The sequence below is a fragment of the Fundulus heteroclitus genome, chromosome 21 (genome assembly GCF_011125445.2).
Source record: "Fundulus heteroclitus isolate FHET01 chromosome 21, MU-UCD_Fhet_4.1, whole genome shotgun sequence".
NCBI classification, from domain to species: domain Eukaryota; kingdom Metazoa; phylum Chordata; class Actinopteri; order Cyprinodontiformes; family Fundulidae; genus Fundulus; species Fundulus heteroclitus.
In genome coordinates, this window is record NC_046381.1 from 14,598,807 (window position 1) to 14,742,985 (window position 144,179).

General features: G+C 41.3%; 4 protein-coding genes across 10 annotated transcripts in view; 2 read left to right on the top strand and 2 right to left on the bottom strand.

Annotated features, from left to right (window-relative positions):
* The window catches only part of LOC118556937 (tripartite motif-containing protein 55-like), a 20,674-nt gene extending 18,055 nt beyond the window's left edge, over positions 1–2,619 (bottom strand). For both annotated transcript variants that reach the window (XM_036125623.1, XM_036125622.1), the window contains exon 1: positions 2,575–2,619. In XM_036125623.1, coding sequence (XP_035981516.1) covers positions 2,575–2,604 — 30 coding nt within the window. In that variant the 5' untranslated portion in view covers positions 2,605–2,619. The remainder of the gene's footprint in view (positions 1–2,574) is intronic.
* Positions 2,620–18,205: 15,586 nt separating this feature from the next.
* pde7a (phosphodiesterase 7A) lies at positions 18,206–68,855 on the top strand. Of its 4 annotated transcripts, XM_036124896.1 has the most exons (13): positions 18,206–18,469; positions 43,761–43,821; positions 47,407–47,439; positions 53,013–53,102; positions 58,638–58,801; positions 58,904–58,967; positions 61,022–61,218; positions 61,353–61,484; positions 61,589–61,680; positions 62,775–62,919; positions 63,044–63,140; positions 63,228–63,308; positions 66,884–68,855. In XM_036124896.1, the coding sequence occupies exons 1-13, from the start codon at positions 18,332–18,334 to the stop codon at positions 67,108–67,110; spliced, it is 1,521 nt and encodes a 506-aa protein (XP_035980789.1). In that variant the 5' UTR covers positions 18,206–18,331; the 3' UTR covers positions 67,111–68,855. The 4 variants fall into 4 exon arrangements, with proteins under 4 accessions (XP_035980789.1, XP_012735160.2, XP_021180700.2 ...); XM_012879706.3 differs by lacking the exon at positions 47,407–47,439 and having other exon boundaries at positions 18,207–18,469; XM_021325025.2 differs by lacking the exon at positions 47,407–47,439 and having other exon boundaries at positions 18,207–18,469; positions 53,016–53,102.
* Positions 68,856–71,229: 2,374 nt separating this feature from the next.
* Positions 71,230–78,108, bottom strand: mtfr1 (mitochondrial fission regulator 1). The gene is made up of 8 exons (XM_012879724.3): positions 77,970–78,108; positions 77,166–77,298; positions 76,279–76,377; positions 73,864–73,997; positions 72,853–73,088; positions 72,489–72,717; positions 72,231–72,417; positions 71,230–72,135 (listed from the first exon to the last, which is right to left on the bottom strand). Exons 2-8 carry the CDS (start codon positions 77,199–77,201, stop codon positions 72,088–72,090), a joined length of 969 nt encoding a protein of 322 aa, XP_012735178.2. The 5' UTR covers positions 77,202–77,298; positions 77,970–78,108; the 3' UTR covers positions 71,230–72,087.
* A 1,283-nt stretch (positions 78,109–79,391) lies between these two features.
* On the top strand, positions 79,392–87,506 carry armc1 (armadillo repeat containing 1). Of its 3 annotated transcripts, none has more exons than XM_012879737.3 (7): positions 79,392–79,749; positions 81,309–81,515; positions 82,452–82,543; positions 83,827–84,034; positions 84,456–84,572; positions 84,682–84,756; positions 86,517–87,506. In XM_012879737.3, the coding sequence occupies exons 2-7, from the start codon at positions 81,354–81,356 to the stop codon at positions 86,706–86,708; spliced, it is 846 nt and encodes a 281-aa protein (XP_012735191.1). In that variant the 5' UTR covers positions 79,392–79,749; positions 81,309–81,353; the 3' UTR covers positions 86,709–87,506. The 3 variants fall into 3 exon arrangements, with proteins under 3 accessions (XP_012735191.1, XP_012735199.1, XP_012735214.1); XM_012879745.3 differs by having other exon boundaries at positions 79,392–79,693; XM_012879760.3 differs by having other exon boundaries at positions 79,393–79,749; positions 83,827–84,019.
* The last annotated feature ends 56,673 nt before the right edge of the window (positions 87,507–144,179 follow it).

Consider the following 144,179-nt stretch of genomic DNA (forward strand, 5'->3'; position numbering starts at 1 on the left):
CTAAGAAGCTGCAGAAGCAGAGCAGCAACCGGAAGCAGCTGAGAAACGCACAGTGACTCTGAAGGAGCTGCAGAAGTCCACAGCTCCGGTTGGAGAATCTGTTCCACTCCACAAATGTGGCCTTTGTGGAAGGAGAGGGAGAGGTGTCGAGTGTCAAGCAGAAAGCCATTTTTTAAACCAAGCAAGCATGGTGGCAGCATTATGCTGTGGGACGCTGGTCTTCATCTGGGACAGAAATAGAGTGGCTCATAGTAAATACTTGAGACTGGGACAAAAGTTCATCTTCAAGGTGAAGATATAACTAGAACAACAAGGAAATGGGTGAAAGCAAACCAAAAATCATTTGTTGGAGTAGTCCAATCAGACTCCAGGCATAAACTCTAAATAAGACTTTCTGGCAACTTTTTTGATAATATTAATAACTCATGTTCAAAGACCCTTTTTTGGTCTATATGACTAAACGTAAGCTCTTTTGCACAGAAGAAGTTGTGAATAATTTCAGTATCCAGATCTGCAAAGCTAGTAGAGACACCCTGAAACTCTTGCGGCTGTAGATGCATCCGTTATGCGAGACCCTGCAAGTCTGCATCTTACGGATACGTGTCAGTTTGGGTTTGTTTTATTTCTCTCTACGAGATAAATGCAGCACCAACAATTAATGCGAGTCACATGTCGGAAGGGATGCGTTGTGGGATTAATATTAAATGTGTTTTCCAACATCTTTGAAGCTACATTTTATGTCAGACATCATTTCTGAAATCTTTCATATCATAGGTTAATTACCTTGCATGAAGGAAGGATTTTTCACCAGTCTGTGACCCATCGGTGCATGCCTAATATGCCATTTTCCTCTGACTAATACAATATGACATCCGCATGTTGCACCTCACCTCCGTTCCCTTTATAGTAAGGCCGCATGGAAATGCATGCAGCGCTTTTCACACAGACACATCAGATCCAGTGAGTCGTGTTTAACCGTTTTAGACAGATGTTGTTGAAAATAATGAACGACCCCACCCCTCCCCCACTCCCTCTAATTTGTGTCCCTTTGTTTTCATGAATCCACCCAGGGATACCAGAACGCAGGTGTGGAACCACAGCTTCGAGCATGTACCCAGTTAATGCCTTAAAGGTGAGAAAAGACAGAAAAACATCACTTTGACATCCAGCTCTTAAGCATAAAGCTCCTGCTGCCTCGTCTGATCTGCAACTCGATTGAAATTTCCAAAAAAAGGGTTATTAATATTTGTCATTTCACCCAAATCCTCTCTGCGGTTTGAGTGCTTCTCTTATAATGCACGATTACCCATTAAGTTTCCTCTTTAAAAAAGAAAAAAAAAAAGATTTTTATGAAGCAGTGGGAACTCTAGTTTATTCAGCATTAATCATTGATCTTTAAAAAGCCTGAACTGGTCTGATTACGTGTTCATTAACGAGCGAGGACTGCTCCGGTCCCCACCATTTAGCTGACGCCTAAAAGTGAATTCAGATGAGATCAATTAGGGAGATGTTCGGGGTGGTGTTTGTGTGACTAAAGTGAATTCATAATTCTAAAGCTATTACCGCCTGACTCATAATATTGCAGCGCCGGCTGGCAAAACTCCAATAAAGATTGACAAATTAAGAGCAGTATGGAGATTTCTTTAAAAAAAAAAAAGATGAAAGACTAATATAAAAGCCAGACACTGCTGTCTTTGAAGCTGAAAGAAGCCCATTTAAAGAGCGCAGTGTGAAAAGTCCTTGCTCAGCGGTAATTTGAGGATGTATAGCAGAAAAGGGTCTGCAGGCACTTCCAAGTCGCACGAGGAGAGGTTTTTACACGCGCGTGGCGCGGCGCACAAACGGCTCACTCGCGAGATAGAAGTGTATACGGGACGAGAAAAGGAAGCAAGAGCAAAGGGTGCCATCTGTTCTCTTGTATGAATATTTCAGTTGGGGAGGCGGGGTGGGGGGAGTCAGATGGAAAGCAATCACTGGCTGTGATTTTAAAAAGTCTTTGTACAAGAGAGGGAGGATCATTCCGTCCAAATATACACGCAGATATTCAGTTTTGATTCTGGTAATTAGTCTTGAACTAAATGTGGATCTAGAAATGCACATTTTAAGCTTGAGCCGATTAGTGTTTTGTCCATTTTGGTTCTGATGGCCCTACTTTCTATTCAGAATTAGTGAGTTAATTCCAGTAGTGTGTGGTGTGTACAGATTGAGTGGTTGGGTCTATCTGCTGTCCTGCTGGATGGAGACCCTACGCCCTGGTTTTAAGTCCTTTGGAGCCTTTTTTTCTAGGATTGTCCAGCTGCTTTCATGTCCCTGCTGAGGAAAAGCATACCCTGAGCATGATGCTGCCACCGCCATGTTTCACACGGGTACATGCGGTGTGGTCACATTTAACCAGAGCACCTTCCTCCCCTTCTTTCCTGAGACACCTGCATCGCTTTAGTTTATATGGACAGTCATGTCTTTGTTAGTGGTTGTACATTTTCCGTTTTCAGATGATGGATTAAACTGTGCTCTATTGGATTTTTATCAAAGCTTTGACTATTGTTTGATTACCTAAACATGCTTTAAACTTACCCGGCGCTTTCTTCTAGACCTGTCTGCCATGTTCCTCGGTCTTCATGATGCTGGTTGTTCTCCAATGTTCTCTCCAGCAAACTCCACACAGCAGCTGGAGTTTAAAGAACACAGGAGGATTCACTGCAGGAGGTAATTGGTTTCACAGGATTTTGTTTTGGAGTATTAGAGTAAATACGGTTTTTTTTTGTTACGTTTTTTTAAAACCATGCAAATATTTCCTTTCTCTTTGTAATATTCTGCTACTTCCTCTGCAAATAGTTGTTGTTCTTGTCTATTCTGTTGTTCTTGTACAACTTGCATTTGTTTTGTTTATATATATCTATATTTTCTTATGTCAACTGCCGGTTTGTCCATGTGTAGCACCTTATCACCGAAGTAAATTCCTTGTACGTGTGAAATACTACTTGGCAATGAAGCTCGTTCTGATTCTTTGTTTCAGTCTATCACATAAAATCCCCCTAGGATACATGGAAATTTATTGTTCTGATGTGACAAAATGTGGATAATTTCAAAGGGATTGCACACTTTGTAAAATTGACTGATTTCATCTTTGAAATTCTTCATATGATTTAAATTAATTTGCAGGGATTATTCATATTTATTGGTAATTTGGTGAGAGTTTTGCATTCATGCATGGTTTTTCAGTCTTTAACCTGTTTACTCTCAATGTTCACGGCCATGGGAGGCTGTTCCACTGTATCGCGTGTGCAGGTCAGCTGCAACACATCAGAGGCCACAGAGGTTCATCTAAGGCGCACAGGGAAGTTTTCTCCCTTTTTGCATTCAGTTTTGTCATTAGCATGGAAATGGAAACCGGGCCAATGACTTTTCATCTGATATATAGACATTACCTCTGCTTTTATGCATCGTTGTTGCAAATTATCAGCCTCTTTCAAAGTGCTAATATGGTTGTCTGACAGCCCCGTTTTATTTATTTATTTTTTTTAAAGTAGACTCATACATGGGACTCCTATACAGCATTTTCTGTTTCTGGATAAGTCTGATAAAGTAAATAGAGTATGGTAAAATAGTAAAATGTATAACCTACCTCATTGCATCCATCCATTCAGTCCATCTTTATTGAGGTTACCGACATTTAAAATCTGACCAAAGAAAAAAATCTGAAAAAAAAAATTTAAATAATCTGCATGAATTAAATTTCAATCTGGGAATGTATAAACTGTTTAGTTAACGAATGTGTAGGAAAGCTGCCGCCCCTACGTAGTTAATTAAGTGACATAAAAGTCACAAGCAAGTGTTGAAATAATGGCCTTGTGTTCACATTTAAAACAAGAAAAAATTTAAATAACAAAGTAGTTATTCTTATCAGCCCACTAGAGAGCTTTTAAAGCAAAATATACATGAGGGATACGTTGAAAACTTTTGATCAGCTACGTCTCTTGTGACGCAAGTTTGACTGTCCAAACGCTTCAGCACAATCTCTACATCACTTGTTAAAGAGAGCATTGTGAAATATTTTATATTCTGTTATATTCATAACATTAAACCAATATCTTATGTAGTATGATTATCGTGCGTTGGTAAAATGACACGCTTTTTTTTCACAGCAGAGTGGAAATCTTGCAGTTCTGTGGGAATCCAGCACACTCTCTCCGAGACCGCTCAGTTTAACTTCAGAATATGCAGAATGAGTTGCTCAATGAATAATATATGAGCCCTGAGTTGTGTAAGATAGTTAACATCATATCTAACACATACCAAGTTGATTTTAACAAAGATGAACTCCCACACGGGAATTTACGTAACATCATCTTCCCTTAGATGACGTAGAAAAAGACGTCACTCTGCTTTAAGCGACACCAGCGCAACTCGAGGTTGAGGAGAAAACTGTGAGAGACCCAACCGAATGCCTTAAACCCCGTCTCCTCTGAACCACAAGATGTTTGATTCCTTTTTCTCTTCACATTACAGTGAAGCTGAGGGATTTTGTCACTATGTAGCTGGAGTTTTGATTTATCATATTTTTTTCCCTCTATAGACTAAAGGTAAAGTTAAAAGAGTGACTGGAATTCACAGAAATTCTGCGTTTACACCAAAACGCATTCAGACTCCATTTACCCCTGAAGGCAATTGGTTAAACTTGATTTTATTTAGTGGTATTGATCAGAGTAAAGGGGACTGCAAAAGACCCACATCAAAGGGTTCCAATTTTGATTAATATAAAAGTAGAAAACCATAAAACATTTTCCTTTAGCTCCATAGTCATGCACTACTTTATGTTGGTGTATCATGTTAAACGCCATGGAAAAACAATGACACATGTTTGTGGTTGTGACATGAGATATGCCTTCTTTTGCAGGGAAACAAACGAGTCTTTCTAAAAAAAAAAAATTCTTTCTAACGTTTTGTGGTGATGGTCCTGTGATGTCAGGTTGAAATAAGGCAGAAATTGTGACCGAGTGCTGCCAACTTTTCAAGTTCTTTTTTTCTTTGTGATTTCAAATGAAAACAAACCGATGTAGCGTAATTTCATTGCACTCTAAACAGTACACAACAAAGTGTGGATGTTGGATCAATACAATACTTCTCTCAATAATTTCCATCCATCGTTATCCGCTTATATGAGATCATGTAGAGAGGGCAACGGGTCCAGGAGGGAAACCCAGACATCTCTCTCCCCAGCGACATCCTCAAGCTCATTCTGGGGGATCCCAAGGTGTATAAAATCCATCCAACAAGTTCTGGGTCTCCCCCCCAGTGTGACGTCCCTGGAAAACCTCTAAAGGGAGGTGGCCAGGGGGGTATCCTGATCCGATGTCCAAACCACTTCAACTGTAACCTGACTCCGCCAGATGGATTTGCTCCGCATATCCATCTGGAAACCTTCCGTTGAAGTAATTTTGGGAAGGGGCGAAAATACCGGTTAGCTGATTGGCCTATGTTGGTGATAGACGGGCCAAATAAACCAATCAGATCAACGAAGCATATGACGTACTAACGACGACAACACAACCACAAGCTCTTGCCGAAACCAGTCGGGTGAAGAGCAAAAACGTCTTTTCCTCTGAGAAAAGCCTCTAGAGCAGTGTTTTGCTCTTCTTTCAGCAAAGAAATACTCTGTAATTCCGATAAAACTTGCTCGATAGCCACGCTAACGCTAGTTTCATCGGCTGAAGCCGCCATGTTCTTTAGACTGAACTGTCGCGCTTCTTGTTGCGTCACACCTCAACCCGCCTCAAAGCCAACGCTGATTGGACGTTCGTTTGGTGAACGGCTCCAAATTTTCTTTAACGGAAAGTAGCCAGACTGATCTGCGAGTGAAACCTTGAAAGCTCACGAGATCAGGATGGTCTCACAAGGCTACTTCAATTGACTACTTTCAATGTGGAGAAGCAGCAGCTCTTCATTGATCTCTAAAGCTGAGCCCAACCTCTGGAGGAAGCTCATTTTTGTCGATTGTAGAATAGAATTCAACTCAGTTGCACTGTCACAAGTACAAAGCAAAGAAAGTTGTTCTCTGCTTTTAACCCAATTTCCTAGGGGAGCAGTGGGCTGCCATGTACGGTGCCCAGGGTTAAGGGTCTTGCTCAGGGACCCAGAGTGCCAGCACTGGGGATTGAACCGGGTACTTGCATCCTTCTCTGAGTGCAAGCACACTGCTCTAACCACTCGGCCACAACCTCCCCAAAGAACAGGTCTGCACCAAATGTTTACTTCCAGTATGATGCACTCACCTTGTTGATGCATACATTAAATTAGCCAGTATGGGGCTTGAACCCATGACCTTGGCGTTATTAGCACCATGCTCTGACCAGCAGCTGACCGGTCGTATATTGGCACTCATTCTTTCGGTCCTTATCTATACCTACATGTAACATAGATGGACCGGGAAAATAAGAGCTTTGCTTTCAGCTCTGCAGCTGCGCCAACATTACTTCAGAATTACTAATCCACCTGTTATTCTCTTGTTCCATCCTACCATTACTCACAAACACGAGACCAATGTACTTAAACTCCTCAATTCGAGACAGAGACGGACCTTTGACCCAGAAGGGGCAGTACCAGATGTGGGTAGTAACTTGTTACATTTACTTGAATAACTTTTTGATAAAAATGTACTTTTAGGAGTAGCTTTACTGCACTGTAGTTTTTACTTTTACTTGAGTAATAATATGACTCAAGTATCGTTACTCTAACTTGAGTAAAATTTCTGTCGACTCCACCTACTGTGAGTAACTTCACGAATAAAGAACATACTTGTTTTAACCAAAAATGCACTAGAGAGACAAAAACCTAGAGTTAAGTTAAAGTCAGACTTCTTATTTGTGCAAAATAAAAAAATTGTTATTTTAATGTTATTTTCTATCTGCTGATCTCATTAAGCCATTTTCTGTATGTACCGTACATTAACTGCTGTAAGTATTGTTTTGAAATTTTATGTTAAAAAAAAGAAATAGAAAATAGTTTCTTTTGTCTTTAGTATCTTTAGTATATTTTGTCTTTAAAATACCAGAATTTGTACATAACCATATATTTAGTCTGTCTAATTACATTTTTAAATATTAAATGATCAATTGTTATGATTGGTTATTCAGTACTTGAGTAGCCTTCTTACCAAATACTTTTTTACTCTTCAGTAATTTTTTGGCTGACAACTTTTTACTCTTACTTGAGTAAAAATATGTTGAAGTACAACTAAAGTACAACTTTTGGCTGCTCTACCAACCTCTAGGCAGTACCCCTTTTTTCAGCGGAGGACAAGACCTCGGATTTAGAGGAGTTGGTTCTCATCCTGGATGCTTCACGCTAAGTACTGAACCACCCCAGATCACGCTGGAGGTCATGGCCTTAAGAAGCCAAGATAGATAACAGAAAAGACAAAGGATTAAACAAACCCCAGAAATTATAGAATAACAAGTGCAATGTTGTTTGGTGCAGTATATTAACATCAGTTCAGCTTGATGGAGAAAACTGTGTAGGAGTCTGAACTTTAGCTTTAGACGTTGTGGTACTGTATGGCTGTTGAGAGCCATTCACATGTAGAGTGGGTGAGACGTCTCTGAGAACGTCCAGAACCCCATTTCTTCAGCAGCTTTGAAACAGAGCTTGGACAGAAAGTTTGGCTACACTCATCTCCTTCTCGGTTCCCCTCACCGTCCTCTGCAGGACCCTCTTGCTCACCACATTACAGTACCGCACCGACAAGCAGTAATTCAGCTCTCTCAGCCACATTAACATGGAGGAGATTGTGAAGATACCACTGGGGAGGCATGTTCGACGGTTCCCTGATATTTCACAATTCCCAGCCCTGGGATGAGGCAAGATCATCTGCACTCCAGTGAAATTGCTTGGGAAGTTTTTAAGATACATTTTCTTTTTTAGAAAGGTTGATTCATAAAATAAATTCCTGGTTGCGCAAATGATCTAAACCTTTGGGTTGGTCAAACAGGCTGTACCTGAAACCTGACATGTTTTTAAACATAGAAATAGGCTGCCATCTAGTGGCAGAAGGAAAGCAAGCGTCATCAAGCAGGTTCACAGCTTCATGCTGAGGTGTCTACTTTCATCTCTTCACCACATTCCCTGTTTTAGTTTTTTTCATCTGTAGGTTGGGTTGAGGAGACCTGGTTCATCTCATTTCATGAAGGCTGTCTATAAATGTATTATTCCAGTCCATATTGTAGAATATACAGGGCTTTAACTTTTCCACGTTTTCTCATGGTAAAACCAGAAACTTCAATGTGTTTTGACGAAAGTTAAAGAGTGGAGTCCATTTCAGTCCCGCGCCCCTTTACTCTGATACCCTCAAACAAAATCTTGTGGACCCAGTTGACTTCTAAGTCACCTAACTGGTACATATAGTCCACCCGTGCGTGATTTAATCTCAGCGTAAACCGAGCTGAATAAACAGCACAGCGACAAACAGGTTACACATCAGACAGGTCAGGCTAAAGCTTTGGAGAAGTTTGAAGCAGGGTTAGGTTATACCACTGCCTCAAGCTTTGAAAATCTCACAGAAGTCTGTTCAGGCCATCATCTGGAAATGGAAAGAGGGTAGTCCAGCTGCAAAGCTACCAAGATATGGAGGTCTGCACTGCAAAAACGGAACTTAAAATAAGTAAAATGTTCTTAAAATTTGTGTATTTGTCCTTGATTTGAGCAGGTAAATAAGATGATTTGCCAATGGAACAAGATTTTTGCACTTAAATTAGGAACAACTCATCTCCATAATCTTATTTCAAGTGCAGGATGTCCAATATGTATCTTATATTAGGGGTCAAAATACTCATTCTATTGGCAAATAATCATATTTACCTGCTCAAATCAAGGACAAATACACTAACTTTAGGACATTTTACTTATTTTTAGATCCATTTTTGCAGTGTACCTTAACCGACAGGCCAGGAGAAGAGAACTATCATGGCTGAGCTTTGTTTTCAGAACCGAATGCCGAAAGCAAACAAGAAATTGTTCTCATGTACACATGTAATTTACAATCCATTGTTAAGGCACCCATATAGTTAAGGTCGACAATGATTTTAGGTTGCTTTTGAGGAAGGAGAATAAAGATGTTAAGACTGCTTGAAGGCAGCCAAGTATGATGACGGTGAATATATGGAGGGTGTTTACTGGCTTACAGATCTCACTGTGGGAAATCCAGGTTCCACAGGAAGACTGTATTGAGGTGGTTGGGGTTTCCTAAGATATGTGCATGTGTGGGTTCTGTCCGGGTACTCCGGCTTCCTCCCACAGTCCAAAAACATGACTGTTAGGTTAATTGGCTTCTCCAAATTGTCCTTAGGTGTGTGTGTGAATGGTTGTTTGTCCTGTCTGTCTTTCTGTGTTGCCCTGTGACAGACTGGCGACCTGTCCAGGGGGTACCCCGCCTCTCGCCCAGTGAACGCTGGAGATAGGCACCAGCAACCCCCGCGACCCCAAAGCGGTTTGGAAAATGGATGGATGTTTTAAACTTGTGTGCAGATATGCGCAGGAGAGCAAGCAGACTGGTGTTTGACTGAGGAAGCAGGTGAGAAACCAGCCGGGTTTACTGGAAGCAAGAGGTGGCCCAGGTGATCCAGCGTCTGAGGAGGTAAGAACCAGGGAAGTCCAGAGTGCACAAAAGCAGATTCGCAGCTTCAGTAAGAAACTCATCCGACACTAATGGGAGTTGTGCTCTCAATGAATCTATCATTAATTGAATAGAGGCAAGAAGATGTCTATTGTTTTAAAAAAGCTGTAAGAAGTCTCTTCAACATCCATGGTGCTGACAGAATCATAGTGTGAAGTCTGCTTCATTGTTTGTGCAACTGTCTATATGGGACTGACAGAGTATTAGCCCAGTTGACCGGTCTTGAAGAGAGGCACACCAGCAATCTTCAAAGTTGATGGGGATCCATCTGAATACAAGGTAATCCTGCAAGAAAGCATCTTAGAGCCTTTAACAGACTTGAGACTGGGTCTGAGCGAGGCTAACCTTACGCACACATACAGTATGAGTGCCGGAGACAGCTATTGCACCTCTTTTCCACAAGATAGCGCCACTTGCAAGGAGCTAGGATGTCCTCTTCCTCTATTTTCCACCAAAGGCCTCAGAATCAGAATCAGCTTTATTTGCTAGGTGTGTTTACACATATAAGGAATTTGACTCTGGGTTGTAAATGCTCACAATGCTCACCTGATGATCATGATACAAATGTAGGGGCCATACATTGTGTGACATGATTAAAAAGCATATATTGGAAAGTAAAAACATAGAAGTATTTTTTATTTTGGATTATTTTTATTTAACCTTTATTTAACCGGGATATTGAGATTAAAAACAGATTTTTCAAGGGAGTCCTGGCCTCGAGGCAGCAACAAATAGAAACACAAAAAGTTACATAGTTAAAAGAAAACAAACTATGAAAAACACGTACATGTTATTGAATCAGCCTGCAAACATTTTAGTTTGGAAGTAAAAGCACTCAACAAAGTTCTGTTAATTTCAACGTTTTCAGAAGCAAATACCAGAAGGAGGGCACTTAGTGAACAAAAGCCTTCTTGCCCCATTCAGTCCGAGCAGAAGGGACATAAAGATGCAGAAAATTGTTTAAGCGCAGTGCAGATCTAGGCTGACAGAAGTCCAAGTAATGCCTTGTAAATAAAAGTTAACCAATGGGAATTCCTTCGAGCAGCCAGACCAGAACAGGCCATCCCACCCATGACTACAACTCACAATGGTGTGTTGACATTTTGCAGTATGTGATGAACCTCAGTGAAAAGAAATAGACAGTATACTAAGACATTTTGACAAAGCAATCATGTACAAAATATCTCCATAGTCCAACACAGACATACAAGTTGCAGCGACAAGGCGCTTATTTTAGCAGCATATGAAATGCACAACCTGTTTTGAAAAAAATAAAAACCCAACATTTGAGACGTTTTACAAGATTTTCCGCATGCAGTTTAAAAGTGAGGGATATAGAGAGAACTATAATGTGAGGAAGCACAACATGAATCAATTAGAACCTGTGTGAGGGTTGCCCTCGGGAGGAAATCAGGCATGTGTTTCACCTGTGAGGAGAATTAGCTGCTCACCTGAACGCCTAAAGCCCCCGAGACCGTTACTCAAGAGTTTAAACATACCTCGCTCAAAGGTGTGTCCCTAGGCATGTTCTACTGCTTGTTTACACATACTGTGAATGGTTAAAAAGATTGTTGGGGAAATTAATTAACACAAAGCTTCCTAAATCATTTCCCCCAATGGGCACTTGGTGTAGTGGGCCAGGTATACGCTGCTGCGGAGTCACTAACATGGCTATGACACATTCTGGGGAGTGTTGGTCTAGTGGTTAGAGCAGTGTGCTTGCACTCAGAGAAGGATGCAAGTACCCGGTTCGATCCCCAGCGCCTGCACTCTGGGTCCCTGAGCAAGACCCTTAACTCCAGAACGCTTCCCGGGCGCCGAACATGGCAGCCCACTGCTCCCCAAGGGTGATGGGTTAAAAGCAGAGAACAAATTTCATTGTAATGTATGTTTCAATGTATGTTTCAATGACAATAAAGATGATATTACTAATACTATAACACTGACTACACCTGTCGTCTGGCAACAGCAGTATTGCAGGCTCAGTATCAGGACGCAATAGACATCTTGGTCGGAGTGCATCTTTGGTGTAGTGTTGTAGTTAGTTATATTTAAGGACTTTATACTTTAGTGCAAGGCAATTCCACCTTTTAAGAGGGATAAAGTAATGAAATAGAAAATTATGTTGAATCTTTCGCATTTGCTTTCAAAATTGTAGTACTACTCATTCATCTTTTATACACTCAGAAGAATGAAATTGAAAAAAAGCTTATTTTTGTTGCATGTTAATGTGGCAGAAATGTACAAAATAATAAAAAAAATTACAGTTCCTTATCAGCACAAATGGCATATAAATATTGGACTTTAAAGATACGTTTAACTATATTTTATTTCCACTTCTGCAATATATTTTGCAGGTCTTTTAAATGTCTTTTTGAAATCAAAGACTTGTTGCACAAGTTTAGTATTTTTGCTGGGTTTTTGTCAGATCCATAAAGATTCAAAACTAGACACACAATCTACAAAGTTCCTCACTAATATTTGCATAGGTAATCCTCAGCAAGTTGCAGAGGATCTACACATTTTCTGCAGCCAACAGCAAAGTCCTCACATAATTCTGGTGTCATATTTGACCAACTCCTTTAATAAGAAATGCAAGACATCATTTAAATGGGCTAGTTTCCTATTGGGTTTTAGCCATGGTTTATGGATTTTTGTATGGTTGAGGTCATTGCAGAAATGTAATTGTAGCTTAAGTTATCGATTCCAAAACTAATTTACATAAAGTGCCTGAGCAACATTAAAAGGCAAGTGTTTCTTCTAAGTGTTACTAACATCCAGTTGACCAATTTCTAAAGTTTTTCCAAGTTTTTAAAAGTTGAAAAACAAACCAACTGGACTTCTTTTCTGAAGTTTTCTAAAGTTTGCACCTGTAAAATATTGCACAAAAGCATAATGTACTGTATCCAGTGTTTTTAATGACGTGTGCATCTGGTAAAATATATCACAACAATCTTAAACTGATAGCCACATTCCCTGGATCAAACAACAATAAAAAACAACTTTGGTCTGATCTTTTGCGAAGGTGATCAGTATTCAAAGGTCAAGTTGTCCTCAAGATACTTATAAAACATTACCCTCTACAGTTGAGCTGCATCTAATGTAAGCGCTATGTTACCTGTTGGTAAGCAGAAATGTCTGAAAACAGTGTTAATTAGTCTTTTTGGCATTAGGTATCAATTTCACCTTCACCATAGAATTTTGAAAAAGGATTTCAAACACATAGTGATTACAGTATATTTGCTTATTGTGAAAATGTTGTTTCTGCATAAATAAGATTATCCCATGCATAAAAGTGACCTATGACTGAATCCAGGCCTATCCCAGCACTATAAACTGGAAGATGCTGGAACACCAGTGCCACCATCCACTGTGATGGGAGTGTTGACCGAGACCCTATTCCAAACCTGACACCTTAAGCTTAACTTAAATTTGCCGCTGCCTACGTCGACAAGCCAATTGTCTTTTGGAGAAAAGATCCCATTTGAGCTACTTTCCCACGATCACAAGAAAAATGTATAGGAGTTAAAATACCAAGCTGTCAAGCATGGTAAAGGCACAATCATCCCGAGTCTGTTCCTCTTCCAGTGCTGCATTGCACAAAGTTGGTGAAATAATGAAGAAGCAGGACCACCTTCTGATTCATCAACTTCACCACAAATCAACAGCTATGGTTGAAACTCAGACACAATTGGGTGTTCCAGCAGTGCAATTATCCCAAACTCTGGAAAAATCAAAAATGAATTTGATATTCATGTCACTAATTGTATTTCAACATTGCTGGTCCAGCAAAAATACAACTTCACCTTTTTAAGGATGTTTTTTTTTTATTTATTTACAAAATCTAACTTTTCTTTCGAATGATTTTCTTTTGAATGTTTCAAACAATTTGTTTTTGACATAACTATCTTTATTAACATACACATTATTAAAAAACCTTTACCGTAGGGGTAGGTGTAGGTTGTTGTTTTAAGCCAAAACTACGATCCCCAAACATAATCATGTAAGAAGGGACGAAAGAATAATAATTTTGCCTTACTTGCCCTTTAACATGGAGTGCATTTTACTCGGGTGGGGGGATACCATATTCAGGGCCATGAAAAGAGGGAGCATGAGGCCTATGCTTGTGCTCTTATTGGTCCTGGAATGGCGGTTGCCATGGTGCACTCATTGTCCCCCAACACATGGACATGGCATTGGAAACCTTGAGTGAAAATGGTCATGTGCTGCATGGCTAATGCAATATTGGTGACACTTGGATAGGGCAGGATGGCAACTCTGAAAAAACCCTGATAATTGTGAAAATCAAAAGAATGCATCTAAAAAGTTGGCTGAAGCAGGTATGAAAACAAACAGTATGATAACCTTGAGCATACATAGTAAAATATATTTGCATTTGCACAATAATTTTAGACAAATGTGTATAATAAGATTTAATTTTGTGGTGCTTCTTCAGTGAGTTGGTGGTACTATATAGCCTGAGAAATCCATAGAGATTCCGGCACTACCTCTTACATCTCTTTATAAAAGGAGTGTAAACCACAGGGACGGTATAATGTAAGATTTTAGTACTTTTCTCAGTACAATGGTGCGTTCCTTTTGCCTCAGAGGTCAGAACCTACAAGTCACAGATTATGTGCTCTCCACCTTTTTGAGTTCCAGTTTCCCTTTTGTCAGAGACTACGAAAAACATGACTGCTCACACTGTTGTTAAAACAATAGCAATGACAATAACGCTGTTCTAGGCAGCATTTTGTGCAGATAAACAGAGCTGAAACATCCAGTCTAATGAAAACTGAAAGCTAGCAACTATACGACTTACTAAACGTTATATAAATTATAGAGAGCTGCTACCAACTGTCAAAGTATGAGCTTTTACTCAATGTTACTGCGAGTAGCAGCCATCATGAATGCTGAAGTCAGGTACCATCCTGTTGCAGCAACTTTTCGACTCGTAATACCAACTTTAGAGGTCGTCCCTATTGAATTGTTCGACCTGGAAGTCCAGAATTCCGACTACCGAGGACAAATGGAACGCCCTTTAAATCTAGCTGTTCTGCGGAGGCCTCGGAAGTTTGCTGGAGAGAACCTCAGTGAACAAACAGAAAGCTTCGTGAAGATGACCAAGGAACATAGCAGACGGGTCAGGGAGAAGCTTAAAGCAGAGTTAGGTTATAAAACAATATCCCAAGGTTTAAACATCTCCCGGAGCTCTGTTCAGTCCAGCGTCCGAAATTGGAAAGGGTATGGCACAAATGAAAACCTACCAAGACATGGCTGTCCACCTAAACTAATCTCCTCAGAAAGGACAACCATTAGTCAATGAAGTATCCAACAGACCCATAGAACCTCTGTAGGGACTGTAGAGATCCAGAGTTGATGTCAACAGATCAAATATTAGTTGTGCAGTCCATGAATGTGTGTCAGAGTGGCAAAAATTAAGCCATTGATGAACGAAAGTCATGGGAGATCGGTTTGCACCCTACAACCAGCCATTGTAGAGGGCCCAGCAAATATGGAATAAGGCTCTCTGGTCAGATGTGAACAAAATTGTACTTTTTGGCCAAATGAAATACCTTCTTTGAAACATGGCAGTGCTGTGGGTCTTTTCTTTAGGGGGAAGGTCATAGCTGAGAGGAAGACGGATGAAGCTAATGTTATATTGCATTTGCCATCAGAACTCGGAAATCCCAGCTCTATAACGACTACTATAGTCATACTTTCCCCTCGGAAAGTCGGAGAAGTCTTTTAAGGCTGATTGTAGGATGCAATATGGCAGCTCCTTGCATCAACAGCAGTAAGCTGTGATCAAAACAGCTTTATGTTACAAGACCAGGGGCGGTTCTAGACAGGGGCCAACAGGGGCCAACAGGGGCCCATGCCCCTGTAGAAATGGCCCTGGCCCCTGTTATGGCCCCTGTACTAAAAGCATGATGTTAAATAAACTTCTCATAATTATTTGCAATGGCAAAGAAACCATAACTGAATGGTCCCTTTGGCCAATATTATTTGTTACCTATACAGCTTTACTCTAAAAAGAATTTAAAACTTAAGATGTTTCACGTTTAGCTTTAGCCGTATTGAGCAGGGGGCAAAGTTTTCAACTGCTAGATCAGCTGCTAGAGTCTGCTAGAGTCTGAAAACTGCAGTTCCAGAGCCACAAGTGGCTCACTTAATATTATTACACAGTTAAATATTGCTATTTTATTGTTTTAATTTTTTTTTTGTTCTGTGCCCTTGTGAAAAAACACTGGCCCCACCTTGGCCCCCCTGGTAAATTTGGTCTAGAACCGCCACTGTACAAGACACAGTTGCAAGAATGTGTCTAAAACCAATGTTAGGTGTTGCTGCTGCAACTCTAAATCACACAAATTATAAGTGGTGTTTGCATGTAGAAAGAACAGCTTTAAATGACATTTATAAGAGGTACTTTGAACAAAACAACAGGTTTCCCTCTAACCTTTTGTTTTTATTTTGGAATCCCGGGCTCCTCCGACTAACCTGGAATGCTTTTTGCTTGGTTTATCCCATTCATAGCTCCTATTTTTGTTTTTTTTTTTTCAGAGGAAAATGGAATGCAACATAAATACAGGGAAATCATGTAAGAAATCTAAAAAATAAAATACAATTCTGACTAGGCTGAGGGTTCACTTTCAATCAATGGCCCCAAATAGAGAGCCAGGGCTACATTAGAATGAGTTTGAGGTGAAAGCATAGTTAGGTCAAAGATAACGACCCAGTCAAAGTCCAGTCCTGAATTCAATCAAGAATCTGTAAGAAAGACTTGACGACTGCTTTTGCAAGACACTCCCCATCTAACACGGCTCAGCTTGAGCGGCTTTGCGGAGATGAATGAGCAACAATTTCATATAGTAGATGTGCACAGTTGATAGAGACACTGTACACACCCCATACAATACTGCTGGAGTAGCAAAATATTGCTCCGCAAAGAATTGATTCAAGGGACAAAATACAACTGCAGGCCATTTACTTTACTAATAATTTTGTAATTTAAAAAGAAGCACCTGAAACCCATGTAGGATCATTTCTATTTTAGTCACAATTATATGCAGCACGTTGTGTTTGTCTGTCTCATAAAATGGCAAATGAAAATGTCTTGCATTTTTTTTATTTTTTTTATTAAAACGTGGCAAGAGTGTGAATGCGTTTGCAGGCACTGTCCCACGCCTAGTAGGCAGTATCTCGAACATATGATTAATTTAACAAAAAATAAATAAATTATTGAGTCACCGTGCTCATGCAGCAAAAAAGATTGCCATAGCTTAACAGAGATGGAGCATTTTTGAATCGCTCGCGTCGCTGTATTTCAAACAGCTCCAAAGTAGTATGACTCATGAGAGAAAGGTAATCACAGGCAATGATGTGGACCGCTGCAGGGCAAGCCCCGTTGTGGAGGAATACCCTTGAGAAAGTCCACGCCGTCTGCAAATGACTGCTCATATAATTCTAGGGATCGCCCTGGCCTCACGGCCAATCACATTTGCCGTTACATACGGCACAGGAAAGATTGTCCAATCAGCACGCAGCTTACAAACGCTGCCTTCACACCATTGGCTAACCCGAGACAAGGGCGGTTTTTTAGGGGGTTGCTCGCTCCAACAGCACCATCTCTGGCAGGTGTTGTGGGCTTTAAAACCACACAGTGGGGGTGATTTTTTTTAGGACGGTAGGCAGGTAGTCGTAGATAATTAAGCTGGCTTTAGGTTATATATTTTTTTGTTTATCTTTCTTTATGTTTGTGCCAACCGAGTCGCTGCGGACCCCAGCGGAGCGGCGGTGAATGAGACGGAACGCCGGGGTTCCCCTCTCTTCCCTGAGCCAGACACACCGCGTTTTTTTTGCAGCGGCGAATCGGGACCACCGCTCCTTCATCATGCAGCTGCGGAAAAAAGACGGAAAAGCCCCTACATGTTGAATATTTCCCACCGCCGGCCGAGTCCTGAATGAGAGAGGAGCTCTTAACCGCCGCCAGGATCTCCCCCACCCCCCTCCTTCTCCTCCTCCTCCCTCCCCATCCCCGGAGCAGCCTCGGTTCTCCTTCGCCCGCCGGTGTTGGCTCCAGAAAATGATATGTTGATGATATTTTGTGGAAGCGGCCGTGCCTTGTGTTTTCCTTTCGGGGTTTGCAGTATGCGGATCCACGGGGACGCCGCGGAGCTCGCGCGAGCGGACGTTTTTGCTCTGCTTTGAAAAAAAAAAAAAGAAAAAAAAAAAATGAGGAAGCGATTTCACAAAGACCCAGAAAATGGCAAGAAGGTCTCGTCGTCCGTGGGCCCGGATTTGAGCAAAATGAGAAGGAAAGGGGCGAACGCCACGGCATGAATAGTTTCCCACAGAATGTCACCGAGGGAGGCAACCCGGCGGAGGTAGACGAGGCGCAGCATCGATGAAGGCGATCTGGACAAGTTTGGAGTCGCTCATGATGAACAGGAACACTTTGCAGCTTCGCGTCAGATCGTTCTCTCCATACTGAAAGCTGTTTCCTTTCGCCTTTTTTTTTTTTTTTTTTTTTTTTTTTTTTTTCTTTGCGCGTGGGGATTTTTCTAATTCATCGCTCACCTATTTTTTTTTTGAGAGAGATTGCATGTATTATATATTTTTTTTCTTTTATATTTCTGATCCGGATCCAGCCCTGACTGTTCAATGGAAGTATGTTATCAGTTGCCGGTTTTGCCTCTAGACAGGCCGGTTCCCAAGCATGTACTCAGCCGGAGGGGAGCCATTAGTTTCAGCTCCAGCTCTTCCCTGTTCGGGGCTCCTGATCCAAGACAGCTGTCACAGGTAAAAAAAAAAGAAAAAGGAAAAAAAAGGTTCATTTATGTTTATTTTTGCTTTCATTGTGGTGATTGCTGTAGTCTATAATGAGCAATTTCCAAACAAGTTAATTTGTGGGAATCTTTCAGGTGGTTGCTGGAAATTGCCACACACACACACACACACACTAGTGTGTGCCTCTATCTGTATTTTGGTGTTTAATTGAAGCCTACAATCATTTCGTAGTCACAGGTGAAGCTTACAGACACGTACCGACTGTCCAAGCACGGTGGTGGCAGCATCATGCTTAGGGTCTGCTTCATTGCCAGCGAGGGACTGGATCATTGCAACAAAAAAATGGGTGCCCCCTACCCATTGATTCACCTCAAATCAACAGCCAGATGGTTGAAACGTGGATGCAGATATCCCAAACACGCATGTAGACGGACCAGGACGCCCATTAGAGTTAAAAAAGAAGACCCTTGGGTCCTAATCCCAACCATTTTTTTTTTGTTTGAAAAAACAACAGTCTTTTTTTGGGGGGGGGGTCTGATAAGCTGCAACAATTCTGCTAAGAGTGGGGGTCATGTATATATGCCAAAGGATTGTTAAGAGAAGCTTCTTGTGAAAGAAATAAGAAAACGTGTGGTTAAGGTGCAACTACCTTTTTTTTATTAGACATTTAGTTCAACACTGACATGAGAATATTACAGTTTGCATGTGTAATTCTGGGGCACCTGTTCCTAGACAGGTGTCAAAGGCAAAAAGAGAAGCGGGAAAAAAAAATCTACTATGTCAACTATGCAGTGGTGATACCCCAAGCCTATAATAAACATCTGTGCACAGAATGCATTATGAATCTGCAGGGATCTTGCAGGTGGTCGCTGGGTAGTCAGGTTCATACCTGTGCACACACGCTTGCTTTTATTTAAAACCTCATTAGGACATTAAATTTGTTATTTTGTGTAGCCCACCTCTGACATTACATTCTCCTGCATTTAGGACAGGCGTTGTTTCCCATAAGGATTACCAGCTGGCATGGTTGCAACAAGAGCTGTGTGTGTGTGAAAGCAAAATTGTATTTCAATTAAAACGGTCCCGCCGCCATGTAGATGAAGTTACAGCATTTTTTTATTTTTTTGGTAAATATAAAAGCTTAGAAAATTTGGAATCCAAAAACACAAACTATAACTAGACAATTCCTCTCAGTGTCGCGCGTCTGGCAGTTCATTAAATAAAAGGTTTTAAACCAGAGGAACGGTATGACGTAAAAGTGTGAGCAGTTTTATAGAGTAACTTTTTTATGGACCTTGGTATTCTTTAGATACTTGCTCTATTCCTTTCACAATGAGCATATTGAGCGGCACAGAAGCTCTCACCATGTTCTTATCAGTCGGACCTTTTCTTTTTACAACAGACAAGAAGCCGTCTCCTAACTTTGTATTTGTGCGTGTTGACCTCAGATAAAAGGCCCCCGTCGTTCAGCCAGCGCCAACACGACGCTCCAGTTTCCTCCAGGGATTTATCAGAAAGGAACGTGCCACTCTGTTATTTATGTTATCGTACGCCGACACATTGACATCGTATAAATTATTGAGTAAGACTTGGGACTTCCTCTTTTTTCTCGTAGCGCAGTGAAGATATCCCTCTGGTGAGCACGCCTCTATTTATTCCACCTGCTGTGCAGTGAAGGATAACAAATGTGGGCAAGAGACGACCGTCTTTAGGTTGTAAGGCCACACGCAGCAGCCTTTCGTTTCGCTTTGTAGGGAAACAAGTAATGCAGTGTAGTGCGTCTTCATTACGTTAGGCTGCACTGAGTCATTTTGGACGATCTGTCCTTGATGTGTCATCCATTGGATCTTTGTTCAGAAGAATAATGGAACCAGATGTAAGATGTGTGCTCAGGGAAGAAGTCCTTCTAGGTTTATGTCGCATTCTTAAGGATTTTTAGATACAGTAGTTTTCTTGATGTCTTTGGGATGCATTGCAAATCTTGCCAGTAATTGTTTTTTTTTCGGATAATGGCTTTTGTGCAAAGCTGAATCGTACATGTGTTCCCTGTGTAGTTGGATATCTTCTTGAGTTTTGTGAAGCAGATCCTACTTCACGTAGCTGTTGATGTAAACCGTCTTCCATCTTTGCTGCCAGGCCTGTCAACAGCCAATGCATGTTCTTGGAAAAAAAAAGTGTTTTTTCACTGTTCTACTGGCTGATTTATCATGAAATGTTTTAAAAGTTGAGTTAACAGCACTTTTGGAACAGTTCAGCCAACATAAGTTAGTTTCCATTTTTAATTAAAATGGTTGGAAGACCATCTTAATAGCTGAAATGCACCCTTATGCAGACAACACCATAGTTTATTGATATCTCTCATAATGCTTATCAGGGTTGTCACCGGTATTTTCTGTCAGCGTAAATATCCCCGGGGGGGGGGGCTTTACTGACCTTTTTATGTTGCCCTCAAACAACTGTTATACTGTTAGCTTAACACGTAGCACCGTTTAGTGTTTTGTTCTTCCTGCCTGCCTGCCTGGGAAAGTTCCTCTGAACAACACTTTTGTGTTTATCTTGTCCATAAAGACGGTTGTATGTTTTTCTCTGGGTGTTTTCCACATGTAAAATGTCCGGCAGCAGGTTATTATTTGGGTCAGGTGTGCGCTGCTACCGGAAGAAGTGACAATTTAGGCAGATGTGAGTGAGCCAGTTGGGGAAACCCTACAGAAAGGGCCCCTAGAGGTCAGCCAAAGATCCATTATGCTCATTAAAAGTCAGTGTAATGGCCTAATTACAGCGTCCAGAACCCCTGCTAATATCTATGCCCAAGAAGAAAACTGCATTTACAGAATATCTGTATATTCTCCAAAAATCTATTAAGATTTTATTGAAATAATGTCTCTCTTAAACATAGTTGGGCTACATTTTTGGTATTCGTTCATGGCGACCTTATTTATGTGCATCTTGCTTGGGCCAGCTTTCCTTCCACATAAACCAAAGTGGAAGGGATTTTTAACCAGTTTGGTTAAAACCAAATGTTAGGGAGCAGTTTGGCTATTAAGTGTTAAACTGTTGGTTAGAAATGCCAACAGATCTGCTAAAACAAGCCATAAAACATGGTATGAGGAAAAACTGATGTCCATCTGAACAACCATCATACTACACACGTCCTTAATTACTGACCAGAGGATAAATTAACTGCCAAACAACTAAGTCACAATAATTTACACAGAAGGATGCCAATCACGCATGTATCAGAACAATGTTCAGTAAGGAATGGTAGAACAGCAGCCTATAGTTCTGTTCAGAAAGCACTCACTACATGATGCCTTTTTAGCAGTGGTGGGCACAGCTAACCAAAAGCTTCACTTACGTATTTTGCTAATGCAAAGCCACTAAACCACTAAAATAGTTAAAAGCTAATGTTAACATCTAAGACGACCATCATTCATGGGGTTTTTTTCAGCCACAATACAACCTAAAAGCTTCCCACATCAATAAAAAACAGCCCAAATATCATACTCTCATGAAACTCATAAAAAAAAAAGTGTAAAAGTATAACGGCTCACACAAGAACATCACAGGCAAACAACTCTACTAAAACAAAGGACAAAGATTGTACAGAGAGGTTTCACAAAGTTTCCAGTTAGGCAACCAAACGACCATCGCACAAAGACTGCTTTCCCAATCATGCCGTCAGAGCAACAGAAAAAAGTTATGTTACCAATGTAACTTTTAAATTGAACTTACCGATACTACTAATTGAACTACTACTAAAAATTCCTCTCTCTCACACACACACCCACGTGTACAACCCTACAGTGTAGGTCAAGCAAACATGTATCTATCTCACACAGCCATAAAATCTTTTTCAGTTCAACAGTTAAAAAGAAATAGGCTACATTGCATAAAAAAACCCAATAAAGTTATCTTACCTTTTTGTGTAGCGACCGGCATGCACATATAGCAGAAGACGTCACATGGCAGTGCACTGTTTACAGAATAAATGAAGCTTCATTTAAAAAAAATATAAAGAATCGTAGATGTTGGTCGATTCGCGTTGCCCCATAAAGGAGTGTTTCACCTGCTGCTCCGTACCACACATATTTTGCTACCTGGGCATATATATATTTTGTGGGTATGAAAATATTTAAGTAAATTCTTTAATAATAAAATAAATTAATGAAAAAATTTGGTCTTTATATAATCAAAACAAGAAAAAATAATTCAAGGATACTCATTTTGGTAAATCAATATAAGCTGACCCGTTCCCATTTGGCCCAATTGTCAGACTTTTTCCCCACCGGGGTGCTACAATAACAGCCACTTCCTGGAACAATGACCTGATGCTGAACGTTTATATTCTGCTAACTTAAGGTAACCTGACTCTCTCCAGATGGATTTTGTGCCACAGTGCTCCACACATCCATCTGGGATTGCTCCTTTGGAGATGTACTTCAGAAGGAGGGGCCTCATCAAAAATCCTTGCATATGATTGGATGAACCACTTCTGCCATCTTTACTGACATGCTACTTCAAGGGAAGATCAAGCTCTTGCCAAGCGGGCGTAAACATCGTTTCCACTAACAAAAGCCTTCAAAGCCGTTCTCTGGTAGCCTGACATGGTCATACTCAATTCTAGTCAGAATTTGAGTCTGATACGGCTCCATTGAGCTGTGATTATGGGGCGTGTTTCGAACGAACCAGGAAAAAAATTCCTCTGCACTCAATTGGATAGACCTACAACCAATAAGAGCAACGAAGTGTGTGACGTATGTTTAGCGACGCATAATTGTTGTCAACGGGACTCAACTGTTAGCCTAGCATAAGAAGATGAGCGTTTACGATTTTTGCCGGTGTTACAAAAACAATGTAAGGATCCAAGGAGTCCTTCAACACACGAACCTGTTGATATCTTCTAGAACAGACTTAATAGCAGAATCTACACACCTCAACTCTCCAGCGGCAGCCATCGTTGTTGTAAACGAATTCAACCCAGGCGCGCTTTGGTGACGTGGTTGATTACGTTACTGTTGATCATCTGTCCATCATTGTATAAAGCCTGCCCTGACAATTTGATTGGTCCGCCAGATATTGGGCGAGCATACATGCGCTACTATTGAGCAATGCCAGACCGAACTTCCCGACCTAAAACGTTGTGGTGCGGGACTAAATTCGGAATGGCACCCAGGCTAGTTCTCTGGTGTTCAACCCTGATGAAATGGCAGCATCAGTGTTACCGCTTGCTTCCTTGTTGCAAGCCGCCATTGTTGTTTGAATCCAAGTAGTTGCTTCTCTGATTTGTCACATCTACGAAAACCCCTGATTGGCTCGTCCATTTTATGTGGTATTGAAATTGATAAGGAAAGACCACGTACATTGGCATTACTTGAGTGTATTAGAAAGATTGGCATGTGGGACAACCAATAGTTGAAGCGATACCCCTGAAACCTGAGGGACAGAGGGGGGGTGAAGGCAGGACCAAACCCCAAACCAATCACTGCCCTTCGGTCCGGATGATAGGATTGGTCCGTGTTCTTACAGGCCTGCAGCTCTCACAGAGATCAAATTTTTTAGCCTCCTTTTTCTGAATACATAATGTATTAACTACTGTCAGGAATCGAAGGACCATTTCACCCAGTACAACAAAACCTGTTTCTGAACAGGATTAGCAACTACAGCTTTAAGTGTGCACCTTAAACCAGCTACAGACTTAACGTCTGCAAGCTCGTTCTGCATATAGGGCAACCTTCTTCCTCCAACTTCTTATGCTAGCTGAAGTATCCTTTTTAGACGGAGGGGCTGGTTTGGGATGCTCACCGCCTTCAGCCATCATAGAATTTGAGCGGCTATACAAAGGTGGATGGGGCGGGGTCCTGATACTGGGGTTGAACACGACCTGAGGGAATTGACCTCCGCGTTCTCTCTCACGAGACGTACAACAACAAAAAACCTTTTAGTGGTTTTGAAAGCATGACTTCTTTTTCATATTCCGGGATACCGTGAAACCGGCAGCCGGCCCATGCCTAGTCTAGACTGCAGAGAAGTCTAGACTAGTTTGTTTTTGACACGCAACATATTATAGTTTAGAATGATTATTTCTGTCCCTCGGTAGTAAAATTTGTACCAACAGTAAATTGACAGGGGAAGTGGTAGCACCCAGTGGCACACTAAAGATAAGCCATTGTAATCAAATAATTGCATGACTGAATCAAAGGGACATACTTCCATAAATGATATTAACTCTTAACCAGAACGAACCAAAGTGTAGCTGCAGTGTCTAATATGGCATCTAGTATCAAGTGTTTTTTTTTCTTGGTTCCGAGTTTGAAATTATAGTATCGTGACAACTGTACTTGAGACACTCTGTCATGCTCTGCGGTTCTCGGGTTGACTTTCTTAAGTGTACCCAGGCGGTTTCTTCTATTTTTTTTTTTTTTTTTTTTATTACTTGGAGTACTTGGTTCTCTTGTTTTACACCTAGGGTAACCTTCAGAGTACATGAAAGCTAAATGTTTCACTAGGAGAGTTTTTAAATGTGTATTTGAAGAGGGCAATTACTGTGTTGACTCTGCTTGCATGTTTTCGTGTTAATGTCAAATGTTTAGCTTGTAATTTGTAACTGTGTGCGCATTCCTTTAGCGTTTGGGGGGGGGGAGACGTTGATCTCAAGGGAGTTCCTTGTTAAATAGAGCTTGAGTAAATAGTTTTGGTCGATACAGTCAGATTCTTCTTTTGCTCTGTTGCAACACTCTGCCTCCCTCAGTAACGGGACTTGAAATCATTTTTTGTCTCTTGGAACTTGCGTCTCGGACCAAAACAAGGTGGCTGTTGCCTGAAAAGGTCGCAATGCTGCGAATTTTTACATTGTGGCTTGATTTTTATTCTATTTTTTTCGCTGCTGACTTGCTAACAAACACAAGATGTAACACTGTCCTTCCAGTTGGAGGTCTACTGGTCCATTTCTCAACTCAGCTGTTTTAATTTTCCTGTTATGGCACTCTGTTAAGTTCGTCCTGGTATTTTTTCTTTTTTTGCTAATGCAAAGTGAAAACAGACCTGCAGCCAAAAAAAAAAAAAAACCCAACAACAACGCTTTGACTCTCTTCTTTTCAAACACTGGCAAAAAAATGGGTGAACCTGCCTCCATCGGTGCCATCCAGCCGTCGCTACAGAGCAATTATTCTTCCACAAATATTATGTTTGGGCCTTATTTATGACCATAAGGGTGCGTTTGTCCTCGGTGGCTGCTGTGTTTTTGTGTGTGGTTCAACAAGCCTGTTGTTTGTGGAAGCAGGGCAAGACTGCCATGGCAGAAAGAGGCAGTTAGGCATGTGCCTGTGCTCTGTGGGCAGTGGTTTGGCTCGCTTCCACCTTCACAGATGGCCGGAGTCTCACTGTCTTTTTTTTTTTTTTTCTTTCTCCGCCTGTCTTGTTCTGCCTCTTTCTTTCTTTCTTTGGCTGTGGAATGCTTATGATTTGGTTAAATGGGGGGCGGGGAGATTAGTTTTTTTTATTGTATGCATGCGTCACATGTTTGATTCCTTGGTTTTTTAGAAGATAAGATTTGCGGTTAAGATCGTTGGGTCCCCCTGTTGATTTCTTTCTTTTAAAGAACAGCGATGGTTTGGACCCAAGAGAGACATAGAGACAGATCGGCTACTGATCAAATTGTCGCAAATCTGAAGGGACTGGAATCGGCAGACGAGCAGGAAGGGTGCAGGAGCGAGTCATGTGGTTCTCATCTAAACTATGAAACACAGATGCAGTTGCTCAGCTTGGCATTGCTGTGCGCATTTTTTACAGACACGGCGTCTTACACAAGCGTTCGTAACTGTTGAACCCCCCCCCCCCCCCCCCATTTTGTAAATTTGCAGCCCGAAACTATTTTGTATTTATGTGCAAAGCTGCTTGAGACGTATGACTAAAGCTTTGCAGCTGTAACTACATCCACAGGTGACTCTACAAAGCATGGACACGGTGGGACTGAAAAAAAACATTTCAGCTTTTAACTTGCAAAATAAAAAATGTTGCAAACCACTAGCGTTGCAAAATATATTGATTCCCAATCATCTTCCATAACAGTAATATATTTGGCGAGTTAGACTCTGTCCTTATTGCCCTCACTGGATGTATTTTTATGCCTTTTAGGGGCTTGAATGCTGGAGCTCATGGGGAGCAGTGCGGACATATTACAATTGTAAAGGTTCGAGAGAATGTGGGTTTACTGTAATCAATGTTGTCATCGCAATTTACAGGGTTGGTATTACGCATTTCCTGATATCGTGAAGGCCGATAAAACCTTGTATTGTGTTTTCCATACGCTGCTTTCTGTCGGTCCATCACATAAAATTTAAATAAATAAACTGAAAATGGTGGCAAAATGTTAAGTCACTTTGCAAAAGAGTACTTTTGCAAGACGCCATTGATGTAAAATGGGTAGAACGTTTGCCGTTCCTACCTAAGTTCTTGCTTCACCAATTTTCCAGCAACTACATTCATTCACTTCCAGATGCTAACAACCTTGTTTAAATATGCTGGTAAACAAATACTCAGAGTTAATTTCTTCTGTGTTGTCATGTTGTCTTGGGCGATAATGGGAGGAAAGCAGCCCAGGGCTGGACGCGGTGATCTACTCAGCCTGTTGCGTCACCGTCAGACAAGCCATCGAGATTGTTTTGTCATCTGATTGGAGATAAGCTCCTTCAAATCTGAGATGTTTAAGAAGATGATAAGCTCATGCATGGGGGCGAGAGATGGCTGCGTTTGTTCCTTGTAGACGCTCCTTTACCCAGATTGATAAGCGAACACAGGGCAGCAGTTTTTTTTTTGTTTTTCCTCTCTCTGGGAGTTGCTTTTGTTGATTCGAACTGCCATCAGATTGACGTTTGATGCAGGATGTGGTCAGAATGCTAAAGGAGCCGCTCAGACTCTGAGCCGGGCGTTTCACAATCTTTTCTCAAACTTTTAACCCCTGCCGTGCAAAAATGGAGGCTTTAAACCTGCTTTTGCAGCAACGAGCTGGAGCGCGCCGGAGGGTTTGTCAGATTGTTTAGCTTGGGGTAAATGGACAACATCCTGTCTTCACTGAAACACACGCACTCTTCATGATTCACGTCACGTTCATTCCTTTCTCTCTTTGTGTGTGTGTGTGTGTGTGGGAGTGCTCTCGTCACGTGATTGTGATGTTTTTGTGCTGCGTTGAGTGCAATCAACCATGAAAAAGTGGTTCCACACGTTGACACACTTTTCAGACACACAGCTACTACTCCGGCTGAATTGTTTGTAATGCACATCTGCAGATTTAGCAGCTTTTACAGAGACGTTGACGTCCCTTTATTCATTTGCCTCGTTGAAGGAGCCGGATTTATCACAGTAGCCATGTGTTGTATGTCAAAATGTACTCGGCGCTCTTAGCTTTATGCAAGAGGTACATTTTTAGGCTAAAATTAAATTTTGTAAAAAGGCTGAAACAATGAGTTGCGACATAGCAAATCTTTTACACTTTTTATTTAAAAAGTGGTCCCAATAACATGTAGTTTCATAAAAGTACTTGTGGTCACAGAATATTAGTTAATTTGCTTTTCTGCAGAAATCTTTACACAAAACAGGGTCATTAAAAAGTTTAGTTATTAATGTATTTCTGTTAATCAGAATCAGATATACTTTAATAATCCCAGAGGGAAATTACTGTTTCAGTACAACCGCCTTAACATTTCAGGGGGAGACGATTTACTGAGGCCATGCTGCCAAGGACACCGCCTTACACGGTGCCCACAGGGCGCTGCTCTTGACTCTGTGAAAAGATAGTAGCCACACTAGGAAAGGAGAGGGAAAAAAACACATATCACACCCTATCCTCTTACTACGATACAGTTTGAGATATAAAAAAATTAATATATAAAACTGAAACTTTTATAGATTCATACATGCAAAGCCATACGTTTGAGAGCTTTTTTCAATTGGGGCTAGCTAGGACTTGCATCTTATGAAAACCAAAAGTCTCCACCATCTGAACATCACACAAGACTAATAAAAACAGATTTTAATACAGAAACGTTATGTAGTGCTCTATTCAGTCCTGGAAAACTCTGCTGACTTGTCATTTATCCACCTGACAGCAATTGACAGCCTCCACAGGGAGGGTAAGCTACAAAAGAGGCTGGCTGTTCTGGATCCAAGCATGTTAATGATAGGTTTAGTGGAAGGAGAAACATTATTTTTAATTGTTGCACAAACAGCACAGATGCCCTCAGCCATTAGAGGACTGTGGAATCTATAGCAATAAGTGCTTGAACTATATAGCTAGGGCTGCACAGGATGGTTAAGATATATCGTCATCTCAATGTCAATGCACAAGATATCAATATTGCAAAAGAAATGCTTGGACTGTAATAAATAATTGCAATTCACAACCTATTTGCGAGAGACTTGTGATATAAATTTGGTAAAAAAAAAACGTTTTAACCTAGCAGACGTGGTCCTGTTGGCTTCATCTGGCCGTGATCTACAGCTCTCACTGGAGAGTGCGAAGCGGCCCGGATAAGGATCAGTGCCTCCAAATCCGAGACCATGGTCCTGGGCCAGAAAATGGTAGAGTGCCTTCTCCGGGTCGTGGAGGATGTCCTTCCCCAAGTGGAGGAGTTTAATATCCCATTTATACTACCCTTTTTTTAACCGTGCCGAAAACGGTTCAACCTCGGTAACTGAGATAACTAGAGAGTGTAAATGGATCGCAAACTGAACTGAACCGTGCCAGACACAACCGGACCGCGCTAAATCTAGACCAGTTCGACAGTAGGGCTAAGCCCGGTTTTTCAGTGGCTCGGTTCTCAGATAACAAATGGCGCACGAGCAGAACGCGTCATCTCCTTACAGTCAGCTGACTAATTTTGCGGTTTCAGACATTCATAAAAATACTAGCTTCCTTACCGTGCCACACGGTTTTCAGTGATGATTCTGCTGAGCAGTGTGATGAACCTCAGCGTCTGTCGTTTCATACGTTAAATCCTTATTGGACGTTCGTTTTTCTTATCCACTTCCCAAAAGCCGTCAAGTAAATGGACCGAATGTTGCCTTCTTCGCCTGACTCTCCGCTAACAACGAAATATCACAATTATAACGAAATATAACTTCCTGAATGTTACGGGCGCCGCCATTTTTATTTGCTTGATTCCCTCCTTCAATCCTAGAGAGCTGTAGTACCGTAGATCGTCACTAGGAGGCGAGGAACCGTGCTAGCGTGAAGTGTAAAGCACAAGCAGCTCTTGACAAATTCAAGTATTTATTTTTCGACAAACGGTGTTGCAGGAATAAAAGTTTTGTCTGTAAGATTCTTCCCAGTATCTGGAAACAATTACCTCAGATACTGACTAATTAAATCACTGAATCAGAAAAATATGAAAAATATAAAATATTTTCATTTATCACAAGTCATATCATTGCAGCTTTCACCTACGATAGCTATGTTTACATGGACAAAAATAATCGGAATAAAGGGCTGAACGGAATAAAGATGTCATGTAAACACAGCAATCGGAATATTGTGATCGGATTAAGATAAATCGGAATGAAATTAAAATACAAGTGAGAGGGGTGGTATATTCTGATTGATTATTAAGTGTTTACATTCATGATGATTGGATTAAGTTACGCCGGGAAGCAAAACTGTCTTGTGGTCATTATTTTCGGTGTTCAGCAAAGACGGAAGTACTTCTTCTGTGCTTTTTTTTTTTTTAAGGGAAATTTGATAACCGTGCATGTCGGAGTTCTGAATAAAGCCAGGTGCATATACAAGCACATTATGATCGGATTAATTGATTGTGCGTCCATATAAACGGTACAATCCGACTTATTTATTTATTTTTATCCGAATACATTTCAGTCCGACCGTGAAATTTTTAAACATGGCTATTGTGGACTGGGAGAGTGTTTGCCTTCCTCAGAAGGTTCAAAGAAAGGTTCAAAGAAAGGGGACATTTAAGCTGACCCCGAGAAGCAATTAGAGTCTGGGGATAGTGTTCAAATGAATGAAATTCCTGCACAGCGCAGACGGGCTGTGAGAATCTGAAGCACCACCTCGTTACTCATACAGCGCCGCTAAAAGCCCATGTACACAAAGGGCATTTAAAGCACTGATAATGGAGATAAAACGGATCTGAATTATTTTATGGCACTTTCCCTGCCTGTTAGGGAAAAAAAAAAAAGAATGAATTTCTGCCTGACAAGCGTGCAGCTTTTGTTCATTGTCCCTTGGCTCGGTAAGAAATCCCCCCCCAACCCCCCCCTCATCAATCCAGCTGCCTGCTCTTAAAAGCCCCAGCAGCTGCAGCGTGTCACACTGAACAGGCCGCTCATAAAAACCCTCCTCCAGCAGGTAGACTCCATCGAGGACTTTTTCTGCGTAACGTAGCCGCTTGTGGCCAAACGCAGACAGGAGTCGCTCGGCCCTCTCCAAATCGGCCCGTGTTTATGACTTAGCACTCGGTTACTGGAATGCGCCGTCCCACACAGCGAAGCTCTGCGAGAGCCCATAGCTCAGAGGGAAACGTTTTAGTTCATGAAGCAGCGGGGAGGCCTGATGCTTCTATCTTACGTGTTACGTGTGTGTTTTACTTTGTGATACGTCAGTTTTATGAGGTGTACTGCTGGGGCTCATTTGCTTAGCTGTCTGCAGTAATCCTGTCCTCGGTTACACCCCATGTTTAAAGTGTAATAAAGGCAGGTTTAACACCTGTCTCTGCTGAGACACGGACGTTTTAAGGAGGCTCCGCACTGGAAAAACAGAACTAAAAATAAGTAAAAGTTTCTATAAATTAGTGTATTTGTCCCTGATTTGAGTAGGAAAATAAGATTATCTGCCAATGGAAAAAGTAATTTTACCCCTAAAATAAGATAATTAGATATACTGCACTTGAAATAAGTTGATGGATATGAGCTCTTCCTATTTTAAGTGCAAAAATCTTATTCCATTGGCAGATTATCTTATTTACCTACTCAAAAAAGCACAAATACACTAATTTCAAGACATTTTTAACCTTATTTTTAGTTTAGTTTAGTCTGTTTTTGCAGTGCGAGTGTTATTTGAAGGCCATTCGGACTGAACAAAGGAGCTCAAACGCGATGCTAAACTGAAAGTAGTTTTACCCCACCCCCTTCTTTTTAGTTTAAACCTGCCTCAGCCTGTTTCTCGTACTTAAACCATATGAGAGCTGTTAAAGGGCACAAAAAGCTTCCTTTTTTTCCCCCCCTTCTTCCCTTATCATTCACAGCAAAAAGTCCCGTAAGATCCTTTTAATTTAATATACGTGAACCTTTTTTTGTTGCTTTCTCTACCACCTCTGGGACTGTAGCGGTCAGGAAACGACAGACAGACACCTGAGCCCTCGGGGCTGCTTACTCCGTCAGGATTTTTGACGCTGGGTCCTGACCTCCAGAAACCCGAGTGTTCTGACCTCAGGCTGTCGGACCGGGCCCCGAGATAAGAAGCGGAGACGTATGTAAACGAGCTTACATGGAACTGCAGGGAGCACAATGAGCAGACTGTTGCGCTCGCAGCGAACTCCAAACAAAACACTATTTGGTTTGTATTCAAACTGCTGCGAGCAAAAAAAAAAAAAAAAAAAAAAAAAACAGGAGTAGATGAAGGGCTGCAAGGGTAGATACATTCAAAAGCAGAAATCTGCATGCATGTTCCTGCTTACTGATATAAAAACACACTGTAGCTGTAAAATTCTGCACGTGCATGCAAGATGCATTTCATCTCCCTTTAGCCACAAGTTCATGCCAGTCCTCCCTGAATTCAGCGCTTTTCACATCAGAACACGGTTTACATCACAAGTTGTTTTGGACTCTGCGGTCAAGCAGATCTGTACTGTCGCTGAACTTGTCGGGGGGAGAAAAAGAAAACTGTTAACACGTTGGGGTCGAGGACCACGTCGATGCGATCAGACCACATGACCTTTTTTAAAGCACCCCGTCTACCAAAGGAGGTAATCTGGGTCAGCCGGGGCCCTGCTGTCGACGTCACTCAACGGTGCCGCTTTCAAACGGCCCAGTCAGTTTTTAGCCTGACACCGATGGGCCATGTAGCACCGCAGATGTGTTTCATTTGCCTGCATGTAAATATTTATTCACACGTACGGCCTTATTCAGTAAATTAGAGCATTCGTTTCCAATGAAGCCCATTTGTCACGTTGAAAGTACCTTTTTTGAAATTCACAACCTTTAAGCTAGTGTTAAACATACTTTTCACAGGGTGCTTGCGCAAGTCTTGAAAGTCTTAATAAGTATGGAATTTTGAAACACTGTTTTCCAGACCTTGAAAAGTCTCGAATTTTGAGTGAAAGTCTTAATAAAGTATGGGAAAAAAATGTATGGTAGAATTTTACAGTATGCTCAAAGGCATTGTGAAATGAGACATAGGAAGGTAGGCTATAAAACTATAATTTTACTAACTGGTCACGTACTGTATTAGCCTAATGGAATCAAACACTTGTTTGATGTGAAATTCATGTACTTGTGATTTTCATGTTTTGAAACGTTTTCATCAGTAAAAGCATAATTTACTGTGAAAAATGCATTTGTTCATTGAATACTAGCCTATAAAAATTAACATTTCTAATAAACAGTTTGTACAATCTCAACCAATGAAGTAGGCAGTAGGCACACAATTATACAAGTACATAAAGTTAAGGTCTTGGGGGGGAAAAAAAATATCAGTTTTAAAAAAGTCTGGAAAAAGTCTGGAATTTTAATTTGGAAAAAGAGCAAGCACCCTGTTTTCATTAAACCTACATTTGTGTTAAATGTTTTTTGTTTTTTTAAATTGGTAATATTCTAATCCTAAATGTCAAGGTTTTTTATTATAAGTAAGCAAAAAAATCATCCTTATTAACAGAAATGAGGGCTTTAAAACAGTCTGCGAGTAATTAATCTATATAACCTGTTTAGTTAATGAGGCTACTGAAACAAACCGACTTCTTGATCATATTCTAATTTAATGAATATGACTGTAAAAGTAGGGTGGATAGTTGTTTGTGCATTCTTTTTGATTATTGTCAGCATTTGACACAATTTTACAAAATGGGGGCCGAATAAGTGACTCAGTCAGCGGATGCAACTCCACACGATGGATTCGCTTCGGTCCGAGGTGCAACACCGAGGCATCAAAGGTGCCGAACGCGACGACGGGGGGAAATAATAAACGTAAACTGGTAAATGTTTAGTTTTTTATTGTTTTTATCCCGTTGCCTGATCTTAGGAAGGGACTCTCGTACTCATTTCAAATAATGAATATGCAGATTTTCCAGGTGTGCTTATTTGGGGTTTTATTTCATAACAGCCGGCGGGCCGTTGTGTAAAGTAACCGTTAAAAATATTCGTCTATAACTTAATTATACCTCTGTTTTACTGTTTTATTTTATGGTGTATGCTCATTATTTGGGACTCTGGAACCGGAAAGCAATGTTGTAGCTCTTTGATTATTCACACTCCTAGTAGATTTAGATTTAAGAATTTTCACTCAACCAGGAAGTTTATTTATGATCATACTGAGCATGCATGAAGCGACAGGAATTACTTTGAGTGGCTGTATTTTGTGGTAAATGTGTTTATAGTTTCACTATTTTTCAACGCTTAATTTACTATCTAAAAATGGCATATATTAAATTGGTATTTTTTTTAAATGTTTTACTTTTATAGTATATATATGTGTGTGTGTACTTGTGTTTGAAGCTCAGTGACAAAATGTTTTGCCCATTTTACTAGTAAAGTGAGGGCCTTTTTTTATTTTATTTATTTATTTTTTTTCTGGGTTAGGTTTAGGACTGAGGTGTCAATTAGGTTTAGGTTAGGGTTAGAAAAGGTTGAAATGAATGGCATTCTATGGAAGTAGGTAAGGCAAGTTCCTCACTTTGTATTTAAATCAAGGGTTCATGTGTGTGTGTTTATGCATCAGAGTGAGGACCATTTTTCTGATTATGCCGTGAAAGTGAGGACCATTTGTACCAAAGTGTGGACATTTCGCTGGTCCTCATTTAGTTTTTTTTTTTTTTGGTAACAGTAAGGTTTAGGACTAGGGTGTTAATTCAATTACGGTCAAGATTGAGTATGCGCTGGTAATGGTTAGATTAGAGCATAGCGAGGGTTGGAAAATGACAGAAAATCAATGGGACTCAACACATGGTCCTCCCTACATATAGCAAGATGAGTGTGTTTTTAGGCCCAATACGTTTAGAAAGCTTGTTAAAGGGAAAATATGAGATCATATGGGTAAAGGTGTGCAACAGTGGCGCAAGAGCTAGGAGGCGGCTCCGATTGTCTTGCAGCCTTCGCTCCTGCATTTGATCACTTCATCTTGTAGCCCAGGGCCGCTGTGGCTACAATGTAGCCCACCACCGTCGGCGTGAGAATGTGTGAGCGACTGACTGTAGTGTAAAGCGCTTTGGGGTGCTCAGGACTTGATAAAGCACTATACAGGTAGAGGCCATTTACCATTTCTGGGTTTCTGCTTATGTGGTTTAACAAAAAGGCACAACTGAAAACCATCTAAAAACAGAAGTGAGCAGAGATGCACCGCTCAGATGTGGTCGTATTTACGATCTCATGTTCTCACAAAACTCGGACCCGCCAGTGCTGGATTTGTCCGTTTCAAGTTTCTGCCTCGAGAACTGTATAGGAGAACGTACTGGGTTCTCGTCAGCGCATTTCAGCGTAATGGGCCGTTAAGCTGAAAAAGTTATCAAGGCTAACCCTAACCCAGTACGACACGGGTCAGTATAACACGGATGTTTGAGAGCACCATAAAAAAGTCAGTCAAGATCTTCAACGTGCATCGCCGCAGCTATAAACCTCCTAATATAGAACAAATACTTCAACTTTGAGTCTTCTTCACTCAGCAACAGCGTCCAGACTGAGGACATTGTTGTTGCCGCTTTCTGGTACCAATTTAGATCATTAATTATTTATTTATTTATTTATTTATTTGCTTCTCTCGTTAGTCTTGTTACTTGCTTTCTGAAGGATTGTCAGATTTAGAGGGTTGTACCCTGCATGTTGCTGCAAGGGGAACACCAGCACTCATGCTAGCGCAATATTTGAACTATTTACTCAGAGAGGTTTTTTTGTGTTGCTCACTTTTATTGCTGAATGGCAGAATCCAGAAGGCAGCCACTGCAACAGTGGAACTAAAAATAAGTAAAATTTCCTTAAAAATTAGTGTATTTGTCCTTGATTTGAGCAGATAAATAAGATGATCTGCCAATGGAATTAGATTTTTGCACTTAAAACAGGAACAATTCATCTCCATCTTATTTCAAGTGCAGTATGTCTAATTATTTTATTTTAGGGGTCAGAATACTCATTCCTTTGGCAGATAATCTTATTTACCTGCTCAAATCAAGGACAAACACTATTTTAAAGAACATTTTACTTATTTTTAGATCCGTTTTTGCAGTGAGGGTAGCTAACTTCTCTGTTGGTTATCCTGTTAAGTTTGTCTGTTCTGTTCAAGTAGAGCTGTAATCACTGTAGCAGTAATAATAACTCTGTTTAAAGTGATCAGCATTATTCTTGCAGCATTCTTTGAAGTTCTGTATGCAGAGTTGGCTCTATCTATATTTTTAAAAGCAGATGGAGAAAGCATGCACCATCTTTTTCTTAGATGATCATTTTAATATAGCCAAGTATTTTGCCAGTGATAAAAACCCAGTGGAAATCAACTTTATCTCTTTCTTGGGTGAGCTAAGTCCTTACATTTTTGCTTCTGAGACTTCATGACTAACAAAGATGGTGATGAAATAAAAGTTAACAGAAGGCCCCTATCTGTTTTTGTTTTTCAGCTGGTGATGAGCGGGCAGATTACCTTTGCTATCACACTCCAGTTAGCGTCATTGATCAGAGGCTGAGATATTGGGACTGTGCAACCCATGTTGTCTTCTAGGAAAATCTTGAGGAAGACATTTGAGGTTAAAGAGAAAGGGGTTATGAGAGTAAAACGTCCCGTAGAAGCTTTATAGTGGAAACATTCAATAACTTATCTTGGCCAATGATGGATTTTTCCCAGTATTATCTGTGCAAAGTGTAACACTCCTATTTGTTTCTGAGAAACATCTTGTTTTGCCTTTAATAATAATTAGGCATGGGCCAGTTTCTGGAAAAGACAAGAATGCTCCCCTCCCACACCTGTTGTTGCACACTGCGGCTCACACACCTGAAAGAAAGTTGCTTCACCTTTTCCTTGCGTTCATCTTTTTGATGAACGCTATTTCAGTTTGCCGAAACCACAGACAGCCTTGGTGTCGAACTAAAGGAGCGCTGCTCATCCTTTTTTATTAAAGTATATAAATACAGCACAAAAAATATATAAATACCGAGTTTTTGGTCCTCCTTTTTAGAAAGTTGAACTCATATAGATTTCACGCCTTTATTTCTTGTAAATTTAGTTATTATTTGGTGTCTGAGAAAATTTTAATCTTGTGAAAACGTTGAGTGGAAGGAAAAAGTGCGGTAGAAGTAGAAAATGGTGGACCAGCAACCGAGATAACCGCAGGCCTGAGAGGATTGTCCAGCAAAATCTATTCAAGATGTTGGGGAAGCTTCACAAGGGTTGGACTGAAACTATTTCACTCTGTAATGAATCTATATAATCAATATACATAAGGTTCACTTTCTAAATTGAGTGACAAAAGAAATCGTAAACCTTTTCACGATATTCACGTTTTTGTTGAGCTGCGTTTTCAGTTTTAAAACTAAAGTGGATGAGCTTCAAACGTCGGGACCTTTTTATTGATCACGAGATGCAATAAAGATCACAGAACGAAATGATTATCTGAGAAGGGCTTACTGAATAAATAAGTTTGACCTCTTTTAATGTTTCGAGTAAAAAGGTTGTATGAGGAGCACAGACAGTCTTGCCTTTCAACACAGAAATACGTCACACTGACATGCGCACTCAGGTCATTTTGCCACATTGGGAATAACTTGATACTGACAAGCGTTTACATGCATGTTTATCGGATCGTCAATCACCATTTATCTCATTCCGAATACAATTTCACTGTGATTGATCTTAATTTGATCCCAATATACTGGAGTGTTTACACAACACGTTTGTATTCCGATCATCCCTTTGTTCCGATTTTTATTCCATGGAACTTTTGTCCATGTAAGCGTAGCTGATGTTCACTTGAAAACCACTACCAAACTGGTTTTATTCATGAAAATATAACTAGAAATCATGTTAGAACGTTTTAAAGGTAAGAGTAATTGTTGCTTCTCTTTGTTAATTAAACGGCAGACATAAAGTTAGATATTTTTGTGACTTGGCGTAAGTTTGTTTTCAACACCCGGCTGTCATATGAGACTGTTTATTTAAATTGTTTAAAGAAAGGACCAAAATCATTCAAATGATTATTTTTTATTTTTTTTTAACCTGGTAGCTCAGCACACATTGGCCTCCATGTTAAATGTGTCTCTGCTGCAACACAGCGGCTGGTAAATATGTCACGTTTTGCAAGCTGCCCTGTTAATATAATAACGCGTCGTTTAAAATCTGCCGTGCCGAATCGGAAACAGATCTAAAACCTGCACGCCTTGAGAACTGGTTTAAACAAACACGTTTCGCATCTGTGACATTTGGTTCTTTTGACTTTAAAACCGTCCGACACGAAACCTTCTGCTCTTAATGCACGTCTCCTACACTAGAACTAAAAAGGAACTAAAAGTAGAATTTTCTTGAAATGAGTGTATTTTTCTTTGATTTGAGCAGCTAAATAAGACTATTTGCCAGTGGGATGAGTATATTTACCCCTAAAATAAGATAATTAGATAACCTGCACTTGAAATAAGACGGTGGAGATGAATTGTTCTTATTTTAAGTGCGAAAATCTTATTCCATTGGCAAATAGTCTTATTTTACCTGCTCAAATCAAGGAAAAATACACAAATTTCAAGAAAATTTTATTTACTTTGAGTTCCCTTTTTTTTTACAGAAGTCAGCGGCCGTTCTTGCTGAACCCAGACAGAGTGATGGGCGTGCGATTTGGATAGAAGGCGTATCTGCTTTCTGCCACTTTGACAGCAAAACTAAGCTCTCCTGTCTGGTCGGCACGTTAAACCCCTGACCACGACACCGAGTGCGTGTGCCAACGCTTAGGAGGTCCAGCGTGCATGTCATTGAGATCATTTTTTTTTTTTTTTTTTTGTTTCTCAGCAAATTCTGATCAAAAGTTTGGTTTACCACACAGATCAGCCGCACGTCCTCCTTACACTCGCGCACATGCAAACCCATGCGCACAATGTATAATGCTAAAACCAAACACTGGCACTGTGTGTAAACACGTAGCTTTGTTGACAGTAAAATACAGCTTTGCACACCCTGACTCGAGGTGTTTGCTGGCTGGTAAAATATTAGCTTTGGATTGGCGGCCGTCATGAGCTCATCGGACAGACATTGTCAGGTGTGTGTGTGTGTGTGTGTGTGTGTGTGTGTGTGTGTGTGTGAAGTGAATCCACAGTTAAGTCTAAGGATACGAGGTCACGGGTACACGAGCACAATCGTTTGTGTTTGCGTGTGCCTGTGTTTGTGTTTTGAGGTTTGAGCAGACAGTTGTCATGAAATGATCATACGATACAGATGGAATAATCAAGGCTTCGCTGCGCTGAGATTTTTTTTTTATCCTTTCTTAAATCTTTATTCAGGCCCTTGTTTTATTTTAAGCACGTTCAATCCAGATTATTTATAGAGCTCATTTAAAGACAGCATATGGGTGAATGAAGTACAGTGCAGTAAGAGAATAACTAAAAATTGTAATTAAAGTAGAAACAGACATGGAGCAGTGTTAGACATCACAGTGACCCATGCTGTGTTGATATGGAGGGAATTTTGTTCCATTATTGTTGCAAGCAAAGGACATGTTTTTGTAAATGTAAAATAAAAAAAATACAACCCAAAAGTTAAACTTTGAAAACCTTTTTATGATTAAGATTTTTTTCAGAGTAACTTTGGTGTTTTCTCCGATTGTTGAATAATAATAATAATAATAATAATAATAATAATAATAATAATAATAATAATAATAATAATAATAATAATAATAAATTCACGTTTTATTTAAAAAATTGACAATCTTATTTTTCAAATTTCTCTTTTTCAGGTTAAGTTTTACCAATTGCATTATTTTCAAAAAAATTTTCAGATCACATTGTCTTCTGGGGGCGGGCTTTCCTCTGGAGCAAAGACGCATTTCTATTGGTCTGTGTGCGTCAAGAACGAGAGTTAAAGAGAATGTGATCTGTAAAACGCAATTTGAACATAATGCATGATCTGAAAAAGAGAAATTAGAAGACAAAAAATCTGAGAAAACGCTAAATTTACATTGAAACCTGTTTTTGATTTTTAAGAAGTTTTTCAAATTTTAAATTCTGGATGACATTTCTTTCAACTTTCCATTTACAAAATGTGTTCTTTGCTTGCAACAAAAAAATGGAACAAAGTACCCTCCTTATGTTGAACGTCAGACAAAGAAAGACTCAAAAAGGACTTAAGAGGAGCCTCCTTAGTAGATGCAACCCATCCCATAACTTGGAGCCAGACGCTTTCTTAAAGCTGATCGTCCGGTTAGACTTTTGTCGGCCACTCGGCTGTCCGTTTAAACATGCTTGGGGATGCTTTAATGGAAGAAGTTTCCGCTTGACTGTACGCAAGGGAAGCCCAGGAGAGAGGAGTGAAGAGTTGGCCCGGAGGAGCGCCAGCATATGCAGAGTTGAAAATGAGGTGAGCCAACACCTCAGTGTAGCTCCAAGCAGCTGGCTGTCGACAGAGCAAATATACATTTAGAGCAGTGAAACAAGCCACAGCTCCCACTGAGGCCGCAGCTCTCCTGCTGCCGCTGCCTCCGGCCTGGGAGTGCCAGTTGGCTCCAGATATTGTTTAAGAAGAAACGTAGATGTGGCCAATATGGCAAAAACATTGTCAATTATGTTTTAGTTTTTATTTTTTTCTGTTTTATTACACAAAAACGACAGTTTTTATCGCGATGTCCCTACATAAAAACATGGCTGTTCATGAACAGACGTATGACAGTCTTTAGGTTAAAGAAAACATTTTGTGACAGACTTAAGTCAGTTTGCTGTAAAATTGACACATTTAACTAATAGGTTAAGTCAAAGACTATCTTATCTTAAATGGTAATGGGCGACAACAGTCAGATAAAGCATGCTCTTGCAAGACAGTAAGGATTTACGATATGAAAATTATTGCATAATTATTGTGCACAAATGCATAACAGCTGTAAGTTTAAGTCCTTTATAACTAGTGTTATTATTACCCACAGAATGTCTTTTGTTTTACATATCTGTCGGGGGACACAATGTAGTCTAATAGAATTTGCGGTGAGTTTTAGTTTTTACTTAAAGGGAGGATGTGGTAATTGTTTTTTTTGTTTTTTTTGGCTTTGAATTGTAACCTTTAAAGTTCAGAGCACAGTATAGATGCTTAAGACTGTTATGATGAAGGCCTGGGGTAAGTTTTATCACAGTTCATCTGCCATGTTGATGCTAAAAAAGAAAACAGACCCTCATCGAACTGCTTCCAGCAGAATACCTTGTGTTATTATTTTGGTAGTCCAGGCAAGTCCAAGCAGAAGACTGAATACCTTGAACCAAATGCTAAACGGACTTTTCTTGACCGCCTTGTACCTAGGAGCTACTAGATGAAGAGGGCGACTTCTGCTGCTTCCTTGTGCATGAAGGATTGTCAAAACCGTTCCTTGCACAGTTATGAAGTCTGTAACTCACTGGTGGTTGATATATCACCTATTTACTTTAGCTACTATCTGGTTGCCTCTGAGTTAATGCGTTTTACAAACAAACAGCTGGAGTTTTTGTTCAGATACAGTTCTAATATATATTTAAAATAAAATGTTGGAGCTGAAAACTGTGACTGCTGATGGTTGGATGGTGTTTTTTGTTGAATGGTTGTTAACTAAGAAAATGCAATATTGCCAAACAGTAGTCTTTGCTCTTCTTGGGTCAGCGTATGTTGTGAAGAACTCACAATGATGCCAAACAAAGAACATCAGTATATGTCAAAACACCGCAGTGGTTGTTGCAGCAAAAAATAAAATAAAAATAATATAAAAATAAACCTGTATCAGTTGCTATGGAGGTTAAGAAAGCATCACCACCTAAAGTCCTTGCAGTTTCATGATGTGTGTCTAAAGAGGATTTGCCACATAGTGCTGCAGGTTAGCTAGCTAGTTAATTAGCTAGGCTAACGCTAGCTAAGCTAATGCTCGCTTTTGATATGTCTTGTTGATAATCTAGTTAGCAAGCACCTGACTTCATATCCAGTGAATCGTATGCAGACAAATTGTAAAAACAAATATGTTCCCCTGCTTTTATGAACTGAATACATTGACTTATATGACTGTTTTTATAGTTTTCAGAAAAAGATTTTTGGGCCAGGTTTTTACGCACCGACAAGGAATTTGACTTTGGTTTCACATGCTCACAGTGTAAAGACGTTAAATATTAATATAAACTTTAGAGGAAATACACAAAAATAACAAACATGTAAACATGTAGACCTATATATATATTTATTTCCAAGACAGGTTAGAATAATGCAGATGAGGTGCATAAAAGTTACGTGCAGGCTTATCAGAGAGAGAAAATGCTGTCTGTAGGCTTTGAACATTTTTGTTTCATCCTTTGTTTTGAGGTACGAGCTGGGCTAAAAGCCATTTATATTGTTAATATTATATAGTAAAAAAGTGTGGCAACGATGAAACATTGTAGTTGTTAGAAACTATCGCTATATGTTATAAATGGACCCATACATATGTTCTAACATTTTGAGGTTGATAACTTTAATGCATTAAAACAGAAAACGATAAGTCACATTTTTGATCTCTTCCTTCTGCAAAGGGGGACGCAACAGAAAACATTTGAGAACTACTGCTATAATGCATCTTTGACAGCTTTTTTTTTCACAAAAATGGGCTAAAATATATTGTTAGTGGAAAAAGCCACTGCACTGCTGTCTGGCTAACGCTGTCACTGCAGTTTACCAGCAACAAGTATTGGCTGTTAAGTTTAGAGTTTTTTTAGAAAGACCTTGGCTGGGATCATGAGATGGGATCTGATTGGGACATAGGTGCTAAAAAAGTCCAAAGCAGACGATCCATTCTAGATTTAGAGGAACTTTTTATATGTAAACGGTTAGCAATTTACAGAACTTCAAGCTAACACTCATGCAATGTTTAAAATGTTTAAATCAAAAATAATTCATCCAGTACCCTATTTATTATTAGTGTTAATTTAATTTAAAGCATGTAAACATGTTGTAGAACATTTTAAAGTAAATGGAAATATGCAAGATTGTAGCCAGAGGCTAATTTTCCTGACTATCTTGCATCACTTGCTGACGTCGGGAGGGGGAAGTTATTTCTCCTTTTTTAATCTACACTTTTTTTTTTTTTGGTCAAGCATTTACATTTACAGCGCCGCTTTTTGGCAGACTCTCAAGGGGAAGTAAACAAAAGAAAAAACCCCTCCTGGGTGGGGTCAGATTGGGATCAGTGGTTGCAATTACCTTAGTGTAGAACGCCGTGTGTGCTTGTGGTCGCATTTATACGCGTGTGTTTCCTGGTTGCACATGTGTTTCTCACATGACTGATAGCGACGCCGTATCAGGCTGGCGATACGAAGCAGGAACATGTTTATCAGTGCAGCGGCGATGTACCCGAGCACTCGTCTGCACACAGATTAGAACCGGGCCTGAGCGGCGTTACATCACCTTGCACTTTATCAAGTAGCGAAAGTGTGTCAAACTCCTAAAATGACGCCTCTATTTGTATACAGGGCAGTGAAAATGTTTTGAGCCCTCTTCCATTTATTCTGTTGTTGCTTTGTTTCACTTTAACTGTTTCAGATCATTAAATGCATTTTAATATCAAAGGTATCTTGAGAAAAAACAAAAAATTTAGTTTTTTTAATCTGGTGATTTTTCTTTGCGTTAAGTCATGAATTAAGTGTAATAAAGCACATTTTTCAGATTCTATTACATTCGCTGCACCATGCCTTACCTGCTGAATCAAGAAATCACTTTAATCGAACTTGTCTGACAACACGAAGTAGGCTGAACGATGTCAGAAAGCAATGTACCATAACTCCATTTGCAGAAATTAAAAAGTCAAAAATCAGTCTTCAAAGGGTTTGAAACTCCTGCAGACCCTAAGTAGGGGCTAATATCTACAGATGGAGAAAACTAGGCCTTTTGCATTATGAACTACTGCTGATCACATCTCTTTCTTTTCAGAGACGAGGGGCCATCTCCTATGACAGCTCTGACCAGACAGCGCTGTACATTCGTATGCTAGGTAAGTGTTTCCCCACATGCACACCATGTCTGATGGCCTAAAAAAAAGCAGCAAAATGGAGGATGGATTTGGGGATGAAAAGATTATGAAGACAGGATGACATTCTCGAGTACACATTTCAAACAACTCAGTCAGAACAAGCTTAGTTTGCGTACGTTCGCGATGCTGGCGGGTCTTTGGGGTTTGATCCGATTTGAAGTACAGGCTTTAAAAATCTGTCCTAAAAAGAATAAAAGCTGGAGTGCAACTTGAGCGTTTGGTCACTTTGCAGATGCCTTTAAGCTGTAGGGGTATCCGTCTGCCCTGAATGACTGCAAAAAAGAATAAGCAGTTTAGAAAAGGCAAGAGAGGTTGGACGGGCTCATAGATCAGACGGAGCGAAATGCTCCTGGGGAGGAGCTGGACGAGCAGCTGCTTCCTCATCAATAAGGTTGTTGGGGACGGATGCGATTAGAGCCTGGTTTTACCTCTGAGGTCTGTCTGTTTGTTTAATGTTGATATGGTAGTGTAAAGGCACCTTCTGTCACTTGGCTCAAACACTTTGCTTTTTTTAATAGAAGCAAGGAAATATTCAAGTAGAGTTGCTCATACGCTGGCCCTTGGGTTGAACCTGTAAAATATGTTTTGCAGGAAACCTAATAAAATTTAAAACTGTTTAACTTGTTAATTTAGCCATAAAAGCCATATACTTCTTTTTTATTTTTTTATTTCAGCTTCATTGTGAGTTGACTACTTCCTCGTGTGTCTAGTGGTCACTAAAACAGACGGCCATTAAAAAGCTGTTCTGTTGTTGTTGAAGCCACTTCGCTGGACTGCAGTGCTTGACTCCTTTACTCTGCCCCTACTTTCCGACCAGCGTAGCGCCACATAAACCTTCTTCAAACATCCATTGGTAGCAGTCAGCCATAAGTGCTGAATATCATGGAAATACAGCCTTTTCTAGTATGACACCTTCACAGGGTCTTTACAGGAGTACCCCAGCTTCTTCCCACAGTTCAAAACCGTGCATGTTAGGCTAATAGGTTATAAAAAAACATCAATTTTACTTGCTGCTGAACGCACACTCCTTCAAAACATTGAAAATTTCACTACGTTGTAAAATTCAGGTTGCACTGATACTAAAACAATTATTTATTTAGTTTTTTTTTATTTTTATAAACCATATAAAGATACCAAAGTTGACAAACGGTACCTTTAAAATATTCCAGTGAAGTTCATTGTGTCTGTATACAATATAGGCTTAAAGTTCTTTTTGTTATTAGACAACTTTTTTTTAACTCAAAAAGAACAGAAAACACATGTACAGTGTTTGCAACTACGCCTCTTCGTGTTATTCATGTAAAGAGAGAGAAGGAAGGGAAGAACAACACAAATGAAAAAAAGAATAGAGTAAAAACAAAATGAACAAAGAAATCAAACACAAAAGGACTGGGGCGGGTTAGTTTCAGGATGTAACAGGTTTGTTTTCTTGGTTCTTTAGCTACGGGTATGTGTATTATTTTTAAATAGTAATACTTAGCATATTTAATTTGGGTTTTAGTTTGTTGGTTGTTGCTTCTGTTTCTGTCTCTAGTGACATAGCTGACATGTTAAGACTCCTAAGTAACCTGCTTTTAGTGTAGCTTAGTCCAGCTTTCCTTTCTTAAGTCCAGAAGTCATAGATTTTGCATTTTGAGTGGATGTAAGTGAGCTCAGGTTCTAAAAAAAAAAAAGAAGAAGCAAATCAGATGCAGGTAGCAGTATTATGGTTTGGGAAATGTGTAGATTGCAAATATTAACAACTGTAGAAAAAATAGAAAATTGATTCTGGAAATGTAAGGAATTTTATTGACTTTTGGCAGAAAAAGTGTACAAACTCTGGATAAAGCTCGTCATTCTGTCTCTTTAGGCTGAACTCAGATGAAGAACAGAGATCTGCATAAAGGGTAGCGGAGCTAGAACCCAAGGGAAATGTCAATGAGGTTAAGCAGCTTCTTAAGAATGGGCTTAAATCGGAGGCAACTGGACTTTCGTTCAGTTCTTTCTGAAAACGTTTCGACACCTATCCAGAAATCTTTGTTAATTCTGGTGGCTCACACTTGAGAAACCTGTAGTTGGTGCGCTGCTGTTTTTATAGACATGGAAGCCCATCCTCCTAGGCACATTCTCAGTCAGATGCAAATCAATGACCCACTTGAGGTTGGGTGGAGAACTTGGTCACCTGAATCATGTTGAGACTGTAGTCTGCAGAAACAACTGAGGAAAAGTCCGGTTGTCCCCCGATTTTAAGCCTGTTTGCTGTTGCGATGACCCGGATAACTGAGAATTTGCACAGGCATGTCTTAAGAATGGTTCCTGTGAAATGAAAGACCAGGATATATGGGATGTATTGACCGTGGAGCTGAAGATGCTGAGCTGGTGGCTTAAAGCTCCGAAAGAACCTGTTTTCGGTGAGGAAGCCTTGGTCCTGTCCGTACAGATTGTTGCAGCGAGGTTTTGAATACGTCCGCGGAGTCTGCCGATGACTCATCCGGACAATGTTTGTGTTGCTTTTGTGGGAATGTCCATTGTTAAAATGCACAGTTGGACAGGGAGGTTCTGAAGGTTGGATAACAAAGAGCCGAGTAAGGGAAGGGTGAGAGACGAGCACATGCCACAGGGTTGCATTTTCTTTCGTTACACTGAAAAATCTCTGAAGAGATTAAAACATGTGGCCACGTTAGTTTAACAGCAATGTGTTCATATTGCTTTATATAAGCGTATATAAACACTCATAATGTCTCCCGTTAATCCTTCAAAGTCTAAATGAACGTTAACCACCTGAGTGGACTGTGGAAAAACCCTTTTGAGAAGAACAATAAATGGTTTGAGAACAAGAAATTATTATAATGCTAATATTAAAATATAAATCAGGCCTAAAGATGTTTTAATCCACTCAGGGAAAGAAAATCCTGAGCGAGGCGGTCATAATTCATCCTTGAAACTACTTAGAGCGACTGCTTTTTGCTGAGCTGACTGAAGGACCTTTAGCTTTTTAATCATTTTCCTTGGCCAAGTATGACGGCAGTCTCATACGTCATTGGCAATAAAGCATCCGTGTCTGCAGGATTTTTTTTTTTTTTTTTTTTTGTGTGATTTTTTTTTCGATTTAAACTGAGTGTGAGCGGGAGAAGCACGCTAATGCAGACTGGTGTTTGCCTGGGCCTGGCATTAGTCGGCTAACTTAATGCTGATGGGCTTTCAAATAGCAGCACTCAGAGCTTTTGCCACATCAGTTATAATGACCTGACCTACATCCACCCTAAAGTACCGGCACTAATGCACCATTGGGGGAAACATGGACTCTGTGACACTCAGAAACACACTAAACACACACACACACACACACACTCAACGTTGAGCCTGAGCACATGTGTCTGCAGATGTGACAGATGTTTCTAGATACAAGCGCACACTCAGTTCCCAGGAATGTATGCCCTCTTGGGTTTTTGGTTATCCATTGTTTTTCTTTTTTTTTTTTTTTTTGTACATATTGATGACCTCAGCAAAATGTGAAGCACCGTTATGCTTTTGAATTGTAATTCTTAGTTTTTGGTATCTTGATAGGAGCTTGTGTAGTGTTCAAACAGCTGTTTGCAAGTAAGTCACAGGCTCGTTGTGGGTACACGTGCGTGCGACTTTGCTCTTTTGACTTCGATTCACACACGAAAGAATCTGACGTGCCATGCTGGAAACGTAACGTTTCAATGTCTTCGCTTGTTGAAAAGAGTTTACGCCCCTCGAACTTTTTCACGATAAGCCACAAACGTCAGCGTCTTAAATGGGGTTTTATATGATAGACCAACACACGGCAGTAAGTCATTGACAATGGAGGAAAATTATGCCAGATTTTCAAATGTTTTACAAATAATCCCTTTATCTTTTTCTCTATTAAACAATGCGCCATGCTTTAAGCATCTCACGGAGCACTTTTCCATTCCTGATTGGAAAATGAAGAGTTTACGGCAGCAATGCACACCCACCAGAGAGCGCGTGAACTGATGTGACGCCCCCCTGTCAATCAATCCTGTAGGCTCGCCAGCAGCTGACCAATCAGCGGTCACAATTTGTCCCAAAGGGGAACGCCCCTTACCTGCTGGAGCCGCAGGCCCTTTACCTCCGACAACCTTATCGGGATTTTGCAGTACGAACACGATGTGGTCGGAGGGATTTCGTTAAAAAACATGGGTACAATGGTCCAACATTGTGCATTTCAGACACGCATGTTATCCCGAATGTTTAAAGGGGGGATACAGTTTATTCCTTTCCCAAAACCTAGAAGATGTCTAGAAAAGTGTAAAAGACGTATAAATGCATGCGGCTGACTTCATAAGCATGTTCGTCTGTACGATGGTCACTGCAAACAAATTAAAGGATAATGCTTTATGCTAGTTCTGCTGCATTTTATGCGTATTTTGCATATTTATGTTGCAGCTTCTGCTTGCACAATTTGAGTCTTTTTTCTTTTCTTTTTAGCTGTGATCATTTAACAGGACTCCAATTTTGTACAATCGTTTAATGGGTAGTGTAAAGTAAAGTTTGCACTCCTAGTACAGAGTTTTACTGTAAATCTGTGCCATGGATACCTCAATGGCAGCATGAAAACATCTGCTGCAGGGACTATTTTAACTTACTTATATATTAGCTTAGGTGTAAGTTGGGTATTTAAAGTTGGGCTCTATGGTCGATTTGTCTGCGCTTACCTTGAAATAACTTCACTGACATGATGTACAACTTGTTTGAACATTTTACCAAGAAAAGTAAAAAACAAAGCAACTGGACTTGTTTTCCATAGTTGAAGACGTTTCGCTTCCTCTCCCGGAAGCTTTCTCAATTAAAAAAGTCTGGAGTAATGTGGAGTACCAAGCTTTATACCATTGCCAACAAAGGCCTTGCAATGGCTTAGATAACATGCAAATTCAATCGAAACAGGTTTCGATTGAATGTTTGAACATTTCTTCCCCATCTGCTCTGCTTTAATGTTGGTGGATGAGGCAAAATGGCTTCTGGTAATGCTGTCAGCTTCACTCTCACCGCCATTACGATGTCTTGGCTACACTTTGGGTGGGTGGAGTGACCTTACAGGTAGCGTCAGGTCAATTGGGAAACGGTTGAGGCCCACAGTCAGTCCAGAGGAGCTGCTCAGGTGGATGAAACTGTTGACAGGACTGCCATTAGTTACTTCATAAATTTGCATTTAATGGCAGAGTGGAAACAAAGCATCCATTGTTAAAAGAAAGCCAGTAGAAGCCCTGTTTGTACTTTGTCACAAACCCTAGAGGGGACAGAGCAAGCTTGGAAGAAGGCGCTCGTGTCAGATGAGACCAGCATTTTATTTCTTGACCTTACATGCCAAATGTCCCGTGTTGCTCAGCGCATTACGTACCATCCCTGTCCTGAAACATAGGGTCGCCGGCATCAGCAGCATCAGGGGTTGTTGGTGAGAGATTTTCACTTAGGTTGCCGTTTTGATTAGAAACCTTTAAGGTGGGATATTAAAGCCAAAGGCCGCTCCACAGCACAAAAGCCCCTCTTCTTAACCTGTCTCAGTAGTCGCAGATCTTTAGCAGTAAAAACTGCTGTTACAGTTTTGACTGCGAGTTGCTTCAACGTCTCAGATTGAGGCAAAGAATTGACACGGGTAATATCGGGTGTTTTATTTCCACCTAATCTGCCCTGCTTGTGCCCGGGGCGCAGCTCACTGCAAAAAGGGAACTAAAAGTAAGTAAAACTTTCTACAAATTTGTCTATTTTTCATTGATTTGAGCAGGTGAATAAGACTATTTGCCAGTGAGATTAGTAGTTCTACCCCTAAAATAAGATGATTAGATATTCTGCACTTGAAAAATGATGATGGAGATGAATTGTTCCTACTTTAAGAGCAAAAATCTTATTCCATTGGCAAATAATCTTATTTACCTGCTCAAATCAAGTAAAAATGCACTAATTTCAAGAAAAATTTACTTAATTTTGGTTCCCTTTTTGCAGTGAGGATGTGATCTACATGACCTTATATCACCTCCCACCCCTAGTGTTAGGGCTTGAAAACTGCTGTTCAGAGCTTCTCCAGCCAATTTGCAAAAAACAAACAGACACAAAATTGAGTATCAAGATGGACAAAGCTGCAAGGCACGTACCTCAAAAGACCTGCAGCTGTTTTGCAGTGATGGGTGGTTCTACAATGATTCGTCTCCAGGAGCTAAATACAGATGTACATGAAAGTTTTGTAGGTTTTTTTTTTTTTTCTACGTTTTTTCTACGTTGTGTTGGTCCATCATATAAAACTGAGAAAAATTTTTTTTTAAGTTTCTTGTTGAAACATGACAATGTGGAAAAGTTTTAAGGGTCGTGGATACTTTTGCGAGGCACTGTAGAGCCTTGCCTGGAATCACAATCTGGCATTTTGCTGCATCAGCGCCACAGCATCGTTCCGTCACCTCTCTATATTCTCGCTCCTGACTGCAGCCTACATGCTGAGCCGCCCGCCGCCCGTGGGGTCCACCTTTTAGGGGCCCACTCCTCTGCCTGACTACTAAAACCAGTCATCGTTTGACTCTCTAGATTGCCCTCGGTGGCTCCGAGTACTAATAGTAGAGCAGACTGTCCTGACATGGCATCGCATGCTCAGCTGTTCACTTCTCCGTCTGTTTCCTCTTCTGGGACATGGGAGTGTGTGTTTGTGTGTGACTGTTCCTGCACACGAGTAGCACACGCCAGGCCGGGTGGTACCTTCTGAAATCACAGCATCTGCTTGTTTCTTTAGTTTTCTGAGAATGCCAGCGTGATGGGTTTTACCATATTCCAGTTATCGGGCTGATTTTAAAGTCATTCATACGAAGAGTTGTCTTCAGATTCTTAATTTTCCTGAAATGAGACTCATTCGAAGGGTTTTCTGTCAAATCTCCAAAGTAAAGGAAAACTGTGTCAAACAAACACCGACCTGAAAAGAAGCCAAACGCCCGTTTTTTTATTTTGTTTTTAAAAAACATTTAATTTTAACCACAAACCGCAAACTTAAAACTGAGTTCACATTTGATTTAGCTAAAAAAAAAACCTGACCGCAGTTGATTATTTTAGTTTTTGCATGTTGATGAGATCAAACTTTCAACCTTTAATTCGCGACCCATGACTTCCCTGTGTTACACTAAAGGTGCGTTAAATTATGGGTTCCTGAACGTATTTTCCCCTCTTGGAACTTCATTTCCTGCAACCCTAAATCTACCCACGCTGTTTTTTTTTGTTTTTGTTTTTTTTCATAAGGTTATGAAAGGTGGGCCGTTTATGTAGATCTAGATCTGGGGAATCCGATCTATGCAACAGCGGAGTCTGTCATTTGATTAAACAGAATTAAATTGTGACGTTGCTCCATAGCGGTTAGGGTTTAAAAGCCGTGGCCTGCCTCTTGAAGCTTTGCTGAAACGTGTAGATTGGATTGTAAATAAAATGCACTGAACCTCCCTCTCAGTGAGGGATTCCAAATAGGCTCCAAATAAATAATTAGGACAGTAACACAGCGGTTAATCTCTCAAACTAAATTAAAGTCCCTTCTATTTTACAGGAAGTTTGCAGTAATCTACAAATCCTTAATAACTGCGGCTCCAGAAATGTTTCTCGCAGCAGAGCTTCTGCTCTACTCAAATTTAAAATCTGTGAATAATCAGCAATCCTGGGCAGATGTGATCCCAACGTAAGACATTAATCTCCAACATAAACCTTGACAAATATTGTAGCTTGACGTGTTTACTTTTATATATATATGCTGATAGTGGAGGTCTGTGCTTTCATAAATTAAATATTTTCATCAAGGTTGTCGGATTTTACCAGTGGAATTGAATGCAAGCTCAAACCTAAGTTTGCTCCTGTATCTTTCCATAACATGAAGGGCAACATTGTTTACAATATGCTAATTTAAAAAAGAGGCACCTCCATTATCTTTTAACAATTTACTATGCCACCTGCGTTAAATACTGACTGAATAAACTCTGTGGTTGTGGTTTCTGCACACATTATTACCCTTAGGTTCCTGTTTTGTTATATTATACAAATATGTCTATTAGTTTACCCAATATAAGGAAATAAGAAGTAGAATACAATATGTGGAACACTTAAAATCCCCACGAAAGCCCCCTCCACCAACAGTGCTTTTGGCATCATGTCTTTTTCTATCATGCTACAGATTTTTTGCATAAAGCCCTCCCCCCTTTTCTGTCATCACATCCTCACCTTCTGAGCACATCGTGAACACTACCACCAGAACTCAAAGAGCGCCATCGTAACCATTTTATTTTAAAGGAACAATAAGCAATAAGTCTGAACACATACATGATGCCTTTCACGGACACCCGTCATTTACACAACGTTCCGTTGTTGCACTGAATATTTACTTACACAGGATGGATATATGATGTTGTATTCTTGTCTAGTTCTGGTCCGCTTCTCTTACTGGCTTCCATGTTAGCAGGGTGCTGCTCTTTTACCAACATAAAACGCCAAAAGCTGCGCTCTATTTTGGGAACCCTGGGAACTCGCATATGATTGGCTCAGGAACCAGGAAGTAAACACGGGGCTACACTCTGAAACAAAGTCGTTCTGGACCGTACCTCTAGATTTGAAAGGAGAAAAACTCGACTAAGACATTGTTGATGGAGAGGACCGATTGTTTATAGGGAATGTTATTTCCATCCCAGGTGACAAACGAGAATGATTAGGTTGACTTTACAGTAAATGTCTTACTTATAGCTTCTTTAACTCTGGAACAATATATAGGTTAAAATCAAATAAGCCCCGCAAATACAGTTATTTGACAACTGAGTTATGTGAAATTTTTTTCCATCTTTGGACGTTGCCAGAAACCCCGGAAACCCAGAATCATTTGGAAGACTGCCCCTTAAACTTCTTTTAAATTAGGCTAAAAAGGTTGAGGTTACAACGTCTGTTTTTTTGATGTTTAAACGTAACGTGCGGTGCATGTTTATTCTCCTGCGCCGTACATCACTATGTGGTAAAGCCCGTCCTCATGGCACTTAGGGGGAAAAAAGAAAAGAATAACGTCATGTAAATCAGTTTAGTGTTAAACCATAACTCTGAGCAGTACTTGTTTGAGAACACTGATGCTTCTTACTTTTTTTTTGCACGGTATGAATTTTGAGGAAATAAGTGTTAATTTCTTCTAGGAGATGTGAGAGTAAGAAGTCAGGTTGGATTTGAACCGGAACGACGAAGCTCCCACCCGTACCTTTGCATAGACTTCCGAACTCTGCACAGTGAGTATGGATCCCGGTCCAGTGTCTCAATCATTCCCACTAGATGTAAAACCCATGGCAGTCTGCTGAACGCCTATAAAACATGTGTCCTGTGCATTTAACCAGTTAAACCATAGAGTGCCGGTCACAGGTGTACATACACTCATCGTCGGCATGGATGTCATATTCATTTTGGTCGTTTAATGGTGGATTTGAATTGTTCAGGGTGGATTTACTATAATAGATACACTAGACAGGACACTCTGAACCTCTTCGACCGAGGAGGCACAGCGGCACCAGTTCACATCCATCCTGCTGATAATAGGTGCGAGGAAGGCTTCTAACCCTAACATAAGTTTTCACCGCCATTTCCAACCTGTCTCTTCTTCACACGCCCAAAGTCAACTACAATAATTGCAGTGCAGTTAAAAAGAGCACAGTTAACACCCCAATCACCACCAAATGTTTTGAGAGACTCATCCTCACACACATTAGAACTGCTTCCTGCTGACCACGACAGACATCGGTTTGTATACAGAGCAAAGAGTGTCTCCACACAGCCCCGCCCCAGCTGGAGAAGGACAACGCCTACGTCAGGATGCTGTTTTTGGACTTCAGTTCTGCCTTTAACACTGTTATTCCCCCATAAATTGGTGATCTTGGGATGAGTGGATCACTTTATAGGAGGGTTCTGGATTTCCTTAGGAACTGACCACAGGCCGTCCGGATGGGTAAGCACACGTCATCAACCCTCATCCTGATCACAGGGACACCCCAGGGGTGTGTCATCATCCCCATTATCTATTCAGTGGTCACTCCCCCCATTCACTCCATCAACATGAAGCCACGTTTGCTGATGACACCACTGTTGTAGGTCTGATTACTGATAATAATGAGTCGCTTTACAGAGAGGAGGTCCAGCACTTGACGTGATGGTGCTGGGGAAATAACCTGGACCTTGTCATCTCAAATACGAAAGAAGTAATGGTGGACCTCAGGAAATCCACGCGCACCACACACGCTCCCCTCTCGATACCCGGCAAGGAGGTTGGAGCGACTTGGGAACTACAAGTTTCTGGGTGTCCACACTTGGAGCACGCACGTCTCACACCAGGGGGAGAAAGCCCAACAAAGACTTTATTTCCTCAGGAATTTACAGCGCTTTCTCCTCCCTCCTAGTGTAATGCTGCACTGTGTGGTTCTCCGGCTGCTCTCAGGAGGACAGGAACGTGCTGTTGCATCACACCTGCCCTCTCCAATGGACATGTACACCAGCATATTTCAAAGGAGCCAGCAGCGTTGCAAGAAACTCCACTCGCCCTACTCCCATCCTGAAAATGGTTCAGGAATGTAAAAACCAAATCCAACAGATTCAAAACAGTTTTTTTTTATCCCAGAGCAGTCAAATCAATCTCCCCTATCACTTGAAGACACCTTATTGACAGATTGTAGTAAATACATTGATTGCTGCTAACCTTTGTTTTGTTTTGAGCTAGTAAACTTCGTTCTTCGTTGTGTAAAACAATGGCGATAAATTAGATTCTGCTCTAAAAGCTTTTTAGATACAAGAATTTGTGTGCATGTTTAAGTACATTGAGTGTTCTTTAATCCCCACAAGGTCTAAATTATACATACACCCTTAAAAATACACATACACCACCAGTGATACTTTTAAGTCCGCCTTAGCAAGTTTGAAGGAAGCCAGTATTAGAAAAATAGACTTAGAAGTTGGTCCTCCTTATTTGTACAGAAAAACTGCCACTTTAGGGCCCGGTTACACGACGTTTCCTGGTGAAAACTGAACAGTTTAGTTGCGTTTGCACTGTTCATTTACACAGCAACGCTGCATGTTTCCTCTGACAACAGCAATTACTACTATTACTATTACTAGTTTAAACACAGGTTCCAGAGTGTAATGGTTCAAAAACAGTCCGGTATTCGGGTAAACAGGAAAAACTTAAATTTTCTTTCTTCCAGGGAATCCCTGGTTCATGCGCCGTATATCAGAAATCAGTAGAAATTAATGCACACAGGCCTGCAGAAGAAAAAATAGCAGTATACCATGGCTAGGCACGGCCGTAATTCAAAGTCACCTTAATGCATAGTGCAAGTTTTTAAGTTAAATATGATTTATTTTCCGTATATGCCCTTACAATTCCCCGATGTGTGGCCTCTATAGGCTGGATTAGTCAGTTCAAGAGATTCGGGCTGAATCCTGTGACTGGTTGCGCGCTCTTGTTCACCTGGCTACTTTGAGTCTTCGCTACCATTGACTCGTTAGCGAGAGAACAAGGGGCTAACTTCAATATTTATGGCTTTCGTACCTCAGAAGACATTACGCCTCTAAACAAAACACCTGTGCAGTCGAAGCGGCAGATGCTTTCCCTCTTCCTCCAGGCACGTGCACAACACTGGTGTCATTTCAACGCGTCGCCAGAGGGGGCAGAGTTCTGCAGAAATCTGGGAACTTATGCTATGTTCCTTTAAGCAACAGCTGAACCTTGTCGTCTATCTACAGGGAAACTTTATTCTCTCCCATCTCGGACGTTTAATTGTGGCAGTACACATGCGCATGTTTCAGCTCTACTGTTGCCGTGTAATTGGTGATGGTAATAAGAATGTTGTTGTCCCAACATGTTAAGCCTGGTTCACACAGCAGGATTTTTAGCCCAATTTTCGCCCCTTCTGAGACGTGTCGATTATCAGCGTGTCTCTTAAGATAATCTTCAGAGGTATTCCTGCCGTGTGTGGTGTGCTAGGAGCAATCAGATCCGCTCGGTAGAACCTCCGGACCGCTCCCACCTCAAATCGGGGAGATTCAACATGTTGGATTGCAGTGTTGTAGTCAAGTCACTATGTCTCGAGTCCGAGTCCAGGTTCGAGTCTCCAGTGTTCAAGTCCAAGTCATTAAAAAAAAAAATCAGAGTCGAGTCCGAGTCAAGTCCACTACTCATCCGAGTCAAGTCCGAGTCGAGTCACGTCACTATTGGTCAGCCTACATGTTTTTAAAATAAAATAAAAATCCACACTCCACCACATTGCACTAATAATTTAGATATTAAAATCACACACCAAATAATATTTTAATGACATATTAAAATTATAGCCTAATGATATAAAAAAAGTTGAGTCTTTTTCTCAATTTCCGAGTCAGAATGATCTGAATGTAGGAGTCCGAGTCCAAGTTCGAGTCATCAGTGCTCAAGTCCAAGTCAAGTCACGAGTCTCTAAATTTAGCTAATGACTCGGACTCGAGTACTACAACACTGTTGGATTGTCTTGCCCCGATATCGTAGCGTGTGCGATGTCCTCCGAGGACTAACGAGCACGGAGCCTGTTGAATGTGTAGCCTATCAGAAAGCGAGACGAGGTATTCCCTGAGAGAACCCGTCCAACTGTGTTCCACATCATAATGCAGCAAGCGCTTCTTTAACCAACACCTTTTCTTTTTGTTATGTTTTTATCTCTGTTAAAATCAGTCCATAGTCTTTACTTTATTTATTTACTCCGAACTCACGTATGATGTTGAGAGGATTCACAAGATTTCCCGTCTGACATCTGAATGATCTCAAGTAAAATCTGTTCGCATGTGGTGTGTTTGAGCTTGCTGTCTGACCGGACACCACACCCTGTACGAACAAACCTGTTTTATCTAAAAAAATGTATAATTACATGTGTTGTCTCTCTCAGGCTTTGAAAATCAGCCAACTATTTTAAAATCCTGCCGTGTGAACCAGCCTTTAGCAGAAAAGGGGGGGAAAAAAGTCCAGTTTTAAAAGGATCGTAACAGTATGGTGCTACTACCACTACAACCTCACCTTGACTTCTCCAAATGTTCTTCTCATTACTCAAACAAGCTGAATCTTTCTCACCTAACCACCTAACCTTGGTCCAGAAAGGTCAATCAAGTTGAAAGGTGTTATTGCGGAGGAGGGGCTTCTTTCTTGATCGCAATCTTTCAGTCCGAAGTGACTTCAATCTTGCACAGTTGTAGTTTTCAGTAGTTTCCAGTCTGTAGCCGGCTTGGGCCTCAGATGAAAGGGAACTGGTTGGAGCCACTGAGGTAACAATTTGGGTCTGATGGTTGAAACTTGGACATTGCAGAATTTTCTAACAGGACGGTGATCCTAAACACACATTAAAACAGAATGTGGACTCTATTAAGATAAGAAATACCTTTATTCCCACAATGGGTAAATTTGGGTACGACAGTGGCAAAATCACCTCAACAATTACACACTAGATTAGAAAAGAGAAAATATTGCATGATTGTTGATAACATTGGATTTCTGCAATAGCCCTGTCCTCTGCCTTTTTGAAAATGTAGACACTACACTGCAAAAAAAAGAACTAAAAATAAGTAAAATTTTCTTGAAATGAATGTATTTGCCCTTGATTTGAGCAGGTAAATAAGACTATTTGGCAATGGAATGAGTATTTTTACCCCTAAAATAAGATAATTAGATAAACAGCACTTGAAATAATTTTCCTATTTTAAGTGCAAAAATCTTATTCCATTGGCAAATAGTCCTATTTACCTGCTCAAATCAAGGAAAAATACTTTAATTTCAAGAAAAAATGTCTTATTTTTAGGTCTATTTTTGCAGTGTAGACTTAAAACCCAGGCCCGTACCAGGAAACCCATCAGCGTAAATTACCTCTACTTTTTCTGCCAAGACAATTGGTCAAATAGAGTCAGAACAGCGGCAGAAGCCTGTTGATTGCTGCTAAAAGCACGTCGTTTCTCCGCAACTTGCTCAGAGACATTAACCAAATATTAGTGGAGCCTGCATGCTTAATGTTGAACCTATTTGGACTAGAGTGAAAAAAAAATTCAAACTTGTTAACCCAGATGTTCTTAGAGGTTTTCAGACACTCATCCAACTTCACTGATTTCTAAATCAACCTATATACCCTTTAAAGAAGTGGTTATCGCTTTAAATGCTCTTAGCCTTCCAACCGGTGGAGTTTAACCCTGGCATTAGGTCCATTACGGCATATTGACTGAGCGCACCAGCCTCTGATAACAAGAGGCGTTGTAAAACGGTTGGTTCCTCTTCTGGAAGACTTGGCAAGACGTGTCTTTGTTTAATGTGATCAAGAATATAAGTCAAACCTTTTTTTTTTTTCTTTAAATAGATGAGCTAATAAAATACTCCCTTATTTGTCTTTTTTTATTTATTTTTAACCCCCTGTTGGCATTTTGACCCCAAAGTAATCCTACATCCCTCTGACGTGTTTCCGGAGCACGGCTGCAGTTCGTGCGGACACTCTGCCTTTGTGCGGTGTGCGTTTTGTGTGTGCGCGTGACAGAGAGACCACTGACAAAGCATGTCTGCTGTGTGATCCCAGACGAAAGGCTTATGAGTAGGCGGCTGTGTCAGCAGCGACTGTTTGGATATCGCTGTGTCGGTGTCGGATCCCCACCGAGGCCGTGCCCAGCCAAATGCTCCTCCAAGCCTAATGAGCTTCTGGGGGAAAACACACCAAAAAAAAACAACAACAACAAAGTTTCATTCATATGTTGCATCGTCTGAAAAGTCTTTCTGTCTGCAGCACGGCTGAGCTGCGGAGCCTTGTCGGCGGACTCTGGTACTGAAAAGAGGGTCCACAGGCTGCTCAGCTTCCAGAGATACCTGCACTCGTCCCGGCTGCTGCGGGGAATCCCCCAGCAGATCCCCCTCCACATCCTCGATGAAGACTACAGCGGACAGGCTAGAGTACGAAGCCCCCTGTTCCCAGGATAACGCATCAGCAGAAAATAAACAATCGCTTTTTCCTGCATCCTAACTTTTGTGCTTATCCTTTCTTCTTTGTTTCAGTGTATGCTGGAAAAAGTTGGCAACTGGAATTTTGACATTTTCCTCTTTGATAAGCTGACAAATGGTGAGTAAAGATGTGATGTCCAGTCGAATAAACGTGTTGACCCTTAAAGTCCTGCACTGACTGCAGACCCGATCTGAACCGCTGCCAATGGCGCCATCTGTTGGTCGGCCGTACGGTGGAAACACACCTTCACCGTTCAGTCACCTGAAATTAACCTGGTCCTCACAGGTGTAGCTTCAGTGCCATCATGTCACCGAAAAGCCATGATGATTAATTAAAAATCAAGAATTGATAAAAGTTTGGTTAGGTATGAGAAACCTGGGATTAATCTATTAAATTACAATTTCATCTTAAATATGTGATAAAAGATAGATTTTCTCGTTGTGATAAAAAGAGATTATTATATAAGGAAGCATAACATGAAAGATCTTCAAGCGTTACATTTTTAGTCTTTGGCTTATTGTGTAAAATGTAAAAAAAAAAAAAAAGAATTACACAAGGCAGGAAAAAAACACATTTTCTTACCTTCCAAAAAAAGTAAAAAACAAAGCAACTAGACTTGTTTTCCGTAGTTTAAGACGTTTCGCTTCCTCTCCCGGAAGCTTTCTCGATTAAATTTTTGAATTTTTGAATTGAGAAAGCTTCCGGGAGAGGAAGCGAAACGTCTTAAACTATGGAAAACAAGTCCAGTTGCTTTGTTTTTTACTTTTTTTGGAATGACCATGACTTGGATGACTGAGAATCTTCACCAGTATATTTTCTTACCTGTTTTCTTGCAGTTAATTTAGAGAAGCCTCCTTTAAAACACCTGAAGTCAAAGCGTTAATATAATTAACATTGCAAAAACAATGTTAGCAGTAATTTTAACTGTAATAATTTAAGACACCATTTTATGACAGGGATGATTGAACTGCACCATCGCTGTTCAGTGTTTCCCCCCCTGAGTGAAAAACGCATCTTTGGGCATTGAAAGTTTGCATTTTGTTAAAGATTTTGCATTCTTATAGGTTTTCTTTGTTTACTTTATTCCTGATAACTCTGGAAAAAAGGATAATCAGGATAACCTTCCAACAATAAATTATAGTGAACTTTCTGCAAGTGATGAAATCAGCCCAACAGTCAGTTTCCAGTCACATTAAATCACTAATTGGTGTATATCTATGCAATTAGCGCTGGAATGTTTTCACATTTCCCTATATTACAACCAAAAACTTGATAGATCAACTTGAAGTGGTCGATAACGTTGAAGTGGAAATAAAATTCTACACGGTTTCAAACCAGTGCTGCACAGTGGCGCAGTGGGTAGCGCTGTTGCCTTGCAGCAAGAAGGTCCTGGGTTTGAGTACACCCCTGGGTCTTTCTGCATGGAGTTTGCATGTTCTTCCTGTGCATGCGTGGGTTCTCTCTGGGTACTCCGGCTTCCTCCCACAGTCCAAAAACATGACTGTTAGGTTAATTGGTTTCTCCAAATTGTCCTTAGGTGTGAGTGTGTGCGTGAATGGTTGTTTGTCCTGTTTGTCTCTGTGTTGCCCTGCGACAGACTGGCGACCTGTCCAGGGTGTACCCCGCCTCTCGCCCAGTGAACGCTGGAAATAGGCACCAGCACCCCCCGCGACCCCATGAGGGATAAAGCGGTTCGGAAAATGGATGGATGGATGGTTTCAAACCATTTCTATGTATTAGGATGACTTTGTCATGGTCCAGACCCAAACACTTAAAAGTATCGTCCACACGCGCTCTCCATCCAGTCACAATGAGCCGGAACAACAATTCAGTCTTCAGATGTAAAAAGCTGGTAGAAAGTGATTTTATGTCTGCAAATAATGCCTCTTGGGGATGAGTATAAATGTCTAGTTTTCAGGTTTTTATTGGTAAAACATTTCAAAAACTTCTTTACTTTCCTTCCACTTTACACTTAAGCGACTTTGTGTGGCTCTGTCACATAAAATCCAAATAAAACACATGCAGTTTGTCAAGGCACGGTCATTTCAAACATTTTGTCTGTTTTCTGACTTGACCTGAATAAAAAAAAAAAAAAAAAAAAAAAAAGACTAAAATGCAGAAATGTCCCAAGTATTTATGCAGAAGCTGATGGTGCATCTCTTCGCGCACAGGGAACAGCCTGATCAGCCTGACCCTCCACCTGCTGAACCAGTACGGCCTGGTGGACCTCTTCCAGCTGGACATGGTCAGACTCTGGAGGTTTCTGGTGCTGGTGCAGGAAGACTACCACAACGACAACCCTTATCACAACTCCGTTCATGCTGCAGACGTCACACAAGCCATGTACTGCTACCTGCAGGAGCCCATGGTGAGACATTTTGGCTTCTTCTGGCTCCAGAAGAAGCCAAAATCTTCCCGCTGGAAAGAGTTTCTTGGTTTTATTTGCCGATGTCTGGGTGTTGGGAGGCTCTCATTGTTGTCTTGTCGCTGTCGACCCATCAGCTGTCGAAGTCTCTAACGTCGTACGACATCCTGCTGGGAATCCTTGCGGCCGCCACACACGACCTGGACCATCCTGGGGTCAACCAGCCTTTTCTCATCAAGACTGACCACTATTTAGCCAGACTCTATAGAGTAAGACAGCATAGATATCACAAAAGCAACCTGCCTAACTTTGCAGTTCAGGAAATCTGAAGTAAAAGAGTGTGCAACTTTCCAATTTTACCCCGATAAAACAGAATACCTCAGTTCTGGAAAACCACCACTGGAAATCGGCCGTGGGTCTCCTCCGAGAGACTGGACTGTTCTCTCACCTGCCCACAGAGGACAGGTAAGCTGGACACTGGCCGGGGGAACACACGTTCAGGACTCTTGACTGGATCTTAGGCTACGTTCACACTGCAGGTCTTAGTGCTCAATTCCGATTTTTTTTTTTGTGAATTAAACATGGATTATAATGCTGGCGCGCATTTTGCGGTCATTAATTTATTTTCTAACCGGAGCTTTCTCTCCACTGACTGCTCTTCTCATTGTTGTCCGCCATGGGTGTCGTCTTTCTTCCCGCTTCTGCATAGCAGGACGCAGAATAGTGACGTTTATCGAGTATTAGTGACGTGTAGGTCGGATAAATGCGACCCGGCCGTACACACACAGGTCGCATTTTAAAAGATCAGATACGTATCGGATTCAGGACCACATATCCAAGTGGCCTGGGTCGCATTTGAAAAAATCTGATTTGTTTGTTTGTTTTATTAGGATCCCCATTAGCTTCAGCATCAGCTAAAAGCTATTCTTCCTGCGGTCCTTCAGTCTTCCACGTGACAATACAATGTATTACATCACATTACACACTATACATACAAGACATTTACACAAAATGTAATACATATTTACATTTAACACCTTTTATCATTAAAAAGTAAAAGGTAATTTTGCTACTCCAGATAGATCTATATCAAAGAACTAGCTAACAAGAACCCTACACAATATCTCCTTAATAAAATTAACATTAACTATCCAAATTTCTTTGAAGGTAATATTTCTTAAGTGAAGTTTTGAAACCATACAGAGTGTTTTGTTGTACGATAGTCTTTGGGAGTGAATTCCATTCACACATTGCCCTGTACCTAACTGAACGTTGAATTGATTTGGTTTTAACTCTAGGTAAAATAAAACTACCTCCTACTGCATGTCTTGTTGGATAATGATGTGTATCAGTACTAAAGGATAGTTTTGTATATAAAATGAAAGGCGTTTTATTTGTTATAAATGAATCTGTGGTGTTCAGACTGTCATAAAAAGATCAGACACAGGTCGCATATGGGCAAAAAAAATTGGAATTGGGTCACTTCAGGCTGCAGTGTGATCGTAGCCTTAGAGTGAAAAGGACACGGCTGATGGTGCCTTTCTCTCTTTAACCCCCAGCTTGAACATGGAGCGGGATTTGGGCTCTTTAATCCTGGCCACAGACATCAGCCGACAGAACGACTACCTGTCCAGGTTTCGCACCCACCTGGACCAGGACAGCCTGTGCTTGAGCAACTGCAGCCATCGACACTTCGTCCTGCAGGTTGGATATGTGTAACTCTTGAGTTTTTTCCGGGTTTTTTTTTTTTTTTTTTCTCGGCTGTAAGCAGTACCGGACCTCAGCCTGTCAGCAGACCGGCAGCTTCTCATCGTCTTTCTCTCTCCAGATGGCTCTGAAGTGTGCAGACATCTGCAACCCCTGCAGACCCTGGGAGCTGAGCAAACAGTGGAGCGAGAAAGTGACCGAGGAGTTCTTCCAGCAGGGTATCCGTCGCACGCGTTACGCTTTTCCTCTCTTGCTTTGGCGTCGCTTTCCGTCTTTTACCTCATCTCGTTGCTTGACTCACGCAGGGGACATCGAGAGGAAACACAAACTTGAAGTGAGCCCGCTCTGTGACAGAGAGACCAACACCATCTGCAACATCCAAATAGGTCAGGAGGAGGGTGGCTGTGAGGGATATTTGCTGTTGTAGGAGTCAGAAAATGTATCTTGTCTTTCATTGTGTACGTAAACTTTAAATTAAAGTAATGATGACACCTTGTGTTTCAAATTCAAACAACACACAAACCCGTCAGGTAGCCAAGTCACGAGAGATGAGCACATCGCGCAGCTAAATTCAAGATGATGAGATTTATTGTTGGATAAACGGCTTTAACACAGAGACGCAGACTTTTTCTTTTCTTTCCATCACAACATGCGTACAGCCAATGTCTCCCAGTTGACACAAACAATGAAGAGAGGAGCCGTAGGCTATCCTCCACCGCCCCCTAGTGGGCTGGCGTGATATGTGAACATAAACAAAAGACTAACGCGTCACTGCTGTGAAACGCGGCTGCAGAATTTTTACCTACACAGGATAGAGATATGCCGTTGTCAGACTGGCAGGCACTAAATTTAATTTTCTGCTTATTGGTTGGAATAATGTAAACCGACCTCTAGAGCAAAGTGACTGTTCAGGGGGAAAAAATGGTGCTTACCTGTTGAGGAGAAAGTTTGCCAACTCTGCATTTGCATTTTTAAATGAATCAGGTCTGCCAGACTCCATCTTTCAAACCAGTCCCCAATATTAACGCTTATTTCACCCCAAATCTGCCCCCATTTGAACGATGCCAAGGCTTCTTGGGTGTAAATGAGACTTGATCCACTTCTCTTACTGCCTTTCATGTTTGCAGGCTGCTACTCTTTTGCCAACATAAAATACCAAATGTTGCAGTCTGGGAACTCTCATAAGATTAGCTCAGGAACCAGGAAGTAAACAATCTGAACCGCAGTAGTTCCAGACCGGACCTCTAGGTTTTAAAGGAGAAAAAACTTGACTTAGACATTATTGATGGAGAGGATCGACTGTTTATAATGTTACTTCCATCCCAGGTGACAAATGACAATGATTTAGGTGGATTTTACATTTCTTACTTATTGCTTCTTTAAATTTTGTAGTCCACACGTGGGACAAATCTCACATGGATTCAACAACATGCGTACACCTCAACAAATATCCAGATAAATGTCTGGTATTAAGTTGCAGAGAAGCATTTTTTGGCCATATACAAGCTTCTGGTGTAATTGCAGCTGTGTTTTTATGCTCTTTCTATCTGAACCGGTTGAGGTCTTTTAAACAATTTGGTTTCCTGACAAGGATCCTACCTTTTAAAGGCAGGTCATACGTTATCAAGAGGAACGAGGTTATCCATTTCAACTCCATTTTTGACCCATATTTGAGATTATTGCTTGGCTGGAGCCACATTAGTGTCTTAAGTTTCAGTCATTTGACCCAAACTGTCACCCTCAGAAGAAAGGAGGTTGTTTAGGAACTCACCAGGAACCAGGGCTCAAAACATCAGCGTCTCTGGCCGCAGTAAAGCTGGGCCTGACATCATTACCGACTGAAATTAGCAGCTGCCCACGTAGACTTAGACAACTTTATTTGTCATTTTGTATGCACAGAGTGCGTACAGAACGAAATTTTGTTGCATACAGCTTGTAAAATTGCAGGAGAATTGAATTTACAGTATGAGGTGCAGCAGTGATTTAAATGTAAGCAATTTAAATGTAGACAATGCAAGAGAAGTCACAGTGTAGACGTAGCAGACGTAGACGGGTCAGATGTCTACGTCTGCTTTCACATTGTCAGGTGAAATGTTTTATAGTCGGAGGAAATATAAAATATATATATATATATATATATATATATATATATATATATATATATATATATATATATATATATATATATATATATATATATATATATATATATATTAGGGCTGGGCAAGTTAACGCGTTAATTTCGCATTAATTCATTAGACTATTAATGGCGATATTTACTTTAACGCGCATTAACACATGTTGCTCACATGCTTTTATTTTGTGAAGGTCTGTTGCTGCGGTGTAAGGGTTTGAATCAGAACAGTAGGTGGCGATAATGCGCCAATAACCTCGTGTCAGCGAAACCTCGGATTCAGAGGAAGAAAGGTACTGGCCGGAAAAAAACAAAGCCGACATGCGGAAGGCGGTGTTTCCCGCAGGAATTTGCTTAGGCGAGGCGGTGAGTTGGTGAACGGAACAAGTTTTGTGCGGAGCGGAGCGGGGGGGGTCTGCATCGACGCCGTCGGTGAAGTCGCTTCGCGTTTCAAAGTATCCATGTATTTTTGCCTGTTTTTCCCTGCCATTCACTATATGCACGCGAGAAAGCAACAACAAAAAAACGCGTGTTAACGTCAAATAAACGCAAGCAACGCAAGCATATCGAGTTAGCAAGCATTTCAGTTTAAAGTTCTTCCAGCATCGAATATGACAGAAACAAGTTAGTTGTAACCACTGCCAAGTTAAACTTTGGTATTGAACATAAAATGGTAATGCTGCTCCCTGCTGTTACCTCAGAAATTGCCTGTTTTTGGTAGATTTTTTCCCATAAAGAGAATTCCCTGTCAGTGGCAATAAGCTTTAATTTATTATTATTGCTATTTTTTGTTTTACATGTTTAAGTTGAGCTTTACACTAAATATGTGTTACTGATAAGTGCTACAAATGTTACAACACGTTGTTCATATGGCAGCAGAACATTAAAATAAAAGTGCTCTTTACACTACTTTTGAATTCATTCTTGGAGTTTGTAAATACAATGCAATTAATCGCGATTAATCAGGGCGATTAATCGCGATTAAATATTTTAGTGCACTCCAGGTCAGGCTTTTCAAGCGTAGGAAGCCTGACCGCTTCTCTAGCGTGGCAGCGTGGTGCTGTCACACTGCAAAAACTGATGTAAAAATAAGTAAAATGTTCTCAAAATTAGTGTTTTTGTCCTAGATTTGAGCAGGTAAATAAGACTATCTGCCAATGGAATGAGTATTTTGACCCCTAGAATAAGATAATTAGACATACTGCACTTGAAATAAGATGATGGAGATAAATTGTTCCTATTTTAAGTGCAAAAATCTTATTCTATTGGCAGATCATCTTATTTACGTGCTCAAATCAAGGAAAAAGACACAAATTTTAAGAAAATTTAACTTATTTTTAGTTCCGTTTTTGCAGTGCAGCGCGGTTGGGATAACCACAGGTGAGACGCTGTTGGGGGAGGGGGGGGGTTTCCAACAGGACCCCGAGCAAAACACATCAGAGGTGGGTTTGGAGCGGATGAAACAGGCTGAGCTCCGACCTCATGACAATTTGCAAACAGTGCTGTGCTAAGAAAAGAAATAAAAAGAACTCTACTTTTCCTGATGAGTGTGATCAAATATCCAGGTACTTATTGCAGAAGCTCCTGGTGTTTGAAGGGCAGTCTGGTGATTCGCTCAGATCTTAGAGTTGGAGCATGTCTAAAACTGTCTATTGTATAATTAACCCACCCGTACAACAAACAGCTGTTTCCATCCGTCTGTCAGGAGGCCAGATGCATCATTAAAAGCCCGATATTAAACACCCATGCTGATGATGAGCGCACGTAGACGTCCGACACGAGCCGCACAGGTCGCCGCTGACGCCTCTGCCCATTTCTCGCCCGCAGGCTTCATGACGTACGTGGCGGAGCCGCTGTTCGGGGAGTGGGCCCGTTTCTCCGACACGCGTCTGTCTCAGACCATGCTGGGCCACATGGGGCTGAACAAGGCCAGCTGGGGCGGCCTGCAGCAGGAGCAGACCGCCGTCTCCGAGGAGGCCGAGCTGAGCACGGCGGACCCGGACGCAGGAGAGAGCCGCTCCAAAGAAATACCTCAGGGAAGCAGAGAATCCTGACACTTCTTTTTTTTTTTTCTGTTTTTTTTTCTTCGCCCTCTCACCTTTACCCCCTGAACTGTGGCCCCAGGGCCTCACCTCCACACACTGAGGGCCAGCGGAGCTCCCACCGCCGGCCCGGCCTCATGTGAACACCTTGTTGATATGTTGTTGCTTTTGGCCTCCCCATCTCGATTAAACCACTGATTCTTTTTTTTTTTTATTTAATTTATTTAATTTTATAATTTCTCTTTTTGTTTTTTGGCATAGAGCAATACATAGATACCTCATTTGACAACTGCTGTATTTCTCTTCTTTTATTTGCTTCGTTTTTATTTATTTTTTGGGGGGTGGGGGGGACTGTATTTCAGGCGTGAATGACTAAACATGCCGCTTTTTTTTTGTTGTCGTGGATTGTTAAAAGGTGAAAGCAGTATAAAATAAGAGAAAAAAAACTGATTTTTTTTTTGGGGGGGGTGGGGTGTTTTTTGAAGTGCCATTTGAAAACAAAGATTTAAAAAGAGGATTTGACGGACAGCTGGAGTTCGGGGAGATGTTCGAAAGACTTTTTTTTTTTTAGGAGTATTTGCGCCGTGTTGCATCTGTACTGAAGATTCTTCCTTGTGTAAAAACATAAACAAAAAAAACAGGAAAAAAAAAAAAGAAAAGAAAAATGTGACAAGCCCAGTCCTTCTGCTGCCTCTGAGAAGACTGTTTACGCATCGCCGTGCTGGTTGTACTTTCTCACACACCCCACCCCCACCACACGTCGGCTCCGCAGTTTGCCTTCGAAGCACAGACGTAGAAAAAGAAGAGAACCACTCGTCTGAACCGTCGTCGCCACTGTTGAAGCCATGAGCTGAACTTTTATTCAAAAACAAACCAGACGCCATATTAACTCCACCCGTGCTCTACCGTGTTGTTCCCGCACGCCGGACGACGCGCTCCGTCTCCCGCCGCCTCTCGCCTACAAACGAGGCTGACCCACGTTTCTGCGTCACTCACCTGGATCTCCGCTCCATGCAACTCCACTCGCTCAGGGTTTTTACCAGTCTTTCATCCAGCGAACGAGGGAGAAGGAAGGAAGGAAGGAAGGAAGGAGGTGGCTACAGACGACGCAAGGTTGCTGTTTTCCCCTGTTGTTGTTGGTTCGGATCCGCCGAAGGAGACTCCCTCTGCGCAGAATGTCTCTCACAGCCACATGAAACCGGACGGACTGCTCGACTGATGCCTTATAACTATGCACAAACTATGCTAAGTGACCAAACCAACTCCTGTTCCCATCAAGTGCATGGTGTGCTTGCTTCTCTGAATGCACTGTCCCCGACTCATTCGCCTTTTTCTGTTGTGAGGAACAACTCCAGCTTTTTTTTTTTTTTTTTTTTTGTTATTTCCTTCCTTTTTTTGTACAAATACAGAAACGAGTCGAATGAATTGAAACATTCCTTTTTCTTTCTCTCTCTTTCTCTCTCTCGTTTGTCGGGTCCGTCTGTTTCGATTCTGTACAGTGGCACAGGTCGTGTTCGTGTTGAGGCGTTTGGAACGAAAACAGGTGCTTTTCTTACGTTAGCTGATTTGTATTTTTGCTGTAAAGTGCTGTAAGACTGTTGATACAACTGTTTACAATTTGTTGCGACAGCCATTTTTTGGGAAGACTTCAGTGTCGAGCCAGATTTTTTTTGTAAAGGCTTTGCTGTATTGAACTTTTTTGATACATGCCTGTTGGAGTTACGATTTGAATAATAAAAACCCGTTGTTGAATTTTCCACCAGCATGCAGTCGAATGCTTCAAGCCCACGAACTTTGTGGGATGGATCCACACAACAAACCCCCCTTTATTGTAAACAGGAACAGTCCTTTTTCCTCTGATGCGTCTAAATGAAACCCACGGTTGCCTTCAGACGTAACCTGATTTGTAGATGCGGTCCAGCGGTGTGTTAATAGCTGTTATGTGAAGACCTCTGAGGTTTGGTGGAGAAAAGTAGTGAAATAACCAGCATCACTAAGGCCAGACGGGTCGGGGACAATCTCAGGTCATAAATCATCCAAATGGTTGATAGGGCAAGTCACAGCCAGAGGTGGGTAGAGTAGAATGAAATTGTACTCAAGTGAGAGCAGCAGTACTTCAACATATTTTTTTACCCCGCATGTTTTCACTTTTGAAAATGTGACTGTTGAGTAGTCGTCTGGCAATCAGAAGGTTGTGGGTTCGATTCCAGCTTCCTTGCCACATGTCGATGTGCCCCTGGGCAAGGCACTTAACCCCAAATTGCCTACTGAGCTGTGTCTCGGTGTATGGTTAAAAAAAAATGGTAAAATGGACTGAACTTATATAGCGCTTTTCCAGTCATGCTGACCACCCAAAGCGCTGTACACTATAGCCACATTCACCCAGTCGCTCTCACTAACGCGCACACATTTATACACCGAGACGCAGCTCGGTAGGCAACTGATTGCCAGACGTGTTGGCCTAGTGGTTAGAGCAGCACGCTTGCACTCAGAAGGATGCAAGTACCCGGTTCGATCCCCAGTGCCGGCACTCTGGGTCCCTGAGCAAGACCCTGAACCCCTGATTGCTCCCCGGGTGCTGCACATGGCAGCCCACTGCTCCCCAAGGGGATGGGTTAAAAGCAGAGAACAATTTTTTTTTTGTAATGTGTGTTTCAATGACAAAGATGATATTACTATATTTAAAAATGATGAAACTGGTACAGCAAAAATATTCAATTATGCACAATTCTGGCATTTTAAAGACTAACGACAAATTTACAAACAAAGTAACAAATTAGGGCAGATGAAACACTTTTCTAAACAGTGGTTTTCAACATGAAACTGGTTTTCAACATGAAACCAGGCAGTTAAATTATATACATTAAGTTAGGACAGCTCAAAGTACTTCCAATGGCAATATCTACCATTTACTGTAAAGTTACCTGACCTGTAAATTGCTGAATGAGCTCAACAGATAAAATACCATTAAAACAAAGTTTGTGTACAAAGAAGTCGTCTCATTTTAATATAAACTAAGATAAGATAAGATAGTCTTTATTGATCTCACAATGGAGAAATTCACTCGTCACATCGGCTCATACAAAAAGGTGCAGAGTAGGAAAGGTGCATTCAGTTATATACAGTGAATCTTCATATATACAATGGATCAGAAAGAATACCAAAAAATACAAAAAAGGAAATAGGAATGGGCATATGATGTCTCATTTACATTCTTATTTACATTCTTATGCACCAGAGAGATGCATCTCTCTGGTGCATTTCTGGTTGAAGCAAGTTTGTTCTTTATTCAGTGAAGTTAATCATAGTGGATACGAGTAGCCACACGTTTTACTTAAGAGTGGTGATATAACATTTGCTCTAGTAAAAGTAAGTAGAGTGCTGTAAAACTACTTCTAGAAATGTTTTGTTCAAAAAGTTATTCAAGTAAATGTAACTAGTTACTACAGCTGTAGACTTTAAAAGATTTGTCTGTATATTCTACGTTTACTCTGGAGGAGCTGCAGCTCAGGTGGGAGAATCTAATTGTTTAACAGTTCTGTCAGGTCCTGCTACAACCTGCCAATATAAAAATCCCCATTAGTTTGAGCCTGGACGCATTATTAGTTATTTTAGTCTTTAAAATGAGTGCTGGTTGCCAAGATGTGCTGCTGTTGGGTCACTTTCTATATGCAACATTGTGCTCATTTGGTTTTATAATAATGCAGTTTTTTTCCCACTATATATGAACACATTTATCAAAATGGGCTTTCTATGCAAATCTTTGACGTTTGGAAAACAGGAAAACTTATTTTTCTGTGTAATCTTCCAGGTACATGTAGCTTTTCTGTATGAAATGTTGCAGAAGTTTTTCCACAGTAAAGGGGGTTGAGTATAAATTCACAAATCTCTTCCTGGAACCCGGTTTTGTAAAGGTTTTTTTAAAAACGTCATTTTCCTTTCAGAGTTTTAAAATGCATTGAAGTTTGTGGTCATAAATCCAAGGGGTATGAATACTTTCCAAAGGGCCTGTATATGAAATGACCTAAGTCCAAGAATAGATCAGAACGATCCTTTTTCATAAGGCTTTTTAAAAAACAGATTTTATTTGGTTTAGAAAGTCGATTCAACAACAAAAAACAAACCAGGAAGTCAAGAGAGACCAACTTTTATTATGATTTACAACTTCTTAGTGAACTCTTCTGCAAAGCTTTTGACATTTAGAAATTTCTTAATCCCAACCTGTCCTTCCATCATACAGAGACTTAAATAAGCAGCTATACAGTAAAATCATAATAAGGAATGGCAACGTGAACATAATGCTTCAAAATGTCATGAGACTGTAATCTTGGCTGCTTCCCTTCATGTTTAAGAAAAACTAAGAAAATAAAAGCAAAACATGTGCATTGCAAAATGAGGCAAAACCCTGCAGGGCATTAGTGGAATGTATTTGGCTTTTAAAAGGGAAATAAAACACCATAAATTAAAATAGAAATTGCTTGAACTGGTAACGGACCTAAAACTGAAGAGGAAAGTATTTCGCATTTGACCCAAGTACCTTTAATTCGGTACGGGACAAATCCGGGACATTATCCACTGTTAAAAACAAATTACAACATCGTCCTAAACGGCAACATAACTCACTCCCCGTCAAACCAGACTAAAATTCATACATCTTCTTCAACAATACTGCAGCATATTCCACGCGTGCCTCTTCTATGATAAATGAACTTTTTCCTGCTCCTTAAAGATGGGGATGCGTCTGATCACCCGTACCGTGTGCAACAAGTTCAAATTATTACAAAATGAGGTTCATAAATTTGCTAGTGTTTGTGTTCGCATACAGAAAAATCACGTTTGCAGAAATCTAAAGCCGATATAAAGTTCCAAAAAAGTGCAAAACAATCCAGAAGGCTGGATTCTGTGAGATGATTACCGAGTGGTCCGGTCAGGCTGAGCCAGAGAGGATCGGCAGAGGGTCCACAGATCTTCTGGCTCCGCTTCCTCTGGTCAAAGCAACTTCTTCTTTCCCGTTGGCTTTAACATGTGCTGCCCGAACTACAACCAAAGCAGATCAGGAAAACGACTTGCTTACAAACTTAGCTTGCAGACGTTAAGGTTTAGAATCAGATGATTAAAGAGGCGCGTCTCACCAGAGGGGCTTCAGCTTGAGGCTTTGCTCGTGGGGCAGCAACCTTCAACTCTTCTTTGTCGCTTCCTTCAGAGCCGCTGTTTTCCCGAAACCGGTGGGCGAACTTCCGTTTCAGAGCTTCGGCGATGAGACCTGCTGCGTCGGCCGGCTCTTTGGGCTTCATTTTGGCTTCAACTTCCCCTAAACGACTGTTAAAGACAGAGTGACCAAAACGAGACCGCAGGGTAAAAGCACCGAAATAGAAAAGTGTGCGACAGACCTTTTCACGGACCGCAGCTTGACTTTGTTCATGTCCTTCAGGACGTCCAGCATGCTGGGGATGTCTGCTGGCTTTGAACCCACGGCCGTCTGCTCCTCTTTCGCCTTCCCTCTTCTCTCTCTTATCAGCTCTATGGCTGAAAACGCCCGCTGTAGCCCTGGTGCAGGCGGCGGTGGAGGAGGCGGGGGTGGGGGAGGAGGAGGAGGGGGGTTAGCCTCGCTAGCAGCAGCTGGAGGGAAACGGGGAGAAATACAAGTAAATCATGTGGTCTGCTGCCATCTAGTGGAAACATTAGGTATTTAAAGTAGAACGCAAACACATCATCAGTTTATTTAAATTTGAGCCAAAAAGATAAACCGGTCACCTGGCAGTGCAGTTTTCTCCTGAGCCAAGACAATTTGAGCTATCTGAGCTCTGAGTTTGGCAAGTTCGGTCTCCAGCGCGCTGATCTTCTGGAACGCCTCGTCGTTTGCGGCTGCTGGGCCCTGCGGGTCGGGAGCGGCCTCACGCAGGCTGGGCAGGGACCGCCGACGGACGGGCGCTTTCCTCCGAGGGCGAGGCTGCTGGGCTCGAAACATGAAGCCCGGTGGGATGCCTGGCCTGCTTCAACCAGGCCACAGGTCAGGATACATGCAGGCCTTTACAAAAGTATTTACACCCCCCTTCCAACTTCTTCACATTGTTACAACCAAAAAAAAGTTATATTTATTAGACTTTAGTGCGATAGAGAAACACAAAGTAAAGCATTACTAACGGTTGTCCTGTTGACAGTTTATTCCACCCGAGCTGTGGAAAGCCTGCAACTCCTCCAGAGTCACCTCTTAAATGACACCGGTCTTATTAGAGCGCCCTGCCTGTCAAGCTGAGGAGGAAAGCCGTCTCCTGGCAGCTGCTTCGTACTCTTTATATTTTCAGAAGCTGGCTAGACCAGGGCTCTATCAAAGTTTGGGATGTTTTTATTTTTTAGAAGCTAACGCAGCTTTGAACGTCTCAACGTTTAACCCTGACCCGTCTGCTGGGTCTCTTGATCTTCATGTTCCCCATGATCTCTAACAAACCTCTGAGGTCTTCACAGAACAGCCGGATTTATACAGAGATCCAATTACACACAGTGCAGCCATTTACTAGTTAGCTGATTTGTGAAGGAACTCGATTGTCTTGAATTTATTCAGGGGCATCGCTGTAAAGGGGGCTGAATACGAACACATACCCCACCTTTTTAGATGTTATTTGTGTAAACAATGTAAGATTTTTTCTGGTTGTAGGACATGAAATCCCAATAAAATACCCTGGACTTGGTGGAGAAAACGTCCCAGAATGTGATAAAGTTCAACGGGGTGTGAATACTTTAAATCATGCTACAATGTGCGTTCACCTGGGCCTGCCAAAGTTGCCTTCATCTTCCTCTTCATCCCCTTCGATCCAGGCAATATCTGCGAGGGAGGCGACCAGGCTGGTCTGCCTCCTGGCGCTGATGAGGACTCCGGCCTCCTCGGCGTACGGGTAAAGCTGCGGGACGGAGGAAAACCACGTTCAACATTTGCTGCACATGAATACAGCCGTGGCAGGGGAAAACGAGATGGAAAACAAGCATCTGGGAAAGAAAAATCACAAACTCTAAACACGCAACAAACCAGGAAGCAAAACTTAATTTATTACGTACATTAAACATGATTATGAGACGCTTATTATTTTAAACATGTTGGTGCCAGTTGCTCAGAAACCCGGTGAGCCGCTGACATAGGGCTGTGCATAACATTTTTTATAAAGATTAATATTGATTTTAAGAAAAATATTTAATATCGATATACCTCCCAACCCCTAGGGGGCGCTATTACCGCACGTCATTACTCTTCACAGCGAGGAAGTGCAAGTGAGACGAATTTGCGGAACGGCCGACTGGATTTTAGAAGCTCCTTTGTCCCTAAAAATCATACGTTTGGGCACATTTTTGGTTTCTGTGATACGTTAAATGCTTTGAACCAAATGCACTTTATTTTCCTGTTAATATATCAGTGTTCAATAAATTTAACAAATAATATTTGGCTGGTTTGGTTGACTGAATGACTGAGCATTAATTTGAAAGTAACATCGATATTGGAGTCAGATCAAATCAAGCTGAGCTGTATGAAGAATCGTATCGAATCAGCTCAGCCTAGATGATACCCAGCTCTACGCTGATAGGTGGAGGCCGGCGCTGCCTGAGCTTCTGCTGGAGGATGACTGGGCTGATGGCGTTGAAGCCCACGAACCGGACCCTGGAAAACGTCCCTGGGTGGTGGAGGTGAGGCCCCAGGTCGACTGCGTTTCGGCACCCCTCCCTACTGATAACAAGGTCCGGTCCCCGCTGCTGTAAGCCTCTCTCTTGTTCCTACGCAGCTTACTCGGATGTGGATTGCTGTTAAATATGCAAAAAGTCTTTGTCTGCCCACACATGGCCTCGTTACCCGAGAATGATATCACAGCATCAGCTAATCTGTTCATGTTTGTGGCTGGAGCAGAAAAGTCAGGTTTATAATCTTTGCCTACAGGGTGGGTATCATCGATACTTGATTGGAGAGGTTTGCCATGTCGAAATCCCTAAAAACTACGATAAGAAAGTCTGGGCTAAGAGACAGGTGGAGAGACGAGGGAGCAAGAGAGCGAGAGAGAGAGGAGAGGAGGCGAGAGCAGAGAAGAAACTGAGATCTCGAGAGAGAGCGGGATCGAATTCCTCTGATCTCTCTCTACGTCTTCGCTATTTCGCTCTCTCTCTCTCTCTCTCTCTCTCTCTCTCTCTCTCTCTCTCTCTCTCTCTCTCATTACAGTCACAACCTGTCATGCATTTTGTGACAGGCCAACACAGAGTAGCAGATACCTGAAGAAACATTATATATGGTTTACAATAATAAAACAAATTAAATAAAGTCTTTAAAATGTAGGATACATTTGTGTTCAGCTTCTTTTATCTGGGAGCCCTAAAAACTGGAACAGATTCCATTCAGAAGGGATTAAATTAGTTGATTTGTGATTTTTAGTGTCTGAAACACAGCAGTTCTGCAGACGCCTCAGATGTTTTTAAGACAACGTTGAAATAGTATGAAGACCAAGGAAAAAGAAAATGGCAGAAGGTTTAATATGCTATCACAAGGCACCCTGTAACGTTTCAACTATTGCCTTTCTAAACACGTTAATTCATGCATGCACGTTTAAAAAGCAGCGATGGGTTGGATAGAGGAAACGCAGTTAGAGGTAAAACAGCTGGACGGCACATACAGGTGACTCAGTGGCTCTTTAAAAAAAGTCAAGGTTGTTGAAGGTTGCTGAGGAAGACTGACCTAAAGCAGACAGACTGCATTCCTCACAGCGAGGGAGGGCAGCTGGAGAAGAGAAAAAGAAGAAAGAGCAGTTTTGAAAAAGAGATAAAAAGTAGGAAAGCAGTTGAATAAAAATAAATAAATCAGCTGTCAATTAAATCCCCGACAGGTTGGCATTAAAATCTTTAGCCCAAACTGGCAGCGCTCACATTGGGAAGTCCTAAGTGTGACTATGAGGTCAGTGACTCTCTGTGTTTATGGTTCATAAGTGAAAGCAGCCAAAGAAGAAGAAAAACAAACACGGGAGAGGGCGTGAAATTTGTTTGGTACACGAACGCTTGACAGTCTGGAGAAATGGACGGAAAAAACTGCAAAATACAGGACTAAAGCAACGAGTAACAAAACAAAAAATGTTTTAAATCCTGACAGAAACTTTAGATTACAAAAAGAATCCTTTGCAAATACAAAAAAAGTTAAGGCAGCTTTAATCTTACCTGAAAATGAACCCGGGGGCACGGTTTAATGGGAAGAGTTGAAGCGATTCTTCTTACCAAACTCCGTGAAGAACCATAGGGCTTAGCAGGGCCAAAAGCCTGCAAGGAGAAAAGTGGGCAGGCTTATATTATCTCCTCTATTACATGCACTCCAGTTTACTCAGGGGACATAACACAAGAACCCCCATCACTCTGATATCAAAGTAAATTTAATCTGTTCATGGTTTGGATCTGGACCTTCAGGAGATCAGGATGGAATATTGCTTTACGACAGCTAAACTAATCCCTCACTCTCTCTGTGCTTTTCCCATCTCTGTCACCAAGATCTACAAAACAGGCCAAACGTTTGAAAGCAACTTCCGGTTTCTGTTAACAATACCCCTTTAAAAAAAAAAGTATGAGATCTATGAATTTTGAGAAGCATTTGCTGCATAATTCAGGCTTTTGTTTTCATTGATATCAGCTCCACTGTGATGGTGCCAGATTTGTGCGCCATTAAGCGTGAACAGGAACAAAGTAAAGCTCGGTGTAAAGGGGAGAAAAGGTGAGTAAAAGTCACCACTCTGCTGCAACAGTGAAAATAAATCAGCTTGTAAATTGCATGTGTGCCACACTGTTGAAACCAGAGGGGATTTCTTTAAAGAAACCAAAGTCTCAGGAGGAAATATCTGAAAACCATGGCAAAAGATGTGTTCTGACGACCAGCTTCTTTCTTTAATAGTGTATGCATCTAACAAAGTATGCCATTTCCGTACAAATCCAACCTTGCTTCCAAACTTTTGGCCTGTGTTGCAGAAATTGGGGCCGATTGCAATGCTGCACATTCAATTAAGACATATTACACATCTCAAGGAATTAAATAAAATAAAAATAAGGCCATCACTTACCAGGTCCATCTCAATCCTTGCATGCTCGTTACTCATTTCTGTCGATCAGTTTCAAAGACGCAGATAGGAGCATGCCTCCAGATCACCATGATCCACAGGGGGGGGGGGGGGGGGGGGAGCCTGGACAGAACAGCTGAAAACAAAAAAACAACAATGAGATGAACAAACTGGAAATGTAGACATTATCTAATGGCAATCTTTGTTATAATCTAGGTTAATATTTGTTTATAAAAGCAATACAGGTTTGTGCTCCAATATTATCATTAAAGTCAATATTGATAGAGCAAGAGAGAGAGAAAAAGACATTTCTTAATCCAAATAAGTGGGGAAAGTGGGGAAAACTGGGGACAATCTAACAAAGAAAGGTGTGCAGGCCATGAAAACACCCCCGTTCTGACGGGAAAAGCTGCGTTTGTTTCCGTTTTTCCAGCATCACCCTGTCTATCCTCAGCCACCCGAGAAAATAAAACACGCAGGGCAGATTTTCTCGGTCAATGTCACCTTATTACGCCGACGTCTGATTTGCCATTTGGCCGCTTTAAGTCAACAACACACACAGACAGGTTCAATAAGGACGACAGCAGGTGGCACGCGTTAAAACTACATTCCCCACCAGCTAACCGGACTTTCCAGAGCCTCGGTTAGCGGGTCGCTATGCTAACAGACGCTAACGACAGCGGCAACGGGCGGCTAGTCCCCAACTTTCCTTTCCACATTTCTTCTCAAGGTTTCCCCCCACAGACACAGACGTCATGGAGCGTATGAGCGTGTTATTGGCTACCCGCCTGGTGTTCGAGTTGTTACCGTTATGTTCGTAGTTGAAAAAGCGGCTGCATAGACGTTAAACTTAGTGAAAAACGCTGGCTGACAGCTTTCGCTAGTTTTCGGCAGCTTCCAAACACACAACGCGGCGCAGGTTGAGCAGCACACAAGGTATCAAATGTGGGAAGAGCGTTGGGAAATGTATTCTTATCCAATTGGGTTGTGGGAATTGCAGAGAGCTGATTGGACAGTTTGTGTTGATTGACAAAAGGTTTCACCAATCAACATTTAGCATTCGAGCTCCCTTGGGATCTTACGTCTACGTCGGTGCCATATTGTGAGTGGCATTCCGTTACTTGGGTTAAGCGACTGTGGACTGTTGAGGTCTGAGCAGCACCAGGACTTCTGTTTTACATTAGATAGTGAATTATTTTAAGTAGTAATAACAGTTTAGATAAATTTGTTGTTCACAAATGTTTTATTATTATTATTATTATTATTATTATTATTATTATTATTATTATTATTATTATTATTATTGTCACCATCAAATCCATATGTATATGTCACCTTAAAAGTACATAACTCATGTTAAATCTCTGCTTTAATTTATTTTTTTTCTTGATCCACTGTATATATGTGGACGCACTATATACCTCATGCACCTTTTCCTCCTTTGGGCACCTTCTTTTTGATTATTAAGCCGATGTGACAAGTGAATTTCTCCACTGTGAGATCAATAAAGTCTATCTTACCTTATCTTATCTTATTATTATTACTATTATTATTATTGTTATTATTATTATGGTTGTTGTGTTAGGAGTGTAATAATACATCGATTTACATATATGATATGATATATTGATTAAACAATTAACGATCCAATTATATTGATGCAAAATGAAAATATCCATCCATAATGGTAACTTTTAAGATATTGTCTGTGCTGTGTTACAATACCTCTTTGTTGTCCTGTGATTTACTGGTGACCTGTCCAGGGTGTAGCCCCGCACAGGATAAGCAGGTGTAAACAATGGATGGCTGGATTTAATTGTGAAACAGATAAATCTGATCTTCAGATTATTTTAGTAGTGTTGACATGAACGTATGATTGATTGTATATAAAAACGATTCACCAAAGTTAGTTGAACATAAACACTCCTGTTTCTTGTATTCAGAAAAAAAAAAAATGCCAGTTGGACTTTCTTGGTTAAATAAATGTTAAATATAATAGTAACAATTAAAAAAACACCTTCTAAAGTAAATTTGCCACTCATAACATGGCAAACGTAAATCTACGCACACGTTACGGTTAATCAAGTCGCACTGCCCAATCAGACTTCAGGAAATCTTTAGGCGTTTGTTTTATACTCCCACACATCCCGGCGGGAAAATGTCACCCACCCTTGCTGACATCCCGTCGAGGACACAGGAACGTCCTTGATAACAAAACAGCTGCACCCTCTCGGTGTGCCTCAAAACCCAAACACTGAGCTCAGCTGCAGAGAGCTAGCTAAAGAGGCGCAGGGGAAGAAAGGGGGACACAGGCCAAAGTGGTGGAGAAAGCGCTTTCGTTTACGCTCTATTTCAGCTCGTTTCGTAACGTAACAGCCGGTCCTGGCGTCGGTGTTGTTTACGCACTGGCTCAAACGATCCGAGTTTGGCTCGGGATTTTCACGACCAGCTGACATAAAGCTAGCTTTCGACCACGGTTTGTTAGCTTAGCCTGGCCGCAGTCGGCCGTGCACCACAGGGCGTGATTTAAGGTGAGCCTGGGGACAAAAACGAGGCTTTAAGTTGACCGCTACGAACAGTTTAACAAGTAAGACTTAAAGTATTTTTGTGAGGGGGGCATTATTTTCCCAAGGTATCCTAACCACCACTCCCCATGTTGTCTTTTGTTTCATGTGACAGCTGCGGGTTTTATTGGTGTGTGTCAATAAAATCAATCCGTACCAGCTGGTGTAATATGGCACATGTCATTGATTGGGGATTATGTAAATCCCATCAACACTTCTAAATCAGCATGTTTTTTTAAAAGCCATCAAGCCAAATGCAATTAATAGAATTATTTTCTAGGTGGTTAATGCTAACTCAATATTAATTTGTAAGATATTTCATCAAAATGAGTAACAAAACAAATATTGATGTGTTAATATTGCGTTATTATAGGCTATAGCAGGTGCTATTGAATAAAGCATCTTATATATGTTTATATATATATATATATATATATATATATATATATATATATATATATATGTGTGTGTGTGTGTAAAAACATACATGACATGTGTATTTTTGTATACTATATTTATAACTTATTTCATTACAAATATGTAAAGTGTGTTACTGATGCGTGTGTTTACGGCACATCCTGAAAGTATTCACCCCTTTTCTAAAAAAAAATTCACCTTGCAGACTCATTCTGTGACCAACTAGAATGCAGTTCTCTTTTTAAAAGATAAACATTTTTAAAAGTGTAGTTTTTTTGGGATTTGCATATTTATTAATGATGTAAAAAAAGAAGTGAATTGGAATATTAGTTGTTGAAGCAACTTTGCTAGACGTCACAGCTTCTTTGGCGTGTCTCTACAAGCTTGGTACGTTTATTTTTGGGGCGTTTCGTTGCAATTCTTCTCTGCAGATCCTCTCCAGCTCAGCCAGGCTGGATGGAATGTGTCACTAGACGGCCATTTTTAGCTCTTTCCAGACAAGCCCAATGAGATTTAAGCCGGAGGTATAGTTGGGCCACTCGAGGACGGTCGCAAATTACTCCTGAAGCCTCTAATTCGTAATATTGGCTGTATGCTGTAGTCCGTTGTCATATCGGAAGATAAATATTCACTTTGGTGTGAGCTCCAGACAAACCTTGAAGCGGGTTTTCTTATGAAATCAATCTGAATTTGGCCACTCTAACGGAGAGGCCTGATTCGCAGGGTGCATTAGCAATGGCTGGCCTTTTGAGTTGTTTCTCTCATCTCCACAGATCAATCAGGGGTTTTGTGCTTTGGCACAATCTGGTCTCAAAGGTCTACAGATAATTCGACTTTCAACTGTGAGACCTAAACAAAGACAAGCTGGTTGCGTTCCGAGCCATGTTTGGTCAGCTATATGCTATTTGATTTGTTTATATATACAGTGATCATTTAATTTAAGAGAGCGAAAAATTAACGTCCACTGCAGGTTGTTTAATATGTAACATTACCTGTAGCCTGAAGCTTTGCTCAAATCAACTGAGCATTTATAAGGTTTCAGCTTTATTAACCTGTTAACCGATGCTATAAATTACAGTTTTGCCTTCAACTAAATAAAATAAAATAAAAAAATCTAGGAGAAAATTCAGATGAAAAATCTAATAATTTTTTCTTCCCACTAAAGGGAACAGGTTGGTTTGATGCGCGTGCCGTCAAAGCCAGAGGCACCATGAGTGCGGAGCTGGATGCGTTGACGGTGGTCAACCAGCTGAGAGATCTCGCTGCCGATCCCCTCAACCGAAGAGCCATAGTTGAAGACCAAGGCTGCCTGCCGGGTCTCATCCTTTTTTTCGACCATCCTAACCCACAGGTCGTCTACTCGGCGCTGCTGGTAAGCATTGCCTGCCGTATACGGGAGTCTGTACAGTTCCGATGTTTTCTACCATCGTGCAAACATGCAGAGATGGAGTACTTCTGTATTAATAAAATGTCATAAAACGTGTTACATTAAACTTGCCCTAGCTGGGTTTTTCTACTGTTGAATCTGTTGAATTGATTTTTATTATTTCTGGCTTGTTTTTGCGCCGCTGCCTTTTGTGGCGCATATACAGTGCAGACTAGGGCTGGACGATAATTCAATAACTATATATGTCGACCGATAGACGTATATCGATGATAGAAAAAAGGGTCAATAAAAATTTCAATAGAACAATTTTCCTTCCTTTTGCATTCTAGCCTATCATGTAGGTTAATATTACAGTCATTACATCTGCCCAACCAATCACAATGCAGACTCAGGAAGCTCTGTCTCCAAGCTCCGCCCCCTTCAGAGTTCAGAGAGCACACATTTTTTTCTTTTTTCTTTTTTTTTAAACTTGTAGTTTTGGTAAAAAGTTGGTTGAATAAAGGGTTGAGTTTGAATTTATTTTTTGTGTGTTCTGTATCTAAAAACAGGTCATTAAGCAACAGCATAAACTGGCCATGGCTGAACTTAAAATACATGTTTTGAATATGTTGATAATTATCGATATCGATCAATATGATTTCTATTTTATCGATATCTTTTTTTTCTGCATCGTCCAGCCCTAGTGCAGACGCCCTTACTGCGTTTTAATTCGCTTCAACTGTTTTGTGCAGCAGGCGCATGACCTGTGCCTGCTGGCACACATTTCAGCTGTTTTTATGTAAGGAACCCATAAAACACGGACACAAAAGTCAGAGCTTACGTAACATACGTGCAGCAGCCCATGGGCGGCCCGCTTACGGTGGTCCTCCATAACGGAGCTTGTAATAGGAGACAGATAAAAGCCGCCCTTTCCCTCTGCAGGCTGTGCGCTACCTGGCAGAATGTCGGGCCAACCGGGAGAAGCTGAAGGGCGAGTTGGGCATGATGCTGAGTTTGCAGAATGTCATGCAGAAGTAAGTCTCTTGTCTCCGCTGCGTCAGAAACGCATGCTTGCGGCGCCCTTTTCTTTTCATAAAGCCATAACCCGGGATTTATTTTCGCTGTCGCACGGCGGACAGTGTTTGGCACGCTACGACGTTTCATCGACAGGATGTCGGTTTTCACTTGTCATCTCAGGTCGAGTGTTATTAAAGCTGAGCTGCTGCAGGGTGGCAGTGCTGTGAAACGCCCTCTGTGCACGCAGTCGACAATAAAAAGAAAAGAAAAAGTCTTTCACCTTTAAATTTAAATGGGTTTAGTTAACATTACAAGTACTGTGCCGCATGCCTTCTGTTTTAAAGTAAATTCCTGAAAATCTGTGAAAGCAAAACAACAAAAGTGACGGCCCCTCGGGTCGTGTGATATGGAAGTTCAGCTTGTGGAGGTGCCAGACTTGATTACGGTTTTATTTAAGGGTCGGTGGTGACGCTGCGATAAGCCAGTCCCTTTTATGTAGTCAGGATTTAATGGGCTGCATTAATGGGACACTGCAGCAACATATGGAAAATACACTTGATACAGTGTTTTGTTTATAGGATGTAAAGTGGATGGTGAGCTTGGAGCAGCTCAGTGTTTTTTTTTTATAGTTCATGTGCAGATGTTAACATATTTACCCATAAAAGTTAAATGGACTGAACTTATATAGCGCTTTTCCAGTCATGCTGACCACCCAAAGCGCTGTACACTATAGCCACATTCACCCAGTCGCTCTCACCAATGCGCACACATTTATACACCGAGACACAGCTCGGTAGGCAATTTGGGGTTAAGTGCCTTGCCCAAGGGCACATCGACATGTGGGAAGGGGAAGCTGGAATCGAACCCACAACCTTCTGGTTGCCAGACGACTACTCAACCCATCAAGCCACAGTTGTACTAAACATTTATTTGCGTTGCATCAAAGGCATTATTACAGTTTTATACATTAGGAAAAAAAAAGGGACTAATAAGGGCTGGGCAATACGGACCAAAAATATAACAACTCAATATTTTTTAAGCTGAATGCCGATGTACGACATTTATCTTTATGATTTTCTTCTCAAAGCTTTATCCCAAATGTCTGACAGGCACATTTATGAACACAAAGCTGTAGATAAATATGAGAAAAGCTGAATAAAACTCTACTGGAGTACATAAAAGTATAAATATAACGCAACTCATCTTGTATCTCAGCCCTATGACTAATCTCTGCATCCAGGTGAGCGCGTCATTCTCACACGTGTGTTTCTGGTCGCTCTGCTCTCTTGTCCCCCTGAAGGAGCACGTCCCCCGGGGAGACCAAACTGCTGGCGTCTGAGATATACGAGATCCTGCAGTCGGCCGGTAAAGAAGAGGCGGAGCAGGCCGAGGCAGCCGCTGCCTCCTGCCGACGTAAGGCGCACTTCTTCCTGGGCTCCAACAACAAGAGGGCCAAAACTGTAGTTTTGCACATTGACGGACTGGACGACTCCGTAAGTGTCGGCAGAGTGCGTCAGGACTTCACCCCCCCGCACCTTTCACATTCAAAACAAACACCCGCAAATATCTCTTACGGCTCAGCGTGTCTGCTGCCGTCATGATCGCAGATCTGCCACGCCGTCTTAGGCGCGTCTGTTGGGCATCTAAGAGGAGGGTTGAGGGTAGAGGGTTGTAAATGTCAGCCGCTGAACCAGCGGGATGCTGGGATTGAAGCTCAGCACGAAGCCTGCTTCTAGCCAGGTTACGTTACAGCAGGCTGACGGCCTCTGGTGGGCCGTGGAGGCTGAAAACTCAACGTGCTCTGTGTGTGTGTGTAGCATGCGAAAGCGCTGTAGACATTTACCAGACCATGCAAACAGATCTGCAGTTTGGAATACCTTCAGGGTGTGATCGCGTCACGTCTTTCACCTGCTTCCCTTCTCTCGTCAGACTCGGAGGAGCCTGTGCGAGGAGGCTCTGTTAAAGATCCGAGGAGTCATCAGTTTCACTTTCCAGATGGCTGTGAAGCGATGCGTTGTCCGCATCCGTTCCGACCTTAAGGCTGAGGTACTCCTTTAGATAGAGATGAAAGTTCATTGACGGGTAACAGAAAACAGATTTTCTGTGTACTATAATTGGAGAGATTCGTTTCATGACTTGGGATGTCTTCTCTCAGGCGTTGGGAACAGCAATTAACTCCACCAAAGTCATGAAGGCTCAGCAGGTGGTGAAGACGGAGGACGGCGGAGAGGTAAGGACGGCTGGGAGGTGGAAGCTGGACTTTCACTGGTTTAATATAAATCATTACTTATTTAGCATCGGTTTAGTGTAAGTGAAGCTAATATTTTTGTCAGAATATGAGTGAGTGAAGCTAACTTTATGCTAACACCGCTGAGGGTTTGTAATAATAAAGCTTTTGAAATGTGTCTAATGTGACCGTGCAGATATAGAGGCAGCAACAGTTATGTGCCTGTTTCTTTTAATTTTAAAGATGTTTTAGTGATCTACACTCTGTAAGGGGTTGTGTGTGTTTGAATTCTTCATCTTATACGTAAACGCTTTTAAATAATTTGGTTAATCTTTCAATAATGTTAGCTGAATGTAAGCGCTGCTCAACCCTGGTATATCCAGCAAACATGACTGAGCTTAAAAGTTGTTTCCAAACTAATAAAGAAAACTCCAGCAAATTATCTGTTATAAGTTAAAGCTACTAGGAAGTCTGAGCTGTAAAGTTTGGCTAAAGAAAAATGTTTGGAATAAGCAGCCGTTAAGAAATGTCTGGCCCACTCCTGCCAAAACAACCCTGAGTTGCTGCTCCCCTGCAGGTCGCGTTCAGAAGTCTAAATGAGGAGTGCTTTGTTTACATAAACATCCTGATTTTAACCTTCATAGCAGGAGGGAACAAAACCGTGGGTCTGGGTTAAAAAAAATGTTTTTTGGGGGCAAATAAAGTCCCAGAGGTTAAAACATTTCTTAGCTGGATCAGTGGAAACGCATATTTGCTGTGGGGTCCATCCGAAGAGTATTTCCTCGATACCAGGGCTGATTATTTTGGTTTCTACGCTGATTCTTTTTCCTTCACCATATTATAGAAAGTCATGCGATGCCAATGTTATTGGTAAATATAGCCATTGCGATGTGAGTTAATTCCTTTTTTCCCCCTCATATGTGCGTCCAACCAGGGCCGGGTTATCCATAAGGGCCAGTGGGCCACCAACCATGGGGGGGCACCACATGACACATGCTTTAAAAATATATTTTTCATAAATTGTTATATTATTTACTTGAAATTGTTGAAAGACCATGCATTATTCGTTTTGTGTACACTGATGTCACAATAATATTAAATTATAAATAAATCAAGATTTTTTTTGATTTCAACATTTTAAAATGAGATATTTGAATATTGCTCACTGCTCATATGCCTACATGTAGTTGTGTAAGTTAGTATAAATAGTAAATTACATTACAGAAATACCCTTGATTATGTCTGATGTTTTTGACCGGAGGACAGCATGGGTAAGGGGGGGGGGGGGGGCTTTGAGGTATAGTGCCCAGGGACACCACATTGTCTTAATACGGGCCTGGTCCAACCCTCGCTGTGACTTTGGCCTGTTAGGCGTTATCTTCAGTCTCAGCTGTGCCTATCTACAGACTGAATGTTACATTGACTTTCAAAGTGTGGGCTCATGCCACTTGGAATTATAATAGCCAAAGATCCTTTAATATTTTGCACAGGGATCTTAAAATTATAACGTATTTGCGACGTTTTGTGGAGCCTAAATGGTAATCAGATTTCCTGCTTCCCGCCATACGTTGTGTGGCCACCAGGGGGCAGTCATACCCCAGTCATGCCTTGCAACTACCGTTGGAGACTCCTGACTTTACTGACAAACTATGAAGCTATTTGTTTCAAATAATGGTATTTTTAGGTTAATTGTTTGCATTCAATATTTGAAACGAATCGCCCTTCTTATTCTCAGCTTGTTTTGCTCCGTGTCTCTTTTGCAGCTGGTGGTGCCATTCCAGGAGGACTCGTCGGTGCTGGTAGAGGAGAACACGGACATCCCGGACTACCTACCTGAGGACGAGAGTCCATCAGAGGAGCAGGACAAGGCCGTCACCCGCGTGGGATCGGTCACAGATGGCCTGGGCTGGCTCAGCACGGCCGCCAACTTCCTGACACGCTCATTCTACTGGTGACAGCTTCCTATGTTTCTTCCTCCGCTCCCCGCTACGTCCGTTCGCAGATACTCTCAGCATAGTGTTGGACTTCACCCCGGCATCACTAGATTTAGGCTCCCATCTAAACAGCACCCGAGCTGGACTGCCAAGTGGAACATGCAATAACTTTTAACATGTGCATAAATTAGGCCACAAATCCCACAGGAAGCCTGTATGCGCACAACTATAGACTAACTGCAGATATATCTAGAGGACATAGCCAAAGGACTATATCCAACAGAACCAAATAGCTTTCTGGAAACGAGTAACGTAATGTTGAAGAAGTAGATCAGCAGGAGGTCGTTTTAATTGTCATCTCCTTTTGTGCATGAATTTAGTTCCTCATTTACCCGCACCTTTTCCGATGACACTTTGTCCTTTAAATTAGTCCCATTTTCACGGTTTTTCTGTTTTGTTTTTTTTTGCCTGCCTGTTATGTGCCAATCTCGCCCGATGCCTACATCCACGAATAATTTGTGTGCTTTTTGAGATTTCATTGTAATTATTTATTCATATTTCATTCAGATCATTTCAGAGCTCGGAGAAAATGGTGTCGGTTCACAGAAAAAGCCGACACCAGCAAAAACTGTTGCTCATTCAGCCACTGGCTCACACGCATTAGACTGAAGTCACTCCCTGTGACCTTTTTAGGTCACAGGGTGTGAAAAATAGTGCCGGGGCCTCTAAATACATTGGAATGTCATCCAAAAGTTAATTTATTTAAGTGATTCAGTTCAAAAGGTGAAGGTTAGGTACAGATTTTTTTCCACACAGTGGTGTATGTCAAGCGTTTGTTATGTAAGTATTGAAGATTATGACTTACAGATGATGAAAACCCTAAATTTGTCTAAAATGTTACATAAGATCAGCCAAAAATAATTAGTAATTGGTTTGGGATGTGACAGTGAGAGTGATGCAGCACAGGATTGTGGGTTTTTTTTTAACTGAAGCAGTGTCAGTGGTGTTTGTTTTTTGTTGAAAGCGTAGGAAAAAAAAAAAAAAAAAAAAAATTATTTATATATATATATATATATATATATATATATATAATATATATATATATATATATATATATATATATATATATATATATATATATAATCAGTAAGTATTGGTTATTGGCCATAACAGCAATAGAAATATTGGAAGTCGATATCAGCACAAACTTTCATATCTCTTGCTTTTTACGTCACAGTCGTCTCTAGATTGCAGTTGTGCAACTTCTTTTAATCACACTTTTTCCTTCCACCCAACTTTCCATTAACATGCTTGGATGCATCATTCTGTGATAGCAACTTCTAAAGTAATCGCGTTTTTGTATCTTATTCTCCTCGTGGAAGGGTGACAGTGACTGCCTGATAGACACCTGCTAAGTCATCAGTCTTCCCTGTTGAGTGGGCAGCATAACATAACATTTTCCCATTAAGATTTCAGGTTTCATTGTTCCCGTGCGGTAATAACATTTTCCGAGATACTGATTTTTTGGGTTTTCATGATCTTATCAGTCATAATCATCAGAATGAACAGAAATAAAAGCGTGACATATCTCACCCTGTGTCTAATGAATCCAGGTGTTATACAACATATTTCACCTTTTAAACTGAGACACTGAAATTATGCACCTTTTTGATGACTTTTAATTTACTTAGATGTTGCTGGATCCACCCCGTTAACGAGTTTGACTTCTCCTGTGAAAGGTCAATCCATCTAAGGTGTAATTATGCAGTTAAAGGGTGGACCGTGAGCTCTTCGGCTGGCCGTTTTTCACCGACGGCTCTCAGCTACCTCCGTCACATCAACCTGAGCTCTAATCTTCTGTCGTTCTAAGAACACTACAGCTCTGCATGCTGAGACCTGCCAGCTACTTGCTTGTTAAAAAATATCCCAGTGTTACCTGGAACTCCTCAGCCATTTCTTTTCTTTGTTTTTTTTTTTTGTTTGTTTTTTTTTGCAGTATTGTCACCACAGTTTAGCCAGCAGTGTCCTTAAATCATGTTGGCGCGCACTCACACATTCGAAGGACTGACTCGAGCGCTGTTGGAGGAGGAGATGGTTAATGTATATTTTGTAAATGGTGCCTCATTCCCTGACATGAAGGATTTTGTTGTTTTGTTTTAATAATTTTGGCTTTTATTATTGGACACAAATTATGATAAGAGCTGAGGAATTATTTTTTTTAATCCCCTGAATTCACCTCAGGTTTAATTATTCTGACTTGTGTCATTAACAGTTATTACATTCTGTGCTGACCGGGCCACTTTCAGTCTTTTCATGGTATGGAGATGTCACTGTTGGTTGGATTCAAACTGAGAAAACAGCAGAGAAAAGCAAAGCTCGTGGCGGCCGTCCTCTGAAAAGCAATAATTTTTTGCATTTAACGTCAACATAGGTCAACAACAGCCCACAGAAGTGCATAAGTCAGCAGTATTACCGTGTCTTTTTTTTTTTTTGTCCATGTTGCAGTTAGTCTTGGTTGCATGTAGTTTGTTTTTAGTAATCCAGCTCCTTTTGCAAAAAAAAAAAAAAAAATACTTGAAACCTGTTCAGACATTTTTGACCTCGGTTGTAATACTGAGAAAGAACCACTGACAAAGTCCCCCGGATGTGTAACCTTGTGTACAAACTCGGCAGATGTAATATAACCTGTGCAGATTTCAGACGCTGTAGATTCCTGTACACTGTTGATGCGGATGATGATGATGATGATAAACCTGGAAATAAGAGAAACGGTGCCAGCGTTTAATTTATGTTGTCGATATTTGATTTTATTTACGTGGCATCGGGGTCCCCGCATCGCTGCCGTCCGGTCCTCTCCTCAGGGTCGACTCAGATAGCTGAAGGTGGGAAACATTCCCCGCGCAGGATAAGAGAGGAAGCAGCATATTCAGTTTTCTTTACTGGTGCATGATCGTGGTGCCTCAGGGCGATCCTGTGGCCTGCCTGCCACCCCCACACCCACCCACCCCACAGCCAAGGTGCTGGTAGGCAGGCAGCGGTAGCAGCCAAGTCCAGCTGGAAGCCCTGGAGCCACTGATGCTGCTGATGCTGAGCCTCCAATGAAGTGCTGTGCCAAGCTGTGGTGAAGGCCTTTACCTAGCTTCAGCATCATCTGCACCGATTCTCACTGGAAATAATGTTTTGTCTAGATTTGGATTTCCTAAAGTGTTTTTTTTTTTCTCATTCATTTCCCAGTGTCGTGTTCATATGTTGTCCTTTAATCCTTTTTACTGCCTTCTCATCTTTAAAAATTATTGACATAATTTTGAAGCATTGCGCTTCAGGCTGTTTCTCTGGAAGCACATTTATTGGCACAGCTGGTAAAGATGTGTAAAAAGCTTAGTCATAAATGAATCTTTTATTGCAGGATTGTAATATAGAGTTTTATTTCATTATAAAAGGGGGGAAAGTCCAACTCCAAGAACTCTTTTAATAAAATCTGTGCAATAAATAATTTGCTATTAGTTTTGTAAAAATGTCCCTAAGAGCATGAAGCAGAATGGGTCTTTGAATGTTTCTTTTTGCACAATCCCAGTTGTTTAATAGGATTTAGTTCTGGGGACCTAGATGGCCATTAAAGAAGATTGGTTTTAGATGTGGTGAGCCCTTTCTCTCTTGATTAGCCAGTTTGTTTTCTCCTCAATTTTTGACCCATTTTCATTTGGCTGGTGGGGACCACTAGCTTTTCATATAAAATATTGTGCTAGATAGAACAGAATAGAGAAATCCTTTATTGTCCTGCAGCAGGAAATTCAGGTATATCAGCAGCAAGTAAGGTAAAAGTTTGCTACAGAGGAAGAATATACTGTACAGTTATTAAAACTGGCCTGCTCAGAATGAATGAAATGTGCAACTGAGCCGTGATTTGAAAGTTTACAATATTGTGCATATATAATAATAATAATAAAAAGGAAACACTGCAGTCAATATGTGAACAACTTAGAGTTCATGATGCCATGTGCTCAGAGACGGTTCCTAAGAATCAAGAATCTGTATTATGTGTTAACATTGTTGATCGGCTTAGGATATAGACCGATAACAGCTATCCCTTACAGCTTTTGGAAATAAGCTGTTTTTGAATCTATTATTTTAGGCTGAATCTGAAAATGTGTAATAGTTTCTAGCTCCTCTTCCTTGACCTCTCATGAGGTCAACAGTAAAAACTCTATGGTGGCTATGAAAGGAGCTTTGGACTGCTCTACCGGCTGCTGGACAGCCTTTAACTCGACAAAACTGTACATGAATGATGCTTGTCAAATTCGGGCTTACAGCCTTCCGAAATATATACATTCCTTGGATTTTACAACAAAGGAAGCAAGGAAGTCCTTGCTTCCTTTGTTTAATTTTTCTTCCTCCTGTTTCTGTGGCTATTCTTCCTTTCTTGTCCTAACCACTGTTCTTCTTTCCTTTCTCCTCTCCTTTCGCCTGCAACCTTTCTAGTGTCCTACCTCCATTCCTTCCTAATGTTCTTCCTCTATTCCTGTTGTGTCCTCCTTTCCTTCCTTGTTTATGCTCTCAATCCTTCCTTTCTTTTTCTGGTTCTTGAAAGGTCCACTTTTTAAAGGCGGACTACTGTAGTTATGTCTTTGAACTTCTTTTTATATTTTTAAATGAACGAGAAGGACTGAAAGATCTGGTAAAGTGTTTGGAAAAGTTTAAATTTTAAATGAAAAAATTGCAGGAACCTGGTCTGTGTTACATATTTATTTGTACCCAAGGGAAACAGGATGTCATGGACTAAAAGTCCCTTAAAACTCTGATTACTAAAAAAAAAAAAAGCTAAAGTATAAATTAAAAAACAAACTGCTGCGAAATTTCTTGAGGAAGCCTGGCACTTTTTTTTTGTTTAAAAAATAAAATAAAAATTCGCCCCAACAAAATAATCATTTAAAGATTTGAATTAAAAATACATTTGTGAGATTTTAGGCTTTAAAACAGATGTGCATTAGAAGGCTGTTGACATATCAGTGCCAATGAATATGATGTTTGTCTGTGTGAAGTGAATAGCTTTAAGTTAACCAGGGTACATAAAAAACTAATTTCTTAAATTTGTTTCTTGCATTTCACCACTAGAGAGAGACAGAAAGACAGCAGAGGAGAAAGTGAGACCTGTTTAGGTTTTGTCATGCAGCAAGAAGGTCCTGCGTGTTCGTAGAATGTCTTTCTGTATGGAGTTTGCATGTTCTCCCTGTGCATGCATTGGTTCTCTCAGGGTACTCCCACTTCCTCCCACGGTCCAAAAACATGACTATTAGGTTAATAGATCTCTAAATTGCTCTTAGGTGTGAGTGTGTGCATGTATTGTTTGTCCTGTTTGTCTCTGTGTTGCCCTGTGATAGACTGGTGACCGGTCCAAATACGATCGCGCCACTCTTTCTATGACCACAGCAGTTCCCTTGCAACCCTGCATGTGTAAGCGGGTATAGAGGATGATTGTTTAGGATTTAATAGCCACAGCTCGGAGGATTTTACGTTGGTTTGCGTCCAAACTTCATTATAGTAATTAACAGACTTCAGCCTATTTTACATTAATTCATCCTAATCACAACCTTTCAGGCTTTCTTAAAGGTTTCTAGTCTGGGTCACGCAAGGCACATACCGCCCTCGCCTCTCATTTTCAAATAAAACTTTCATATAATTTCCCTCCTCTCTGAATCTCTGATAAGCAGAGATGCAGACCCTCCTTTCCACACTCCCCACACTGATAAAACGCAATCAGCCTCGGTCCTCCAGCCCATATCAGGCCCCTTGCATACAGAAAGCTCCATGTGCATAAAACTGTTTTCGGTATCACCCTCCCACCTGTGCGTATTTGCATGTTTAATCTGCACTCAGGGAAGATGGGGCCCCGATGCAGAGGAGATAAGGTGAGTCTCCTGAGGAGTTTTATTGGAGGTTCAGCTCCCAGTCAATGGGATCAGCCGTAAATCCCGCTCAGACTGTGGCAGGAAATGATGTGACTCCTGCAATTTATGTCAAATAACTTTTGAGGGTGTGTGAGTGTAAGCGATCAGCTCTGCCGGAGCGGCGATAACTCTTTGGTGGAGGGGCCCCGGTGAAGATTTAATTGAGACATTTTTCTTTATCTGCAGCAAGGCGCCGGGGCCGTGTTGTTGTGTAACGAGATGTAATGTCTCTCTTTATACGGGGGTCAACATCCAGGATGAGGGAAGGTCACGGACTGACTGTTTGAGCATCCAATTTGCTCACATAATACCCGCTCTACTGGGAGCTGGGTGAGGAGTATGAAGTTACACAGAGCGGCCCGCGCAGTCACACTGCAGGCACGCCGTGGTGAGGAAACGCAAGGCGTCTCTGTGGGTTTACAGGCAGCCTCATCATTAAGTACAGGTGAAACTTAGTAAATTAGAATATCAATGAAAGGTTCCTGTCAATAAATTAAATCACAAAGTGAAACTCGTTTACATTATAAACAGAGTGATAATTTATTTTAGCAGTTATTTCTGTTCATGTAGATGCAGAAATAAATGCAGCTAACTTACGAAAACCCAAAATTAAGATACGCAATAGTTTAGATGATGAATACAGGCATTAAAAAATTATTTTAAATACAGATTTGCATGAACTCCTGCATCAGTACTGCGCGGCATGGAGACGATCCATGATAACGGCGCTCAGCTGTTCTGCAATGTTGGGTCTGGTACCCCTCGTCTTCCTCTTGACGATGACCTCACAAAAAAATCTATACACCAGACATATTGGCTTTACACAAAATCAGAACTGAAACAGAAAAATAAAAACTGCTTCAAAGAACATTGCGTATAAAGAAACAAATGTTAAAACCCAGTGTTTAGTTCTGGTGCGAGAAACAATAAGCAGGTCTCTGAAGACTGGAGGCATCTAAATGATTCATATTTGACAAGAAAATCCAAAATGCATTTTGGCCCAAGACCATTTAGTGCTTATAGACCAATAGCAAAATCCTAGATTTCATCCTTTTAGTAAACAATGAGTGACTGAAGAACTCGTGTGATGTGATCCGTTTTGGTGGTGTGGATCAGGACTCTGGCCTATTTTCCAGGATCGAGTCTTTATTGTCATTATGTAACTATAATGAAATTTTGGTGACACATCGGCTCAGAATGTGTGCATAATACAAAAGACACAACTCAGACACTTAGGAAAAAACAAAGAATGAGCATTCCCAAAGAAGACCCTCAGAAATGCAAAAGCACAATATGGAATAATATAAAAATGTACATTTAAAGTTCAGCCATGCAGCAGAAGAGAAAAATCTATTAGAAGGGGGAAAATACTGTGCAATTATAATTGATGATAAAACATATTCAGATAAAAATTAAATGTTCAAGTTAACGCAGACGAAAAACTGTAATTTACAGGACAATGTAAAAAAACTGCAATAAGCATGAATGTACAAACAAATGCTCCCTGAGGAGCTAAAGAGTGTTCAAATAGACATTAGCTTGTAAGAGATAGTTTAATAATCGGACAAAGAACCTGTGGAACCAGGGTGTTTATTTGATTTTCAGTAGGGGGCGATAGCCCTCACAGCTTTGGGAAAGACGATAAGATAAGATAACATTCTATTGTTAGCAATGGAAAGAAGAAAAAAGAACAAACCAGTCTAATCTAAAATTATCTCTAAAGAAAACCAAGAACAAAAGATAAAAAAGTAAATACCATATATATAAATATTGCACAGTGGAAAATGTTATAACAGTGGAAGAGACTCTAGCCTATTTACTTAACTCACAATATCATGATATGCAATGTGCATGATAGTGCAGCATTATCCCGAAGTAGGCATGTGTAAGTTACCTTAGCATCTGGGAACAGTGTAAAAGATTCACGATCAGATCAGAACCTGTTCAACCATTAGCATGATGTAAACAGTTATTGAGTTTGTTGTGAGCAGCAGAAATTATAAAGTCTAACAGCAGCTGGGAGGAACGACCTGCAGAATCGCTCCTTAGACCATCTGAGATGCAGCAGTCTGTCACTGTCTCCCACCACCTGCTCTTAGTCCATCCCAGGACAGAGCTGGTCCTCCTTTGAGTTTATCCAGCTGCTTCCTCTCAGCTACAGATAAGCTGCTGCTCCAACAGACCACACCATAGAATATGTCTGATGCCACTTAGAAGAGTCCACCATCTCAACATAAATTCCCTGGATGTTCATCTGTGTCAGTGAGGTGGGTCTGCATCAGTGAATGTCCACCAGCATCTCCTTTGTTTTCGGTGTATTTAACATGAGGTGGTTCTGCTGGCACCAGTCTACTAAGCTCTCTATCCACTGTCTGTACTCTGACCTATCATCACCTCTGATGAGACGACTATTGCAGAGTCGTCAGAAGATTTCTGAAGGTGGCAACCTAGCGAGCTGATGGAGAAGTCTGCAGTGTAGAGGGTTCACAGAAATGGTACCAGCACAGTCCCCTGCAGTGCTCCTGTACAGCAGCTTCTCAGAAACACAGCTCCATGTCCTTGCATACTGCAGTCGATGAGTGAGGTAATCCAGTATCCACTGGGACAGTAGTCTGACTTTAAAGCTTTAAGAAGCTGTTTTTAAGTCTATTTAAATTTTGATTGAATGTTTCTAAATCATTTACCTGATGAAAGTGCGACAAACAGTGCATTGCCCGATGGGTGGGTTCTATGCGTCTGGCCCTTTTATGGACTTGCGCAATATAAACTGTGTCCAGATCTTGTAGACGGCATCCCACAATCCTCCGTACTGTCCTCACCACCCGTGCTAAATCCTTCCTCTCCTGTGCTGTGCACCTCCCAAATCACACTGTTCTGCTGAGGCACAAAATGCTGTCTATGGTAGGTCTGTAAAAGTTTTTTGACAGCTTAGTAGAAAGTGTACTCCTGACCAAAGAAGAACCGTTGTTGGGCCTTTTTCACCAGGTGGGAGGTGTTCACGGTCCAGGAGAGGTCAGAGGAGATGTGAATGCCCAGGAACTTTATGCTGTCCACACCCTCCAGCACCTCACCTTGCATGCAGAAAGGAGCGTGTTCAGTCTTCTTGGATCTCCGGTTTTTGAATGGGCTGCAGCTGCGTGATTGATTTTTTTCAAAGACCAAGAAAGAAAATCTACTGAAAATAAAAGGAGTTTTGACAGAAAACCCTTTTCCTTTGGACAATGCTTTTGGAGAAAATAGAAGAGCGCAAGAAGAAGACATACACAAGGGGTCATAAATCCGAATCATTAATGCCTTAACTTTTATCAGGCTGGGTTTTGCTTTATTTCAGGCAACACAGACCTAAACTGTAAGACTGTGTGGCCATTTTTAACTTTATAGACTTGAGTTTAGATAATTTAGCTTCAGCGTTAAAAACTGGGATAACAACACCCTGCAAAGGTGAAATATTCCCTGGATGTCTGCAGAACTTTACTCAGACTTTAAACTGAACTGCAACAGCATATCTAGTCTCCACAGACTTGAAAATATTGCCACCCTGTGTTTGTTATACAGTCTAATAAATGAATAAGACGTCCAAATTGAAGCATATAATAATTGCTTAAAACCCTTTACCTTTTACACTTGAGGACGTCTTACTTTTAAAAATGATGTCATGACATTGAATGCATATGTTGAGTCTTTATCCTTAAGTGTGATTTCTCGCATTGTGCATCGCCTCCTGCGCCAGCTCACGCGGGGCCTTGATGAGATGGAGATGCGCACACACACGTAATTGTGGCTCTAACTCATTATAGTCCCCCGGATGATTTGGATCCACTCGGTGGCAGTGATAGGGAGGTGTGGGGTGGGGTGGGGTGGGGTGGGGGGTGGCGGTCTCGTCCTGTGAAACCGCCATGTCCGCCTGGCGACAACCACTCCAGGCTCCGATTGGTGGGATGAAATATTGCCAGTGAAAATTAAAAGGTCCCAGTGTCAAAATAATTCATGATATGCATATCTTCCCGGCTTGATGACATCGCTGGATTAGATGGATGATAAAAGCTTTCAGGCTACAGTGAAACTGTCTGAGCTGCAGCAGCAGCAGTAGGGAGGGGGGGGGGGGCAGCTTCCATGTGTGTCAAGAGAGGTGGATTGCAGGGTCAAGAGACAACAAGTGTGGATGTGCACGAGTTCGTGCACGTATTCGGTTTGGACTAGCCCCTCTATCAGGAATGTGCGCGTGGCCGTTTCTTCCCCACACACCCAGGACCTGTGATTTGAATATTCTCTGTAATTGTCCCAAAACGTCTCATCAGTGGATCTGCCTGCTGCCATTAGGGCCCAACAAAATGGTGTGACATTCAAATTCCCCTCAATGACAGGTTATTAGAGGCCCCCAAGCAGCCGGCACATAATTAAGCACCGCAGCGTTGACCTGTAATATGAAGAGATGGTTGAGTTGTAAAGTGTGAGAGAGTGAAATGGGGCCGCTTTGTTAAAACACAGGAGAACTGCTTGATTCTGGCACTTGTTAAAAAAAAAAATAAAAAATTTAAAAATCAGAACAGCTGTCGATTTACAAAAAAAGGATTCAGTGACAAACGGGAAGGCAACAAGCGCTTCTCAAGAAAAGGTCCGGTTCAAGAGTGGCTTTTCTCCTGAGACCACGTTGCTCTGTGATGTACGATTTCCTTAAATTTAGCGGTGCCAGAGAATGTCTCAGATTAAACAAGATGGCGAAGAAACAACCAACCTGAGAAAAAAAAGAGAATACAAACATAAAAAGCAAACGTGTGACTTTTTTTATTTGTGACACTAAAGAAGCGATTACACAACTTAAGACATGCTGTCTGAGGCCCCCGCTTTCCCCTTTAGAACAAGTGGACATTGTGATGAGCAACGGACCCATCTGCTGTGCCCTCTTCTCCAACTGGTGTGTGAACAGGATTCGGTCTGAAGGTGCTATTTTCATCATGGTGGCACGCAGCTAATACGAGCAGTACCTGGAAAATATCAGACCAAATCCTTTTCTCACTTGTTCGCTAGATGGGATTAAACAAAGCAGACAGCGTTTCTCCGGGATCAATAACATAGTAGGGAGTTATCTTGGAATAAATAGTAAAGAGCACATTTTCTTAACAACAGTGTGTCATATTAACAACTCTAATGTTCACGTCACTAAATGACACAAAAATACAACCTTTCATTTTATAAGGCTAATCACATTTCTAACATCCTCAGCTAACCTCATTCTCTGAGCTGCCCTCTTGTTTAACCGTGTTGCATGTTGCTGTACCAGCTGCAACTTAAGACACGATCATATGCAATGATTTAAGACCCACAACGCTAATTACAATGCTACTAATACCAGTTTCTCTGCAAGGCCCTCTTGTTTGCAGCTCGAGTACCAGCTGCAGAATACTATATGATAACATGCAGAATGAGAAAAAGATTTTTTTATTAGATTTTTCTGTGAGGCAGTATAATATGACCCTAATACTGATTCTGTTAAACCCAGCTCCCCTCACTGTCCTTTGCAGGGCCCTCTTGTCCCCCATGTTGCAGCCCGAGTGCTACTGTGCAATATGACGATGTCGCAACATTTTATTTTACCGTGAGGACCTAGAACGCCTCTATATGTTAAAGCTCACCCCTGACTGCGGCCGTCCAAGCGAAGCACTTCCTTTTTTCATTTGATCCCCAGCTCACCTTCACATACAGGGATAAAGGAAGTCTCCATGATAAACTGGATGCCAGAGGCCTGTGTAATCGTGGTTCTGTGGCAAGGCTCCCGAACAGAAGGTCTGCACTTCCCTCCCTCCCTTTCTATCTCTCCACAAGCCTCCCCCCCCCCCCCCCCCCCCACAACCCTCCCTTCATAACGGTGGCAGATGGCTGCAGATGAATCCCTCATAATCATGTCAGGACGGCTCCTCCGATCCCAATTCATCTCTTTAAACACATTTCATCAGACGGAGAATTACACAAAGATAAAGGCGGCCGGCAGACAACAAAAGCACACAAAGATTGTCCTTGCAAACAAGTGTTCCCGGTCCCTAACACCACTTAATCATTCCGGCTCCTGTTATTGCTCTTCACCCTGTGTGCAATCAACTCTACCCCATTTCCCCCCTTCTGCCTCCAACTCCTTTGCCTCCTATTTATATTTTTTCCACTCCGCCATTCCGTCTCAGAACTCTCCTCGGCCCTCGTCGCGTCCAAATCTTTCCACCCTTTCGTCTTTGTGTGCGTTTAAAAATAAATAAATAAAAAAGCACACGCAAAATCCTTTCCTCTCCTCGCTAACCCCCAGTTTCCGATGGCTGCTTCTTTTTTCGAGGGGGGTGATAATTTCCACAAAGTGAACGGTGCTTTTCTTCCCCTCCTCCCTCCTCTGTGTCACCCATCCGCATGATGCCATTAATTGTGGATCAGGTGAAGTTTGTCTCACCTCATTTCAGGGCCACGCTCCGCTAGGGCCATTCTCCCCACTCAAAGGCCACATAATTTCACAGCCTCCTACTTCTCATTAATCCCTCCTGAGTGGCTGCTCTCAGAGTTCCAGATCACAGATTTGTTTTGCTCTTGTTTTCTGACTCGCTGCCCTTCCTGCCCCACCCAAGTCCTCTCCCCCGCCTCCACATTAACCCCTTTAAAAGGAGCCCCCCCCCCCCATGCCACCCCAACCCTCTAGTCAGCCAGGATCTCATCTGTTCAACCATTCCTGGCGTTCCGTAAATGTTTGACAGCCAGTGGCACATTTGTCTTCCATCTCACCAATTTACCCCCCCACTTTTAAAATTTATTTTACAAACTATTACTCGGATACTTGTTGAACAGAAATGGCCATGGACAGGCGCTTGTTCGGGATGCCAGTACCGCCTCCTCTTCCAAAAACTGCGTTAGAGCCGGCTGCCTTGTAGCTACATAAAAAAAAGAAAAAGAAAAAAAAAATTGTTGCCGTTTCCAGAAGTATCAAAGCATCAAACTAGAGGAGAACAATGAGAAGTGAACAAAAAGCTGTGCAGTCGTGCGTCTCCGCACACGTGTGCACGTCTCATCAACAAAAACTTCCCTGATTTGTTCCACGCAAAAAAAAAAAAAAAACAACTTTCTGGGCTTCTTTTCATAAATTATTCATGAGGAAATCGCTGAAGATCGTGCATTAACATGAAATAACAATTTGCTAAATCACGGAAAGTCCTAATTACTCGCCTTATTTGCCATGACCGTATTAAATATTCATAAATATGTGATTATTTCTTTGATTTGACTGTCGTTTAGTTCAATCGGGCGTTTTGTCTCAACAATACACCCCGAGAGGCGGTTTGTGCTCCGTCCAAAACAAACAAAAAAAAAAAAAAAAAAAAACTCTGATGATGAGAGCTTTTCGGTTTAGTTTAACTTTATATTATCTTTTTGCCTGTTAATGTCTTGTGCTCGGCAATTAGCTTTTTGCTTTACTTTATTTGGATAGTTTGCAAAAGGAGTGCTGTGGATAAGAATATAGCTCCCCTTTTTGTCAATCTTAAATGTTTCAGATCATTAAATAATTAGAATATCACATAAAGATTAAATCCAACATCCATATTTAACATGATGATTTAATTAATTCAAGGAAAAAGCTATCCAAACCAACCTGATCCTCTGCGGTAAAAGTAAATGCTCCCTAAACATAACTAGTTCAAAAGCTGACATCATAAGTTTTTTTTTTTATATCACTGTGCGGTAATTTTGTCGTCCTCTTCAGGTTCAGGTTCAGGTTACTTTATTAATACCCATAAAGTAGATTTGCTGAAAAGTGAGATGAGAAAAGAATGACAAACCACACACACACAGACTGAAAACACAGCAGACCCTGAAAAACATCAGTCTGAGTACTCAAGGCTCCACAAATCATCTAAACTTGCAAAAATCTCTTTGCAGGACTGTTTTTGTCACATTGGAGGTTTCCCAAGCATGAACAGCGTGTTTAAGGTCGTATAGCGGCATCTCCATTGTATTTAAGTCCAGAATTGGACTAGGCCTGTCCAAGACAAAAAAAAACAAAAAAAACCTCAATTGTTTTGAGTCATTCAGAGGTGGACTTGCTGGTGTGATCGTCCGACTGCATATTGTAATTAAGCAACATGAATGGTTGGACTGATAGACTCCTTTAGGATTTCCTGCTGAAGAGCAGAATATACAGTTTCATCAATTAAAGCAAATCCTCCAGGTCCTGAAGCAGGAAAGCAGCCCCGACCATCCCACTGCCACTAGCGTGTTTAACTAGTATGAGTTATTTACTCGAAGGCTGTGTTAGATTTACTCCAGATACACGCCTCCAAAAGGAGCATTTTTGTCTCATCAGTCCACAGAATATTTTCCATAAAGTCTTGAGATCACTGAGATGTTTTTTTTGGTAATTGGCCTTTGACTTTGCTTTCCCATGGATGCAGTTTTGGCCAAATCTCTTTTGTATGGTTGAATTACAAACTCTCAATGAAGATGAAGATCCTAAATGAAGCAAATAAGGCCTGCAGTGCTTCACATGTTGCTCTGGGATCTTTTGCGACTCCTGCTTTCTCCTTTTGTGGATTACAGTTGTGATAATTGGGATTCACCGAAGAACCGAAAGCTTAGAAAAGGCTTTTAACTCTTTCCAGACCGATTGAGGTCAGTTTTTTTCTTCTTGGATTTCATAAGCTGTAGTCTTATGAAATTCTACCAGAACAAAGAAAATGTGGGTAATCACAATTATTTCTTGATTTAACAAAGCGGGGTAATTTGCTTTTGTTGGTTTTGATATTCCCCCCTACTCCACCGTAATTAGGGGAATTGTCATTTGAAAACAATTAATTTTTTTTGCATTTACTCAGGTTATTTTACTCACACACTAAACACACTAACCTTTGCTGGATGATCAGATGTCTTTAAGTGTGACAAAACGGCAACAACAGAAGAAATCTTTAAAGGTTGAAATACTTTTTAAAACACTGTAAACAGTCATATTTAGTGCTCACAACAAAACAACTGAAAACCTTCAAGTCATGAGGCAGGTAAAAATACTGCCTGACAAAAAATAAAAATAAAAATAAGAAACTGAATCCACATGACACCTCGTCAATTTCTAGACCCAAACCAAAACCAAAAACTGTTTCACCAGTTTTTATCCCTTAGCAAAAAGTAGTATATGCAAAGTTTATTTTATTAAGAATACTTAACCCGAAGTAGAGGCTTCAGTCTTCGTATTAATGTACTTAGTCTTAGAGTTCTGTTTATACTTTACAGTATAAGTCAATTATACTTCACTATATGAAATATAGTTTTTAAAAAGTAAACTTCAAGTACACTGCCTCATTTAAAGTGTGCCAATTCTCCCTTAAAAAGAGATTTTTAAACTCTTTTTTTGTGACTTTCCTGGTCTAATATAGGTTAAAAAAGAAGAAAAAATGATGAAATAAGTATACTCTTAGTACATTTAAATAAACTACTTTTTGCTAAGGCAAAATTTTCATTCTGTAATATACTGCCCTGAAATGAAACACATTTGGAAACACACTCAGTTGTCATTTGACACATATCAAATTAAAACAATCCCCATAGACTTAAATGTTCTTGTTTCAGTTGGGAAAATACCCGAATAGAAAATGGGGAAATATGTTGTTTGCGACACGTAAATAAATTTGACTTGCTGTTTCTTAGTCACTTAAACAGGATGAGAGCTTGAATCATTAAAACAAGACTGTCTACCTTTCGCTGAGGTTGTGCAGAAACAATAAAAACTTTCACCAGAAAGGTCTTCTCTACCGCTGAGTGGATGCCGCTTCACTTCCCTGCTTGCCACAATTAAAAAATGCACTCGTTCATTTGGCTTCCATCCAGGTCTAATCATTTCAGCTTCTTCCTGCATCCCTCAAAGGTGGCTTTCATTGCAGTTTATTTAAATGCTACAAAGACGACAGAGCGGGGGAAGCGGGAAATGTTCTGCCTCTGAATCTCGGTTCTTGTGTTTGCTGTAGCTAACAGTTGTCAGAGGAAGTCTCAGCCAAGTTGTTGGGAGAAAGCGGACTCTTGGATCCCATCTGGGATGTCTAGATGAGGTCTCTTGCTGTCATCGCGTCTGTTGTCAAGGCTGCGTTTAACCTCAAATTTATGGCTTTGTTATATCAGAATTAATTACCAATTCTTCCCCCCAAAGTGAGGGATGTTGACGAAAATGCTAAGCACAGGCAATTTAGCTCTATTTGCAGATTAATTTGGGCCCACCTGTGATGCTTGGTGCGCTAAGTAGGTACATCAGTTTTAATTACGGACCTCACAGAGTGGGTTTAGCGAAATTACAGTATTAATTATCACATTTACCAAATATCAGTGTGACAAACGATTGCGGCGAATTGCTTCCTTCAGACACACTGTTCCTCCAGACAATGGCTGCACATGTGTCCTTCAGGCAACCTTCAGACAGGTGGTGATGCAGGAGTGTCAGGAGACGGGGGCTTGGATCTACAAGGTTTAATCAGCTGTTAAAGATGCACGTTACTTCTTCCAGCAGAGAAGATACAACTAGGCTGTGCTGTGAAAAGGTGTTTTCCCCTCTTGCAGGTTTCTTCGGGTTTTACCTTTTTTCTAATGTTTTAGGGCTGCACTGTGGCGGTGTTACCTTGCAGCAAGAAGGTCCTGTGTTTAAATCCCAGGTGGGGGTCTTTCTGCATGGAGTCTGTGTGTTGTCCCTGTGCATGTGTGGGTTCTCTCTGGGTACTCCAGTTTCCTCCAAAAACAAGATTTTTAGGTCAATTGGTCTCTCCACATTGCCTTTAGGTGTGCGTGCGTGGTTTTATGTCTCTATATTGCCGTGTGATGGACCGGGGACCTGCCTGGGGTGAAGCCCGCCTCTTGTCCAATGACCGCTGGAGATAAGCACCAGCCCCCCTGCAACCCCGCATGGATAAGTGGTGATAGACGATAGATTTTCCTGTTTCAGATCATCAAACAAATGTAAATACCAGGTGAAAAGTGTACAGGTGAGTAAAAATACTCACCTGTACACTGTGACTTCTCCTGCATTGTCTACATTTAAATTGTTTACTTTTAAATCACTGCTGCACCTTATACTGTAATTTAATTTTTACTGCAATTTACAAGCTGTATGCAACGAACATACGTTCTGTACGCACTCTGTGCATACAAAATGACAAATAAAATTGTCTAAGTCTGTAACGGGCTATGATGGACGAGCTAAAAAGCGGCTCTGGAGACTCCCTATACTGCTGACTGGTACCAGGAGGAGAGAAGGAACACGGCTGCTGTGGTCGTAGAGACAAAATGTTTGGGCATGAGAGGAATTGGGAGAGGATAGAGAGGTTGACTTGTCAAAGAAGTTCTGGAAAACGAAGCACAAAAGGGACGATGAGGTAGTGAAGACTCAGACTGAGGTGGTCAGATGATGGAGCCTTGGGTTCAGTCGGAGTAGGCTGGGTTTTGTATTCAAATATTCACCTTTGTGGAGTTGCTTAGGGGGTTCATGGAAAGTAGTCATGTGGATCTGGAGATTACCACAGGGAGGAATTTTACCCTGAGTTCGGTTTAGGACGGATCAGGAGACTGACGAACGGATTGAGGCCGTGTCTAACTATTACCCCGTTTACACTACCCCTTTTTAACCGAGCCGAGACCAGTCCGAGCTCGGTAACCGAGATAACTATCGAGTGTAAATGGAACGCAAACTGAACTGAACCGAGCCAGACACAACCAGACCGTGCTAAATGCAGCCCAGTTCCATGTGTGGGTTCGGCTCGGTTTTTCAGTTGCTCGGTTCTCAGATGACGAAGAGCGCATTAGCAGACCGCGTCATCTCCTTACAGCCAGCTGACTAATTTCACGGTTTCAGACATTCATAAAAATACTAGCTTCCTTACTGTGCCACACGATTTCCAGTGATTATTCTGCTTAGCAGTGTGATGAACCTCATCGTCTGTTGTTGTTTCCTGCGTCTGTAAATCCTTATTAGACGTTCGTTTTGTCTTATCCACTTCCCAAAAGCCGACTCTGTCAAGTAAACTCACCAAAAGTTGCCGTCTTCGCCTGACTCGCCGCAAACAACAACGTGTCAACAAGCATAACTTCTTGAATGTCACGGGCGCCGCCATTTTTATTTGCTTGATTTCCTCCTTCAATCCTAGAGAGCAGTAGTACCGTAGATCGTCACTAGGAGGCGAGGAAACCAAGGAACCGAGATAGCTTAGTGTATAAACGGTCTTCAGAACGAGGCTCGGCTTGGTTAACTGATCCAAGCTCGGACCGAGCTCGGCTTGGATCGGTTTAACGAGGGTAGTGTAAACGGGGCTAGTGTTGGAGCTGTCCTGGTGTGTTGCAGTGAAGAAAGAACTAAAACACCAAAGCTCCCAATTAATCTGTTTATGTTCTGAACATCACTTCAGCCGAAGACTAAGTACCTGCATACAAGCAGCGGAAAGGATCAGGGAGGGAATTTCTGGGATTGTGGCTTCTCCAAATTTAAAGCTGGGAGCCAACCTGGGCTCAACACCACAACGCCCAAAATGAAATGGACAGGTTCGCCGTGGAAAGGGATGTCCATTTATCTTCAGTGACCAGAAAACCACATGACCTGCTCTAGGGTAAGAAGAAAAATCTGTGGATGGATTATTAAATGTGCAGCTGAAACGAACAACAGAGGAAATTAAGCTGAAAACAAGAAAAAACATTTGAAACTAGATATAATGCGTTCTACAGTGTTCACTATGTACCAATGCTGCATTTCCAGCTTGAGGAATTTGTCATTAAAGAGATCCACATACTGCGATTCATCCTAGAAAAAAAATATTCCCCGAAATCCTAAAGCGCTGCTTCAGAAAGCGCGAAGCAAAGTTAACTGCACCGTCTGAGCCGGGAGGTCCAAGGCAAAGCTGAAACGCGTCCAGCTCTGGAACCAAGGGAGCCGAGGTCCTCATTTAGCGGCTGGCTGATGCTCTCTCCCGCCAAAGTGCCATATTAATCATAATCACACAACACCATTAGACTTTGTCATTCTATTAAAGAAATCACATTATCATACATTTCATTAATTAAACTCACACCCCGTCCGCCCGTGGACAGAAAACCGTGGGGGAAGTTCAGAGGCCAGGACACGCCGCCGTACCGTGCTCCACCTCTGCGTGAGATTTGCATGTTCCAGACTCCATCGGCTACTGGAGAGGCTTAGACAATAGGGGCTGATGGCGGAGGTGGGGCGGTAAAAAGCGCTAAAATCCTTGTGACAAGTGCAGGAAGAGGAGACGGAGAAGAGGAAGTACAGCCCTGAAATGTTAATCGCTGTCTGGGTCAGAGGCTGCTGCTGTACGACGTGACGGGGAAGCAGGAGACGGATCACCTCCACCCTGACACTGGGGTACTTTAAGCTTTGAAGAGCCCCCAAAACCCCCACGGAGAGGCGCGCATATAAGATGAAGCAGCGGGAGAAAGTTTTTTTTTCAACTGTTTGCTGTTGTGTGGCATTTTCATCTTTAAGTCTGTTTAATTCTCTCTCCTGCTCTGCTTAACCTCCCTGCCTCCATCTGCCCGTCTCCGCAGCTCCCTCTCCTTCTCCCTCCGTCTCTCCGGGTCTGATTAGCATGTGTAGTGTATGTTTCGTCACGCTGTAGTGTTGACCCGTGCTGTCATCTCCCTGATTACCTCCCTGATTCACTTTCCTTGTTTGGTAATGTGCAATCAATCATAATCAATTAGCCAAAATGTTGAATCATTAAAACCATTATCATTAATTAAAATAATTATCGCTTTCTGCCAATGCTTCATTACCAGTGTTGTCTAACGTGTCTGCCGCACACAACATTTTCCTGCTGCTACTTTTTGCTTTCAGAAGTCAGATTTTCAGAGCTCCTTTAAAATGCCGTTGCTTCCCTTTAAAGGGAGCCGGACTTTCTTGTGAAATAGGCAAAACTCCGAAGAAAAACTCAGCAAGACCTTCCGGGTCGCCTGAAGAACAATTGATGTCTGAGACGTCTCAGAAAGTCCAGCTCCTTGGAAGCAACACAGAAAGAAATGCAGGATTGGCCAGAAATGTTTGTGCTATTCCTGTATATCAGGGGTGTCCAAACGTTTTAGCTTGTGGGCCGAAATTTTTGAGTTAAAAGCACTCCAGGGACAGAAAGTGAATAAAAATAAATAACATCACCAAGAAAAAAGGGATTTTTTTACTTGTAACTAATTCAGATGTACCTTTCAATTCTATATTTAAATTTAGGATTGTAACTTAATTTTGCCCTAATTAACAATAAAAAGCTTGTATCTGCGGGGGGGGGGGGGGGGGGGGGGGGGCACACAGAATCAGCACAGGGGCCACAAATGGCCCCCGGGCCGCAATTTGGACACGCCTTGCTGTATATAATGGCATAAATGTTATCTACACTGCAAAAAGGGAACTAAAAGTAAGTGAAATTTTCTTGAAATGGGTGCGTTTTTTTCTTGATTTGAGCAGTTAAATAAGATTATTTGCCGATGGAATAAGATTTTTGCACTTAAAGTGGGAACAATTCATCTCCATCATTATTTTTCAAGTGCAGGATGTCTAATTAACTTATTTTAGGGGTAGAACTACTAGTCCCAGTGGCAAATAGTCTTATTTACCTGCTCAAATCAATGAAAAATAGACGAATTTCTAGAAAATTTTACCTACTTTTAGTTCCCTTTTTGCAGTGTAAATATTCATACAATAGCAGAAAGGAATACTTTTTCCCTTTTTGCTATGTTGCAACTACAAACTTCAATGTATTTCACTTGGATTTTATGTGATAGACCAACACAAAGTAGTGCACAACTGTGAAGAGAAAGAAACTGTTTTCAAACTTATTTTACATGCAAAGAGCTAAATGTTGTTGTGCGTTTCTTTTCAGCCCTAACGAGGCACGTTCCACTGCACCGCATGTGAAGGTGCCGTTATTTTGGGCGTCGTCTCTTCTAGCTTAGCATCTCTAGAGTCTGAACGTTTTGCCTGTTCTGTCTCGGTAAAATAGCTGCATCTCAGTCAGATCGGGGATTCTTCTGGCCGGGAGACAGATTCATGTCTGGACGTTGACCGGGCCGCTCCAACGCGTCACCATGCTCTGATCTAAACCATCACATTGCATCTCTGGCTGCATGTTTTGGACCCTCTGCCCCAGTCTCAAGTCTTTTGCAGCTTTAAAACGGGTTTTATTTGTCGATGCCTCCGTATTCGGCACCGTTTATCCTCTCGTGAACTCTGACCAGTATGTATCTGCTAACGAGAAAAGCATCCCCACGGCATGATGCTGCCACCGAGCGCATGGTGTGGTCATGGTGCTTTTTACAGAGGAGTACAATTAAAGCCAGATTTGTGGAGTACTTGACTCGTAGTTTTCTTGAGGACAGATTCTCTTATGTTGCATTTTATTATCTCAGCTGCTTCACTGATTAAAGCTCTCCCTGCCCTCCCAGCGTGACGATGGATTAAACAGTCCTCTGCGAAATGTTCAAAGCTTACAATATCATTTTAAAGCCTAGCCCTGCTTTAAACATCTCCATCACTATATCTCTGACCCATTCACTCTGTCTTTATGATGCTATTTGCTTAGTAACGCGCTCTAGCAGATCTCTGAGGCCTTTTAATATTGATATTGAATTACACACAGAGGGACGCTGTTTGCTAGGTTTGTGACTTCTGATGGCGTTTAGCTTTGCTGGATTTTATTTGGGGGTAATAGAAGGGCCTGCATACACACGCGGACCTCCGGAGATAGCCGACAACTGCTGAAACTAATCATTCAAAATCGCAGAAAATGAAAGGTGGGGCGTCTGATTTGTCTCGCAAATGTTTTAACAGGCCACAGGCCGATCCTCCTGATGTGAGGTCGAGTTTTTCTCACTTCCTGCAGCTCTGTTCCCTGTCTGTCGTTTGCTCCGCCGCGGTGGCGCAGGCCTCCTCTTTCAAAGACAGAGCAGAGAGGAGACAGAAAGACCTTAATGATGTGTAAACATCCAGAGAGAGGGGAAGGAACCTCATCTAAAAAGCCCCGAGGGGGGGGGGGGAGCAGACACGCCGCTCAGCTAGTTCACTGCGCCGGCTTTACTGGAGTGGTAATTCTGCACAAGAGTCTGCCCGCTTGCACTCCGCAGGCCCGTTTGAAACCGGGAATAGACCTGTCACTTCCTAACGCTCAATAATTGCCTGTGTCAAAATTTCCTTGAAAGCGGGGCAGGAGACCCCGGAGGGCGTGAAGGGTGCAGCTAAGAGTCGGTAAGCCGTGCGGACATCCGCTTCTTCAGCCCAACCCTCCGGGTGAAGAGGGGTCTCCTCGGTCCCCTGCTCCCCCACACGGCGGGAGAGCATCGCTCACTGCCACCTGGGGAAAGCAGGCGTCTCATTGGGGTCATGCCACCCCTTTTGCTATGTGAGTCAAAAGGAAATGGTCCTGAACATTGCACAGTATCCCCAGTATGAGCTCCATTAAGCCAAGGTGTGCTCTCTTTTTCGATGGATGTCCATTATTAGGCAGAGAGCAAGGTCCATCCATTGAGGGGACAATGTCGCTGTCCCATCAGTGAACTTTTGCCCATTTGATCCCACCGCCACCACATACAGACGCGTAAAAAGTGTGGCATGCCCGTACATTCAGCTTTAAAACAATAGAGCAAATTAGATCCTAATAAAATTCAAATAATTTGCTAATCCCCCGTTTATTCCGTACTCGTTTGCTCCCTTTGGCGCGGAGATCTCCGTGGGTTCTCTGCCTCTCTCATCCCTAATGTTGCCAGCATGAGCACCTGCCGGGAGAACCACAGAAAACAGACTGCGACACAAGAGGGCTCTCAGAACACGTGGCATCCCCTGATTTCCTCCACCGAGAGGCCCTCTAATCCTCCGCCGGAGCCCATCACGCTCACCTGATTGCATTGCTCTGAAATGGTCTCAATCGATGTAATTGTGCCTCATTAAGGGCTGGGGAGGAGAAAACGCTCTACAAAAAAAAAAGAAAAGGACAAAATCTTCTAAAGCAACATGTTTAGTGCATTCTGGAACCCACAAAGAGGAGAATAGTCTTTGCTTACACCAAGGCTTCGCTGTAACTATAACTGCAGCTCTTGTCAGCTGGTGAAACAGCCTAATAAGCACGAGCAGCCAGAAATAGACAAAAAAAAAGACATCCTACTCAGCCCTGGTTGCCTCCTTCTCTGCCTGTTTGTGATGAACGGCTCCTCTCGGCGCGAGAGCGAAAGAGACAAGCCGGGCTGGCTGTCATGTCATAAAGGATGCAGTCGAAGGGAGCAGACATGATTTCATGGCTAATGATTCCCGCACTAATATCAACGCGCGCTGCAGAGGGGGGATAACCAAGTTGAGCTGTCTTAGCTCAAATGATTCAATTAGGCCAGCTGTCCCTATTTGTCATGGCTCAACTGGCTGCTAGATTACCTTTCCAGAGTGCAAAACGTGCCTCTGCATTGAACTTACCAGCTCAACAGTTTCATCCAAAAAAAAAAAAAAAAAAAACAAAAAAAGAGGGAGAGCATGGAGTGAGCAGTGGAGGGGAAGAAGTGAAAGAAGGAATGCAGTAATAACCACGTTATCCACTTAAAAACACTGCGACCAATTACGGAGATAAATGTGAGTTTTTGTTGGCGAGGGGATCCTTAAAGAAATCAGAGGGGAGCTTTGGTGCATGTTAGAGCTGATAGATGCTGTTCACGGAAACACGGTCTGAGAGAGAGCGAGAGAGACATCAGCAGACAGACTGAAGGTCTGGAGATAAAGATGGACACATTAAAACAGGAAAAAAATGTCATTCAAAAGGTTGTTGTGTGTTTAAAAGCGGTAAAACATTACCACTCATTTTGATTTTTTGCTAAATTTGACTTTTCTAAAATCAGATAAGAAATACCATTAAAACGCATCCTAGCATCATTGGATAAAAGCACACAAAATAATGAAATGATCAAATACTGGCAGAATCATATATCTTCTTAACATATGAATTCAAATTTTAATCATTGGTTTTCTATTTCATAATTTATCTGTTAATAGATGCATTTATAATACTTGTGCATAAATTAATTCATCTATTTTTAATTTCAAAGAATGATAACGTGTAAATTATCATTTTATTTTGGCCCTTTTGGCCTTTTGGCCAATAAACTGTTTAAAGATCAGAAAAATCAGACTTTTCTAGTCTGATTTTTCTGGATCAAGCCTCAATTAGATTTGTGCTAAACACTAAAATCAAAGAAGCATTACAACCATGAGTGTCGACTGAGCTGATGACTCTCACTGTAACATAGTTAAATTCAAATTTGTGTCACCTAACCTCATCAGAAGTGATTAACACAATCGTCAGTTTTGGGTCAGGGGGATTGAAGGCAACGAACAGCGTAGAAAAACGCTAAGATATCTCATTTATTAACAGCAATTAGTTGTGTTAACGGTATTAATGCTGTCACTTTTGCCTTAATTTGACACCTACTGTATAAAACAGGAGAGGGCAACCGCGCCGCCGCGCCACAAACAGAGGAATGTGAGGCGGGGCTCCATTAGACATGCCTCTTTACAACTCACTTAAAAAGAAAACATCTCGTTTAAAAAACACCCCATGCATTGTGAAAAGCGTGCTGAATGCTTATGTGACCATGAAGGTACATATTATGTTCATGACTGAACAGCGTCACTTCACTGTTCTGCACAGAAAGCAGCATTATTATATGCAATAAATGGGTTTAACCTTGCAGAGACAACTGCGCGGCATAATGGTCGACGTTGCATCTGGTCCGAAAGCAATAACAGCTCTTTGCTTCTTGCCAGTAAAAAAATGTAAAGAAACTCGTTAAGCAACTAAACAATCACTAGTTCCAACAAACATTAAATGGTAAAACACTCTAGATGACAAAAGCATCAGTGTGAATGATTCATATCTTTATTTAGGCAGGGATTTGATAATTTTACCTCTATAAATGCTCATATTTTCTTTTAATAGAGAAATTACTCTCGTGTCATATACAGATGGAGCATCTGTGAGCCTCAGTTCGCAGGTTTTTTCTAAATAACCTGCGAACTGAACCTTTCTAACACGTGACTTTGCTTTCATGTAAACCAGGGGTGTCCAAACGTTTGGGTAGATGGGCCAAAATTGTCAAGTCAAAGAAACTCGAGGGCCAAAAAATTTACACAATTTAACAAAACAACAACAAAACAAGTATGTTAATTTTTTACCTGCTCAATAAAATCTGATCATTTTAAATAAATGAGTCATAATTTTGTGTAGGAAATGAATGTGTAAATAGTTTTAGATCCAAAATTAAAAAAGGGTTTTGCTAATTTTTTTTTCAAATCATTCTGAATAATTTGACTCTAACAACAATAAACTGAACTTTTTTTTCCTGGCGATAGAAGAACCGTGTTTGGGTCAGTTGGTCTTTGAAAACACTTGCTGTACTTAGCCAATTTTAATAATTGAATTCAAAGCAGATTTTAATGTACCAAAGTCTACATTTGAGTAATTTAATATCATTGGATTGAATTAAAAACTAAAAATCTTCCATTTGCATCAGCCACTTGTGCCAGTGGACCAAATCTTTCTTGAAATGCAGTTGGGGGGGCCACCCAGAATCAGTACAGGGGCCACAAATGGCCCCCGGGCCTCACTTTGGACACGCCTGATGTAAACCATGACATCTGATAAAGTCTTTTGCAGACTTTATCAGATTTTCTTCTCGGATTGCCCAGTATTTATTCTGACCAGCTCCTCTGTCCCCGCTGGAGAAAAACAACCCGACGACATGATGCCATCAGCTGCTTTGACCCGAGCTGCGGATCTATGCAGCTCCCCCAGAGCTACGATTGGCCTCTTGGCTGCTCCTCTGATGAATGCTCTCCTTGTCAGTTCAGGTGGGCAGCCGTGTCTTGGAAGATTTGCAGTCTTTACATTTTCAGCTGAACGTAGCTCTGTGAGATGTCCGCAGCTTGTGATGTTGTTTTAAAAAGCTATCCCTACTTCAAACTTCCCATCAAGTCACATACACAGTTAACCCTTCCCCAGAATAGATGTATTTATACTGATATTTAATCACACACATGTGGAGTATTTGGTAACTCTAGGGGGCAAAGTATTACAATGGATTTCTTTAGGGATGTTAAAGTAAAGGGAACTGAGCACAAATGCACAGCTCACACTTTAGGTTTGTATTATGTTAGCTGGGCAAAACTAAATGTATCATGGGAGGACATTCTTAGACCATGCGCTCTTTTGATGAGTCCCAAATGAACTGTGGTCTTACATACGCTTGGAAGGGTCAGGGTTCAGGTGTCCGGTAGTTTTAATAAATAAATAAAAACTTCACGCCAGCTGTTGGCCCGTCCTCTCTTCTCCAGCACGTCGATGCTTCACAGTTCCCTCCTTTCAAACTAAGACGTTGCTTCTAATCAACCTCACCTTTGCCTTGTTGTATTTGGGCCAGATGACCGATCGGGGCAGGTGTCGTTTTATAGGATGAAAGGCCTTGAAAAGACAAGAACATTTAACGTAGAAAGTGGAAAGACGTGCTTCAGCGATGTACTGAATGAGAGCTATGATCCCTGTTTAAATAAATCACCCAGACCTCACAGCTTTGGATCTTAAACTGGGATAATATGGGTTCTTTAAATTGCCTGTGTACAGTTTACGGCACAATAATGGACGGACTCCAGTTTGTTAGCCGAATCGGTTTTGGACAGACCAGAATGAGGCCACGCCGCCAGACCTCTGACTGGGATCAGCCTTATTCCAGTGATTGAGAGGACAGGCCTTTGCGGCACAGATTCGACCCACAGGGACCAACCAGACAGGCCAAATTTCACGTTTGTCTTCGTTATTTCAATTCCTCTCCTTCTTTGTCACTTTTTCAATCAAGTGAAAGCACAAAGCAACCAGATATTAATTGATACTGTAAACAGGAGGGCTTTGCGTCATTAGCCCACCAAAGATCTCTTGGGATTTGCTTTGTTTTTGGATTTTTCTCATCACCAGAAAGGGGCCGACAGATGAGAAACCGTTTAAACCGTTTTCTCTGTAAGTTGACAACATTTGTTGTGAATTGGCGCTCTATGAATACATTGATTCACCTTAAAAACACTACCTTTAACTGTGTTTTACTAGGATTTCATGTAGTTGTGCATACTGGGGAAGTTTTTAAGCATCTTTTACTCAAAAACCTGTGAATTGTGGCATGCCACAAATTATTCTGATATCCTCGAATAATCCCTGCCAGAATAACCTTCAGAGATCACCTAATTGGCAAAAAGAGGCCACTTGTGTGTCATTTTATCTTAGTATAAATGCAGCAGCTCTGGGAAGGCCTCAAAGGAATGCTAGAAAACGTCGGCCTCATGAAGAGCGAGGGGCGCAGGGGACACGTCGGGGAGAAATTCAGAGCTGGGTTTGGTTATGAAACCACATCACTGTTCAATCGAGAGGTCAGGACAACTGCAAACCCGGCAGGATGTGACCATCCATGTAGACTGACAGGCCTGGCAAAGACCGCATTTATCAGCGAGATGATCAGACCCATGGCGACTCTGGAGGAGCTGCAGAAATCCACAGCTCGGTTGGGAAAATGTTTCAACAAGACGATTAAATGTTCACATCACAAAATCTGGCCTACAGTGGAAGAGTTTCAAGAAAGAAAGAAAGCCACTGTTCACATAAAGGCATACAAATCTAGTTTGTATTTTACCACAAGCCCTGTAGAAGACACAGCAACTATCAGGGAAAAGGTTAAAATGGGAGTAAAACTGATCTTTTTGGGGACCCCACTGTGAAAGCACGGTAGTGGTGGCACCATGCTGTGGGCAGAGCGAGTGACACCGCTCAGAGTTCATGGGAAGATGGATGGAGCTAAATACAAGACAGTGGAAGAAAACCTGGTTGAGGCTACAAATGACATGGCTGCAAGGAACACCAAGCAGGAAAATGACCCTAAAAATATAGTCAGAGCTGCAACGTAATGACTTAGATCTAAGTGTATTCATGAGTCAAAGTCCAGACCCTAATCTAGTTGAGGATGCTAAGCAAGACTTCCATCTCCATCCAACCTGACTCAGTTTGAATGACTCTGCAGAGAAGAATGGGATTATAATTCAGTCTTAATTAAGACTTTTAGGAGTAATTTCAGCAAAAGGGGATTCATGGGAGTAGGCAGGTATTACATCAGCGCACCCCATTTTTTATATTTTCAGTGGCAATAAATATTAAGATATGTATCATTTTTGTTATACTATTGTTATAATTTCCTGCCACTTTGCATCAGTTTATAAAAATTAAATACAAAATGCCAGTGAAATATATAGAAGCTTAAAGTTGTACTGCGGCCAAATAAACATGGCGTGGCCTATGAATCACCGGCTAATTGATCTTTCACAGAAAAAAAAAACCCTCTGACACATTTTTGCACTAGTTAATCTTCAAGAGAAAAAGAATCCTTCGTTAGTTTGTTTTTTTTTACATTTTTTTCTAGTAAGAGGGAAATGCGTCTCGAATGAACGATTTCTGATTAATTTGCCATATGCTGTCAGCATGTTAATTTGTTGCAGAGATCTTTACCACTTGGACTCAATAATGACTAACCGACACAGAGCCTGGGAACACAGAACGTCATAGCTGCCTTATCTTTAGAGACGGAGCGAGGTGTCAACGACACTTCTGCTGAAAGCAGGCAGCAGCTGAGCTGTGAGATGTCCTGGCACACAGCACGCTTCTTTCTGGCCAGCGCGTTTAGCCTCACAATGAAATTTTCCACCACCACAAAAAAAAAAATAAAATAATAAAAGAAAGAAACATCCAAATAATACCACCACTATACATTTATCATTTTTCTAGATCATTTACATATTTTGTGCAATTCTTTGAACTATGGCATACTTGATTTGTGTGAAAATGGCCAAAGAAACATAGAAATGACAAGTTGTATTTGCGGTGAAGATAAGATTTACATCAAGCCATGGAGGAGTGGGGGATGTCTCCTCTGGCTCGGAAAGAAAGAGAAATTTAACCCTTAAATGAGAGATTGTCTCACTAATCATCAGCACAGTCACTCTGACATGCTTCTGGACCCTTTTGACACTGTTTCCAGGTTGAACTACCCCAACACAACATGCCGCTGCTGTTGGACAGGAGCAAAATGACGTTTTAGCAGATGAGAAAAAAAAAACAAAACCTTTTGGTGCTGAGTGTAAATTCATCGTCTTTGATTGTGCTCTTTTTGCTTTTATGTGTCGGTGAAACTTCATACAGATGTGAAGGGGGATCAGTAGTTTTCACCAGAATGATTTCTGTCTCCAGCGCTGACACGAGTCAGGCGATTGGGGGAAAATCCAGTTGTGTGTTTAATCAAGTTTATTATGCTGTAAAATAAAGGATTGAGTCATCCGTCACATTTTGAGAGATGACTCAGTCCAACAAAACAGTTTCCCGCTTTCTCAAATGTGTCTCGAGCCACGAATCCTTCAAGGTTTTGCTTTGCTTTTCCAACTAACCCACATTATTCAATCAGAAAAAGGCTTCAGTTTATGACGCATTATAGCAAAACCAAATTATGTTAGATCTTTAGGTCGACCAACAAGATTTCTCAACACTATGGAGCGCTGCTACTGAAACTGACAGGCATTAATCAGAGAAGCAGCTAAAAGGCTCACAGTAACACTGGAGGAGCTGCAGAAATCCACAGCTCAGGTGGAAAAGTCTGCTATCAGTCCTGCACTCCACAACCGGGCATTTTTAGAAGACCGAGCAGAAGAAAGCCAAAAGAAGTCATGTTTAAGTTTTTTTTTTATTATTTATTCATTTATTTTATTAAACCTTTATTTAACCAGGCAAAATACCCATTGCGATTGAGACCTCTTTTACAAGGTTGACCTGACAGCAACAGATGTCATAGTGGGAAAAACAAATCTTGACAACATAAATTATGAATAAAACTGACAATTAAAATGCAAGAGTTGTGAAGTTTAACACAAGCCGTGTAGGGAACCTGTGAAAAGGGTGCTAGGGTCAGATTTAAAGTTTTTGACGTAAAACAAAAAACAAAGACTGCACATACCACCCCACCAGGGAACCGTGGTTATGGCAGCATCATACTGAGGCCATGCTGTTCTTCAGCAGGGAAAGGAAAGTGGGTCAGAGTCACTGGGAGGATGAACGCCGCTAATCCTGGGCTTGCAGAAATCTTAAAACTGGCATGGAGGTTCACCCTGCAGGAGGAGGAGGCTGAAATACACAGCCCAGCTTCAATGCTACGGTTCAGATAAAAGAATATTCATGCTGCGGAACGGCCTAGTCAAAGCCGTGCAGGTCAGAACATGTGAGTAGAAAATTGATGTATTTATTTATTTTCTTTCACTTTCTTTTTTCAGGTAACACATTACACGTGTCAGCCTAAATAATAATACATATGATTTAGCAATGGCATCTAGGTGTTATTCGATTGTATCTGTTGCTTTATGTCTGTTGGTTGTGCTGTTCTTTTTTGTGTCTCTTTCCAGGTGATGGAGCAGACAGAGGACGTTTTATCATTCTCTTCCTTTAATCTCTTCTTTCTTTCACCTCTTCTCTTTCTTTTTTTTCTCTTCTTGTTCTTCCTTTACTCTCCTACTTTCCCATTGTAGTGTCCATATAATTTGAAATTCTCCCTGCAGGAATCACAATAAAGCTATTTACACGCACAAATCAAGCGGAGCATTATGGCGAAAGCTGTTTGCTCCACTTGTGAAAGCAAAATCTGTCGAGCTCTATTTGGCATTAAGATATCAATTCTTTTTGCCACATTGCTAGACAGGACACTGGTAAAAAGTAAAAAAGAAAAAAAAAGAAAAAAAAGAAGAAAATTGATGTTCTCAGACAATCACCAGGTGATTTGACTTACTTTTGAAAAAAAAAATGCCAACCTTGCATCCTGCACCTTCGGCTTCACAGTAGTGCATCACTTTTGTGTTGGTCTCTTGTGTGCGATCCAAATAAAATACTTTGACGTTTTTGGTTGTACCATAGAAAAATGTGTAAAAGACCTACAAGTCTAAATAAAAGGCCCAGTGCATCTGCTTCATCCTCTTTGACTGCTTTCATATAACCAGTCTCCTGGGGACCTGGTTGTCTTGGGCAGAGAGTACGAGCCCTCATAGAGAACCTCTTCACCCCTCCTTCATGCATACCTGCGATATGCGGGGCTGCAGTGCGTCACAGGAGCCGCCGAGGCCATGCCAAAACCCCAATTTGGACCCCGTCCAGCTCCTCATTGGAAAGTAATGGTTCTCACTGAACTGAGTTATGACCAGCTGTTTGCAGACAGTCTGTGACATACTGATGGAGCAGAACACCGTATGTTGCTTTCCAAATCAAATGATACAAGGAGTGTGACAGTGTGGAGAAACATCTGTCATTAGCAATTTTCAGCACGCTCCACTAATTCTGGACAAAATACAGTTAATGAAGTTACTGCAGGAAACTTCAAATATTGTCGGTGGGAAGAGGCGAGCAAGAAGCTCCGCGAGGCTTGTAATCCGCTTCATTTGCTGTGAGAAACATACAGATGGAGGAGGGTAATTGTTTTTGATCATGCCGTTTCAAAATGCAAATGTTCTTCGTTAATCCTGGAACAAAAAAAAAACAAAAATGAAGAAATCAAGGACAAGAGGGTGGCTGCCTCTTTTTTTTTTTTTATTGATGTCCTATCCCTTGTGGCACTTCAGAGATGTGGATGGGGAACACAAAGGCTTTAAAGGGTCTGGCTCCCGGGTTCAGTAACCACATATACACGACTTTGTTCTGTCATCTACAAAACAAGCTCCTCTGTTCGACCTGATTTCCCTGATGTTGTTGCACACGTTGATTCCTCAGTGAGTTTTGATCAGGGCTGCTCAAAGGGCGGCCAGCGGGCCATTTGTGGCCCTCGGCAGGATTTTTAGTGGCCCGTAATTTGACCAGCACAGGTGGTTGGATGCAGACAAGCGGTTAATTTTCTTTATTTAAATTAATCTCGGAAATGAAACAATACACACAAAACGAAGGATTCATGTTTCATTAACCACGTTTTTTGCTTTTAATTTAAATTTAGAATATATATAAATAGGTTTTACTTGAAAGCAGACACTTCTTTCTTTTAATTTAAAATAGTCAGCCTAGTTTCATTCAAATATCACCTGCTTATGTTATCACTAAGCTGGTAAAAATAAAGATTTCACAAATAAATAATTTTTATGTTTTTAAATGAGAAAGCTACAAGTTATACTCCTCTCCGCGGCCAGTAGGTGGCGCCCTCTCGCTCGCCAGCTCTCGTTCCGACCTTCAGTCGTCCTGTTTGCCAGCCGGCTGTAAGGTCCTTTTAGCTTACCTATCAAGGAGAGCAGCACCGCGTGGCTTCTGAGCCCTGTTGCTTCCTAAAGTCAGCACCAACGCTCAAATGCTTGACCTTCGCTTTGCTTTTTTTTTTTTTTTTTTTTTTTTTTTTTTTGCTCTGCAGGAGACAGAGGCAGGTATAAGTAGAGGAGTGAGCAGGTGAACGGAGTGAAACTAATTATCAGAATGGGTGGAGCTGATCAGGGGGGGGGGGGGGGGGGGAGTGGCTGGAAGAAAACTGAAGCTGATTGGATGGTGACTGGTGAAGGGGAGTGATAGGAAGATGAAAGAATGCTGGCAGGTGAACTGAATAAAGGCTGGTGACAGAAGTGATCAGAGCAGGCCAGAAGAAACTGATAACATAAAACAAAGTACAAAATCAAACCACATTAAAACCCAAACTATTACATTAACCAAAACTAGTACAGAACCTAAACCTAAGACAGAATCGATTACATAAAAGAATCACTAAACCAAAACAGAACTTAAACTAATCCAGAACCAAAATCACCATAAAGACCAAACAGAACATTGGCAATTAATAAGAACCCAAATCATGACACAAGAAGCCATTTCTCAGCGCTATCAAGGAGCTCCTACGATCCGGCAACGCCTGAGCTCCGTCTCACGTGACTTCAACCTGCTATTTCTATTGGTGGACCCGTCAAAATGAATAAAATGATTATATAAATGCTATATATTTATTTTTTGGTAAAATTAAGATGTAGACGTTCTGTGGATGTGTGATTTAAAAAAAAAATTTATCGTTTTAATGAAAAAGTTGTAGCTATGACCTTTAATTGTTTTGCATTTGTGTGACCCGTGACTACTTTCAAAACGTTTTTAGTCAGCAAGGGAAAACGTTTGAACACCACTGGTTTAAGTCTTCAAATCATTAAAGTGAAAGATAACGGATGTAGTAGGTGAACGTTAAAAGTGACATGTTTTGCTAGCGCAGTTAAGAAAAACAGATTTCCCCCTTTTTATAGCAAAACATTTTAAAAAGCTAAATGCCCAATATCGCGGTGGCAATAGTGTAACGGGTTGATGGCGAGTGAAGCAGGTGGTTGAGATGTAGAGGATAAGTCCACCACTAGCAGCATTCATTTGGCTCCTCTCACTTTGTAATTTGCCATTTTCTATGAGCCGTTCTCAATTTATGCAGCCTTTGCAGCGAGGATGAGAGGGCTTGTGACAGGCAGCTCTGCTGAAAGTGGTCCTCCCCTGCAGAACAGTTGTTGCAGTGAGAAGTGTTGGAGACGGGTGGGCGTCTGGACCCGAGTACGGCTGCTCAAACATGAGGCCTGTGTCTATCTGGCAGCCGCCTCCCGGCAGCAGAAGGGCCATAAACCCGCCTGTGTTAATTCTGCCGTAATTATCGTGGGTGCCACATGTTAGGCAGGATGTCCTACCACTGCAGATCCACTCAGAAGTTTGCGGTGAAATCCTTTCACGCTTGCTGCTTAAAGCTGCGGCAGACGAGCCGATATGGACGGCGGCTGACAGTTGGCCGCCGCGATTAGGATGGGCTGCTCCTGGAGCCCTGCCCTGCGTCTCATTTCCTGTCGTGGCCCTTTGTAATGATATGTTTTACGCCGTGATGTTGAGGAAAACTGTCTTGCACCGAGATGACAATAATCACCCCTAATGTCTCGAGGGGGAGGGAGCGGCCTCGCTCTCAGAGGACGTTGATCATAAATATGCAAATCGCCCTCACTGGTCGACTCCTTCACAAAGACACTCTTCCTCTTTCTTTGTATTTTTTTCAGAGCCATTAAATATTGACCCAACAGTCCAGCCTTTGTTGCATTATACCATTATTATAGCTCCTCTCCTCCACATCATCTTGAGTCCTTTCATCCCTACAAGCGGCCCTTGTCAGTTTGCCTGCGTCGTGCTTTGGCAGAGCCGCGCGGTTTAGTATCCTGAGGAATCACACACTCTCTGCCCATCAGTGAGGAAATCTCCCATCTTGACCTTCTCCCACTCCTGCACTCCTGTCATCCATCTGTCGGAGAATGCTTCCTGCCTGTTGTCCGACGATTCTGACAAGATCACCCGCACGCTCCGCTCCTGTTGGACGACGATTGTCTCGGGTCGTCAGCACTCTCATGTTTTTGCTTGAATATAATCTGTGACGAGCAAAAGTGTTCAAACCCCTTTAATTTTCTCCATTTTATCACATTACAGCCACAAACCTCAATTTATCGCGTTGTGATTTTATGAGACAGACCAGCACATACACACACACACAAAAGCGGGGCATGGCAGTTCCTTAAGAGTTTCATAAATTAAACAAGACAAAAAGAAAACATGTCTTGACTTTACAGCAAGGCATGTAGACAACACAGCAAACATGTGACAGAAGGAACCATATTAAACTTTTTGGCCTTTATGCAAAAGACAAAGACGAGCACCACACATCTCTCTGAGCACACCATCCCTGCGGTGAAACACGGAGGTGGCAGCATGATGATGTGGGGAGACATGTCTTCAGCAGGTCAGAGTTGATGGAAAGATGGCTGGAGCTGAACACGAAACAATTCTGAAGAAAAAAATGTAAAAACTGCAAAAAGACTTGAGAGTGAGGCGGAGATTGACTCTGAACATCCGGGCGGAGCTGAAATGGAACGGTTTAGATCAGGAAGTATTTGAAGGGCCAAGTTCATGTCCAGGCCTAAATCCAACTGAGATCCTTTGGCAGAACTTTGAGATGACACAGATTCTCTCCGTCCAATCTGCTTGAGCTGTTTTGCAAAGAAAAGTTAGACAAAAATTTAAAGGAACAATAAGTAATAATGACACCTAGTGGTTAAAATCGGAACAACACATACACGGTGCCTTTCACGGACACCCGCCTTTTACCCGTCCGTTGTTGCACTAATTATTTACTAACACCGGACAGGTACATAATGTATTCTGTTCTATTTCTGGTTCACTTCTCTTACTGGCTTCCATGTTGGCAAGCTGCTGCTCTTTTGCCAAGATTAAATACCAAAAGCTGCGCTCTGTTTTGGGAACCCAGGGATCGCTCATATGATTGGCTCAGGAACCAGGAAGTAAACACAGGCTACATTCTGAACTGAAGTACTTCCGAACTTTTCCTCTAGGTTTGAAAGGAGAAAAACTTGACTAAGACATTGTTCATGGAGAGGAACGATTGTTTATAGAGAATGTTATTTCCATTCCAGGTGAAAAATTAGAATGATTTAGGCTGATTTTAAAGTAAATAATTACTTAAAGTTCCTTTAAGTCTCCGAATGTGCGAAGCTGATAGAGACACACACCAAAACCCCTGCAGCCGTCAATGCCCCAAAAGGAGGTTCTACAAACTATTTGTATTCACTGGGGGAGAATAGAAATGCACACCACACATTTTAGGTTAGCAATGTTAATTTTTCTTCCATTTCCGTATAATAGACTCGTTTGTCACATCAAATCATATAGATTTGCGGCAAAATGCTTTGCAAGGCATCGTTCAACATGAAACTGACTAGGACTCTTGACTAGCAAACAGTCTTGTTATCTGTGATTGGAAAAACATTAGATCCCCTCAGTTTGCTAATCACTATTAATGCACCAACCTGTTTCCAGGGGTCTAAGCAGTCTGAGCGTGGCTGTGACATCTAGACATGTCTGTCAGGTCAGCACACGTCTCCCTGCCCACATCTGCTGACGTTGATTTGCAAGCATAATGCCTGATTAGGGGATGGATGACAGACAAATTTTATCAAAATTAAGGCACAATTAAACATTTCATCTCCGCTAATTACTAGCCGTAGATTTGGCGGGATGACCATGTGCTGTAGGAAATCAGCAACCATAACACATTTTAATGGGGCACAGCTGTCTTACAGCTTGGTAATATTTGCGCAGCACACCAGAACTGTAATTTATGAGACATAAAGATGGGGAGAAAATATGCATTTGATTTCGTGCCAGATTAGATTTTGAATTTATGTTCTTTAATGTGCTTTGAATTTGCTGTTTTGCATCAAAATAAAGCACGGAAGCTATAAGGCTTAAGTGTTTGCGCTAAAATTAGAGCAAGGTTGTAGTTTGTAATTTTGCACTCATGACATTTAGACTGCTTTAAAAAGCTCAAGGTGGCTCTTTTTTTTTCTTCCTTTGGGTAGTCTTGACGGGATCGTGCTAAAGTAATCAGCCCCAGTGTCCCTTTCTGCCAAGGAATAAGCCTGGGAATTTCACCAAAATGTGGGAACAGCTTGGGAACAGATTGATGCAGAGGGGTGAAAAAGGCTGAGAGCAAGTGTGCATGCTGAATTGGTGTGTATGTGTGGATTTGCTCTCTGAGCCAGTGCCAGCGCAAACAAGAGGAAGCTATCTCTGAGCGACTCAGATCTGGTTTTCTCCGATGGTATGTCTTTGCTGGAGTCTAAAAAGACTCTTCAGAAAAATAGTCATTTGGCCACTAAATCCCCTATAGAATAAGTACATAGTATATACATAGTATATATATGAGTGACAAGGTTTTTAAAAACATTTCCACACTGACCAGGTTCTCTATCTATCTAAGACTCACTGTCGCACCTGAGACATTAACAGGTCCAAACAATGTTGCAGCACCTGCATATGAGATCAGTCAGTGGAGTATGTGGAGATACCAATGCATGCTGTATAATTGGTTTTCCTCATTGTGTTGTAAAGAGTCCGCTACATGTATCCGAACAGCAGGTACAGATCTCACGGGGTTCTGCGATGACTGACACTTGTGTGAGAGTTTTAATTTACCAATTTTATTTCAAGTATCTCTGGACATTTGTTTCCACCTGACTGGGTCCAAGTGTTGTACAAGTTCACGCTTAAAAGGAACTACTCCAAAAAAAAAAGTATGTCACAGAGTTCTTGGTTTTTTACACAAATGCACGCAAATTCTGACATTAGAAATAAACAACCTGAGTAAACACCAAATATAGTTTTTAAATGATTATTTAATCTATTAAAGGAAAAAAGAAATCCAAACCAACCTGTTCCTATGTGGAAAAAGTATACAAGATCCCCACCCCTTACCGTTTTCCAGGGTCCTCTCAGTCTCAATCACACCTGCATTATACTTTTCCAGTTCTACATGTGTAGCATATCGCACATTTAAAAGAAAAAATGTGGGTGCTTAATTTTTTGCTGAACCTTCACTGTCAGATAATTTTTGATTACTATTAAAAAAAGTCCGTTTTTAGGGCTAACCCTAAATGCTTTGACCATGGCTTCCAGGGACGGGGCTGATGGAGGGGATGTGGTCAGAGAAAGAGCTTGGTTGGACTTTGCTGGCATGCTGCAGGCTGTGTTCGGTCGCAGCTTGCAGAGGTTAATTTAACTGCTGTTTTCTGGGTTAAAACAATCAGCGGGTGATGGGACGGCTAGGGTCAACTGCTTGTGGCACTTCCCAATGATCTGCACTCGGGTCCTGCTCAGGTGCTACTTTGTACAGCCCAGCACGCCTAAAGGCTCAGTTGACCTTCTTTGGTGATCAAATATGCATTTCTTTCCTCAACCTTTTGTCACTAGTGCAGCTTTATGTTTCACCACATTTTTAAATATATATAAACACACCGAGCTATTACAGCACAGGTCAGATCTTTACATACACCCATAATCACTGAGTATCATATATAAATAAAAGCTTTTTATGTATAATTTAGCGTAGCTATATAAAGTTTACACAAGGCCTTTTCTTGCAGCAACTTTTAATTGCAGTCCTTATGTTTTCAGTGCGAGGTCAGGACCATTCAAGATGTTTGTCTCATTCCTCAGAAATCCAGTCTGGGGCCATCATCATGCTGGACAACCCAGCAGAGGATTACAGGGAAGTTTTAACCAGTTGGTTGTTGATTTGAAGTGAAGTCAAACAATGGGGGTATAGACCTTCGTTCTCATAATTGTGCAATGCACCATCACCTTTTGGCAGCGTAGCATACTGTACAACATATGAAGTATGATGCTGCCACCATGTTTCATACGTTGTACAATGTTATTATTAGGGGTTGAACAATACATTGGTCGGATCAGTGGTGAGCACAGCTAACCAAAATGTTAGCTTTGCAAGCACATATTCTGCAAAAGAAGTGAGCTTTGGAACCATTAAATCAAAGATACATAAGCACACCAGAACTGTAATGAACTACGCCAAAACCTTACTCATGGCTACAAAACACTGTGTGGTTTCCCCTGCAACTTCATGCAAAAAACAAATAAACCAGTTGCTGAAATAAGGATCGTATTTATGATATTTCATTTAGGTTTCCTTGCCTCGGTCTGACCAAGATCAGGCTGCAGTATGCGGACACAGAGTGTTTCCGCTTTGCTCGGAGCGAAAATATGACCACAGGCTGGCAAACAGTATGTCAGTTTGTGCACCGTGTAGGAGACTGACGAGGGGGCTTACCCTCACAGAAAGCCGGCTGTTGTCCTAAAAGTGCAACACACTGGCGCATCGCTGGAGGGCAGAAGATCAGGGACAGCGAAGGACAATGGAGCGCATGCTTCCTGTTTACCAAACAACTATTTGGTCAAATGGGAGTTCTGACATAAAAAATAATGCAATCAGTTTGTTTGCAGCTGTAAAGACTTTGAGTTGCTATTTATAAAGCGGAGTGTTTCTCCAGTCATTAGATCATGTTTTCGCTTCAATAAGCGGATCTTTGATCGGACGTTTCAAACACCAGATTAGAAATAATTGAGAGAAATTAAACTCTGCTGTAAGCGGGTAAGCCTTCGGCATTAGATTCTGCACTAAACTGTGTTTTGTCGAGTTGGATCAGTTGGAGTTTGAAGAGTTTACTAAAGCTCATCAAGGCATAATTAATTGTAAATTTCTGCAAAATCTCCTGGTTTAACAAAGAGAGGAATGACGTTAAACTGAAAGTACTTTGGGCCTCTAAAGGAGCGTGACAAATGCGTGTTGACGTCACACATGTCAGTTTTTAATCTCAAACATACTCTTTACCCTCCTGGTCATAGTGTGCATATGTCAGGGATAGGGACAGCAGGCTCCTGCCAGAGTTTCATACCAGGCCGAATCTGTGAGAATCACACATGAACGGACATTCGTGCACCCTAACTCTTCTGCACAGGGTAGAGTGCTCAATGTTTGACAATTTCCAGGCGTATACATAAAATAGTAGAGGCAGAATTTTCTCTGTTGCCCAACAGAAACAATACTTCAGCTAGCCTGTCGTAATGAGCGACAAGATGGCCTTAAAAAGCTCTGCAAGCATGCTTGGAAACAGGAATCTTCCATACAAAAAAAGCCACTAAACTAGATGGTCGACTAAGTTGAAGTTTCACATTATCGTGTTTTATATATAGACACACCAAGACACTAATTTCAGTTTTTGTATAAGCTGTATTTACCTCAACTATTTTGTTCCTAAAAATATTACTTTTTAAGGAGTGGATGTAAAGTCCTGCAATGTGGTTTTCCGATGCAATTTGCCAATAATAATAATAATAATAATAATAATAATAATAATAATAATAATAATAATAATAATAATAATAATAATAATAATTTTTAAATAATTAAAAAGTGGATCAGTTGGTAGGACTTGCTTTGAATCTTGATCTGCTGTCTTTCTGCCTTGGTTTTACATGTTCTCCCTGTGCATACGTTGATTCTCTCTGGATACTCCTACAGTAAAAAAAACAAACCAAAAAAAAAAAAAAAAGGTTAACTGCCATGTTTATTGGTTTTCATACAATACCCCTAGGTGTGAGTGCATTTGCACATTAATGTCTGTGCTGTGTGCCGTTGCGTTGCCCTGCGGTGGTCTGGCGACCTGTCCATGGTGTACCTGCATCAAGGTAACAGCAGGTCTGTCACGGGGGAATTGGCTAAATTCAGGCAAACCATTGAGAGAAGTTTTCTGGAAGGATACTCAGGAGAACTGGTCCAGGTCACACAAAGTAAGTAAATTAATTTGAGAAACATTTCAAAGCCTTCTCGTTTATATTGCATTTTGTCATTATGTAATACTATCGCAACTGACCATGCAGTCACACAGCTTGACCTAAAACGCTTGGAACAGGCCTGACTTTCCCAGCTGTTTGCACGCGTCTCCATAAAAATGTCACGGACAGCACGGTGGTGACATTGACATAGGATCAAGACGCAGCACCCATTTTTCATGATTTCCTGACACACACACACACACAGACACACACACACACGTCTGAGCCTGAGCTCAGGAGTCCGATGATCCAGCAGGATGCCTTTAGCGTAACACGTAAAGGTGCGACATTTCCAGCATATGTCAATTGTCCTATATGTCACACATGTCATGAGCCCAACACCCATCCCCCCCCCCATCGCCACACAACGTGCCATATATGGCATGTAGTGTATATATACTCCCTTTATTTAGCATCATAAACAGGTGTCAGTGTGTTTCTGTGTGTGCCGACGCATTAACACAGATCTCACGTGTCCCGAGTAGATCTGTGTTTGCTTTCTTTGACAAGTGGTCCTGTGTGTTGTGCATTTGCTTGTGCGCGTGTGTGCGTATTGTCGCGGGCCAGTGACAGCTGAGGAAGAGGACTGTATTTGTGGAAGAACAGCATGGCTGCAGAGAGGAGCGGAGATCCTGAGGGAGGCCTAATGGTTCCACTCCTTCCTGCACAGAGATAAAGACTCATAATAAGCGTGTATGCTCACCATCTGGCCCTGTGCATGTGGCCCTTATGGAGGCGAAAGCAGCACAATCTGTAAACGATCAGGAGCCATGGCGCTCCCCCCAGAGAGGCCGCCATGCAATCAAGGTGACAGATGGCGGCACCACTGCTGTGGCCTCATGGAGGAGATCAAAATCACCTTCAATAAACTCTGACTGGAATGGGCACAGGACCCTCAAAAAGTCAGTTTGTCAGTCAAACTGTGGCAGCTTGCTGAAACAGGGGGAACACACAGTGGTCTGTCCATCCGCCGCCTGATTTCCATATTTTCCATCTGACTGAGCCTGAACTGTGATCTTTCTCCAGTTGTCCTCTCGACACGCGCCTGCGTGGGCAAGCCGGCTGCCAGGACGGGCAACACTGCTGGGGGAAAATTGAGAACATGATGCCGCTAATGTGGGGCAATATCAGCGGACGACGGAGGAAACGACATTAAATCAGCGACTGGTTATCAGTTGTCGATGTGACAGGAACCCCAACGATTTTGGCTGCCTTTGTTTGTTTCATTACACATTTACATAATTACGTACAACCTCGCAAGACCCGACACGTTCGGTGTCTTACATCCCGTCGTTTCAATAGTACAACTCATGACAATGAAACGGGCGGCAGCGTTGGTGGAAAGTTTGTCCTGGTTTTCCTGCCTTTGATAGATTTTTTTCGTTTAACATCTGATAGAGCAGCATGGTCCAGCCTCCGCACCGTCTCCGTCTGAGTGTTTGTGTCCTGAGCATGGAGACACAAATGCTTGGGAACGCTATTTCACACATCCCCTTCATCTGATGCGCAGCTTCTGTCAGTGATGTGAGAAAAACAGCCTGACTCTCCAAGCTTTTTTTTGCTCCAGTGCAAAAGTTCAAAATTGAAATGCCATCTGTTCAATAAAACTAATCTAGGCACCGAGAGCTGATTTCCAAGACTGCCCTCATTGCGTTTGTTTCTTGCCTCTAAACGCAATGCCTCAAGGTTCAGAAATAGAATGATTTTTTTTTTTTTCATTTCCTCCAATTTTGTATTCTGGCTTACAATAAGCGACCGTGCTAGGCAAAAGTCTTTTTGTGGCACTGTCGCTTTAAAGTTATACACATATTGCCATGTTACATGTCAGGGGCTAGATTAGGACAGGGCTGTGCATGGTTGGGAAGTCGAGCAAAAACGACTCCCTGTTGAATCCACCTGTGCACAGTTTAATTTTAAGTCCAAGGGACCAGAGGTGTCAAGTAACGAAGTACAAATACTTCGTTACTGTACTTAAGTACACTTTTTAGGTATCTATCCTTTACTCCATTACTTATTTTTCCTTCTACTTCTGACTTCTACTCATTACATTTTCACGCAAGTATCTGTACTTTCCATTCATTACATTTTTAAAACAAACGTTACTCGTTACTCTTGGCTTCAGTTTAAAATTTATAAATATTTATTTCAGGTAATGTGTGCCATCCAATGCAGATCATTGGCGCCATCCACACCTAGTGAGAACTAGTGTAATTTGATGAGTCATATAACGCAGTCACTCATTGGTTAGCTATTCTATAGCTATTCTCTTTTTCTCTCTTTCTCTTTCTTTCTTTTCTCTCTCTCTCTCTCTCTCTCTCTCTCTCTCTCTCTCTCTCTCTCTCTCTCTCTCTCTCTCTCTCTCTCTCTCTCTCTCTCTCCCTCTCACCCTCCCTCCCTCCACACACAAACTGCATAGAATGTTTTTCCACCAAAGGGTATAGTTTACCTTAGGTATTTGATGGAACTCACACATTTATGTTCTGCAGGCTTGAATACTACCTCTGTTTGGAATTGAATTCCAATAAAGTTTGTGAGAGAACATGCTCCTTGAGTGACTTTGTCTTTGACTAATGGGTTAATGATTATGTTGTGTCTTGGGCCACATGTAGAACTAATCAGTGTTTAAATTAAGCTTTCAATTCATATAGTAGCATTTTTTTAAAGGTTACTTTATACTTTTATACTTTAAGTAGTTTTTGCAGCACATACTTTTTCACTTTTACTTGAGTAAAGAGGTCAAGTTGATACTTCGACTTTTACCAGAGTGTTTTTAAACTGCAGTATCTATACTTCTACTTAAGTAACAAATGTGTGTACTTTTGACACCACTGCAAGGGACACACCAGAACCGTCAGCAACATTTAAAGCAGGATTAGGTTAAGAATGAAGAAGTTGTTCTGATCAGATAAGACCATACCTGAGCTTTTTGGTTCACATGCAGAGGAGTATGTGTGATAAAAAAAAAAAAAAACAATGCTGGAAGAAAGCCTGTTGGAGGCTGCAAAAGACTTGAGACTGGGACAGAGATTTAGGACAAATGCACTAAACATGCAGCCAGAGCTGCAACAGAATGGTTTAGATCAGAGCATAGTCATAAAATGGCCCAGTCAAAGTTCAGACATAAAGCTTATTCTGTGGGAACCGATGTTCACAGACACTTTCCATCCAATTGGGCTAATTTACAAAGAAGAATTGCCTAAAATGTCAACATCTGAGTGTGCAAAGGTGGTAGGGGCATACCGCGTAAGGTGGTTTTACAAAGTATTGGCTTAGGTGCACTTTACAATTATGCCCTGTTGTGTGTTGGTCAATCACATTAAATCTCAATATAATACATTCAATTTGAGGGTTGCATAAGTGTGAAAAATTACTAAGGGATCTAGTTTCATTCTTAGCATCCTTAACATAAATACGGCTACAGGGAAATTAGATGCACACTGAATTTCTGAATCCATCCTCTTGACCATCTTCAGGTTTAAGCTCTTATATAATAAGAGGTCATGAGTACTTATAGGAAAAATGATTGTCCTTTCAGCCACTAAAGCCCTTAAGCTCTCACTTACCTAATTACTGCACCGATTAACGTTAATTGGACGAGTCCCATTGTCTCTCTTTACCTCCAGTGTTTTACTGAGGTGTTTCCAAGAACTCTCAATTATCCACTTTTAAACATGTTAAAATGTTTAAAATATTGAATATGTTAAATATGCACACTTTTACTGTGCACACTTTTACTAATAATTCAATAAATTGCTCTAATTGCTTCATAAGTTCAGCTGACAAAAAATAAATAATAATAAATAACTTTTAGCTCATATTCAGACAGGGCTTTCTTTGTGCCTCCGGCTGTGATAAATCCATGACCACCGGTTCTCTGGATTGTCTGCTGGCACTTCAGGGGTCTTGTGGTTATTAAAAGGTTATAACAACAATACACAAAGTCCGCCCAAATGTATTAGTTTGAATTTGCTGCCGTGACTCTCAAGACCCGTGCCAACAAAGTGGTCAACCAAAACTTACCTCTTTTTTTTCTACATATTTTAGATTTTTTTTTATTAAAGAAATGACTGTGGCAGGATTTTTGCAAAACTGCGAGTCTATAATAAGAAATCCCCTATATTTTTTTATTTTGATTGATATTTTGCCACAGTTTTCAATGGGCTTGTCGAGACACTTCTCTCATTCCCCTCCTCATCCAGGCTCTTGTTTATACAAGTACGACTTTGGTAACAAGTTCACATCCACTCATCATGGGGAAAATTTCATTTTAGCTTTTATTCTTTGGTCAGACATCCCTTAACAAGTTGCAGAGGCAACACATTTTTTTGCAACAACTTGTACCAGATTTACTTCTGTTTGGATATTTGATCATTCTTCTTGTCAGAATTGGCCTGAATTGATTGATTTTCTGGCATGAATCCAGTTTTTAAGGCTTGATAGGCTTGAGGTCAGGACCATCCCAGAAGGTAATGCTAGTCTGCTTCATCTGTTCCAAAACCATCCATTGATCTGTGGTTGGGATCATTATAGTGTTGGAATACAATTGTTTTCAAGTTGCAGCCATCAAGCCCAAGGGTCTGCAATCTGGAGCTCTGGATCTGCACGTGGCTCTTTAGACCCTCCACTGTCTACTAATAACTTTGGCTACAAATACAAAACAATTAATCAATTTCAAAGCGTAAAAGTTATTTAAAAATGCTACCTTTAGCATAAATCTAGTTTAAATATCCATAATATTTCAAGAAATAATGATTAATAGTGGATGGAATTATACTTGTTTAATGAAATATATTTTTGTCAGTAGGTTGCAAATTATGTGTTTTTTCATCATTTTGATGCCATTTGTTATAAATATCAATTGTCCTATTAAAGAAAATGTATTAAACCTAACAATAAAACAGTAACAAATTTTCTGTAGTATACTATAAAAACACACTCTTTTGTTTACAAGAGATGTGAAACGTTTTTGGCTCTGAACAAAGTTTGTTTAGATGTACCAAAGGCAAAAATGGCTCTTAGGGTCATAAAGGCTGCTGACCTTTATGACCCTTTTTGATCTGTGTATGCTGGTAGCCTCACATTGTGTCCATGCTGGAAGGTGTTGGTTCTGAGGCAAGTTTCTCTTTCTCAGCTCAGAAAAACTCACTTTACTGTGGCCATTGACACGGTCATCTCAGCATGTTCCAGTTTATTTTAGGTTTTAGCCTTGGGTCTTGTGGTTGTTCCTGGACATCCTGACCTACTTTCTTTTATTTGAGTTGTCAGTTTGGGTCAGATACATGAAACCTTGACACCTCCGGTTGTAGGATTTTAGAAAAAAAATGTAATCAGTGTGAGATTATGTTGCTGCTGCAAAAAAAGAAATTATGAATAATACACACACACACACACACACACATACACACACATACATACATATATATATATATATATATATATATATATATATATATATATATATATATATATATATATATATATATACATACATACAGTGGAAAGGGTGCTAAATGTCAATATGTCTGCAGTAGAAAAGACTAAAAGGATTTGGTGTCATCTTGGGTTAAAACCAGTTTGAGTAATTATCAAGGCTGGAAATTTGTCATTTTGGCATCAGATCAAAATGATGGACAGTTGACCAGATGATTAGGAAGACTCTGATTTCTTGTTTGCAGTGGATCAGAAACTAAAAATGGGGCGGGAGAAAATAAAATGTATGTTATTCAAGGAAAGAGCAGAAAATGATGTCATCCACAGACTCATAGATCACAAAATGCTTTCCTTAACACACATTCTTTCAAGGTTTGATTTGACCCAGAATTCAAGCCCAGTATAGACATCATTTTGGCATTGACCAAAAATTAACACCTTGAAGCTTGGTTGAAATTTGCAGCTGCCTACTTGGACGATTCAAATGCCTGCTGGCTAAAGGTGTGATAGTCAAATGAAACATAGAATGAGCTGTTTGGCCACAGCGGAGCAATGATTAAAGTAATATCAGCTTCCAAGCACAGTGATGGCAGCATCATGCTGTGGGGCTAATTTACAGCCAGTGTCACTGGTGCATTAAAATGAGGAGAGTGAGGAAGAAGGACAACCCCCAAATCCTTGGAGTAAAAACAGGTTAAAAAATGAAAATGGTTGAAACTTTGACACGATTTTGTGTTCAGAAAGTAAAATTATTCCAAACTCAGATCAAATACTGGTTTGTTAATGGATAGGTAGGATAGCATTTGCTCCTGGACTGAACTCAACCTGAACTCTGTTGAAAAATATGTGGACTTTGCTCACAAGCTCGCTTCATGCCAGGAAATCTGACAACAGCGTTTAAATATCCCAACTGGATTTTACAAAAAGCATTGTGTGGATCCTGTGCAACTTCCTGGGCGACATTTAACCTCCAATAACGCATTTCACCCCATTTAATAAAATTATTGTAAAAACACAAAAAAGAGAGGAAATGTTACTAAAATGAAAATGACTCAAATGTTTTGTCATGTTTGGTAACGAGAGAGATAGGTGGTCCTACAGCTGATAAGGAGAAGTGTGAGGCTTTACTATTGTTGGAGGATGAGAGCTTCCTGGGAGGTGAGTGAATCCACACAGACTCAGACTGACAGGAGATGGCGTTTGGTGGCTCGTTGGCTGTGACGTGCAGCGAGGCGAGGTTCATGCTGGTTAGGCGCCTCTGGAGTCGGTCGCACAATTACGTGAAACAAAAAATCGACGAATCAGAAATAAAATAAAAAATTATGTTTAATTGTCATGCTCTGGCCTGTCTGCGGCCTTCATCCTGCCACTTCTCTCATAATCCGGTATAATTAAGCCAGCCTCCCTGCTGCTCTGTAATCAAGCTCCTAGCACAGACCTGTTTCCTGCTCTTCATACGTTCTCCACACACAGCTCCAGATCATTGAAAGCTTTAGCAAACAGATGTCCAGCGTCCTTTCTTGACTGATTACCACGTCTTGACCAGGATCTCGTCTTCTGGATCTCCCTGCCTTGTCAGACTTCAGCCAAGCTTCTGATCTCTGGACCTTGGCCGTGATTCTGCACCAGGACAACAAGCCTTTCCTGGAGTTTTCTGCCCTGTTCTGACTGGCCATGTTTAACCAAAGCCTCCTGGTCAGAATGAACTTAAGTGAATGTACCCTCAGCCTTGGCAGTTCAACACCCTCTGCGTATATGGAGCTAAAACAGTGACTGCTTGCGGCGACATTGAAAAATTAGAAATTGAAAAGTCAAACACTGTTAGAAAGTAAAAACTTATGACGATATTCACATTTTATGCTGCAGCTTTTTTTTTTTAATGACAGATGTTTTCATTGTCACTCCAGAGCTCGATGTCACTACAAGCTGGCACTGTTTTGCCATCGAGGGCGGGGCTAAATTGACGGCCCATTCATGGGCCCTCCGTTTTTCCGGTACTCCTCATCATCTACCTGCTGTCACTGGTTTAGGTCCTTGCTACTGCAATCATAAGCTGTATAAGCTAACGAAGATAAGAATGAAAATAAAACCCTTTCTTGTGGTTGAGCAGCAGTACTTGACCAGAGCTTTCCATAAGTTCACTGCAGGTAGATGATGAGTTTATAAATATAAATATATAGATAATAATAGAATATAGGAAAATGTAGAAAGAAATAGAGAGAAGAGTATAGAGAAGAGAGAGAGAGAGTAGAGAGATGATATGATAAGAGATAAAAAAAAAAAAGATGAGAGATAGGATAAGAAAAAACGTATAGATAAGAGAGAGTAGAAGAGAGAGGAGATATATATGATATAAGGAAAGAGATAAAGAGAGTATATATATAGAAAAAAATAATATATGTATATATATAGATATATAATAAGATATATATATATATATATATAGATATATATATATATATATATATACATATATATATATATATATATATATATATATATATAGTGCCTCACCTCAATTCCCACATATTTGAACAGGCAAATACTTAAATTCAGCGATTTTTGACTATAATAATGTTCAATTCATATTGAAAACAATTGTGTATAACAGCCCAGTGATCAAATTGATTTTCACTTACCGTTAGTGTTTTATTTGAGATGATGACGATGGATGAGTCAATGCCTCGCCTGACTGCTGCACGATGCTGCTTGTTTGTATTGAAGCTCTTTCTTTGTTTCTAAGAAGGAGCATGCCATTACGTTCTTACTTTCCTCCCTCATAGAAAGTACTCCTGGATCAGTGCTTCTGTGTTTCTTTTTGTGTCTCTGCTCTGTCTTCTCAAACCCTCAGTCGGTCGTGGCAGATGTCGTTTACCCTGCGCCTGGTTCTGCTGGAGGTTTCTTCCGGTTCAAGGCGGGAGTTTTCCTCTCCACTGTCGCCTCATGCATGCTAACCAGTTTGTCTGTATGATTCAACAGAACTGACTTGGTAAAGTGCCTTGACAAGACATGTGCTGTAAATAGGCTCAACATACATACATACATACATACATTCAGCTCAATTCAGCTCAATATATATATATATATATATATATATATATATATATATATATTGAGCTGAATAAACACTACTGAAATTGCAAATCATTACACATGTGGTTTTAATCTATTGTCCTGTTTAACCCTAGACCGCTTTTTTACATGTTAAACGCCTGTGCCCTAGGAGTATGGTGTGTAGCGTTATTTGAAAGGAGTTCAGTGCAAGAATAAGTGATTGGCCAATACTCTGGTCACAGAGGTAGCTTTTCGTAGGTGACCTGTACACATGAAAACACGTCAATGCCACACTTACAATACAATACAACACTCAACAGCATTGCAGTCACTTACAATGAAATAAACACACATTTTCAGGGATAACAAACTTTCCCCTTCTTATTTTAATACAAGTGAACCATGATAAAGGTTTATACATTGACCCAACTTCCCCTACAGCACTATATATCTTTTTGCTAATCAGTCAAAAGATTTTTTTTAATCCCAGGATTGTGTTTCTACTCGGCCAACCCTCTCTCTCGTTTTAATGAAAAATAGGCAGCAGGGCCCATGGGTGGATTCTTTCTCTTTGGGCCCTCACGTGACGGCGTTAAATCAACAGACCCGTGATTGAAGTTGCACATTTCACCTTGCTTTGTCAGATGAGGATTTTAATTTGAGCCTCACCTGATGTATGCTGGTAATTTATGCTGATTAGAAATAACACATCACACTGTATATTCCTTTCATCTCCCCTCACTCATCTGAATGGACGCCGGGTACAGGCAGAGCAAAGTTGATTACTTGTAATGTGACTGCTGTACCCCACAGGCTGAAATTTATGTCCTCCATTTGAACTGTGGCTGCGTTTGCTGTATACATCAGGTTTGGTAATGAAATTTGTCGCCAGGAGGGAGTGGGCGGCTGCAAGTCGTTCAACGCTTTGACACATAATTGTTGGAAATCTAACCTTTCAAAGTTCAAGTCAGCACAACTTTAACTGTGGCGTTAATGTCATCTACATCAAAACATGTAAAACTCGATGGTTTGTGGCTCTCGCACTGTTAAAAAGATGATCAAATAAAACAGCTTATGCTTTGCTGAAGTGCCCTAAAGTTATAATCTGATTGGAAAGCAACGTTGCTACAACGCAGACTTCCTACTGTTTAAACTTTTTCACATTTTGCCACTTTGCAGCCACAAACTTTAATATATCTATTTGGGATTTCATGTGGTTAACCGTCACTGAGTATAATTATGAAGTAGAGGGAAAATTACCCAATTTTAATAGTCAGAAATGTGTGTTCCGTCCATTTTTATTTCAACCCATTGAATGGCTACTTTGTGGAGCCACATTTCCTTGCAATCAAACATTTTCATGTGCAAAACAGACCTTTTAAGTCTTGCTATGGATTATTAATTGGATTTTGCCCAGAACTTTAACTGGGACAATGTACCGTGTGAAAGTGCTTTGATCTAAACCCTAATGTTGTTGCTCCGACGGTGTTTTTAGAGCTGTTGTTCTCCTCCCCAGTGTCAAATGTTTTGCAGCCTCTAACAGGATTTCTTCCCAGATCACTCTGTGCTTCATGATTCTCTCCCTGAACTCCAGGGATCTCTCCTGTTCCTGCTGAGGAAAAGCAACCCCTCAGCATGATGCTGCCACCATTATGTTTCACCATGGGGATGGCGCGTTTTTATCGGCTATGTTGATTTTCATCCACACACAATGATTTGCATGAAGGAGAAATATGCAGCTTTGTTGTCATCTAGCCAAACCTTTTTCCAAATATTTGCTGTTTCCCCTGCATAGCTTGCGGAAAACTGTAAACAGGACTTCTTATGGCGTCTTTTGTGGCACTTTTCCAAATAGGACAACGTTTGGAGTACACAACTAATGGGAGCCTTTTTTGGTTTCTTCTCTGGTTAATCCTCTTCTCGCCTGGCCTCTCAGTTTAGGGCGGACGCCCCTGTTTTGGTAGCTTCACAGTTGTGCCATACTCTTTCCATTTTTAGTGCTTTCAGATTACTTCAGGCTGGAAAATTGCTTTTTTTGTCATGATTTGGGGTTTTGTTATTGGTTTATTTTGTACTTCTTTCTATTTTATTGATTCTGCCTTAGGTTTAGGTTCCGTCTTAGTTTTGGTTTATGGAATAGTTTGAGTTTTGTTGTGGTTTGCTTTTGTTTTTCATTTTATATTATCAGTCAGGGTTCTGCAAGCTTTTAGTTCAGTTCACCTGCCAGCATTCTTTCATCTTCCTGCCACTCCCCTTCACCAGTCACCATCCAATCAACTTCAGTTTACTTGCTGCCATTTTGTCTGCCCTGATCAGCTCCACCCATACTGGTAATTAGTTTCACTCTGTTCACCTGCTCACTCCTCTACTTATACCTGCCTCTGTCTCCTGCACTCTGCCAGATCATTGTCTTTCGAGCCTTTGGTGAGTTTTGTCCAGCATTCCCTTTTGGTTTGTCCTGTCGACTTTACCCAATTGCCTCCAGCATTTCTGAGCCAGCCTGAACCCTGTACCTGTTTTTTCCCCTGTTCTGACTGCTTACTCGTTTTGCTGACCTGATTCTTCCCTTGGATTATTGGAGCTTGCCTTATCCCTGTTGTATTCCTGCCTGTTTTGGACTGCCATTTTTGTGTACTGTTTTTGGACTGTAATTCTGACCACTGAGTTCTGCCTGCCCCTGTATTGTTTAGATCGCCTCTTAAACCTGCTTTTTCATTCACCCTGCTTGTTCTGCCTGAATACTGGGTCCTTCTGTCCCCGTTTCATGACATTTTTAACCTAATCCTTGTTTAAATTTCTAAACAGCTCTGGCCTGTCTGCCTTATTATTGGTCTTCATAACACTGGTTGTTCACTGATGTTCTCTAACAAAGAGGCCAGAAACAGAAGAATTGAATTTATGCTGATTTCTGTACAGCTAGACTCAGCGTAATAATCAGGTTGCTTCTGAAGACAGTTTTCCTGCATTTTATTTAGCGTTATCAGAGGAAAGGAAGTCGCACGCAGATGGAGATGATTTGTGAACCAGTAATCATGGTGACATAAATTCATAATAAAACACAGTGAAGTCTGTGGCTTTAACCGGACTAAATGTTCTAACTAAAAGTTCAAGCGCGGCTAATTCTGGATGTCTAACCAGCGTTTGATGCAGGACAGCTCCGCCGCAACATGTGGAGCTGCGACTACTGCTGTCCTCTCCATCCTGCCTTTGAGAGCATGACTGATGGGTGTCATGCTTGTCATAGCGGCTCCGGCTGCTCTGGGTGATGGTGGACGTTTGGAGACAGTGAGAGATGGACGATTGCGAGGAGTGGCAAGAGAGTCTGTCATTTCATTCAGGCTCTTCTTTTCCCGACACACACCTTCTCCACCCCAGTATTGTCTGTGAGCATCAGCAGGAACTGCTGACTCTCTGACAGAGATTAGTTCACGGACTTGTCTTTGAGGTCTCAGCGCTCACATGGATGAATGTTCACACACCTGCAGAACTACGCCCGTGCTCCCAACCTGTCAGAGCAGCGTCCCTTCACAGATTTGTCCAGAAATGGCCGCGTTAGCACCGAGTGAATGTGCCTGCTGCCTCTCCACTGCCCTCTCCCCTTTACACTCACTTGGACCATCAAAATGCTGCGCGCTTTCCAAAAGCTTGATTTCACAAATGGAAAAACAGCATCTGCTTTCCTGTTGCCTCACATATGGCAGCCATAGTTGCTCATACGAGCTGAAGCAGGTAAAAAGGGGTGGGGGAGGGGGGGGGGGGGGGTTGGCCCATGGGGACACTAAACAGAGGGCCTGACCCTGGGGACGATCGGGGCCACTCTGCAGCAAGGGCCACTGCTGCTCTGAGCCAGATGAATCTGCATATGAAATGAGGCCACACAGACCTGGCGACCATGAACATGATTAAAAAAAAAAAAAAACGAAAAGAGGGACACCCTGCATCTGTTGTGACTGTTAAGAAAGGAAATGTTTATTGCTACTGTAGCGTTATAAGGGTGATTTTATACAGCTGTTGCATCTCTCATCACTTTTAACGATGTATTTTAAGAACAGTAACATAAAAACAAACGACGGCCTGCCGTGCCAAAGTCAATTGTGCGACATTAGTTTATTTCACAGATGATTCTGGGAGCCATGACAGCTGCTGGTGTCGGTCCGCTGGGTTTTCTCAAGTCCAAAGTCAGTGCAGCCAGCTATGAAATTTTAGAGCAGTTCATGCTTCCCTCTGCAGACAGTCTTTATGGAGATGATGATTTCATTTCCCAGCAGGCCTCGGTACCTGTCCACACTGCCAAAAGTACCAATAACCGCTTTAAAGACCATGGTATCACTCTGCTTGACTGGCCAGGAAAATGGAAACAGGTCTGAGTTGGTGGAAAACCGGATGGAGCTAAACACTGGACGATCCTGGAAGAAAAACTTGTTAGAGGCTACAAAACATTGGGATGGAGCTTCATCTTCCAGTGATATAACCAGAGCTTCAATGTAAAGGTTTGATCAATGTGTTTTCATGTAAAACAATATTTTCCAGACCTAAATTCAATTGAGAAACTGTAGCAGAACTTGAAAAGTTATGTCGGCTTAGGTTGCTGGAGGACGTCAAGATCTGTTTTTCTCACCCTGCTGAGTTCTCCTACTGTTCTCCAATGTTCATTATTTGTTGTTTTTTCAGCATTTAACTTTATGTTCTCTCTGTCTTTTTTCTCTTCATAGTAGGTACACCTGGTTTGGCGTTTTGTTAGTTGTGACACCATCCAGGGGGGCAGATCCTTCACTATCATCATATAACATAGAAAGGATTTCTTGGTCAGTGCTTCTGTGCTTTTGTGTCTCTGTTCTGTCTTCTCTAACCCCCAGTCAGTCGAGGCAGATGGCCATTCATACTGAGCCTGGTTCTTCTAGAGGTTTTCTTCCCTGTTAAAGGGGAGTTTTTCTCTCCACTGTCGCTTCATGCATGCTCAGTATGAGGAATTGCTGCAAAGCCATGGACAATGCAGAAAACTGTCTCTACGCTCTTTCAGGACTCGATGCAATCTACTGGGTTTTCATAGATAGGAAACTTTGTGACTGTTAGGGTTATTAAAGATAACCCCTTTTATCCTAGAACGAAAACTACACAACACAAGTTTAGACCGTTCTATAGAAAAAGACAGAGGATAAACCCAAACGGAGAACTTTTACTCCCTGACAGTCTGGGATCATCTGCGCCAGGCCATCTCTGTCCTTTTACCTTTATTGTCACACATCAGAGACGGGGTCAGGAGGATTCAGGAATTTACATCATGGGCGTTGAAAACAAACAAGGGAGCAAGCTTTGTAGCGGATGGTGATCAGTTACCAGTTTCATGCACAGCTGGATAAGGCATGGCATTTCTTATCTGGGAGGACCATTTGTTCTCCCTGTCTAAGGTTAAATACAACAGAACCTTCCTGAAAGCAAACTCTTAAAACAAACCAAAATGCCTGTAACTTGATAAAAATAAATGATAAAAATAAAATTATTACATTCATATTTCTCCAACAGTGGCTAATCTGTCTGATTTGGTTGAATATGACTTTTTAAAATGCCTTGAGATTACATGTGTTGTGAATTGGCACTATATAAATAAAAATCAAATAAAACTGAATTGAATATTCACGTGTAATCTCCATCCAATCAGGCTGAGCTTGAGCTATTTTGCGATAAAGAATGGGCAAAAGCTGAATTTGATGTATTTAATTGTGGGAAAAACTATTCAAAATAATAAAGATCTTTTTCTCGTATGTCATTTTTGTCTAAATATTGTACGTGTTTACACGAGCACAGGCATTAATTGGACATGAAATAGTTTGGTTAATCATTACTATTATCTGCCTGTAGGCCAGCCCAGTGTGTAAATTTGTAATGATTGCTAATTGCCTTGTTAGTATGAAAACAAAGCGGCATTTTCCTTTTCTGTTTTTTTTTTCTTGTGCTGAAGGGCTAAATTACCAGGAAACAAACAAGTGGAGGGGAACATGTGAATAGGGATGTTTTTACATGAGCATCTGTGGATACAGCTGCTGCCTGCTCTGACCATGCTGCCTTCCCCTCGCTGTTTCTTTCAGGCTCAAGCAGACAAAGCCAAACAAGACTGCATCCTCATGAGCTTTCGTTGGGTTTGTGTCCCAATAATACACAATCTGAGTTGTTTGGATCCAGGTAATTTATTTTTTTCAGGGAGCAAAAATGATCCAATCATAATCTCCCCCTGCAGTTCAAGAGGTAAAGGCAACTAACATCTCTTCCACATTGCATTCATTTTCTTTTATCTAAAGGATGCATTTAGAAGCAGTTGCCATGATAGTATCCAAACTTTCTTTTGCCTCGCTCTGCTTGCCACAGCAGCGCGTTTACCTCGGTGGTCGCCTGCCTGCCACTGCGGGAGCAGAAATGGGATTCAGGGTCCTTTTGTTCAAATCGGCTTTCCCTATCAGGCTAAATGCTCCCTGGAGACACAGATTATTACCTGACACAATTTCCAGAGCAGATGAATGGCGACCCTTGTCAGTCACGAGACTGACTCAGTTCCTGGGAACTGGGAGACAGACAGCTTGGGGCCCAGAAGATGAACAGAGCCCACAGCCTCACAGGCACTATAATTAAAACAACAGTCAGCTTAGATCCAGTCTGCACGGAGAAGGCAATATGAAGGTTATATTTTTTTTATTTCCATCTGTGCTTATCAGAAATTAAAATTAAATACAAACCCTTGGGACATAAAATCTACCTGCTATCAGTCTGTACAGTAGAATTTTATCAGGCACTCTGGTGCTACTGACCCCCAAAGTCATCACACCCACCCAGAGAAACCCTTAACCCACGCGTCTCTTTTCTGCCACATGTTTGAACTTCAACAACGTGAATATTCATGTTCACAGACAAATCCCATCGATATAATCCCCCCCCCCCCCACTAAGAACAGCAGCACGTTTTGCTTGTTGGGATTTTTGAAGTGCGGTTCTGTTCAAATGTTTCATTTATTTAAATCAACCAGTTCATTTTTATGGCGACAAGGTAATTTGCAATGTCTGTCCACAGTTGGGTTTAAGATTACATAAAACAAACAATATAATAGGAGGTTTAAAATGCAAATAAAAGGACATTTTCAAACAAAAAAGATGGCAATCGTTCATAAGCGCGGAGCTGGTCCTCCTTTACAAACTGCTTCAGATTTGATCTAAAATGATCAAATCAGTTATAAGCAGTTCGTTTCTTACCTGCAAGAAAAAAGAAAAAGCAAACAAACAAACATTTTTTTTTTCGTGGCATCTTCCTTTAGTTTAAGTCCAAATGAGCTGAAGGAGTCTGAAGCTAACAACCACAGAGAGCTCCAGAACAAATTGGACTTCTGATATCTTCAAACTATTCCTTTATGTGCAGAAGTGGTTTATGTGATTTTAGCCTTTAAACCACAGTCATGTTTGCGTTGGGTGCTTGTTTACGCAGAAGCTGGTGATTATTTACACAGGATATAGAGGCAGGAGGCGGTGCGCCGCCGATGATCCTCCTGTGCAAAACATTTCCTGAGAAAGGACACATCCAAGATTGTGGTATTTAAAAGTTAATAGTATTTATAATAAAAATGCTCCAAAGTGTGAGACTTTTCATTGCTTGATGCAGGGGAGTCATATTTGAAGCTCTTATTTCAGACTAATCTTTGTTTTGGATATGATAACAGCATACAGACATTTGGTGTCAAATATAAAACCAGCCTGGTTCACTTCATATGTAAAGAAAAGAAAAACGCATGTTGTGAGCGGGGAAAGGGCAGTGTCCTTATTTTTGCTTCACAGCGGTGTAGCTGCTATTTCACATTTCCTACTTCACTGACCTCATCCCATTTCTCCAGGAACGTTTCCAGAGCGTTCCGCACAAGAGATCTCGGTCGCTTTCATTTCTGCTAAATTCTTCATTTCGCACGCTGAAATCCAAGTTAGAGCGCAGCAAACAATTTTCCACTCTCACTACTGAAAAACTAATTGTTAAACACACTCAGTTGCCTTTTTAAAAAATGCTTTGTTACAGCTTTTTCCGCAGCCATTATTGAGTGCTAACAAAGATTTGACGTGGTTGGCTCATAACGTCTCGCTTTTCCCGATAAGTCATAAAACTAATCATTAGGAGAGCCTTAAACCAAGGAGGAGGAAGGAGACGGGGGCACATCTCTGCTCCCCCGCTGCTCATAAGTTGATCATTTTTGAGCTCCGAGCTGCAGGTAGGCAGTGGCAGCTGCTTAATTTGATTTTGTCACTGGGGTGACTTAATCCTGTAGCGGGCACGGGCGACAGAGGTCTCACAGACGGCCGAGAGTCAGAACGGCACTCTGGGTGCCCATTTACAGATGCAGCAATAGCAACCAAGGTCAGTTTAATTAACTGCCAAATTACAATTTGAACGATAATACTAATCACTCACTTTTGTGTTAGTGAGGAAGGCACCGCCATGTTAATTTAAGGCTGCTGGGGAAATACAGTGTTTTGGTGCTGCTTTGCTGTTGGAGTTAGCGCTCCTCTAAATTAGGACCAGAGTGACCTGGCCTGTCTCTGCAGCTTTTTCCTCTTTTCAGTCTTTTCTAACATCACATATTTCTCAGTCTCTGCGTGTTCATTTCTCTTCTTGTATTCTCTGTCCTCATTTTTGTAAAAGAGACATTTCATTTAAAGTCTCTGCTGACCTGTTTCTAGAGCACATTATAGAGCAAAATAAATTAAAATATCTTATTGCTA

What these genes read in the sequence shown, in the direction of transcription:
- pde7a (XM_036124896.1), top strand. Translation starts at nt 18,332, where the DNA reads ATGGAAGTATGTTATCAGTTGCCGGTTTTGCCTCTAGACAGGCCGGTT. An exon ending in CTTTGATAAGCTGACAAATG is followed by an intron (nt 58,968 to 61,021) that starts GTGAGTAAAGAT and finishes CTTCGCGCACAG; the next exon opens with GGAACAGCCTGATCAGCCTG. An exon ending in GCTACCTGCAGGAGCCCATG is followed by an intron (nt 61,219 to 61,352) that starts GTGAGACATTTT and finishes TCGACCCATCAG; the next exon opens with CTGTCGAAGTCTCTAACGTC.
- mtfr1 (XM_012879724.3), bottom strand. Translation starts at nt 77,201, where the DNA reads ATGAGTAACGAGCATGCAAGGATTGAGATGGACCTG. An exon ending in GGCAACTTTGGCAGGCCCAG is followed by an intron (nt 73,089 to 73,863) that starts GTGAACGCACAT and finishes TGGTTGAAGCAG; the next exon opens with GCCAGGCATCCCACCGGGCT. An exon ending in GGAGAAAACTGCACTGCCAG is followed by an intron (nt 72,718 to 72,852) that starts GTGACCGGTTTA and finishes GTTTCCCTCCAG; the next exon opens with CTGCTGCTAGCGAGGCTAAC.
- armc1 (XM_012879737.3), top strand. Translation starts at nt 81,354, where the DNA reads ATGAGTGCGGAGCTGGATGCGTTGACGGTGGTCAACCAGCTGAGAGAT. An exon ending in TCGTCTACTCGGCGCTGCTG is followed by an intron (nt 81,516 to 82,451) that starts GTAAGCATTGCC and finishes TTCCCTCTGCAG; the next exon opens with GCTGTGCGCTACCTGGCAGA. An exon ending in GTTCCGACCTTAAGGCTGAG is followed by an intron (nt 84,573 to 84,681) that starts GTACTCCTTTAG and finishes GTCTTCTCTCAG; the next exon opens with GCGTTGGGAACAGCAATTAA.